The sequence below is a fragment of the Achroia grisella genome, unplaced genomic scaffold (assembly GCF_030625045.1).
Source record: "Achroia grisella isolate CSIRO2021 unplaced genomic scaffold, CSIRO_AGI_Agris_v1 utg204, whole genome shotgun sequence".
Taxonomy (NCBI): Eukaryota; Metazoa; Arthropoda; class Insecta; order Lepidoptera; family Pyralidae; genus Achroia; species Achroia grisella.
Window position 1 is genome coordinate 141,701 of NW_026712703.1, and position 121,896 is coordinate 263,596.

Sequence of the window (121,896 nt, forward strand, 5' to 3'; positions counted from 1 at the left end):
TTAATATATGGATTAATTTGTAATACAGCGGCATGACAAGACTCGAAAGCAATGCCAGGTTAGTATCAGTTATGAAAAACTTGTTCACAAATACTTGTTTATATTGAAAAAGAAACAATCACCTCAATACTATGTTCCACACTATACGCATAAGTTCTTATATACTTTTTAATGTTTTAAATACAGAATACTTGATCTTGAACTCTTTTAAGCTAAAAATATACTTACACGTCAAGGTAGTTGAGTTATGCAGACTACTTCCTTGTGATCTTTAATCTTTTGATCTAAAATTTACTTTATGGTTGTTACTTATAACATTGTCAATAGAACGTGGAATATCCATTGGTCAAATTATTAAACATTTGAAAAATAATACCCTCATGATAATGATAAACGTTGTCCTTATCATTTCAGCAATCCACAGCCAAATATAAGCTTTATCTTAAACCACTAATTATTCTTTGGGAAGTAATTTCATGTCGAACAGAAATTTTTGTAATTACAACTTGAACTATTTTATGAATTCAAAAAATTAAAACTTCAGTGAAGAATCCTTATTTTCGCGATTGCTTTATAGGCTCAACGATCTATCATCAGCACTGATATGTCAGTTAGACAGCCGACCCACACATATGAAGTTATATTTCGTATAGCACAGGGACAGACAGGACAAAAATATAGTTACTCCATATATATCGGAGTGTCCCTTAACTTTTATGACAATATTATATATTTATTATTTATTACAGGTATTATTGTGTCCTTGCTTCCAGGACCATCTTGTATGAATATGAATTGGTTACAATAGAATAGATTCACGTCCCTCAAAGATAGAGCGTATCTGCATTATAAATATTTGTCTTGTCCATTATTGGAACATTAATATAATAATTAGACATAGATTCTCTGCAATTACGAACATATCTAAAAGCATGACTGTATATTATTTTGTGTCCAGAAACTAAGGAATCGCGCGGTTACGCCCACGCAAAGTACAGTTCCTTTCGTTACCCATGTGGAAAATCCCAAAAGTAAATTGCCTTCGTCATCATGAGGAACTTCTGTGCAATTTTTTAGATATATTTTATTATTCAGGACATTTCGTTATTAGTCATGAATCCCACAAGTCGCATTTTTTTTAAAAACACTTTAAAACCTACACCAATTATAAAGTAGTAGTTATATTATAGTTTGTAATGGGTTATGTAGAGCCAGTTGAAAACTCTATCGGTGGTAAAAACGTATATATATATATGATTTTTATAGATCTATCAAAAGAGTGTTAGGCAGAGTCACCAGTAATTAACAAAATAGAACACAATGGTCTTTATTTAAATAAACTTACAACACTTTTGAACAGTCATACTTTTTTAATCCACTCATTTGAAGTGTTTCAGCACAAGAGAAATGAGCAAGAAAATAACTACGATGATTTCTAGGAAGGACCGTGAGAAGATTGACCTGACATGGTATGCTGCTAACAATGGGGCCACTAGTTTCCATTAATAAGTCTCCTCGACTTATTAATGGTAACTAGTAGCCCCATAGTGGCTCGATTTATATACAGGATATAAATATTGCATAAACCGCCTTACTGATCTGATATTTAGGTATTAACTAGACGTTTCATCGGGGAGCCTTATGACTTAAATGATAAATAAAAAGAATATTTTTAACAATATTATATAGGTATTAATCGTTTATTGGATATGGTAGAATATTCTCTGTAGGTACTTACAAAGTTACACTGAAAGGCGTCAATTTTATAAAAAATATATACATATATTATGAAACTATAGATAGGTATGTGTTATTATAACTATAGGTACTGCCAGCACGTCCGCAACAAACTATGATTATTTATAAATCTTCGCAATTTTAGCTAGTAGGTATCCTAGCCCTAAAGTTTTAGTTCACTAGATAAAGTTTGAGTTCATTAGATCAGCTATTTCGTGACTATTGAAATCTGATTATTATGTAATAAAATCTTTAGAAAATAATAAGTTACATTCCGTAGATTATTTCACAGAAGATTGTTGTATCGTGCACGAAGTCTAAAAGGTTTCATAGTCCCTAGAAGTGTATAATTATGCATTGCATGCAAAGTTTTTCTTGCGGCCTCCCGCAGATATTGGATAATTCATATGCACCACCTTGTCAATACGATGTCAAGGCAAAAATTGGATGGTAATATGGGAAATTGTTATCGTGTTTAATGACGCATTAATTACACAATTGTAGGTTACCAATTAATTAAGTAGCTAGTGTTAAAAGTCGAATTACTCGTTAATTTATAAATAACTAGTATCCGGTCCGGAGTTCGCCCGTTTAAATTCAATATAAGTACATGTCACCCCTATCATGCCTGTTTATATACAGATTTTTTATTACAAGTGCAGTCACAGGGATGAAAGGGGATTGTTAGTAATGTGGACTGATGACCCTAATGCTAACAATATACTATCAGTCATGTCGGGTTGACCTTTGTAATAAATTCCTGGTGAATTTGCCTTCACCATGACTTCACCTTCATTTTATCATCATCCTCTAATGTTTCGCCTGTGGTATTGTAAGCACAATCGTATGCACTATTTTATTATCATCCATTAAAATAAATGGAGCAACAGTTTGCAATATCCTTATATAAATTTAAACGGAAGCGAATACATAGGTACATTCATATGGTACCAAGCAACTTATACGTGCAAATATATATATATTTGCACGTATAAGTTGCTTGTGGTGTAGGTGTAGGTTGGCCATATGGCCAACCTACACCTACACCACAAGTACCAACCTACATCATAGATGTAATAAATATAAAAATATAATGTAAAAAATACTCAATTTGAACTGATTCGTTATTAAACTCATGTCTCTTGGTAACTATTCAAAATACTTTTAACTTATTTTGGTAACAGTTGTCCGCCCGGCCTTGCCCAGGCGCTCATTTTTTTTTCAGAACATTGTATTTTATAGAAATTCTGTAATAATGTAGCTTACAACCTGTGAACTTCTCAAATCTGCGTAGTGCTTACAGTATTTGCTTTCCTTATAAGAAACTCGGCGCTCTCTTTATAATAACTCAGTTGACTTCTTTACATTGTATAAAACAAAGTCGACGCCGCGGTATGTTCGGTTATATCTTTTAAATTACACAACAGATTTTAATGCAGTTTTTAGCTATAGATAAAGTTATTCAAGAAGAAGGTGTATATGTACTATAGAACAAGTTGAGAAATTCAATGATTTATAATGCATCCGTGCTAAGCCGGGACAGGTCGCTAGTTTAATTTGCTACAATTTACAAGGATTCGGACACAAGGAAAATGGAAAAAATTAAACAATAATACTGTATAGGTAGATTTAATGGTTATTAATACAAATATGATTATAATTCGGTCATAGATTATTGTATATAACAGAATAAAAAACTTTATAATATCATAGTATAATACGTACAATTAAATTAAAAATTATTTATATAAAATCAATGGACATAATCTTTTTTTATGAACAAGAATTAAGTAAACAAAATGAACGTAACCATAGAGACAAGCATGTGCGTAGCTTTTTTTTTCGGACTATTCTAATGGTGTTGGCCGCAATTGGCCTTTACAGCTTCACCGGACGATAGGGGGCGAGTGCAGATGGCACTCCAAACCCGCGGAAGGACTTATGGAGCGGCTGAAGGCCAACTCCCGCCTGACGGATACGACTTTAGTCTGAGGGCACCACTAGGGGTTCGAACCTCGGGTCGGGCCGTCATAATATCGATCCCCGTTTGAATTGGATGGGGAATCGATCGGAGGTGGTAGTAGATGCGTAGCATTATCTGATTTTTGTAGGATATAATCTCACACAAACTTGTACAACAATAAAAATGTCATCGTATCAAGATCAAATATTACGATGAATCTATGTGCTTTGGCATCCCTGCCAGATAGTATCAAACCTCTATTGAAGTTGTTTGCTAATGTACAATTATATCTCTAACGAAAAATAATACATCAACATACAGAATAAAATACATGATACATTAAAATTATATAAAGCAATATCTCGCAAAAGCAGATTAATTAAAAAATTAAATGTATATGGTATATAGTAGAATCTTGATCCTTTTATTCAATTATACGAAGAACATACGACTTAATTGCAGTATGCTGTCCATAACATGCAAACGCTGTGGACGCCTCTCTAATTCATTGTTATTATATCGCTCACCACTGTAAATGAGAAAAAATAACTTTAAATCTATTGATATAGGTACGATTTTTCAATGATTACGTAACAGTTACGATTTTCAACCTATGAAGATCGCCAGCTTGTTTAATATTCGTATAACAGTTGTTGTAATTCGGTCTCAAACAGGTTAGTAAACAGCCGTTATATTGTCAGCAAAGTGTGGTAGTAACTTAGGCTGACTGAATAAGCAATAGAAATAAACTTAATTCTTTATTCACAGAACTCTAATACAGGCATTTTTAATATTATTTTTTTATTTAACCACTTATTCGAAAAGCAGACTGAGCACAAGAATGAGCAAAAAACTTGCATATGGTTAATTTAAAAAATATATACAATTTTATAAGACTTTTTAGAAGAGTTTATAAGATTTTGTGTGAATACTGCAGACCAGTTTCTATGAATATACCGATTTGTCAAATTTCCACTTTATTACTTGATGAAAGTTATTTTCGACTTGATAAATCATTTGAGGTTAGTCAGTCACCGATCAGTTAGGTCAAGATTAAAATATCCATAGGAATTGTAATCTATGGATGTAAGGACGAGTTATAAAGTGGTTATTCATAAAATCCATACGTACTGTGTGAGAGATTTCGCACGGAGGCACGCCAAATGAGCGTAGTAAGTCGGCGTGGGGTAGGACACGGCCCGCATACAGCGCGAGTACAAGTGACATAAGTAGTATGTCAGTTGCTCGACTTCGTCGGAGGGGATCTTTCCATCATTACACACTGCGTGATAGCGGGTCGGACGGGCTGTGCCCTTTATAGCCTGGTGAGATACCTGGAAAATAAAGTTAGCAAATCCATAGAGCAAATGTAAATTGAAATCACGCCATACGTGGAGTACGATACCTAATAAATTATTTTTTACTCCTGTGATATTAAAGAATATATCTATATATTAGTAGATTGGCGTACCCACCTATGGTAATGGTATAGTAGAACACCGGTAATAGAGATAGTATGAGTATGAAGTTAGGCCACTTCATTACCAGCGGAGGCCGAATGGCGTTTATCAAAAAGAACTTGCTTCTTATATATAGTACTCTTAATATAAGCTTAATATAATATTCAACATTAAACTTCCAAGCTACATCTAACTCTATTTAATAAAAAGTACGTGGACAGACGACTGGTTGCCATTTTAATTACATAAACAATGGTAACATATATATTTAAGTAATACTCACCAAATAAAAGTCCAATTCAGTTGCATGAACAATTTCTTTGTCAACCACTGTGCCAGGCTCCACGTTTTGGGGGCTATTTGGTACAAACAATCTGAAAAGAATAAAAATCTATAAGTTACTAACAGCCCGCTTTATTATTTCTAGCTGGGCAATGAAAGCACTGCACCAAAATTACGTAACATCAATTGTTTAGCAAATCCTATTTGGTTACATACCGACAGCAATGCCACCTCTACCGGTTCTCATTTGTGTTGTGCAAACTGTTAACCCGTTGAAATATACACACAAAATTTAATCAAAATCGGCCCTGCTGTTTAGGAGAGGTTTGATGTCAACGCTCACAAATTATGTATATTCAAATACAAAGTGTATTAGAGTAGACTGTAAGGTTTGATTCATATGACGTATATTATTAATTAATATTTTATTAAATAGAATTAACAGTTACTTTTTGTACTATTTACTTGATCCAACAACGATACATCAAAGACAGAATCTCATACAATGGTTACCTCGTGTGATGTCGTTTCTGAACGAGTAAAAATAGTACTTCAGGCTTCATATTTGGATTTCCAGTCATCCTCTGATATGCATTGTGTACTGCTGTGAGCTCACTAGCCATCACCTGGAAATTTTAATAAATAAATCAAACATGTTCAATAATACCTTACCACACATACCTTTAAATATTTACAGCAACACAACTAACCAATTTAATTTCCATTACATGTTACAAGACAGCTAGTTACTGATACCTATAGCACAGGTTTTTGTTATCAGAGTCCTCATATTATATTACGCAAATTTCTACCATTTGGTTACCCAGAACTAACTACAATTGTTATATATTGCTTCTTTTTAAATGTTATAAGTTAGATAAATAAAATGCAAAAATATAATTATTATATTAAAATTAGGCGTACCAGGCCGAACACAATTTTGAATAAAGTAATTTCTGGCATAGCTTTAACTACTTTATTAAATACCCGACAGAGATTGTCATGTCTTAGTGAATGAGCGAGCTACCAAACGCGCAAAGTTGAAATAGGTTTTCACATTTTTCCATTTTGTACCCAATATTCCTAGTAAGAAACTTCTACAATATACAAAAAAATACGAAATTTTTATCGATTTCGTATTTCTATCCCACATTTTATAATGTTTAGAAAAATGCCTTATTTTTTATTAGTACCTGTGCAAACTGTCCCTCTGAAACACCATCGCGGAAAACATATATCTTTCTAGGCAACTTGTTCTGCTTTTGTTTGTATACCTTCAGATGATCCACCATCATATCTTCAAACTGCATAATCATTTCTCGCTGTAAGGCACAAATTTTACCCTCGTATTTAGTGTAATCATTTAAAATATTATTCCAACAAAAATGTTATTCACAAATTACTAGCAATGTGCCTTGTTAGGTTAACCTCCACGCGGATCCCCCTGGAAATCATCGTGATAAATTCTTGGAGAGTTTGTCACGATGGGCTAACTGAGCTGACCTTATCTTATCATCCTCCACTGGTGCCCCAGCAGCGTAAATTTAATTTATTATCATCAGTATATTTATTCATTATCATCCAAGAATAAAAAATCTTATAAAAGGATATAAAAAAAAACGAGCCCTCGTTTAATTTTGACAACTGACTGAACATATCGCAAGCTATAACATTAAGAATAATTTACTTCAATCGAAAATATATATTAACTTGCAATAAAGACTACCAAATAAATCAATTAAGAAAATTAGTACCACTAAACCTAAAAATAAAGAAAAAATTCTCATCTGAAATTGGTAGTCGTTATCATTCGGTAAAGATATAATATACGCCAATACATGATTCCTACTAAGGTTGAGAAACACTTCTCTAAACTATAGGCTTTTCACCATTCCATAATAAAAAAACTTATTTTACCTAACATATAAATGGATTACAATAAAATTAATTATATATATTAACTGTAATGTTTTAGTCATTTATTTTATGTGTCTAAAACATTACAGTTAAGATTATATATAGACATTATATCTATCTAAAACATAATCGTCAGTAATTGGGTTTAGCGGTCTCACTGTCACCAATATCAGGTGAACCTCCACCCGGTCTCCTCTGAGAATCATTGCACTTAATTCGTGGTGAATTTAGCCACAACGGACTGACTGACCTAACTACATTCTCATTATATCATCCTCCACTGGAGTCCCACCAGCGTATACCGTAATATTAGAGGGCATCATTCATCAACAACAATAAAAAAAAACCTTACCTTTGGAGTTTGAATACTCAATTCAATATTGTATTGATAACACTTCGGATCTATTGAGGCTGTCACAGCAGCAATACTTGGTACGGACGACTGAAATAATAAAGAACTCCGTTTTACTCATTCTACTTGTTAACCAATTTCAGTTAAAAAGTATCTTATATTATAATCCAGGTTATGATCTATCTGTGTACCAAACCAATTTTATTCGAATATGTCTAGTAGTTTTTGCGTGAAAGAGTAGAAAATATTGAAGCAATCCTCTCAAACTACAACATTTTGAATATTAATTTCAATTAGAAGGATTCAAAATTTAATCAGTTGATAAATGATTATTGTATTATATGCCATAAAACTAATAATTTTATGTAACAATAAGTAACTACTTTAAACCGATAAATAAATTGTCACAATCCCAGCACATACTGTAGGTAAATTTATTTATAATAATTAATAAATAAATTTACCTACAGTATGTGCTATATCACGCCCTTAACAAAATCATGTTGATTCTGTAATTTTCACAGTCAGTGAAATATTAGCCAGGTAAATAGCAGATGCTAACCAATTCAATATTAAACCAGGTAATCTTTAACAGCTTTCTTTTTTCAAGAGCGTAGTGACCGGAATGGAAAGATCGTAACTTCAAATATGAATGCCGTATGAAAATAAAAAATATAATCTACCTGATCGGGTGAAGGATGTGTAACGTCAGCACCGACTACCATAACATCACCGCCGCTCAAACATCGAGGTAAGGAGCTGGTGTCTAGCGCGTGGTTAATACCCATCAATTTAGAATTGACCTAACAACAATTACAAATGATTATTAAAATACCAAACCATTATCTAAAATATAAAAGACAAATATGATTAATTAAATATTTAAGATCCCGAGAAAACCGTATGAATATAAAATCGGTATTTTTTAAATTATTGATATTTTATTATATGCAGAAAATAATAAAAATGGTACAGTTACCATACCTTTAGAAGTATATTGCGTGCAGTTTGCGCGTTCATACGACGATTCATTGTGAATTCTTTTACGCACTGCGTCAGAATACCAACTTCTCTTTCCGCTGTTCTCTTGACCTAATAAAAAACATTACTTTATTTAAATATTCATGATTATAGAGTTTATAGATAGACGACTGGCTATCTGAGCTGGTCTAGCGGTTTCCGCTACCGCCTTACTTCCGATGATTGTCGAATGTATTCTATTCTATTCTCACAAATTTGTATTTACAACTGAATCTGTATTTTTGTAAACATGTACAAGCTTATTTGAAAAGAGTAAGAGTAAGTTTCTTGTCTGTTCTTCTTAGCTCGAATGCACTCCGAACTGATGGTAGATTTTGACATATCATAAGAGTGTAATAGACCTACATGAATAAAGATATTTTTTGATTTTGCATTTTGAATATCGTTCCTCTTTTAAAGTTAAGAAATACAACTAAATGGAAAATTTGACAGAATAATTATAAATCACCTTATGATATAAATCACGCGCACGTGTTCCGACAATCACAAATAGGAATTTAATTCCCTTTTTCAAAGCAGTGACAAAGATATATTGCAAATCTCTCATTGTTCCATTGAATTGTGTCATCTCAGGTCTTGAGGCTGTCATTCCCATTTCTCCTGCTACTTTCATCATCTGCACAAAAATATAAAGAAGGTAAAGGCAGTCAGTCTCGTACATTAAAGGATATTAATATCTTTAATTTCTACGTATGATAATTTGTATAAGTTGGTATTTTAACCCCGCCTGCGCGATAGTAGGTGTGACATAACATATGATACAAATAGGATAAAAATGCTTGATATTAATGTGATATTTCCTACTCGAATTAATATAAAATCTGAACAATCTGCTTTTTTTCACGAGGAAGAGGAAGGAATACTCTATGGACCAGGCATGGCGATTAGCAGTTGATATTTTAAAGTTTCTAACATACAAATATGACAATCAGACTAAGTTTGCCTATAGAATAGAAAGTTACTAGTTTTACAGTTAAAACTTAAAAAATAAAATATCCAATGTTTACATTTTCTAAACCAGCAGGCGATGTTACAGACAAAAAAGTAAATAGAAAACACTCACCAAACTTATTACGTTCTGGAAATTTTATATTTATCTGTCCAATATTGTTAATAAATGATAAAAAACTTGAAGCTCTAAATATTTACTGGTCGTAGAAAAAAAATCCTAAAATATCTACTGCGATGAAGCTTAAAGGATATTAATATCTTTAATTTCTACGTATGATAATTTGAACTCAGTAGGTGTGACATCTGATACTAAAAATGCTTGATATTTCGAATTAATATAAAAATCTCTTTTTTTTAATGTATTGGCATAGCAAACAAGTCTACATACAAATATGAGACCATTTGTTAAAACTTAAAAAATAAAATTTGACAGACAAAAAAGTAAATAGAAAACACTCACCAAACTTATTACGCGCCAATTTTTTCCAAGAACTCGCTTTCAAGAGACCATTTGTTTGCCAAGCGCCTTTTCTGCATCGTAATAATATAATAACTTTTATTAATTAGAGCAAGAGACCTCGTACTAACATATAAACCATTAGGTACATAGTCACATTACTACTATTAAGATGTGTTTTTATCTACACATATACATAAAATTGGAGTGTCTGTATGTAACATTGAAATAACCGTCTTTTACTACAATGCATACGAATATAAATGCGTGTTTAAATAATTCAAAGGTTAAATTTTTCAATGTATCAAGAACAAAGTACTCTATAGTGCTCATATATGGTAGATTAGTTGTAACGGCTATACCAAGCCAAAACTCATGAATCAAAGTGTAAATTTGAAAAAAAAAATGTTGGATCATTCCACCATTTTTTTTTTTCAAATTTACACCACACATGCGTTGTCTATGCGACGCAATAATTTTCACAATTATGTCTTCTCTCTTAATAAAATTAAAAAAATACTAAATGATTGTGTACTGTACTATGCTGTTTCATTAAGATTTCAATAAGTATGTAATTGGTAGATCACACAGGGTTCCAATAGGAAACAGGAGATCTTGGATCTAATCAAGTTGGCTACCTCTGACTTACAACGACGTGAATCGTTAACTTGTTTGCCATTCCAATTAGATTAAAAAAAAACATTGCAAAGTATTATAGATATAAAACAATTTTCTATTTTACAGTACTTTTGAAAAAATGTTTAGTTTCACCAGCTCAGTTAAAATGAAAGTCAGTTAGTTTTTCAGCTTTTTCCTTTACGGCTAACTTTTGTACATAGAATATTTGCGGAATAAAAATATATGGCTTTCTTGAAATAGCCTATGCCCAGAGAAAACGTCGACAGGTAGCTTACTCCAAAATCTAAATGGGTGGAATGAATTAGCTCTAAAATAGACTTATCTACTTGATGGCCAGCGTTATGCTTTCAACAATAACCCTACTTATCATTGCTCGTGGTTGTACCTCTCCTCTAATTTTTACACCGTGTGGGTTTGAAGTGTAAACACACACAATGTTAAAAGGAGCAATACATATTTATTGTACAGTGTAAATAAATTTTTATCATACGAACCTTGGCGTTAATGATCTTCCAGGTGCTACCTCTAATTGAGGTGGTGCAAGGATCTTGGCGTCCACTAAATGGAATTGATCATCTATTGTTAAACCAAATTTCTTGAAATTTTCATTTTTTGGGTAATTCATCTGTAATAAAAATATAACATAGTAACACAAACATCATTAAGTTTTTGAATTGTTTGGCATTTTTCATCTTTCACTCTTCCCTAGCAACCATCGCCAATATCGTCAAATATTTATTATGCATGTTACATTTCATAAAATATCTAAACCTTTTTGGTTGGTAACCTTATCTATATTTATTAATATTCGCGAGTACAATAATGTTGCACGACAATGAGCAATAGGTGGTCGCTTTTTTTCTCTGTCAGTGTCTTTGGTGCTATTAATGGAGATTAGTGGTCTCACAGATTCATCGCCGTGATCCCCTTTCGAAACCATACTGGTTAACTTGCTACAGTAGACGAACTGTCGACTGCATGGTCACACCATTCCATTATTATCCAAAAAACGATTATATAATTTTACTCACACTTCTTATGACTTCTTCAATTTTGCGTTTTCGGTCACTTGGTGCGGTAGCCGCCTCTTTTACCATAGTCGCTAACTGTTTCTCTGTTAGCTGTTTGTTGTTCGCCTTAAAACATAGTATCAAAAATTTTTAATAAAATTATATCGGACGGTTACAATTGTTACAAGGTATTAAAATTTAAAAATTATATATTTTACACACTACTTAATATTGGCATTGCAACTTACATAATGGCATAAAGGCAAATAATCATGTATTAAAATTAACCCATATTATATTTTTCATAGTTACCTGTCCATATGATACCTCCAGTAACTCCATTGGATAATAAATCGTCTTACTCTTCGATCCTACCCAAACACAATTGAGGTTTGGATATTGGAGTCTAAAATCATAATATATAGTTAGTAAAAGAATATTTTCTTAAACTTACCTAAAAAAAGAGGAGATTGTCTATTTGGTTTTATTTTTTATGTTCGTTTATATGATATACGTCCAGATTAGTTCCACAGAAATTTCATCAATATCGGTTCGGTGCAGCTTACGATCGCTAGAATAATCCCATATAAATCCCAATGGCTACCTTATGTAATATGGCTTATATTAAAATTTAAATTTAAAATGAAATTGTTAATGAAACTGAAACGAAATCGAAATATAAATTTAAAATATATTACATGTTTTGAATTTATATTTCGAATTCGTTTATATTTCAAGAAAAACATACTAGTGTGAATCCTTGATATTAGTTTTAAACATATTAGTGTGAAACATTGAGTTTAATTAGTTATTGTAGAAAATTTTCATAGCAACACATTTTGTATGGAGATGAGGAGAGGAGGACATGGTCGAGGGAATACATCTCTAAACCTATTAAACTATATTATTTAATGTACATTATTCCAAAATAACATATGTAGTGTTTACATATTTATATAATAAAAAACACAAAATCATAAGGACCCAACTAAAGCCGGAGCAGACCACTAGTAACATAAAAACAAGTCGATAATAAATTATGTACCTGACTCCCTTTATCTTAGTAAAGAAATCAGCAACCGTCATTCTTGTATTTCTTCCTGAGTTCGGATCGGTGTATTCAAAAGTCTCCTCATTAGCGGGTCCCACGGTGCCGTTGCATACGAACTCACGCTTCTGTCCGCCGGCTGTGGTGTCCCCACCTATTGCAGCTACCACCTTCAGTAAAAAATTATTACATATGTAAAGAATGTTATACTACAGTAGGCACCGTCATCTAGTCCCAAACTAAGCAGAATTTTTACCATGAATATGGTAAACATACTCAATTACTGCTCTTATTTATAAACATATACATTATATGTAACGATGGAGGATTGTTGGTAATAAGGACTAGTGGCCTATTATTTTGGCCTGTCGAGATTTCTTTGTCCTGTCCTTCCTAGTAAAGTAAGATATTGTTATTGTCTTGCTAAAAGTGAAAAAGGTTTGACCGATTTAATTTCTTTGTTTTTTTTACCTGAAATATAACGTTAATCAAATATAGATCAGTTAATTTTACCTTGTATAATTAATTGTATTTCCTATGGAAAGACATTTACATATTTTAAATAAAATCACAAAACTAAAAACTTAATTTGGATACATATACAAGAATTACAATATTTAAAGTACGTATCTATTACATACACAAATTATGTGATGCCTTAATGCAGTACATTATTAAACATTATGTATATTTAAAAAAACCCACCTTTAGGCCACGAATGAAATCTTTGAATGGCGACACAGCCCAATTTCTCTGCATCAAATTTTGATTTGGATTTAAACCAAAGTCCTTCATGAATGCTGTTAGAAGGGGTTGGCTTTTAGGGAACCCTTTATGGACAACTGAAATAAAGCAAAGTATATTGATCACGTTAATTAATTTTAATAACATATCAAAAACTACCAGTACCTATATGATGGTTAAAATATGGGCAAACAATTCAACCTCGGTATAAAAAGGATAATGTTTAAATAGGCATAATATACTAGCTGTACTCGCGCCTTCGTCCGTGTGGAATTTAACATTATTTTTCTAAAATAAAAGTAGCCATACTCCTCATCATAGCTGGGCATTTACTCGTTAATCCGTCGTTTCGTATCTGTGTTACGTATTTCTGCCGCCATGTAAGGTATGTTTCGATTGACTAAGGTGACTAAGGTAGACAAATTACAGTTATAGAGGTTTGACATCTTAGTTCTCCAGAATCGCAACGCATAAGTGGCGGTGTCGCATGACTATGTAATATTTGTGGTACTATACACGTAAAAAGGCGAAGGATACCGCTTACCACCGACGGGGCGTCAAATTGTTTGCTATTCTAAATAAATAAAAAATCTACATTGCCATTCAGACAAACAACAAGAATGAGTTCCATCTGCGATGTAGTATTCGATGATAACAAAAGTGATGCCTATAAAGCACGGACGCCGTAATCCAACAGGAGCCGTAGACTTGTTAATAGACTCATTAGATTATCAAATTATTAATAACTAGCCGGAAATAAAATAAATAACATCTAAAAAAGCAGCCTAAGTTACTCCTTATAACTTTAGCTATCTGCGAGTGAAAGACCGTCACAATCGGGCCAGCTGTATCAGAGATTAACAAGAACCAACAAAATACAATTAATTTTACTATTAATTTTCATATGTAAGTATCGTATATACTTTCATATGCATTTAGTAAAAATATACACTATGTCAGTCTGCCCAATATAGGATACATGCAACGTCACATCCGAATGCTAGCCACTCGCCGCAAACTCCAATCTTTTGAAACTGTCGTTTCAAGTATTTCCAACAAATTCCCTTTAATTAGTGACGAAAATACAACACTCACTCGATATTTCTACAAACGCTAACAAACCTACACAAATCAAATCGAATTTATTTTACTCAATGATATTTGCCATATGCTCAATTGCCACACAGTCATTTTATGTTTACATACCGTCTATATTCACAAAAGGTCTGCTGGTAAATATAGCGGATTGGAACAATCCAGTCCACATCTCCAAGCCATCGGACAGATCCACTGGGTTGAGGGGGCGCTTGTAAAACTGACGGCCGCTCTGATGTAAAACAGAAAATAAAAATACATGATGAACAGATCGTTATATAAACATTAAAGACAATTTATGTTTAAAAATAAATGAGAGAGGAGCACCTAGCAGTATGTGGGAGTCAAGTGTTATGTACACCACGACGCCGATAGTAGACAATCTATAATACTATGTTATAAATAAATATGTTTAATACTATCTACAGGATATAACGGAAAGGGTATATCAATACGAAAAGCACGGAGCTTGGCCATGGTTATAAACCACCTCCGATGGTTTTTTAAAGTATAACTAGTAATAACCACTTAAAATGCACTTACTACCACGACTATATCAAAAACTAATTTAGAATTACGTTACTTTGCACAACACTAGTTACTATTTCAACTTGTTATTGTTTTGTGGTAAAATTCTTTTTAAAATAATTACTTTAAGTAATATTGAATATTACGAAATACACTGTAGAAGCTGTGAATTTATGTGTTGTGCGTGAGCTGTATCGTAGGTGTTTTATCGCCGGCTGACTTCTTTTTGTGGGGATACATAAAGAATACAAGTGGATAGTAAAAATACGAGTAGTGTAGTGGTTGTTGTTGTGTAGTGACGTGTACAATATCAGAGGAAATGATGGTGTGCATCGTACAGCCTTATATATGGCAGCAGGCTAGGTCACTTTGAACCCTTCCAGTAAAACAAAGGTCAGTAAATCTACTTACCTACTTACTAACATTAATTTGTGCAATAATCAAAGTTACATCAAAATCCGTTCGTGAAACTGTGAATTCGTGAAACTTCGTGAAAAAGTAACAAACATCCATCCATACTCATAATTATAAACTTTCGCGTTTATAATATTAGTAAAATTATGCATAATTATTATCAAATTGTGAACTATATTATACCATTAAGTTATTAAAAAGTATAAATTAGCCCAGTAATACGGTTATGAATATTATCACAATATGGCAGATAAAAATGTATATTTAGCCCTACACTCAAAGTTGATGTCATATAGACAGATAATCTCGCTTTCTCATGTTATACTCATAACATATCATGCAAAAAGGGGGTTCCCTGAATTAATTATAGATAATGCTTAATACTACCAGAAGCACAAATTATTAATAGTGGTGTCATTATGATTATTAAGATACTAATAATTACCTATGATTAATTCAGGGATTGGATTAGTGAAATGGCAGAAATAATACCTTGACATATGACTCCAAGGTCCCTTGTCTCAGTATCACGTCCACACATTGTATTGCTTCAGAGGGCGGGTTCAAAGATGTACCACCAGTCTTCATGTACCTGAAATACATATATTAAATATGTGTATGTGATATTTTTTACTTTCTGTTATCATTATAAGAACTAAGCCCAACACATATAGCTAGAGGCACTGTAAAAAGTCTCCTGCGTGATTACTCTAGTCCCACCTATTTTAGCAGCTTGCTTCGTAAGGGTTACACCCTAAACCGATGAAGCAGGTCGTAAAGGTTATGTCGTAAAATTAAAGAATAATAATGTTGACATCTTAGATCTCTGAAATTAGTCAATTTTTCATGATTAAACAGCAGGTTATTAGTTTATCTGATCTGATTCTAATGTTAATGAAGTTTGATATGCGAAAACGAAATATTAACTTTAACCTATTATTCTAAACAGAATTTTCAGAATTTCAGAATTGTCAGTATCACTGTGACAAAACTTACACACAAAGGTAAACAAAGCAATGTTACTTACTGTATTATTTTATCCAGATCGACCACTCCTGTATGTTTGAAGGACACCTCAAATGGAACCTTTTTTCCATTATTATCAGTTACTTCCACCTAAAATATAATAAAAGTTTATTAAAACATAATAGTAGGTATATATAGGTAAATAGTAAATGCCTAGTTTTACGATAGGAGGATAGGATCAGTGTTATTATTAAAAATATCATAGAGATGATAATAATATTACTAGAAAATTTTTAAGACATACAACAACATAAATTAGCGATCTACTTATAATAATGCATCATCTTTATAAGTAACCATCATATAATATGTAATATGCTTCATATAGTTATAAATACATATACATCAATATTTGTCTGTTAGTAAAGACATTAGAATAATAATCTATTCATAAATATTAATGTACTGATCCAGTTTGTACATGGAGAACTTCTTGAACTATCTTGGTTCTTTGTAAAAATCTATATTAATCGTAACTTATCAAATTTAATATCGAATAGTTTAACATACCTTAATAATTAAACGTTCATTCTCCGGTACCTCTGAAAACGGATTCAAGGTATAACAATTCTTCATTTGATCAAATGCAACAATTGCCTTTGGGAATCGCAAATTTTTGGCCATTATGAATGCTTTGGGTATCAATTTTTTCACTTTATCTGGTCTAAATGTCACATCATAGCGGTGCTGAAAAGAAGATATTTTTCAAACATCGCCAATTTTAACATTGATTATCGCATAATATAAAATATGTAGTTGTATTACTCACAATTTTGCGAGGTTCGATATTCATTTTGAGATAGTTTGTCAACACTTTAGTTGATTGATACTTCGCTTGTGGCGCATTAGTAATAATTTTATGCGGTATTCTAAAACAACTTTGAAAAGCTGGTCCGGCTCCTGTAGTTGAGGCGTATGGAGTCTGTTCCACGGGTCTTTGTGGTTTACTTGTGCGTTCTGAGTGTTGTATAGGTGGTCGTGACGATGGCTGCGTAGGCTGTTGCTGTCTCCATGTTCCACCATAACCCGAGGAGCTCTGCTGGCTGCTTTGAGGTTGTAATTGAGGTTTACTCCATCCTGAAGAAGCTTGAGATTTCTGTGAACTTGCAAAGGGTACTTCAGAGACTGATGGCGATGGCAAGTCCTGCGCTATCACTGGAACTTCTGCCGTTGCTGTTGCTGTTGCTGTTGATGTCGATATAGTAATAGGAATGGGTACAAAATTTTTCTTTTTTTTTCGTGGATTCCGTTTTTTACCACCTCCCAAACCTAATCCTAAACCTGTATCCTCATCAGGTCCGGACGGTTTGATTTCCTCCTCTGATGGTTTACCAGAAGTTGGTGGTTGGCTCAACGTTAATGAACTCATACTTTTTTCTAGTTCCCCAGTCATTTTCTGATCTTTACTACCTACAAAATAAAGTGAACATTTTGATAAAATAACAATTTATCAAGTTTTATGTATGTTTTATTTGATGTAGCAATATGAATCCGAAAAAATCTATTTACGAAGATTTAACAAACTGTAAAAAAACTACCATGAACACTAACTAAATTTCAGATTAGGTTCCTTAGTTAGATCGTAAATTCCTAGTGATTTTTATAATATAGGCACAGGCAATCCACTACATTTTAAAATCTGTACAAGAACTTCAACATCTTACTATATAAAGAAGTAACTAATACATTATGAGATGGCACATATATGAATTTTAGTTGATACTCTGTAACATTTATGGTTCTTCTTATGTAATTAAAATTAAAACTGGCAACCACCTGATGGTAAGTGGTTACCTATCTACAACAGCGGCGCAATAACATAATTACACACAATTTTCATAAAGTCTACCTTGGTGATGCAGTAATTCCATATATGATATATATTATACCAGAACATATTAGATCTATAAAACAATGGTTACCAGTTTCAGTTAAAGATGCTGCAGTTTCTTGTGTGGATTTCTTTTTACGTGGATTACGTTTTTTACCCCCGCCTAAACCAATATCATTATCTTCTTCAGGTTCGGTTGGTTTGGTTGTTGTCTCCACTTCCATTGTACTGGTAGACGTAGATGGTACGTCAGAGGTAGAAAGAGCTTCAGTTGTGGATACGTCTTCTGTCTCCTTATTCTTCTTGTCTCCTTTTTTCTTTCCTGCAAAATTAAATATTTTAAAGTTTATTTTTATGAAATGAAACAAATTGTTTATTTGTAATAGAATAAGACATAATAACACAATACAAGCTCAAAGATGATAATAAATAAAAAGTTCAAAGTGAATTAAAAAATTTACAAAATTCACAGGCTTGACTTGTCTATTACTCACCTCCTCGCCCCATTTTTATTATTTAGTATATTCCAAGGAAATATATAAGATCTGAAAAATATAAAAACCAATATTTAATTTAGTATATCACCCGTAATGTTGATTTTAACAATTATTACTAACATTCAGATATTAATTTTAGTACAACTCTTTCTATACCTCAGAGAATGAAAATATAAATTCAAGACTAAGTTTTACACAGCACCTTACTTATGTTGGTTTTGAGTTTAATGCCTGGTTTATAATGATTTATAATGATTGCCCAGTATGTATAACACAAGTTCTGTTTAGCTTAGGACTAGAAGTAGTGTGTGAATCGTCTTGATATATTATTGTATATTACAACATAAATTTTACACAAAATTACATAATAATAATAACCTAAAACGATTTACACAGTCCAATCTAGTTCCAAACTAAGCATAGTTGAATATGGTTACTAAACACTGATAAAATTACACGTTTTTTGTAAATAGGACATGTAATATACACAAAAATACTCAAACCATTATAAACAACTATTAATGAATGCAAATGTTAATATATAATACAATAAATCAATCTTGCAACAATCAGAAGTTTTAATTTAAATTTTATATTTATAATATTTTATATTTCCTAATCAAAATTATTTATATGCCAAACACTGTCTTTTGCACAATTACATTTAATCATTTGCAGGTTAAAATACCAACACTTAATTAAAACTAGTATATTCATAGATACTATATGTGCCTACGATTTCACCCGCGGCAAATTTCAATATAAAATATAGCCTCCTAGCCGTGCCCGTGACTTCATCCATGTGGAATAGACAACGTATGAGGAATTTCCATTTCATCTCATAAACCTCTAAACGTCATACTTATTTATTTATTCAAAATAAAACAACAGTCTAAAAAGTAAGTTCAAGTTTTCTGGCTTCCTATCTTTATAAACAATTGTTCATCTCCCATACAAACCCTTTTTCGCATTAAAATGCCTATGTCCTTTCTCAGGGTCTAGACTATCTCTATACTAAATTTCATTTATATCGTTTTAGTAGTTTTTGCGTAAAAGCGAAACAGACAGACAGACAGAGTTACATTCGCATTTATAATATTAGTAGGGATAAGGATGTGTTATTCTGATGCATAAGCTATATTACTGTACAGTTTCATCAAAAACTTTCGCGTTTATGATGTTATTAAGATAATTCAACTTATAAAGTTGTTTCTATCCCCAATTAAATGTTTAAAACAAAACCTAAAATGCAATCAATAAAGCTCAACTGTACAATATATACAATTGATTAGAGAGTTGAAAGTTTTATGTGTGTTAGTTCTTATTTTTGTTAGTCTACTCCTAAAATTTCAACTTGCGGAAAGACATAGTTTTTTAGACATTAATTTTTGAAATTTTAATTAGAATACGTGAAAACAGTCAAAACATTTTTGATATCCGCTCAGCATTTTGTTATTTATTAAGTTCTTTGTTTTAGACTTTTCAAAAATAGTTTTTGTGTAATTTTTTGCAATTTTAATTTAGTTTTTATTGTATTACACATCATAATGTATGTAAAAATACTTTGAGTATTTTTCATCACAAAAGGCTATTTGATACTATTAAAAATATGCTACGAAATGTGGTCATCCTATTAAGAAATAACATAAAAAACATATTTATCTCTGTTGTAATCAAAAATGTTTACAGATTTTTAGAATAAACAAAATAAATTCAAATATTTTTTTAAATTTCTTCAGCCATAAGAACGCTCTGTGATTGGTTACGCCTCGCGTGACGTCACACGCTGTACCTGTGAGCTGCTGAAATATCAGCATTCTTTAAACATGTTTGTATTATGCAGTACTCTTTGCACATTTTCATGACAAATCAATGTCAAGAAATTAAAATGGATATAGAGAAGCTTAAAGCTTGCAGAATGGCATTATAGAATGATGCCATTGTAGAAAGAAAGTGTCCTAGTAAACCTATGTATATTTAAAAAAATATTCTGTATCTAAAAATGTAAAGCCCAGGTGCAAATACAAATGTATGCTGCTGTTAAAAGTGTTAAATTTGTGTTGCTAGATTTGCTTAGCTTAGCTTGCCACATTTGTGTTGCAGCAAATTTAAAGAAAATGAGACAGTTGAAATTTATTTAGTCACTTAGGATACTGACTACATACATAAGATAATAAAAAAGCTACAGGACTGAATGTATACATTCAGTACATTAGTTTACTAGCTTGTAATGTCATGCAGAACATATAGCATCCGCCATTACAGAAACAGCTATTTTAGTATGAATATTGTAATTAAACTTTAACACAATATTTTATGGGAAAATACAGCAAATATCACAGAAATATACATGGTGTATTAATCATATACCATCGCATCATTTAAAACAATCTATCAAAATCAATCAAATAGCCTATTAAGTAGCTGATATGATGATGATAGATAAGTTGTCTTTGTATATTATTATTTAAATGTTGTACCTATAATTTGTATTTTTGTAATAAATGTATAATTACTATTTTGATGTATAATATGTATTAATTACTATTAGATCAGAATGAAGCTCACCTGTCCCCCTCAAAATCAATGAGGAACCGCAACCCCCCAAGGGGGATTCCCCTCAGTAAGGGGAATCCCTAGCGCTTATAATACCAACTCTTACTCATGATACAATCTATATTCATGTCAAATTTCACTATCATTCTTTCAATCATTTAGTTATGAGTCAATGGTATCAAGCAAAGAGAAAGACAAGGTTTCACATTCATAATATTACGTATACCCAACACAAAAAAATTATGTATGAACTTTAAATATTGTGACAGAATATAAATATTGAATATGTTCAACAAATTTAGTTAATTAGTATAATTTCAAATGATTATGCAAGATTATAAATGTTCATATTTAGTTAGTATCTAGTTTAATTAAATAAATTACTATAATTAATATTTTAACTTACTCTAATCTAAATGCGGTTGCTAGTTTGGACTCGTTGCATTTACGCTTTAGGCAATAACATTATACAAGACAGTCCAATTGTAGGTATTCATATTTATAAATTCATCTCATTTAATGTAATGAAAATTTTGATCTTATTACGATTTGAAAGGTATTAAGATTTACTCATTATGATACGCCACAAAATAATAAGAAAGTGACAATGAAGACTATTTGTGAAATTACAATTGTAAAAAACAAGAAAATGTAGTACTTACAATGTGTCAATCCCTTCGTGGCTTGGGTAGATATTCTATAGAGCAAGTCTAGAACTATACAATTGCATACTAAACAATACTATAGATTCTAGAATCAATAAATGATTGTTGGTGTTCTAGACAGTTCTGTACAGGGTCGGTCCTCTTAATAGACCAACTTTTGAATGTGCACACATGTAAAGATTAGCATGTGTGCGTGTGCTAATGTATACCCTTCTAGAAAATAAAAATAGTCTGTAATTACAACAATACATAATATGGTAACATTGGTACAATAACAGTTCTTTATGACAAACAAAAATCTGATTTCCGGTCGGCATTTAACCTCCATCCTTTGTTATATTGATTTGTATTTATTTACTATATTTGTGTACTATCCTTTAGCCAAAAAACTCATTAAATTTCTTTTTTAGTATAGTACCACAGATAACCAAATATTACGTAATAACATGCTTGATAGCAACGAGTAATTATAACTAATGTAGAAGATTTCAAATTTAAGGGCAGTTTAGTTGATATTATTAGTATTACTATCAGAAATAAATATTATAAATATCATAGATTTCCGAATCCTACAAAGTGAGTTATAAAATATTTTCTAATACTACTTAGACATTATATTTTTTATTGGCAACCCTTATAAAATTAAAATTTACGATAATATTAATATATATACTTTTAGGAAAAAAAAATCGTGTGCAATTTCAATAATACGTAATAATTCTTTATAAGTTTCCAGGGCCGTAAAACAACTCAATAAAAAAGAAACTTCTTTATGATAACAAAAAGTTTTATTTATTTCTGATTTCCGGTTCCGGTCTGCATTTAACCGCCATTACTGCTATTGAGTGGTATTTATTTTCTCCACATTTAATAACTGATATCTCTACCACAATTTCTTAGAATTTGAGTGTTTTAATATAATAGTGAAAGGACGTTTTTAGTTTTAGTGTTCTACGACAAGACGTTTCAACTATTACTATAAAACTTTTTTTAGGATAATTTAGATTATTTGATTTACTTTGATATATACTATGTTTATTTTTAAACAATGAGTAACAGGAATAATTATAGAAAGTGTGCAAAGTGTCATAGAACACGCGCTGAAGACGTAACTGTGACCTACCATAGGTTTCCAAATCCTGGAGCTGCAAATATTACAAAGTGAGTTACAAAATATGTTTTATTACCACTCAGGTCTATGGCAACATGATACATAAAATACCTGTAAATTATTAATTCTCCATAAATAGAACAGAGTGGAGAAGTTGATCAGTTGTACAGATTATCTATGATAACATGACTTGCTACTCCATGACTTAGGTGTATTATTATCAAATTGCATGCCTATTTAACACCATAGTTTGATATGTTATAACTTTAATGCACACAGTACAGAAGATAAAAGTATATTTGGTGAACTTAATACCATGCTGTGTTTTCTACCAGTCAACCACAGATATGGAGAGACAATTGTTGGCAGTGCAAATATAAAAAAAATTAAATATATGCATAGCAACATTATGTGCCTATATATTTACAATAGGCACATACATACATTAATCTGGTGCACTTACATTATAGTATTCTTATACCTAATACTGCTTGCTTTGTAATAGCGGTATACACATAATTATAATAAATATTTGTTCTATTTGCAGAGCTCGTGCTTGGGCTAAATATTGCTGGCCAAATGAAGACTGGGGCTCTTTGGAGTTCTTAAAGACTCTCTATAATAAAAACAAAGTTTTGTGCGGAAGACACTTTCATTCGTCTCAATTTTATGACAATCAACGGCAAAAACTTAACAAATTTGCTGTTCCTGATATTACTGATATAGAAAATCAGGTACAATAACATTCTTTTCATATTGGAAGTGGTCACTTTCTTGTGGATGCTACTAATGTTAAGTTCATATGAAAGAGTAAACAACACAACAAGCATATACAATACTGTACTTGTTGTTCATTCTATGTAATTTTTTAAGTGTTAATGAAAAAATAAATAGTTTATTATGTTTATCTACTCTGATGAGTCTCCTAAAATATAATGTAAATAAATAAATTATCCTGGACAATTAACAAAGCACCATCTAGTCCCACGGTAAGCAGAGCTTGTGTTATGGGTACTAAACAACTGATATAAATACTTATATTTTTTTAAATGTAAATACATACATGGTGTACATAGAAAACACACAGACCGATACAAACAACCATATTCATGAGTACAAATGTTTGGAACATGTGAGTAATCGAACCCGCTTCTAACAATCAATCCACAACCAATTCTGAGTAAAATTTGTTTTTGATGGAAATATTCTATAATTTTCAGAATATGAGTCAACCTGCTGCTACTACAACAGATAATCCAAGGTCTGCCGTCCCTCTGTCAGTAATTGAAAATACTTTACATACACCTTCTATAAATGAATCAACCTCAATGCAGCAAAGTTTTGTGGATGTTCCAAGTACTTCTAAATCTACATACCATAAACAGGTAAATATTAATACAAAATACAATAGTAGTATCACAGATAAGATAACCTTACATACATATACAGCATTCCATACAAGAAAATAGTTCCTTTCTAACATGAACTATATTATTGTTTGGGCTATTTTATTTAACAGCTATATCTGAATCAGTTTAGATTACTAATGGGTGCTTAGTAATAAAGTATGCTAATTGATATGTATCTGTAATATAAACTTGATTGGGTATTGGGTATTAACAAGGTAGATATAATTATTTTCTATGATTTACCTACATAATCGTTAGCAGGCACTCTACAAATACGGCTCTCAAATCTACAGAATGCATTTTATTATTCAGATAATACATGCCTACTGTTTAACTCTGACGAAAAAAGAGTTATTATAAAGTTTAATATATCTGCTTTATAGCTCCTAAATGGATAGATCCATTTCATTATTTTTTTATATCAAAATCAATCTATTTTTAAAATCTATTTTTATCAAATCTGATTTGATAAAAATAGATTTTACCTATTATAAATTACTGTACATAGCATGCCTTATGTCATTTGCAATGTATTATCCCAATAAGAATTCCACAATATAAATTTAATAATAGGAAAATAATATCTTTAAAACTGAAATCCACGAAAAACTGGTCTGTGTCCATTTTATTAATAGGTACTTAGTTTTACTTGCAAAACTTTCGATGTCTCTACAGGTGTAGGTACCTGCCAGTAGTAAATCATTAGGATCTGATGTCTTTACCACTATCAGTATAGAGGGTCTGTCATAAAGTGAAAATAATAACACAATATTGGAATCAAAAATATGTGTATTGATTTATAATTTTTACCATTATTTTTAAGTAATACTTTTTATATGTGGTTTATTATCTATTAATGTAGTGAGTGTAACACCTGACATGGCTACACTGAACTTATTTAGATATTAAATATATACTTGAATGGATGCCTGATCCATTAATTAATTAATTAAATATTTTCAATTGATGGATATAGGATGCAGGGACAGCACAATATTGGTTGTTGATAATGTCTCTGACTTTGAAATTGTAGTGTTGAGGCTAATTATTTATTTTATTTGTTGGTAGTACAGATATTGTTGCATAATAAATTTTGATAATTGTGTTGAATTTATCTGCCGAAATATAATTTATACTTCCCCTTGTTTTACTTCCAAACTATTATTTAAATTATATATGTATTAAAGACACCAGAGGCAAGTTCAGCAGTTATGTTAAGTATTATAGAAAAAATGTATGGTACCATTTCAGACTACTTCTACATCCAAAAGCACTTCAGATAATGCTTCAAACAAACCATCAACATCAAATATTCAAAGGAAGCCTGGAATTTTAGGCGAAATTCAAGTCAGAAAAAGTACAGAATTAACATCTAGAGAAAACAAATTATATAAAATATGTAAGAGGAAATTTAAGGAAATTATAAGATTAAGAAAACAGTTGAAAAGCAAGAAAATAAATATAATAAAAAAAATATCAGAAGATGAAAATGTGCAAAAATTTTGTAATTTAAATATATCAAATTCTTTTTTAACTTTATTACAAAGTCAATTAAAAAATTGTCCAAAACGACCAAAAGGACGACGTTACACAACAGAACAAAAGATAATGGCGTTAGCTATATACAAAAAATCACCAGCCTGTTACAGGCTTTTGAGACGTATGTTTGCTTTACCCGGCCAAAATTGTTTGAAAAAATTATTGAATAAAGTGCCATTAAAACCAGGCCTAAACAAACATATATTTGTATCGTTAAAGAATGTTTGTGAACAACAAACAAGTCATGAAAACATCTGTATTCTATCGTTTGATGAGATGAGTATCAGAAAACACTTATTTTATGATAGGAAAAATGATATAATACAAGGCTATCAAGACCATGGCAACCATGGTAGAAACGGTACAGTTGCCAATAAAGCCCTCGTTTTTATGCTTGCGGGAATTCGAAAAAAATGGAAACAGCCCATAGCATTTTACTTTTCGAACATATTAACCGCAGATAGAATGACAGTAATTTTGAAAGAGGTAATAATTTTATTTATTTATGTAGTATAACCGTACATGTATGTATAACCTAACACAACTACTAAACTATTGGTTTTATTCTTTCAGATACTTACGGAATGCTTCAATTACAATATTAATATAGTCGCAACTGTGTGCGACTTATCAACCGTTAACTTGAAAGTGTTGAAAACACTTGGTGCTTCACCTGCAGAACCCTACTTCATACATGATCAAAGGGAAATAGTAACAGTGCTAGATCCACCTCATTTATTAAAATGCACTCGCAATCTCTTAATGAAGCATAATATTGAATGTATAACAGATTTAGAGTCACAAGATGCAAGTATTAAAGGTAAGTAATATATACGTATCAGTTTTTTTAATACAGGTGTAACCTGTATAAAATAACAGTGTAGGTATAGAATTTTAAATATGACAAATATTTAGTAAATAATTTTAGGTGTTAGACTTTGATTAATTTTCTTTTTGTTTTTAGGCATAGTCAAATGGAGTCACATTGAACAATTTTATAATCAAGACAAAAATAACGCAAATTTTGTTTATGCTCCTGTATTGACTGACCATCATATACATCCTAATATGAAACAACAGATGAGAGTGAAACTTGCAGCACAAGTTTTTAGTCACTCTGTTGCTGCCGGTATATTAGCAAAAATTGCGTCTAGTAAGTGAATTTGGTTATTTTTAATTATTATCTTTTATAATTTGAGTGACAAATGAACATAAAACGATTGTGCTATAAAATGAATTTTTAAATGTAGTTTAATAGTATCTGAGAGTACACGTACAACAGCCCAGATATGAGGCTGATTGTGGAAAATAAAATTTACAATACAATTTAATTTCCGAGAGAGCTTCACGTATGCACTATGTTTTAGCACCCTCATCAATTATATTTAAAGACTGTGGCCATTATAAATTATACTGTAAAATAACACTAATCAATTGTCTGATGAGTAAAAATAATACCTGAAAACTGCAAATTAGTGGTTACAACACAATAAAATAAAAATAAATGTTTGGTTTTTCGAGACAGACGAAGTACATAAGTACCTATTTACATAAAAGTTTTTATACCATTTTAATCACTTTGTACGCCAGTCTGTCTTCAACCTTACTTCAACCTCTGATTTCACAGTAAAACGATAAGTTTTATTGTTATAAAAAATTACTGTGAAATCAGTATCACTTTTAAAAGTATTTTTTTGCAGATGAACTTCCAAACGAAGCCCATGCGACTGCAACATTTGTTAAAAAAATGGATGATTTATTTGATTCAATTAATGCGGACAGTCCTGACCTGCGTAGAGGAAAAAAATATTCTTGCAACTTAACAATGCGGAGTCCTCACTTAGCCCTTTATAAAGATATGCGAAAATTTATATCATCAATGAAATATCTAAGTAGCAGGACAACTCCTCCTTTTCAAGACGGATGGATACAGACTTTAAATGCCATAGAAAGGTTGTGGAATAATTTGCAGGTCCAAAAAGTCAAGAGCTTGTCCACGCGTCGCCTGAATCAAGACCCTTTAGAAAATTGTTTTGGATGCATCCAATATCATTGTGGGTCAAATACGAATCCGACAATTTCCCAATTTTTGGCAGGTATTAAAACGGCTATAATTACAAATTTACGGCACTCTGGACAAAATACAAATTGCGAAGATGACAGTGCTACTTTAGCAAATAATTTGCTCCCATTTTTAACATCGAACTTGGAACAGGAGCAACAAACATATACTGAACATACTGTATCAGCTGATAATGTAGAAACATTATTAGCTAATACAGTGGAAGCAATGGACCAAGCTACCCCTGAAGGTCAAGCTTGTGCATATATATGCGGCTTTATATTTAAGAAACTGAGGCACAATGAATGTAAAGATTGCCTAAATATTTATGTGACAAAAAATATTGAAGCAATTCACATATTTACCAGCTTTAAGGAATATGAAACTTCAAACACGTCATTAAATTATATAAATAAAAATGTGGTAGTATGTGTAGAAAAGTGTGCCATAGTAATTAATAATTATTTGAAAAACAATGCACACACTCCACAAATACGAACAAATATAATGACATCTTTGGGTTCTGTTGATTTTAGTTTTTTAAATACTTGTGTAAATCATTTTGAAAGTAATAAACGGCACATTCAAAACAGTATATTTTATATATGTGTTAAAAGGTACATTATAATTAAAAATAGAGAAATGGATGAAGATGAGAAAAAGAGAGCGTTAGAAAGAAAGATGAAGATTTTACAAAATAAATGAGAATTGTATTTAATGTTTTAAGTAAGTGAACTCATTCGTTTTAATTTTTAAAGATGTAAATGAAATGAGGTCTCACTCATTTATAAAGAACATTTCAAAGAACAAAATGCCTTGATTCGTGAAATGTCTTGAAATATTTTGAAATATTATACAATAAAAAAAGAGTTTGAAGGTATGAATGGTAAAATGAATTACGAATTTGATATATTAGCATAATGACATTAAAATAAGAATAATATTGATATATAAACAATAATATATAATCATTTTTAACTTTTATCATAATAATTTTTACTTTTTAACTGTATACTGTAATGTGCTATCTGGAATTATGTAACTATTTACAGAAGTATAATTAATATAATTATTAATATAAAATATGCGTGTCTTCACATATGGCGGAATGTGTTGAACCATATGTACCCATTATATAATCATTGTGCACACCACATTCCTCGCTTTCCTTTTTTGTAAATATAAAAATAATTTTATAATTTCTTTATTAACCATCTTGTGTTACAAAAGATATGAATATAGCTTATGACAGTAACAGTTATTTATACTGTATAAATATTTATAATAAATTGAATAATAAATCACTGAGGTCTGTTTTTAAAAATTACTTAAATATCTCACTGCTAAATGTTTCTACTCATTAGAGATTAACTGTAAAATTGATCAGATAAATTATTTATATTAGACATAATATTATAATTTATTTTATAATAAGTTGGTAACTAGCAAAAAATAAATGTTAAACCAATGTTCGTCCGTCCATTATACTCATGAGCGAATGCTTCTTGTAGTTGGTCTGCCCTAATCACTACGATTGATTTAGTCTTATTTAGTTCTAAACCAGTTGGTTGTATATTTAACATTTTCTCTATTTGAGTATTGAATTAGTGCTTAGTATTTGGTTGTTTGTATTCACACATCAACTTAAAAATGTAATGTTACAACAAAATTATTTAAAAGAGCAACACGCAATTTCCTTGTTCATTCTTCTTGTGTTGAGACAGCTTACCGAATGAGCGGTAGATTGAAAAATGTGGTATCTATTTAAAAGTACTTCAATGTAAGTTTATTTGAATAAAGGATTTTCTATTCTATTGACACTAACATTAAAAAATTCTGTTTTACACAACATTAAAACTATATATAATAAATTTGCATGCTAAGTTAACTGATTGAGGCACTGGCAAAAATTAAAATAACTACATCTTGCTACATTCAAATTAAATTAAATAAATATTTTTAATTTGTTTATATGCAACTTTAAAGTATCATCAAAAAAATGAAAGATTGCATTTTGTTATAAACGTCAAAATTAAATATAATGATATGTCCTGTAACGGCCTGTTGTAGAACATATTATTCTTTATTTTGTCTGTTACTTCAAAAAGTACTAAAATTTGTTCCAGTGTTATTTTACTGTATAAAATAGAATGATATAGAATTGAAAGCTTTTAGCATGCATAATCATTTTAATGAACTATTAATATTTATCTAAATAAATGTGTCATTTCTCATGTATTTACTCTTTTTTTTTATTTTTGCTAATTTTAATTGTGATTTGCTACAAATCTAACCCCACCGGCGGGAGGACTCTGATGGATGGTAAACGTAGTGACGGCAGAATGTTGATAAATATATTTCACCGAGCTATAATATTTTACATTCCGCGCTTACCACGTTTATCAACCATCGCAGACCACCGGATCCGTCTTGAGTCGGCAGTCAATAATGGCGGGATTTAAAAATAAACTTTGAATTTCCCGCCAAGGGGGCCAATTATTTACAATAATTTTTAAATATCCCGCCACGATAATTTTCAAATATCCCGCTATTTCGCTTTTCTTCAAAAAGTATTCAGTGCTAATCCGGTACGGCGCTAGTAGTATAAGTGCGTAAGGTCGTGGTTGCAATTTTTTAATACGGAGACGTCATTCTTCTCTTGAGTAGTATATTCTTTGGTTCTGTAGGTCTACCACGAAAGTTACTGCCGATTATCGCGTAACGAAACGAAAGACGACCGAAATACTAGTCCAAAGGAACCATGAAGTTTCTTCGGAATAAGATATTTCGGACGGGTACCATAGACTATGATCGTGAACGAATGAAAGATGAGAGGTCTTTTATTATACACTCTTAAATTAGGAAAAAAATAAAGTGGTATAATCCGGATAAAATAAAACGTACAGTCGTTTATATTTAAATGTGTTGAAATTATAAACTTCTAAAATTAGTAGTATTTTATGTCATAAGAAAACGTCAAACCTCTATTTATGTTTGAAAATAACGGTACTGCGTATTACAAATATTTTTGTTTTTATTTTTTATATATGAACTTAAAAATCATAAAAGAAAATATTATTTACACTTGTGAATAATAAAAGGTAAGATATTTACTAATTTATTAAGTTTTTAAATGATTTTTTATTGTTAAATTTGTTCGTTAAACATCAATGAAAATGAACATCTACTAACTTTGATTTTATTTATGAGTTTCTATTTATGACAAGCGCTAACAAATGTATTTATGCATTTAGATGAGTAATCCCACTGTGGAACAAGTGGATACACTCCTAACATTCCTACCAGAGCACCAGGAGTTAGCTCGTGGCCACTATAGAAATGCAGAAGGGCGAACAAGATCCACCCAATTATGGGTTCGTCTCACAGACGAACTCAATGCATTGGGTGGATGCACTAAAACTATAAAGCAGTGGCAGAAGGTAAGCACTTTTCTTGATATTTTAGTATGTGATATGCATTTAAAATGTTAAACAATTTTGTTATTAAATAAAATTTTCCAATACTCATACTTTATAAATTTTAGGTATGGGCTGACAAAAAATATCTAACTAAAAAAGCTGCTGCTGCTGCTCGAAGGTCTGCCACAGCCACTGGAGGAGGGCCATCATCTGCTGAGCCTTTAAACCCAATACAGAGCAGAATATTGAGTATTATGGGAGAGGGCTTTGGAGAACCTCAGTCGGATGCACGTGTTCCTGCATTTCCAGAGGTATGTTGTAAAACCATTACTAAAATAGTGCTAACTGTTATCTCTAGACATATATAACATCATGGATGTCATCAAAATACATGGTGATTTCCATAGTATTCCTCATGCATTACCATTCCTTTTATTTCTGTATATAAGGTACCTACACAGCCTTTTCCCACCTTTCAAACTGAAATACAGCTATGCAAGAACAGCTGAAATATGAGTTGAGACAAGAGTCGGTACCTTTTGCTCTACCTCAGAGCCGATGACTTATATTAAGACTGCATGTTGCAATATCCTGCTAATAAATTATGTGTCAAAGTAAACACATAGAATACTTAATATATTAATGAGTGAAGGCATAGTCACTGGAAACAGCTAATGTATATAAATTTTTTTAGGTGCCCAGCTCAGCAGATGAAACTCCATTAGAGATTCAAAATATAGAGCAGCAGCAGCAGCAAAATCCTCAGCAAATGATGCAACATCACGGGTTCATATTTTCTAATGCATAAATATAATTAAGACAAGTTGCCTTAGTTATATTTGTACATTTTCAAAACATTTCGGGCATTTCATAATGTTGAAAGCATTACTTATTTACAAAATTAAAAACTTTTTACAATAAAATCTTTTTATTTTATAATCACGTATATGTAGGTATACATTTTTTAAAATAACACTAATTATAAATTATTAAAACATCAATTCAGAAAAATGTTGTATAAGTATATGCAAACTAAGTAGTGTAGTTCAAGGCGCATTAAATTAATGACTAGTAAAAAACTGTAGTTTAGTAGATAAACTGGTAAGACAAATATATTTATATAAAGCTAAGTAACATTTTTATACTCATTATTTAACAAATCAACAAACTAACATAATTCAACAAATCAACAATGATATGTATATAAAGCTAAGTAACTTTTTTATACTCATTATTTAACAAATCAACAAACTTACATAATTCAACAAATCAACAATGATATGTATAAAGCTAAGTAACTTTTTTATACTTATTATTTAACAAATCAACAAAGTAACATAATTAAACAAATCAACAATGATATATATAAAGCTAAGTAACATTTTTATACTTATTATTCAACAAATCAACAAACTAACATAATTCAACAAATCAACAATGATATATATAAAGCTAAGTAAAATTTTTATACTTATTATTCAACAAATCAACAAACTAACACAAATCAACTTTGATCATATCAAATTTAAAAAAAAAACAAAACTTCATCTATTCATTCGTCTTAATTCTATTAGTAGACCCTCCAATCCATCCCTTATTAATACATTTAATTCCTGGAGTGATTGGCGAATCAGCCCTAACTCTTCCACCCGTCGATCCTCCGCTGCGATTCGCCGCTCCTCCATTTCGAATAAACGCCTGCGTACACTGCGAGGTCCAATGGCGTCTGCTCGACGGCGTCGTCGCTCTGGACGTGTAGTAGTCGTTGAAGTTCTAAAAAACAGTTTTTTTTTAAATAATTCTTATCATTATTGTTTTCGGTATGTATGATTGGTACTAATAACAGACTTGATGTCTAGGAATATACTAGTGATTAGGGACTATAAGCCCCCATTACTAATAATCATAATATTTACAGAAATATTTTCATATAACAATAATTTATTTATGATATATTTTTTTTTAATCAATAATAAGGTATAAGTAATAGTGTTATTTATTAGTACTGTCTTATCTTTACTTCTTAGTTAACATTGAAAAACTGTGTATACATATATAAAACTGTAAAAATTAAATTGAATGTATGAAATAATAAGAGGCATTTGGAAGACAGACATATTATAAAGATAATATCACCACTATCATCTCTTTCTTCAGCAGTGTTACTTATAATAAAATAAATTATTTATTTCCATATGCTTTTAGTACATTCTTTAAAGTTGATCATCAGCAGTCTGAAAAATCCATGTCAGGACTTCCAGGCAATCCAAATCTAGCTCACAAAAAACTGCTATAATATGTTTTAACATATAAAAATTACAAACACAAATATACTGAATATGGCAGTTGCCTGTACTAACTAATGGCTAATGCAGCACTGGTCATCAAATGTCTTACCAACTATTTTCTCTATTTATTACACCTAGTTGCACTCTTATGGACCTCATCTTTCACACAGTCCATTCATCTTTTTGGTCATCAAATCAATTAACAAATAATTTATTATAAATACATACTTGATCATTCTAAATAGTTTCAATCAACATTAGATTTCAATCAACATTATGAAATGCCCGAAATGTTTTGAAAATGTACAAATATAACTAAGGCAACTTGTCTTAATTATATTTATGCATTAGAAAATATGAACCCGTGATGTTGCATCATTTGCTGAGGATTTTGCTGCTGCTGCTGCTCTATATTTTGAATCTCTAATGGAGTTTCATCTGCTGAGCTGGGCACCTAAAAAAATTTATATACATTAGCTGTTTCCAGTGACTATGCCTTCACTCATTAATATATTAAGTATTCTATGTGTTTACTTTGACACATAATTTATTAGCAGGATATTGCAACATGCAGTCTTAATATAAGTCATCGGCTCTGAGGTAGAGCAAAAGGTACCGACTCTTGTCTCAACTCATATTTCAGCTGTTCTTGCATAGCTGTATTTCAGTTTGAAAGGTGGGAAAAGGCTGTGTAGGTACCTTATATACAGAAATAAAAGGAATGGTAATGCATGAGGAATACTATGGAAATCACCATGTATTTTGATGACATCCATGATGTTATATATGTCTAGAGATAACAGTTAGCACTATTTTAGTAATGGTTTTACAACATACCTCTGGAAATGCAGGAACACGTGCATCCGACTGAGGTTCTCCAAAGCCCTCTCCCATAATACTCAATATTCTGCTCTGTATTGGGTTTAAAGGCTCAGCAGATGATGGCCCTCCTCCAGTGGCTGTGGCAGACCTTCGAGCAGCAGCAGCAGCTTTTTTAGTTAGATATTTTTTGTCAGCCCATACCTAAAATTTATAAAGTATGAGTATTGGAAAATTTTATTTAATAACAAAATTGTTTAACATTTTAAATGTATATCACATACTAAAATATCAAGAAAAGTGCTTACCTTCTGCCACTGCTTTATAGTTTTAGTGCATCCACCCAATGCATTGAGTTCGTCTGTGAGACGAACCCATAATTGGGTGGATCTTGTTCGCCCTTCTGCATTTCTACAGTGGCCACGAGCTAACTCCTGGTGCTCTGGTAGGAATGTTAGGAGTGTATCCACTTGTTCCACAGTGGGATTACTCATCTAAATGCATAAATACATTTGTTAGCGCTTGTCATAAATAGAAACTCATAAATAAAATCAAAGTTAGTAGATGTTCATTTTCATTGATGTTTAACGAACAAATTTAACAATAAAAAATCATTTAAAAACTTAATAAATTAGTAAATATCTTACCTTTTATTATTCACAAGTGTAAATAATATTTTCTTTTATGATTTTTAAGTTCATATATAAAAAAATAAAAACAAAAATATTTGTAATACGCAGTACCGTTATTTTCAAACATAAATAGAGGTTTGACGTTTTCTTATGACATAAAATACTACTAATTTTAGAAGTTTATAATTTCAACACATTTAAATATAAACGACTGTACATTTTATTTTATCCGGATTATACCACTTTATTTTTTTCCTAATTTAAGAGTGTATAATAAAAGACCTCTCATCTTTCATTCGTTCACGATCATAGTCTATGGTACCCGTCCGAAATATCTTATTCCGAAGAAACTTCATGGTTCCTTTGGACTAGTATTTCGGTCGTCTTTCGTTTCGTTACGCGATAATCGGCAGTAACTTTCGTGGTAGACCTACTGGTACTATATTACTGTATTGATGTATTCTATATTTTCACTTCAATATTATAATTTGTTTATTTTGAGTCTTACTGTAATTGTGTAAAGCTTAAAGTCGTAAAATGATTTATGTATGGAATGTGGTGCCCTCTACATTGACATATAAATAATAAAGTGAACTTGCCATAACAAAAAATATATTATTTTTTGTCGTAGACAAAACGTAGTGTATTAATACCTGTTTTCAGTAATACAAAAATATATCTAATATTTTTGTATTACTGAAAACAGGAGCGTCGTTGACGTCGTTGTTCAGTTTAATGTTGCCGCTCTATAATGAATCATTATACTATGACAGGATAAGACACAATCCTTATGCAGGCCCGTTCAAACGCAGACCTTAAGTATTTACGCTTAAGGCCTACTATAAGGAGCTCGTAGTCAGCTTCCAGGTATCGATAAGTATGAGCTATGTATACCTTTGCTAAATAATTTATTATTGTCGAAATAAAGAACATAACATTAACCTAATAGGTTATTATTATGTTTATAATAATTATAAATTTCATTTCATGGCGTTACTGTAAGAACCGTCACTAAGAATATCAGGACACAAAAAAAACATGTAATCTCTGGTCTATTTAAAACTCTGTTTATGGTTTTATCCCGCGCGACATCCAAGACATGCTAACTAATTTTGAAACATATATAGGTACCTATATATTTATACGTTACCTCGACATGGATAAAACTTTAAATAATTGATACAAGGATATGGACTACGGATAAGACTTAAATTTTGAACACGAATGAAAACATAATAAATATACATACATAAGAATTGGCCTTTGGCCTCATCACTTGTTCAAATATGAAGAAGTTTAAAAGTAGACTAGGCTGTACGGTCTAAGGATCTTTGCCTGTTCCATCACTGAAAAGGAGATGGACGAATATGGAAAAAAAAAAAATGTTTATGGTTTTGGTACTGAAAATAAAACATCGAATTTAATTTGTACTTTATATATTTTTGCTTAATATCTTGACTGTATCTTGTAATTAATTGTAGTAAAAAAACCCCAATTGTTTATTTTACAAATGTCTGCTAGTATTACATATACCCAAAAATTCGAACTAAATATTAATGTTACAGAGTCATGAATATTGTAATGTTTACCATCCCGGCCTTTCGTAGCAGTTTAGAGCTTTTGCAGAAAATATGGCCTGTAACTCTCGTGAAAGTGATATAAATCTGAACACTGTGTCCGATTTAACTGATGACAATAATATTGTTGATGATCTATCTATAATTCCCCTCGAAAAGGACAGTTTTGGTAAGTTTGCAAATACGATTTCGAGTGTCATTGATTTTTGGTAAATTGAAATTATCAAAGAACTATGCCTTTCTATAATATAATCTGTTATAATTATTGAGAATCATCGTATTTCAATTGATTTATTTAATATCTGCTCATGAGAAGTAAATCGGTGTTTAAATTTTAGCAATATGTGAATTGTGTGGTCGCGTCGGTCGACGGAATAATTTTTATCAGCGCAATAACAAGTTCTGTTCTTTGCGATGTTGTACAAGCAGTACCAGACGTCGACATTGTAACTGGAGATTCAAACTAATGGAAGGCACAGAACACATGGAGGGCATGATCCCTTTGGAGCCCTTACCACAACTTCAGCAGTGGCAGACTGCATTAAATGATTTGCAGGTACTTGAATGGATTCTAAACAATAAGCAAACAAGGATATGGTCTTTATGGACCTCTATAAATCATATATTGCATTCATTTATGCCACTTAACAAATGTAAAGTTGTTTCTTGGAAGTACAAACAAAATATAATGTATTATAATACATCAAGTATTTGCTAAAACAGACAAGATGGTCATAAAGGCAAAATGCTGAATGCCCAAAATAATATTTTCTGTTAGGGTCTAATACTTGTAGTAATTATTTAATGTTAGAATTTAGTTTTAAATCATGGATATAAAATGCAGAGATAGTAAAACATTGTTCCTTTAATAGTGAAGATAGATATTTGCAAAATCAACCTGAGAGATGATTACAAAAAATATTTATAGATACTATATATTTATTATAGATACTATGGATGATTCATTCCAGTTTTACAAGAGTTGCTAATATTATAATGTAATACCAAATATATTATTTCTGATTCAAGAATTGGTTCACTAAAATGTGACTGGACAGTGAAGCAGCATTTTTTTGAACCACTAACATTTCGGTTAATTAACTATTGTAGTAATAAATTAAGAATTAACTAATTTTGTAACTTGCACTAGTTTTTTAGTATAAATTTGACAAAATAGTATGTTTCTATATCTAACTATAATAAAACTTTTATTAATATTTTTTTTATTTATAATTATCATATAAAAATATACTAGGTATTGATTTAAGAGTGCTGTCTTATTAGTAGTTCATTATTAAAGGAAATAACACATCTTGATATCAGTTTTTAATGAAATCGTTGCTGTATATGTGATGCATTGATAAAGCATTATTAATATTTTATATTGGATTTTCTGGACAAAAACTCTATATAAAGTCACTTGTATACCTTTATTTATGTTTTTTATGGATTGTAATGGTATGATGCACCTGCCTGCGCTAATGGTTTACCCATATTGGCAAATGACATTTTACCACAATGGTTTTCAGGGGGTATTGCATGAAAGTCAACCTGATATAGTAGCAATAGAGTTGTAATGTAATGTAATGTATGTTGGACTCCAGTCTCCGCAATTAGCCTGTCAGCAATAGAGTTATTAGTCTACATTACTAACAATTCCTTTCCCTTATTTATATGTTTAATTAATTACTTTCTTTGTGCAATAAAGTATACATTTATAAATTAATTTAAGGCTGGACCTATAAAGCAATCTGCAGCACTAGTGGCAAATAGTTATGAATGGAAGGATGAGCTGTTTGGCTGCGACTTTTTAGCTGCTCCAGTCAGTTTGTTTAAACATGCACCTCTCCATGAGATGTGGGACAATACCTTTGAAGGTATGAAGGTGGAAGTGAAAAACACAGATTGTGATAATCCATCAGAAAAGTTGAATGATTATTTCTGGGTGGCTACAGTATTAAAAGTAAGTACTTTCCATAAATGAGTATTTATAAGAACCATCGAATCATTATGATACACTGTGACATTTCAAAATACAAAAAAATCAGTATTATAAAATGATTTTTTTATACTGTAAGCAATGTAGCATGGTGCGGGTGACAGTTACTTATTTATTTTATTGCTACTTTTAAGTTAATACAGTTATTAATGATTTAATATACTACAAATATTGTACAGCTGAAATACTTAGTTATAATTTGAAAATTGCTGCAACTTTTAAGAGTGAAATGAAACATTAATGAATCTGTCACCCGAACCATCCTACAGCGCACATTGTATAGCCATAAATAAATAAAGAAATTCTATAAAAGATAAATTCCTATAAAATTTAAAGTATGTAATTTCACAAGGTAGTAGAGACTTACAAACTTGACCATCTGTAACAAGGATGGGGGATGGGTCAATCAAAAATCATGTCATTAAATCATGAAATTCCATAAAGCACATGTATGGCTCCCTGGACTAACTTAAATTTGTAAAGTTACAGATTAATCATTACTTGGATATATGATTTTTCATAGTTAGCCAAATAAATTATAAATTAATTCGTAGGTATATTATTATTAAACTATTTTCTAATATGCTGTATTTTTATGTTTCCTATGTGCAATAAGGGGCTATTTTTATTATACAGGTAAAAGGTTATATGGGTTTATTACGATACGAGGGATTTGGTAGTGACGATTCTAAGGATTTTTGGGTAAACTTGTGCTGTTCTGAAGTTCATCCAGTAGGATGGTGTGCGACTAGAGGCAAGCCGCTTATACCTCCTCGTACTATTGAAGATAAATACACTGATTGGAAAAAGTAAGTATTTCCTCTTTTGTATTACATTAAAACAAAATCAGAAATAAAAAATTTCAGTATATTTTTTACTTTATTAGGATTTAATAAAATACAGCATACAGATGTTTGTATGCTTTATGGTTAATAAGCTGATTGTCCACGGGATGATATCAGCACCTCAGACATACCTTTGAGACATTGCCATGCCAGAATACTAAAATTTCATGCTGATTTTGTAGTTTTACTGCCATATCTCCTTTCTACTAAAACACAGTTAAGAAGTAAGTTATTAAAAGCAAGCTAGCTGAAATTGAGACGATTTTGTACAAAATCTGTTCAGTCACTCCTTGTTAGTTTCAAGTCTATTGACTGAAAAAATGTCTGGTATAAATGAACTGTTTGATTTCAGATTTTTAGTGAAGCAGTTAACTGGTGCTCGTACATTACCAGCTAACTTCTACAGTAAGTTAAATGATAGCCTGATATCAAGATTTTCAATTGGATCCATCTTGGAGGTTGTGGATAAAAATAGAATATCACAAGTTAAGGTTGGTTGTTTGCTCTGCGAAGATTCAGAAGATATTATAAACTTTCTTTGCTTAGTTAGAGAAGGGGAATTCCCTCTCGTATCAATCCCACTGTACCATTAAAACGAGGATCGAAATTACGGCGGCCTGAGCGGAGGTTCAAATCTCTAATGGATATGACCCTCAGACAGGAGTTAACCTTCTGATATAAGGCAACATTAGTCCTTCTGCGGGTTTGAAGTGCCCACTGCTCATAGCTCCAGTTTCTCTGGTCAAGCGTGTAAAGGCCAGCTGTGACCAACAGCATTAGAATAATTTCTATTTTTTCGACTACTTCTATCATAGAGTTAAATGAGTCGTAAAAGAATCTAAAGGGCACAATAATTTAAGATTAAATCCTCAATAGAAAACTTCATTTTACAAATAAACATTAACACCAAACTTTATTACAAAAAACCTTCCTTTTTTTTCAAATAGGTGGCCAGTGTATGCGAAATTGTTGGGAAGAGGTTACATATAAAATATTATGACAGTTCTCCAGAAGATAATGGTTTCTGGTGTCACGAAGATTCGCCCCTTATCCATCCAGTTGGCTGGGCATTTCGAATTGGGCACCCCTTAGACGCACCACAAAGTTACTGTCAAAGGGTAGCAGCAGGACGATTGATACCAAGTGATTCCACGCCAGATATGTTTCACAAATATCCTAGCAATGAACCTCCATTGTTTGCTGAGGGAATGAAATTGGAGGCAATAGATCCCCTGAATTTGTCCGCTATATGTTCAGCAACGGTCATGCAGATATTGAATGAAGGTTACATGATGATTAGAATAGATTTTTACCCAGTCGACGCGTCGGGTGCCGACTGGTTTTGTTATCATCAGCGGTCACCCTGTATATTTCCTGTTGGATTTGCATTAGCAAACAACATACCTTTGGTGCCTCCTGCTGGGTAAGAATAATAAAATCTTGTAATATTGGCGTAAGGGCATAGCATATAAGACATACTGAGGTATACTCTAAAAAATTCATCTGCGTGGGAACCTCATTCTCGCCTATTTCAATTATCGGCAGCATTCTGTCTACATTTCCTGTTGCCATCTTTGCAAGACTTTTTCTTTTTTATATAACTGTTTATTTTGTGATCATTTAATAAATTATTATTTGTCTTTAGACAACTACATCTTCATTTTTTTATAGGGAATGCGAATATGTAGGTGACAACCACCATTAATCAAACACCGTTGGGAGGACACTCAGTATGGTGGATATTGAGTATCGTCCCAACGCTGTTTGATTAATGGTGGATGATGACTTCTCCAGAGTTCGGATATACACTGCCTTTATTGCTATAGATTACGCGTTATATATGTGGTCGGTGCACTATACGCTACAATGGTTAGAAGAACAGCAATTTTGTAGGTTCACAATGGAAGAGTTTAATTGGGAGCAGTATCTCTCGATGACATGTAGTCCTGCGGCGGGACGGTCTCTGTTTGCGGCGCGCGGTCACGTGGTCTCGCACGGTTTCGTAGCCGGCATGCGGCTAGAGTGCGCGGACCTGATGGACCCCAGACTAGTCTGCGTCGCCACCATAGCGAGGGTGGTCGCTGACCTTCTCAAGGTAGGCATGTGATTACTTATTTACAAATATATCCAACAGGATCATCATTCCATAATCTCGCTAATATTATAAACATAAAAGTTTGTAAGTATAGATGGATGGATGTTTGTTATTCTTTGACATAAAAACCACTTAAGGGATGTTGATGAAACTTTACATACAGTAATACAGCTTATTCTTCAGAATAACACATCCGCTATAATTTTAAAAAAATATTATGTAAATTGAGCGAAATATAATGATAAATGTCCAGTAAGTGTAATGCAGACGAAGCTGCATGGGTCAGCTAGTCATTCATAAAAAAACTAAATAGATGTTTTAAAATCACAAAATTGTTTAAATGTTGTAAACGAGTAGGAAGCTTCTGCGTTTCTAGAAAGAATTTTTGTTTATGGATGATAATGGAATGGTGCACCCGGCTGCGCTGCTTCACGTTGGCGGGGCAACAGTTGAGGATGATAAGATGAAAATGAGGTCAGGTCAGTTAGCTCAACGTGACCTTCACCAGAAATTTATCAGGATGGTTTCCAGTAGGAACCGCCAGGTGAACCTGACATGGTACATTGCTAGTAATGGGGTCATGAGTCCACATTACTAACAATCCCCATCCCCCTTCTAGGAAGGGTTTGGCTGGCTACATTAAGTAATCTTAGCTCTATGCGCATGACGGTCGATATAAGTGTGTGTGTGGTAGGTGCACTTCGACGGCTGGGGCACGGAGTACGACCAGTGGCTGTGGGCGCACAGCACGGACGTGTACCCGGTGGGGTGGTGCCGCGCCGTCGGACACCGGCTCGAGGGCCCGCTGCAGCCGCCGCCGAGGCTCGCGCGGCTCGCACGCAAACCGTCGCACAAGCAGCAGCGACGCAGACGACGCCCGCACGGTAATTGTAAACCTTTACGTTGGGCTTGCAACCAATTCGGCAGTATACCGAAGACTTCTCCGAACACCCCGACCGAATAGCCGAATATTAGGCAAAAGTATACGGCCGGATTTAGCGCCAAAACTTTTACAGACGTGATTTCGCGCTCGTTTGTTCTAATGTAGTCGCTTTGTGCAGATAATATTGTCAGCGCTATTAATTTTAAGTTAGAATTTCTCAACCACTATAACTAACTCTCAATAATTATTAATATATTAATATTTAACTCTTCTTAATGACTTTACAGTTCCGAAAACATCTTCTCAACCACCAACCACAACAGAGGAAAGCTCTCAATATTCTGACATGGGTGACACCAAGAGTCTTTCGCCGCCGACCAGTGTATCGGAGATATCAGTAGAGAACGAACTTAAAATTGATGCAGAGACGTTATCTGATAAAATGGAGACAGATACAGAAATCACGCATGAGCTAGAACTCCCTGAGCCTATAGCTGATATCAGTCAGGATTTTTCGGTAAGTTCTTATATTTGTTAGTATAAATGTAAAGCCCAATTTACACTCAGCCCGACTGGGCAGGGAAGTGAGCAGCGCGAGAGTGTAAACACGATATTTCCCATGCTATTGGCGCTGCCACTCGCGCTGCCCGGCCCTCCTTCAATTGTCGGTTTTTCGTACGCGAGTCAAAGTACTGGAAACGCGAGTGGCAGCATGTGTTTACATTCAGCCGACTCGCTCAGTTGTCGCCTGGCAATATTTCCGGCAGCGCGAGTGGCTGAGGAAGACGCTGAATGTAAACGTCGCGTAAGGATTAAAACACATGGATCTATTTTTTTTTTTTTTACGTAAGTGGCAAAGTAAGCGGTAACCGTCGCTGTAAGTATATATACTTACATGAACAGCACTACAAACAACACGTTGTCATATGACACCTGTGACAACACTCATACATTGCCATTCCAGATGACTAATATGTTACGCTTCTATATTCTGTAATTTTTATTAATTTCAATGTATTATCTCACCGTTTAACGAAACACACCTTACAAAGCAATTTGATTGGCGGTTGAAACATGTAAGATGGAGATGTTTACACGACTTTTCACAAAGTCTACCTCGGTGCCTGCGCATGCCGCGATTGCGTACCACTTCTTTCTAGTTATATAATCTTTTTTTAATTTATTTAATTCAGGGTACTAATGGTCCATATTATAAATATCTTACAGACTAACATACATATCAATGATATTAAAATGAATACAAAAAATAAATATAAATTGTCTGTGTGCTCACGGCACTGCTGACGCTAATCTACCACAGTAGTGCCGATACACTACACCTTTCGGCCAGTAGCCCTCCTTCATGGAGGTGGTCAGCATTTTGGTGGGAACTCGGGCTTCGAACGTCTTGAAACTCGCGTTATATCTCGATTCCAGCTGCGTCACTCTCAATGTCAGGTTACTATTGGTCCGTATGTAATCGACAATGTCCTGCTCCTATAACGTCGTTGAAGATTCAGATATTGTTGTTGCAGAGTATTCCCACAGACATATCACAAGATTCAAGTCAACTCGTCGCTGAACCGTCCCCGGAAGTTCCAACGGAAGAGACGACGATAAATAATGATAAGGTGATACCTAGACTAGTCAACACCACTGTGCCCTTAGATGTACTAAATACGGTCGATCCAGAGAACTGGACGACGGCAGACGTAGCTAAGTTCCTTACTGTCAATGATTGCCAACCGTACTGTGTTAATTTCGGTCAGATAACAGGACCTATGATGCTGCAGTTGTCTAAAGATGAAATAATAGAGTTATTAGAAATGAAAGTAGGCCCGTCATTAAAGATTTTTGATTTAATACAACAATTAAAATGCAAAATAAAACAACCTCAATGTAGATTGTTAAGTAGCTTTAAGTAGTTTTAGTGCATAAGTTGCTTCACTTGTATGTATATATAAGAGATCATTCGCTTAAAGTAACAATGTCGAACTAACAGGAAATGCAGGAGGGACCATAGTCTTTTGGAATAGCAATGTGCCAATGCATAAATGGTACCATGGTGGTCTTATCCGCGGTGATGTTCATATATTTATGGGCGACATACCGTAATACATAAACGTGGTGTTTCATTAATTTTCACTAGCTAATATTTTAAAGGGCACATTGTTAAAAATATAATATAATATTTTTCATGGGGCTTATTTATCTTATAATTTCCAAGTGAAATTTTATCTCATGTAATCGTGGAATATTTTTTTTGTTAACAGAGGATGCAAAAACAGTATATCAATTATACATAATAAAGAAACCAAATATATTATACTTTTTTCCAATGATAGTCTGGATAAATACAAAATACAGTTCATTTAATGAAATTTTCGTTTTTGTACGTGAATTTAACTGTAAAGTAATGGCGAAAATTATGTGCATATATAACATTTTCTAATGGCAATCGCTATACAGATAGATAAATTGCTAAATATCTTAAAACATTTTACGATGCAGCTTCACTACATCTAGAAAAATCACAAATATATTTATTGATTTGATTGGAGCACTGATGGCGGTTGTCAAGCACGATTCTCTAAACCTAGCATAATTATACACTGCAAAAATATTAAAGAACAAGTAAATATCTTTAGAATTGTACTTCAATATTCATATCACAAATACATTAGTATTAGATTTTAGTCAAACTAGTTTAAATTTTGTTTATTGCGTAATGTATTCTTGTACTTTCACTAAAAGAGAAAATTTTATAATTTTACTATAGTTGTAGATTTAGAATATGGTATTATATTTTGCGCCACCACATGGTATTTATTTTAGCACGCAAGACCTGTTGAGTTGGTAATGGAATTGACTATGTAACTGTATAACTGAGTAGCTTTAATTGTTGTTTGATTGTTTGATAAATCTCGCTCATTTTATACACTGACAGTGAAGCAACTTCTACTATAAATTATCGTATATTTTATTATATTCTGCTCTCCCTCTATTTTTTTTGTATAATGAGAGTACACGATATTTTAACAAATTATTTGCAATCAATTTAGCCTAATAATTTCATGCGTTAAATAAGAATTATATGGTATCTATTACATTTTATTGCGCTTGTGTAAGCATTTTTATGGAACGAGCTATTTTTTTTAATTGATGTTATAAATCATGTCTTGACAGATGGGTCGGTCCCATCGAAACTAAACTTGAAATCACAATTAAATAATTGTTATTTAAATATTTATAAAGTTATTGATATAGTCGGTTCTTAACACAAATAATTTTATGGTAAATAATATATTTACCCCGGTATTATATCCTACCTTTAGAACCCGACTAACTATATAAATATTTTTTACTGAACGGGATAAATGAAAAGTAATTATTTAAAGTATTTTTAAACTTGATATTTTTTAAGTCTAAGGACGGAAGGTATGTAAAAACGACACAGATAGCTCAAAAATAAGTTGTCTATTTTTAGATAAATTGTGTGGCATTCAGTGATATTTATGAGTAATAACAAAGGATATGATGTTAGTATGTTTTTACAAGTTGACTAGGTATTCATAGTAGTAATATTGGTTTATTACTCGTACATTTGTAATAGACATTCATATTATATAGCAATAATATTACCATTACTAAAATATTTACGCAGTTGCCCAAATCATGGATAGTTTTATAATCATTATTTATTATGTATTACAAAAAATTGTAGGGTCATTATGACATGACTACATCCACGGAACAAAGAAGTAAATAGAAAGATAATGATAAAAAAATATTTAGAAAACGCCTGCCGCCAACACAAACACAACAAATTAATTAGCTACGTAGCCAATCAAATAAAAATAATTTTTCGTTTCAAAAGACAGATATTACTATTCTTTTAAGTTTTGTGACTTGAAGATGTTAAGTACGCAGTAAAGTAATACACTCCATACAAAAAAATTGTACAATTACGTATTTTTATGTTTGTTACATTAATTTAGTTTAAAAATATATCAACCAACAATATATAATTATAAACGACATTAATATGGCTTTGCTCAATTGTAGTACAAAATATGTCTGACCCGCGCCAATTGTCACGTACATCGAAGTATGAAGTATTAAACTTAGTTGTGGCATACGGTTTATCTCGTTGCTCCCGTACCATTTCTACCTACCTTTTTGTTCTGTGACTACATTACATCACAAATTGTTGAAAGTTAACAAATTATATTTTAAGATATTACTTGTACTGTTATTATGTCATTTAAAAAGCTTCATTTCTTCGACATAGAACTGTAGATTTCCATATAGCTAAGATAGAAATCTTAGCCCTATAGAAAAATAAATAGTCATTAGTACTTACATACTCACGGAAATTGTACCAATTATTATTATAAATAACAAAAACAAACTGTTAAGAAAAATATAGATATATCTAAATCGCTCATAGCACTAACGTATGTCGCATGCCATTGGTCTTATTTTAGAGAAGTGCACATTTTCTAAGTACATACAAAGATTGTGTAATATCTTAATAATATAGGTTACTTTAAGTGATGTGCAAATAAAGCATATATTATTGTCTTTCTCGTATTATTTTTATATAACTCAGTCATTAATACTTTATTGCGGTATTGCTGTATGTGGAATATATATAATTTATTTACGTGTGATTTAGTCATATTCTATTTTGTATTGTTTAGCCTGAGAAATCTGTAGGTTCTTGATCTGATAATAGAAAACTGCATTAACTATTTGTAGTTTGCCAATTTAGTATTATACATGTTTCTTGACTATCATGATTTTATGTAATAAATCCAGATGGGATGGATTTCCAGTAGGTCTTTATGCTTTGGAATAGTTATAATTCGAATAACTGCTTTCATTTATAACTGCTAAATATGTGACAAATATAACTATAAGCAAATTCTTTATATTTTAATTGTAAGACCATACACAGCTGTAATCCATTGCAAGGTTGATCAATATTATATACATAATTGCCTTTTTAGTGACTTACATTTTGATAAATATCCATCACATTATTGTGTGTAATAGATTTGAATGTTCTGGTGCAGTACATTGAATAAAAATAAATTATTTTAGCATTTAATTTCTTTTATTATTTGGACGGATAACTTAATAATTATACAATTTATCACCAACATATTTCTTTGTTTGTGTTCAGCTCTTGCAATATTTGACTGGTAATCATTCTGTAACAATACAATTTAATATAAATAATAGGTATTTATTGTCTGTATACCATACAATTGATGATATTAGTATTTTTTATGGACACGGAGAATGGATATCTCGTAATTGCAGACAAACGGGTTTTTATTAATCTATCCAAATGATTTTGTTTAAAAGTATCTAGAAGAGTTCGTCATTCCGTTACTAGATCAATTTAATTTTATAATAAATTATTACCTCATAGCATGTGTATGAACGGTAGATGCATATAGTACACAGCATAAAATATTTCCAGATCTCTGTCCATGACATTTATGGTATTCAGAACTCCAATATGTCTCACATATACAGTCTCCTAAATCAGAAACTGCCGAATGCCCTGCTGAAATGAAAAATAATATGATTAATTTAAAGTTATTTTCCAACCTTTTGTATGTACGCTCACATGCATTATCTTATCAAATTAACATTGAATATTTCGTCTGTCATTCATCCAAATTTCATATGCTCATCTTAAACGTGACTGACGACCTCATCCACTATTTTTTGAATTTATACAATATAAACAAAAACTCAATTCTTTCCATTTTAGAATATTAGTTTAGTTATATACCTTAATCTACTGCTATATTTAACTAATTATTTACCTTCATTGTTGTGGTCTTTGACTTTTAATTCTGGTGCTAAGTCTCTTGCAGTTGTGACATAGAATGTTCTTAATATGTCCATGCGATGAGCTCCTGACATGCTACGAGTTTTCTGTACGGACGCATGTAAATGTCGAGAAAATACACATCTTCGTTTATTTATATTTATTAAAAGGATTCTGCAATCACAATTACATATTTGAATATTTTGAATCAATATATTCTATTAAGAAATAAGAATTAATACTGAATACAAGTGAGTCTGCAGTTCATTCTGATAGTTTTCAGTCTAAATAAAACAATTAACTAAATATATATCAGTCCTTACCCCAAAACACTACTCTCAAATGTAATGCTTATTGGAAAATTCCTCGGATACACCAGTTTAGCTTCTTTTATTGTTTGCGCGTAAGTCTCCCAACACTGCAGAACTATTTCGTCTATTTGCGATAGAGGTGGAGTGGCACCACAAATTACAACCACATAGACATCGGCTAACAATTTGCAAGTAACTGCCCGAAATGCTACCTGTAAAAGTTCATCAGCACAACACAAAGCATCACATACCACGCAAAAAAAGATTGTGTAGTATATTATATTTCGACAAACAAGATAATTTTTGCAATATTAGCAATAAGGCTATGATTTTATTATGAATTCATGGAAGTTATAGCATTTGAACTGTTCAAATTGTGGTGAATGCATCAAGGTCAAGTCCGGACCAGATCAGCAAGAATATTTAGATATTATCGAAAAGTATTGACTAATGATTAACGAGCATTTTCTATCACGGGAGTATCAGTCAGAAAAATAAAATTGTGTTGTGTTTTTGGTATTGTTCAGAACTTAGGACCTTTGAGATGTAAAAAGTCCAAAATTTTAACATAGTTTATAATAACTGTAGTAACACAAATACATGAAAATTGAGAAGTCAGTAGAAAAGGATAAAGCATAATTCAGAAACATACATCGGGGCTCATTAGCGGTAAATAAACTGGTGTGTCTCTTAGGGGAGCGCCATCTTGTGCAGCAGCAAGTAGGAGCAGCAGTCGAGCTTCTCTGGGATCCAATTCATCAAAATCGGAGCTGGTTGCTACTAAATGACCATGAATGGCGAGACATGCCCATCGCCCAGTTACATTTTCTGCATAATTGTCTAATGCTTGCTAGAACAAACAAAAATTAGTTAAGGAATTAAACTTAACAAATTACTTATAATAATAACATCTCAAGACAATCCATACAATGCCATCTAGTTCTAAGTTAAGCAGAGTTTGTGTTATGACCATGACCACTCTTTATTATCTGATGTGTGACCATCGGATAATAAAGCAGATACTTTACCACTAGACCACCGAGGCTGTCACTTATGGAATTAAAGGATGCAATTACATTCTTTTCATTGTTACCTTCCATCAAGAGACTGAAATACAGCAGAATGACTAACCTTTATGTCTATAAGTGTTGTTTTTTTCTTACTGACCCACAAATATTCATTATCATTAATAATTTTTTATGCCTTTAGTCATTTATTTAACAAATTAAAGTGAAGAATCTGCAAATTTGTAAAGTTTATTTTTGCTCTTGCAAAATGTCTCTACAAGTTTTATTATATATTTATATTACACACATCACATCCACTGAGTAAACATTTTCTGAAATTAGCATGTAAACAGGACATAATGAGTATGTTGTGTGGGAAAAACCATGCCACATAGTGTGATATAAAATGTTAATTTCAACTGTACTGTAAAATTATGTACTATCATTTTCTCCGTCAATAACATACCTGTAACTGTTGTGCTTGTGGACATAAAATACTTTGAATAAGATCAAGTACTAATGTTGGAAATGAACTGGAGACTGCATTAGGATCTAATGATTCTAGAAGATAGTCTAAAATAGGATAGCACGGCCTTAAGTCTCTTTTTACTTGATCTATGTTTTTCATGTTTTCTAACTCTTTCTTGCCAATAGAAAAAACCATAACATCATGAACACAGGATAATAACAGTTCAAGGTCACACTCAAGGCCACCTGTAGCTACTCCAATTAATGTGATGCTGAAATTAAAAGATGTTTTGTTACCTAGACTAATATTATAAATAGGAAATTTTAATATTTCTATGTTTGTTAAATAAAATAAATAGTTGACAGATTTTAAAAATACAAAGATAATTTTTACATATATATATATATTGAATTTTATGAAAATAATTGCATTATTTTCATAAAATTCATTATGTCTGTAACAAGTCTTAATCAAAATTTCACATGTCAATTTACTGTTCATTACTAATTAGAAATATATCACTATAAAATAAAAACAATACCTTTTACAATATTCCTTCCAAATTATTGTTCCATTGTCAACATGAGTATTTACCATTGATATCTTGTGGCATTTACTAAACATATTAATGCCATGCAGGGATGCAATAGTTGAAAACTGAATCTGAAAGAAATATTATATGTAAATTATTTAAAGGAAGGAAACTAAAGGATAGTTTCAGGAAGTCTGCAAACTTTCAATGCACAGTTTCAATGTAATAGTGATGTTGTCGGAAATATCAGGTCAGCCCTCTAGTGTACACTAGCCAGGGGTGTCAACCAAATTAAATATAACAAAAATTCAGAGATAAATATGTAAATACAAATGTTTCATATATGATACTTTTCAACTTCCTAATTTAGTTTTGAGCTTTGCATTTTCATATGTATTCATTTTATATGTTAAGCTTTTAAAATATGTTTATACTGATTCATGTTTCTTACTTACATTTTCATTGTTACCGCGTTTTCTTGAGAATATAGGTACACCGCTTTCACTAGCTATAGCAAATACTATTACAGACATTGTTTTAATAATATAAGTTCGGTTTTGTTTATATTCACTTTACAATGAGGCACATTATATAGAATATAGTATTAATTAACAACTGTTAGTGAAAAACAATACAAACAAAAATAAAAAATAAATCAAAACAATGTCAAACATGCTTGGTAATTTTGACATTGACATTCCATAGTTTATAGTTCGATTTTAGATCGCTGAGATAATAATCACTACGTTTTATTTAGACCTGTGAAAGTGTTAGTTCTACAAACTGATTTAAAGAAAGATTACGGGGATAAAATACAAACAGAATATACTTTTTTAAATGAATGATTATTCAATCGACCAGATTGCTCAAACGGTATAAGCTGACTCCGCACCGGTTAAGTATCATAAAATGAACGTAAGATAGCCCATTGTGACACATTAACCAGGAATTAACCTCGATGGTTTATAGGGGAGGCCACAACTGAACTATTTAAATATGTATGAGATGAGACAAGAAAATAAAAAACTACTCTATTTACAATGGCCCTGTGTAATGAGGGATAAACAAATCTATGATCTTTAATTGATTAAAAATGTTTAATAAGTTAAGTACAAACTACAATACAACTGTTCTACACAATAAATGTTTTAAGTATATAAATGTAATATAAGATTTAATATTACCTAATCGAAAATACATAAGATTTTATACATTTTATTAAAATTTCAACGATCATTCTGAAGGTTGGCTTTGTAAGGCACATACCTGTATAATATAAACATTTTTCTATATAAGTATCATAATTAGTAATATTCGGATTTATATAATGTATTATTTACAAAATATAAGTATTTATACAAAAAAATATAAATATTTTATGTAGTCTTACACAAGATTTGTTTTGTTAGGGATAGTATAATATCTAGGGCTAGTATAGTATGTATAGCTATGTCCGGGTCTGAATAATTAATATCCTTAATTTTATTTAAGTACACACAACGGTATAGTAATACATTGTAAGATCTCATTTGTATGAAAATAGTTCCAGATCTAAATTCCCTAATGGTGCTTTACATACATATAAGTACACAGTTGCTTTCCTTTTTGTTTTTAATTTGACAAAAATATTTTGACTTGGTCCTTTGACAAATATTACCTTCGGGTATTAAGTACAAGTTCATACAGTAAGTAAATCAGATCGTTATTCGATATAAAGTAAGTATCGATAATTACATTTTTTATGTAAGTACGAATTTTAGAAGATTTCATTATTATTACTTAGTAACATAAATCATTAATTTAAGTATCTATTAATTTGTATCATCTACTACATTGTCTAATGTCTGCAGTCTTCTATTTCAATAGTGACTTTAATTCAAGATTTTTTTGTTCCCAAAGTCAACCCTTAATTGGGCCAGAATATACGATACTTATAACTCTTCAATTCCTGTTTTTGTTTGTTCCATATTTGATATCAATAAACTAAAAAATAACTTTTGACATAATTCTTTACGATAATATAAAAAAAAATCTACCCATATTGGTCAGGGGTAAATATCACATTCTTCAAGTTGTAGAAGGTGACATTATTTTTAACGAGGTGGTTCAATTAATTAACAATTAAGACTAGAAAAAGAGGCGAGATTATAATTGGGTGTCTATCCTTTGCGTAACTTCGATGTCGTCGTTATTTTTAGAATCGTCACCTGTGAATAAGACATGCATTTTATTAATAACAATGTTAACAATTTCCTAAACACTAAAAAACGTCTAGAAATTATAAAACATAAAAAGCAAACTTGTGCATAGATATTTTTTTTTATGATGAATATAATGAATGGAAATAATTGACGGACTTGTCCGTCATATATCTATCCGCCGGTAACCGGTAACTCGCCTATATTAATAAACAGTACAAGATCATGTCATGTGACGCCCGTGATACTCTTTCGATTTCAGATGACGAAGATATCTCTTATAATCATACCTCTTATAATGTAATTTAACTACTGCTGCATTCTGCCGAAATACAGCTTACAAACCAAGCTACTTGGCGTCTAAAATAACGGATATGGAATGTAAAAGAGAAGGTTCTTATTTGAATCACAATAATTGTTTATCAATTTTTTATCAATAGTGGCTTCAGAATAGCGTCATAAATTGGGCAAAATAACACAGGCTTTGATCTGAGGGTGCCTTGAACATAGAAAGAATCCTATAATAAGCCTATTACATACTATACTAAAAAAAGTTTAATTAATTTAAGAAACTAGAACATGAAACAATTATTGATAAAAAGAGGACTGCATCCCCAATACATTATCATGATGATGTATTTGCCACGGGCCTTAGATATTATAGCTGAAGCTGAAGAAACATAACTTTTTAATTCAGTGAAATGGCAAAACATGAAGGATGTCCTGGATGATGCAGTATTCTACATTATATCCACGAATATATATACTGTATATATATACTGTATCTATGCTAATATTACTTATATGTATATCTAGTCTAGTATATAAATATTAAATATAGTAAAGATTACTAATTAATTAGTCTATATCTACCGTAATGTATAACTTACCTTTTGATAACAATTTTGGCCCAGTTATGGCAATGAGGATCGCACCTAAAGGAGCTGATATTATTACACTGAGTACGCTCACAGCAAGAAGTGCTTTAGAATGTTGTTCTTCTTCTGATGGTGGAAGACCAGATGTTTGGCCGCTATTTACAAGGTCTAATGCAGCGGGACCTAAGGCGGCCTGTAACACAATTTCAAATTAGTACCTTGGATAATTTTGTTTTAATAAAAAAAAGCAGACGTAATCATCGCTAAAACAGCGATGATTACGTCTGCTTTTTTTTTAAACACAAAAGGAAGCCCGATTTCGTTTTGGAGATACAATCTTTAAGTGAAATATTTGTGCTCTTTCAGCCAAATTTCAAATGAACTTAAAATAATGACTTTTGAATAGTCATATTTTTTGATTCTACAAAAAAGTAAGAAACAGACTTACTGTCACATTTATAATATTAGTATAGATTATATATACATATACAATTATAGAATACGCATTGATTAAGAAATAATTGTTTTGTGCATGGTAACTAAAACATTGAAAGATCGCGTTTAAGCTTAAAATAGATTTTCAATTTAATATATCAAATGATGATGATTTTACCTGTACAGTAGCCTTAGCAAGCCAAGTTACACCGATGAACAGTTTTTCTTTTTTATTTAGCCCACATCCGAAACTAACCAGGAAAGTCGCTATAACTCGAAGCAATAAACACGAAATAAGGCATATCGCTCCCATTTTAATAACTTCAGGGTCCAAGGCACTAATCTGTGGACAAAATGGTCGATTTTTTTATTATTTATTATTATCTATTTGGTAAGTAACCTAATATAATCGTAAGAGTTGAAAAGAATGTACGTGAGGAAATGAAATTTACAGTTTGGTTATAAGTACCTAACTATGCAATATTTGCCAAATCGTACATAACCTACTATTATTTATATCAAGGATTATCAGTCTATGAATGCTTTTGCAATGCATGCTTACTACTGTATTTCTATATACCTACTACATGAACATGAAATTTATTCCAATCCAAATATAATATGACGTAGAAAAAAAATTCAAATACAATAATCTTTAAGATTAAAAATACATATAGCCAAACAAATATTTCTTTACTGTATATAGTGATAGACATATTTTATCAAAAATATCCAATTTTACATACCGTAATCTGTGCACCAGTGAAAGCAAAGAGAATAGGCTCAAAAAATATCCATAATATTCTGAATATGTTGCTAACTGGATTCTTATTGACGACCCATCCTTGTTTCTCCCAGAAATAGGCTGCAACGAATCCTGATGAAACTATGGCAAGTGGTCCTAGAAACATAGATTCGGTCAAAACAAAAGCCTAAGTTACTTCCTATTTACATTAGCTATCTACGAGTGAAAGTACCGGCATAATCGGACCAGTAGTTTCAGAGATTAGCAAAAACATACAGGCAGACATTACTGTATACAAAAGTCCATTTACTAAAAATCTGTTAATTTAAAATTACGAACAGATACTATAAATCAATTTAATTTATATAGATTAGGGTGGCTATATTTAGACCATAAATCCAGTGCTATTTATGAATATTTAAGATGTTCTTACCTGCTCCACTCCATCCGATTAGACTTGATATGAACAAAGCGAACAGTCCTCCTAAAAATAATGCTAAAAATCTCAAAGGCACCATATATATATCGCCCTTCTCTGGTATTATAGCAAGCATGGCACCCCATAGTGATCCAAACAATACGCCAACGATTATTGATAGTGGTCCCTAAAATAGTCAATTCATTTATTTAACTTGCATTTAAATGGTACTAAGTACTTGGTAATAAGTAATTAATTGCACAAAAATCTCTAAAATGTGTTGACCTAGTATTTCAAGAATTATAAAATAATTTTATTACATACATATTGTATTACAGATAAGACAATATTACATAATATGTACATATTAATACTTATTTTTGTAGTCCATTTACACTACAGTAATAAAAAAATAGTAATTTATTTAAAAAAGTCATTAATACCTTTACAATATTGAAAGTCACCGAACCCGGAGAGAACATAGCATTCAAAATTATAGCGAAAACTGCAACACTGATGGAATCATCTATGGCTGCAGCAGCCAGAAGCAATGTTGGTATTCCTTTAGAAACACCATAGCCCACGTCTCTCAACCTGAAGAGACAGGGGACAACTACAGCTGGAGATACTGAAGCTATCATTGACCCCAAGAGGAAACCTGGAATTAAATAAATAATATACTTTGAAAACAAATATGCAAATATATTATTCTCAATGCACAGTCAAAATCAGTTATAGGTATATACTAATATTAGAAAGTTTACATTTTGGATCAGAGATTTAGCTGTTGTAGCTGTTGGCAATGGGATATCAAAAAATCTAAGCCCATAATATCTTTCAGACTAGTGGAAATTTATATAAATATACGGGTTATAGGGATGTAACTAAACCCGCAGAAAAAAAATTGTAAATTAACATAACTGCATAAGGATCAAAATCAAATTAATATGGATATTAAATTGTTTGTTTGAAACATTAAAAATATCGACTGAACACTGGCATTATCTATACATATAAATGATCTATACACATTAATAAAATTGGAGTGTCTGTTTGTAATATTGAAATAAACGTTTTTTACTACATACATATGAATATAAATAGGATACACACCAAAATAACATTTTTTACAATTTTTGTCTGCCTGTCTGTTTGTTCCGGCTAATCTATGAAATAGCTGGACCGATTTTGACGGGACTTTTTTTGGCAGGTAGCTGATGTAATAAGGAGTAACTTAGGTTACTTTTATTTTAGAAAAATTAAGTTAAATTCCACGCGGACGAAGTCGCGTGTACAGGTAGTTATTAATAAAAATGGTTCTTTATAAAAATCTTACCCCATATCCAAGGCAATCCCAATAAGTAATGCGAAGTAACACTAATGGCAACGCATTCGACCAGCCACGGCAATAAACCTAATTGTAAGACTGCTACATAGTGCTTTCTTAAAATTGCAGCATCCAAGCCTAGTCCTGCTCGAGTTAAAATAATAACTAAGGCTACTTTCCTGAAAAAAAAACAGGAGATGTAATACTATAGGTGCACGTTTCGGTGAATATTTATTTTTTTTGCCGGTTGGCAGCAGCTGGACTTTACAGCTTCACCGGATGATAGAGAGCGAGTGCAGATGGCACTCTAACCCCGCGGAAGGACTTATTTAGATTTAGAGGAGGAAAAGGTCAACTCCCGGCTGGCTAATATGACTTTAGTCTGTGGGCTCAGTTAGGGGTTCGAACCTCGGCTGAGGCCATAATTTCGATTCCCCTTTGAATTAGACGGGGGATCGATCGGAGGGGTAAAAAGTTGTATTTTCGTTGGTATATAGTATATTTAACTACGTTTAATGTGAATGTGAGACTAGTGAATCCTGAAGGATATAAAATATAAATGATTTATAATTTCGAGATTGATTATTTATTTATTTAGCCTATACCTCAAATCTTGGTTCAGCTTCCTATAAGTGTCGGTCATGTGTATTATATTTAAGTTTTGGAATAAAATTCCTGTCACCAACATGCCTATAAGTGCCGGTAACGTAGTGATTTTTAACCACAGCCATCCAATTAAGTACGCCGCTATGACTAAAAAGGTCATGCTAAGGAGCTCGCCATTTAAGCCCACAGATTCTCCTAACTCTGCGTACAGGATGCCCCAGGTTAGTAGAACTGCAATAAAAATAAAAAAAACATTGCCTCTAAAAATAGGATATCTTCACATATGACAATAACTTTCTTGAGGTCTCGAAGGTACTGAATATTTTCTTAGTCATCTTAGTGACGGTTAGCATAGTTCAAGGACAGGTTGCGAGTCTACAATAATTGTATAATATCTAATTCTGGTATTTCTTACTACAACTACTACTAGATGTGTTTTAAAGATATGTTTCGTATTTACTTCGGTCATGAACTTTCAAATACTTAAGGCTAATAAATTTCGATGAAAAGGAGTTGATTAGGTATATTTCGAGGTTGGTATATTGTAGATATAAGTATATATTTTATACTACGACGGTGACAAACAATCTGATGGTAAATGGTTACCATCATACGACTTGAGTTTTATTTTCATGAAGAAAATAATGTTTCATATCTAACTGATCTAGGTCTGTAAATTATTAATTAGTATAAAATTCTTAAACTAAATTAATAGAATCCAACTGTTTACATTATGATTACATATAACAACAACTGTCTACATATCTTAACTGCATTATCAATTTCACATTATTTATACAAATATGTGAAAAGGTAGAGCGAATATTTGAAGTGGTTAATGTACATAAAATAGCGTTTACCGAGATAAAACTTCATTTGTTTGTGCACTAACAGTATTATGTAAATCAGGAAAATGTTTAATTTAGGCAAGTACTATACATAGCTAATTAATTAAAAACAGCTAGCCACCAATATTTTTGGAATGGTCGTAAATTGTGTACATAGAAAACTATAGATTAGGTGTTGAGTTTTATGCATTAATGCAAGCTACAACATCCCAGGTAGGTAGGTATATCCGTATTTGAAATTATGTATTCTTTTCATTAATATACAAAAATTGCTTTTTTTCTTAAAAAAGGAGCCTTTATATTCTGGAATATAATAACGCTTGCACTGCAATTTTTCAAAAGAAACTATTATTTTTTAATATTACCTACGTATTCTTGTTTATGTAAATTACTTTAGTAAATTTCCAATAAAAGCCAATCATGCTTTTTCGATTTCAAGGATTTTATTTAACTTATCTTGAAAAGTTAAATAAAACCCTTGAAATCGATTTTGAATTAAAAAAACAAAACAGTACCTCTATATTTGGAAAATTCATAAGCTAAATATACTTACAGAACATAATGATGCAAAGCTGCTGTGCCGTCTGTCTGTATGTAGAGAAGAAAGGAAAAGGGAATAATTTTGTCCACCAAGACGGTTGCCAGGACGGTGTTGGGTCTTCTTGGTGACATCGTAAACATAATTTCTCCCACCAACTAAAATATAAAGTAATAATTTAAGACCTATTATTAACACTCAGATTACAAATGAACCATATAATGTACATACTTGTCACTAGATCCCTCGTTTTTCTCATCTGTCAATAAAAAAATAAAACATTAAATTGTTAATACAAAAATATTTGTCCGTTTTTCAACTCCATGAATACTGTGTTCAAAAGCCTTTATTTCTTTATGAATGTTCACTTCTCGAGATTGTTCCACTAGCCAAACAAATGTAAATTAATATAGTTTGGTAGGTAAATCCATTAATTTAACAAGTTTTAGTTCCGAAATTATCAGACACGAATAATGCGAGGCGGAACTTTAGTGTCATATTAAAATTTAAATATACTTTGGTGGAATAGAAAGTCTATACCTACCTACTAAATATATGTATATAACTACTAGAAATATAAGAATTTAAGAGTAGAAAATGTACGTATTCGATTATAAAATTAATAACTTTGTAATTTGTAGCGAACTTATATGTTCGGGAGCGCCTCTGAAAACTCTGGCAGTGGCGTAATAGAACTTGTATGCAAGTACATAGATCTTTATTTTGTTTACATAATAGCTTTTACTTTTAATTATATAGAAGATAGATATACGCATGTCTACTCGTTGAGCTGCATTTAAACCAAACGTCATAATCATTATAATTCTTTTTATATCTCCAATTTCGCCCGTACTTATTTATACTGGCTTATACCTGATACGTAAGATACTGTCATAAGTGTTATACTACCATATTTATCATAGTCGTTTATTTACATCTCTACCACATTTGGGTTTTTATCATATATCAAATTTGCACCTCTAAGTTATGAAAACGAAAATAATAGAGTTAATAAGTCATATAGAAACAGTAATAAAAGTGATTTAACAGTGATCTCATGGATCATGTAGTAAACCTTTTTATATATAAAAGGATGTCCGATAGACTAACTATATAAGAATCGACATGCTTATGCTTATGTCATATATAGATATATATATTTTAATAGATTGATTACTGAGTTGTAATATGTATTTCATTTTTAATAATTGTTACTAAGGTAGTATTATTAGGAGGTATTAGTAAGGATCATAAGTAGTAAGCTATCATAAAATAGGACAAAACAAAAAATTACAATGAATTAATGTAATAATAATAAATTATATAATTATGAACAAATCGTTATTATTTTTTCTTGCAATTTTATTTTCCATATTGAAGTATTTTATATATATTCTATATATAGCTATAGTTTGAGAGAAATCCCTATCGACATTCTTATCTAGAAGGTGATCTTGACACAGCACGGACAATCATATTTAAATTATGGACTGGAGATATAATACGAGTATTTACCTGTAAATATGTAGGTGCAAATGACAATAATTGTAATTATAAATATTAAATGACGATCCCACAACCACTATGAAGTGCCGAAACTTCCAAGCAATACCAGATTTAAATTTTTAATCTACAAGCTATTTCATCCCAATATTAACGGCTGTTCCCAGTAATATATCCTTATAAACTAAACTTATTTATTATTTACTTTAGTTTCGGTTAGATAATGACGATTTGTATAAATAAAATAATATACCTAATTAAATTGTCATACGCAAAGTATATTGTAGATATTTATATTAATGGGAACAGCCGTGAAACTAGATTACTGAATTTCTTCCCCACACTTAAAACTCGAATGTTAAGCCAATTAATGTTTTATTTTTGCGGTGATAAATAATTGTATATATAAGGCGTGTTCATGTTAGGAATAATCGAACAGATTAAACATAATAGCATAGAGAATCAAATCTATCATTACATTATCAGTATAAAAATATAGTAGGTACCTAATAGTATTCAGTACAACATTACAGCGCCAATATTTTTTCTGTGTATATTTTTTATTGGTTTGCAAATAATAAATATAGCTATATTTATACATGTGTAGTAATAGAAATACAAAGCATCTGTATATAAGTGTTTGTCGAAGTCACCGTTTCGTATATAAATAATTATATAAATAATTTTATCAAGCTTATAGTGCAATATAGCAAAAAAACTGTGCTATAAATAAAACCAGGAAATTTTGTTTACCTACGAACGTATACACTCGAGCACCTATAAACACAATAAGTAATTTTATTTTTTATTTAATTATTTTGTATATTACAAACTGTTAAAACTTTAATTACCAAGCGTACAAAAAAAAAATAACTGAAATAACGTGGTTACTAATTTCTACATAGGAAATGCAAAAAAATATTTAATGCTTGTGATAATTACAATTACAACAACATTTATCAGTATTACTTAATGAAATACTTGTCGTAATTCTTAATAATTTGATTAGAGTATAAGTACCTAGTATTTTCTCGGTGTAAAGATATACAAACGAAGATGCATTTTTAAATATTGTTTATTTATTAAATAAATAATATTATCTAGAACGTTGTAGTCTATAATTAATAGAGTTGGTTTTTCTACGATTCCACTTATTACACCATAAAATAATGTAAGATTTCCATACTAAAACGTTAGTTTCAAACTCCTCAATAGCGAAGGTTGAGACTAACTTTTAGCGAATGCGTTAATTCAGTTACACGCATAAAAATAAGTATTCAATGTCCCTACCTGGATCATTTAAATTATTTTCCATCGTCATTATACGTCACGCATTTCCTGAGGAAAATAAAAAAATAAGTAATCAGTTAGGATCTCCATTTGAATATCTTAGATATATCTATACATAATAAAAATAATGTGAGGTATAGAGTCCTTATATACACTGTTTTAGATAAATGTTTCGGTAACCATCTTTATGTTCAACTATCTTTCACCTATTTTTTTTTAGATAAAAGCTACCTTAAGTCCCTCCATCTCCACAATCTAAATTCAAGGGTACTTATTCAGTAGTATAATAGATAGACACACTTCGTATATACATATATTACTGGAGAATAAATTTAAAAACAATGGTGTAAATCAAAACCCAGTTAGTGATTCTAAACATAATTTTCTAAAGATCGAAATACGTTTTGCTATTTAAATTTATTAGTTCAGTGCTTATTTTTATTTAATATTAGCTGTGCCCAAGATTCCGCCCACATGGAATAGTGACCATTTTGAACTATTTAGGCTAATTATAAAAAGGTAAAGAAAAAACTTGATAAAAATGACCTATTTCCTTACAAACACTTTCTCCCCTTTATTATTTTACTCCCTTAAGGGTATAATTTTTACATACTTTCAATATTATATTGATGTATTTTATTAACAGCCTAAAAAATAAGTTTCAAGCTTCTAGCTTTAAAAATGACGATTCTTCCATACATCCTCATCTCGGGACGAAATCGCGGTCACATTTAGTTTTATGTTAGACCTACAATGAGAATATATTTGTGATAAATATGGAACTGCTAACTGCTTGTATATTTTTTTAAGTAATTGAAATAGCAAACAAGCTTTCGTTCCCCCTGATGGTAAGTGATGATCGTCGTTTATATACATTTAATGATTTTAAATTGATTATAAATCGAGCGATCACATCACGATAACCTTTCAACCAAGACAAATCACAGATGAAATAGGTGATTATATATGAGAATAAAAATATATATAATACTATCAGTATTCTATATAACATTCGCGAATTGTGTGTATCGAACTTTTTGTCGAGTGGAACCGAACTTTTTTTTATGAAATAAATAAATAAAAATAGATTATGTTACTCCTTATGCATTTACCTGTGAAATTTCCATCAAAATCGATATACTGGTTTCAGAGATTAGCAAGAATAAACATGCATACAAGTACGGCATATGTACTTCCATATACATTTCGTAAAAAACCGTTAATTTGAAATACAACACAGACAGACATTTTTTTTTATTTGTGTTGATTTATAATAATATTCTTAGAATAATTGTTTGTCCGTGCACTTGTGTCGTTAACCTCAGAAAAAGCTTAACCAATTTATGTACAATTTTCACAAATGTATTCCGGCAAGATTAATTTAAATAAAATTACTTTAATATTTGGGTACGCGCCGGCTGTGCTAATTCCCAATAAAGCTCCGGCACTGGTGGTAAGTTGTCATAAGGTTAATAAACTTAGAGTTAGAGACATAATGTTAGCTTACTTTTTTTATAACTGCACTTTGATTTTTTTAAATGTATTTTATATATTACCGCATAACTGTTACAGTCGTGCATTCTAAATTTCTAATACTTTACGAAAAGTTAACTACATTAAAAGCATAGATAACATTAATTTAATATTAATACAAACATAATGTTTAAAACACAAAATATAATTGAAGATCAGTGAATTAAACTGTTTTTAAATACCTCTAAAAATGTTATTGTTTATTAATGACAGTAGTCTCCTTAATACGACTGGGACTCCAAAACACGTTTACAGTTTCAGATTTGTGACTGCACTGTCGTAACAATCTACTCTGTCTCTGTTCTTGTAGATTGTATACACTACGTATAATGTGTATTGTAGACGTTATGTACACCGAGCGAAGGCCATTTAAGTCAGAAGTCAATATGATAAAATTGTATCTAAACGAAAACACGAGATTACCATGTGGCATCGTCTCGGCTGTGACGACAGAACTGTCATACTTGTAGAGAAATAAGTTTTTCAGATGACATTCTTATCAATGACGAAATGACACGATAAAACATTCTAAAAATTTTCAAATATTTATTGTATTCTATTTTTAAATTAATCGAAACCGATAGGGAAATAAAAATTTAAGGCGACATTCTTATCAATAATAAAATGACACGATAAAACATTCTAAAAATGTTCAAATATTTACTTATGTTCTATTTTTAAATTAATCGAAACCGATAGGGAAATGTAAATTTAAGGTGACATTTTTATCAATGACAATAAGACAAGATAAAAACATTTTAACCGGAAATATCTACTACTTTCCAGTTGGAGATACATTTTTTTATGGATAATAATGAAATGGTGCCTGCGACAACATTACGTTCAACAATAATTCTAGGGGATATTCTAAATAATGTCAGGGGAATTATTATAAAATTTGATATTTTTAAAATAAACGAGTAAAACATTTGTATTAGCAATTTTTAGTGAGTGTTCATTTTAGTTCGTAATCGGCGTTTTCTTTGCGGGTTTATGTTTTTAACTTTTTATTGAACATGGTTCCTTTAATTGATGAATATGAATGGTACGCTAACACTATACATATTCAGAGCACCAGTGAAAGTCATTGTCGAAATAATTTATTCATATCTGACACTGTAAAATGATGATAATATGATGAGGATTAAAGTCAGGTAGACCATCATAATGAATACACTGGAACTTAACCACGATGGTTTCTAGGAGAATTGTTTTGGGTTCTATTAAGTTAATATAGTTCTCAAAAATAGTTTACAGTGATTAGTTACCTATAGGCAGAGATCAGTTACATTTTGTATATAGTTAGACACTTGTTCATATAGATGTATTCCAACACGATTTCATGTATTGAGCAACGATGCTGAGTACTATTTATTAATGTTTATGTGACGCTATGGTGAGTCATTACTCTATATGCGTAAGTCGCTGGGGGATCATAATTTGATCATTTAATACAGCAATAATAGTTTTGGTACCCAACAGTATCATTTTATAATTATGTTTATGTATGATGACTCAAGTTATTTTGTGCAAGTATTAAGTAATATTCTAAAACTAATCTCTAGTTTTTCTTCTAAGTTCTTCTTGTTAGGTAGGTAAAATGTAAAAATGTAGTAGGTACATATTTTATAGATCCTTTCTTATACCTACTAAATAACATTTTATTTTTTGTAGTATTAGTAGGTATTGTTTTCTTTTGTTGACCTATTGCTTGTAGTGTTGTTTTTGATATGTCCCATCAAACGTCCTCCAGTTGTAAACTCACGTAGGTTTTGTATGTAGTGTTAGATAAAGGTTAAATATATAATGAAGAAGTAGTAGATATAATTATTATATCTATGTATATTGTATCTTTTTTTAATAGGTAATCTATATGATTACCTAGTTACTATGTCGTTACTCTGCGGAGTGATCCGCAGTTCTGGTTCTTCACACTTTGGCCTGATTTTTGGTGATAGTATTTTTTCATTAAATTTCAAATATAGTAATAAAACACCTTCAAATTATATAAAAAAATTCTAAAGTTATTTTCTAATATTTTGTGTACCACGCTTACAGTTAGTAAGCGTAAAACATTAAGTACAGCAAAAACATTTTTTTTGTTTATTATTACACTTTATCACACTATTGCGATGAACCTATACCATATTTACCTATTATTAAACCTTTTTTTATTGTTTAGTTTCATATATTAAAAATAACATAACATTTTTTGTTACTTATTGATTCTAATAAAATAAACAAGTAAAATAACTTACATTTATTCGAAGCTCTAATATAGTATAGGTTATGTTTTGACAGACACAAAATTTTCATTGTATTGTAGTGAATTTTGTGTACTTACTTAACTGGTTAATTACAGTGGGCAGTAGACTAATAAGTCACTTTAGTATTCCAATAAAGTAGAAGTAAATACGATGTAACTACAAATTTGCTTTCTTAGAGTTTCTATAAAATTCATATATACCTATAATGATTGTATATAAAAAATATCTAAAACACGAAAATTTATAGTATCACAGTCTGTTTATTCACTAAATTAAATATTCTATTCAGAGTAAGTAAATAAATATGTTTAAGCCAATAACAATAACAACGTAGTGTAGTGTAGCGTAGAAATCTTCCAAAAAAGTACTCTGTGAGTTTTAGCATGTACCTATAGATATTATTCTTATAAATAATCATAGAATACTTCACCAGAGGGCGCTTAATAGAATATTACAAAAAGTAGGTATATAACTCAAAGCATTAAATAAAAACTCAGTGCAAATAAGTACAAAACTGAAGATTTGAAATTGGAATCTTATTTATTTTAGATGTTTAAATTCGGATTATAATATAATTTTCACTTTGGAGGATGTTTATTAAACAGAATATTTAATTTGAGGTACGGTCACTAGATGGCGATGTGTGTACTAAAAATATAGATAAGTTTCTAAGAGTCCATAATTTAATTATTTTTAACTGATAATGATGAACTATATCGGAGGATATCGGAGGATATTACTATATATCTATTTACAAATATTTTAGTAAATTGTTTAGAAAGTAGGTAGGTAAGTAAATTCTAACAAGTTTTATTTTATATGGCTAATATGCATTATAACTAAGAACTGCAAGACAATCATTGAGAAAATAAAATAGTACAAGATGGTCTGGGATCGTCTTGTCTAGTACAATACTTCTTAAATTGTGGGTCGCTAGAGAAAACTACGGAACCTAAATTATTATTGAACGGGTTCTAATGTCACTACGGAAACTGAGCACCACTAATATTTATGAAAAATAAGGTCTTTTACGAGCCCCAAATTTGAAAATATTTATTAGGTCTGCAAGGATGTCATATCTGGAAAATTCATACATTTAGGAACAAAAGAATACAATATTTACATTTATTTTTATAGGTACCTACTGTTATGTAATATTATGTTATCTGTGCTACTGTACAGGAGGGCATTAAGCACAAAATGAATTTACTATTTCAGTATTTTTTACGTCAGTAACTCAGTAGTATACCTAGTAGGTATCATAATAATCATATGCGATTACTTAAGCATAGTTCCAATACATACAGTTATTTACTTCTATAACCGACGATTGTATCTATAATCTGAGAGTGTGACAATGCTAGTCCGAGTATCAAAATGGGCTCATTAAAAACTACTGTCGCTAAAAATATCACGAATTTAACGAATTTTTATTTAACATACAGTTATTTAACAAAATATGCAAATCTGTTGAATTTTACTTTCTGTGTTTTGGCTTGTCGGTCATGGGCAAGCATTAACATTTCACTGTCGACGGCGGGCGCGCGTCTTTCCCATATCCGCGACGGCAAAATGTATCGATAAACCAGTGCTTTCTAAACAAGATCTCAATCCATTAATGTTTATAATGTGAAGTGTGATGGAACTTAAAAAAACAGTAAATATTTAACATTTATACCTTTTAGTTCATGTGCCAATATGTATTTATTTAAGTGTGCAATATCAGTGTTTTTAATATTAATGATGTATACAAAAGTTGGTATGTTTCTGATAATTTCATAAAATATGCATGTAGGTATATAGTATTTATAAGAAGCTTTTAATAATTATTTATTAATTAAGAAAACCTAATTGTTATAGTCCAAACATATAACATGACATTATGTTAATTTAGTAAGTCTAAAATAAAAATAAAGTGATAAAATAAATGAAAACGTTCAAAAAATATAAAACAAATCCTATATTATTAAGAAACATTAAATTTCAAAAATGGAAGACAATACTAATTTCGATGTTAATGGAGAGGTTTGCAGATTGCCGATCAAGTTAGATTAAGTATTCTTGTTTTTAAATTTAACATAGGAATATACCTATATTTGCATTCATTGGCAATCAACTAAATCGGCACCCTTGTAAGCTCGCAATTGTTGTTTCGTAACCAAATTACTTAAGTATCCTAATGCTTAATCAAATAGTTATTTAAAATATTATGCAGATTATAAGATAAATTTAAATATATGAATTGAAATTAAGATGAACTTTCTTCAACTTTCAAAACAGGATATTTTGCACTATTCGTATGTCGGGTCGTTTCGAAGTAGAGTCAAATTGCTAAAATAGTGCTTTAGACTAATTAAAATAATTTACGTATTCGTTTTTTTAATACCGTAAATAATTACAATAATTATGGTAAGGTAATTGTCTACTGAGCTATTTAAAGTTTAATGTTAAATAAAGTGCGTTTTCATGACCATTTATACTAAACGATTCATGAGCACAGAACGTTCCAAGATGACAGATTTCATGCTCTGTTGGACATTACAATGCGTAGGAGAAATTGAGATTTTTTAACTTGTATCAGCCCGCACATATCTCAGTCGTCACGTAAACTAACGTAATAAACTGTGTATTCAATATCAGTCTGGCCCAGCTTCTTTTGAATCTCCCAAGAAGCGTCGTTTGTTGCTATGTACTATTATGACGTCATTTGGAATGGCAATCTTTTTTTATGCTTTACAACTGCTTCCAAACATATTAAAGTTTACATATGGGATTGCGATTTCTTTAGATCATCTACTTAATAATATTAAGTTTAACTAGTTTGAATGAAGGAGATAATAGGAATTAACAGCAAAATAAGAGTTAAATAGATATTTTTCGTCAGTGTAAATCAAATACCTACCGGAGTCTCTACGGACTGTTAATTATTACTAATATTTATGTAATATAATCTGTAAATAGTACGATTACATTACTATCTATTTAAGTCTATGAATGATCATCTCAAAAAATTTGAATAAATACTATTTGGAATTAAAATGAACAATACGCATAACTTATTGCTATAGATAGTGTAATGTCAACCAATAGAAAGTAAAAGCGAAAAAGTATGAAAACGCGCTTTCTTTTAATAGCTAAAAAGAGAATAAATCGTCGCATTATGTGTGTGATCTGGTTTTTTTCCAATCACGCTATTAACGCTTGTTCACACCATAAATATGTTCTCTATGATGACATGTAGTACGTAAGCAATTATGCAAATTAATATTATGAGAGAAATTATAATATTTTTTGCTTATAGGTAATTGATAAACTCAAAAAGACTTACTGATGAGAACTGTTACTAAGTTTTTTAATAATTTATTTACCTATTGAATACAAACTCCTTATAAATTTTACTTCTGGGATCGCAACCTTGCAATCTGCAATTATTATGCTTGTTACCGATTCTTCTAAAACAGTTTATGCGAAAGATTAAACTTCATTTTGAAGTTGTTTGATAAATTCCTGTGAACAAACTGGTATCGGACATTCGTTAAAGTTGCCAACCCTACTCTTTATACCTGACAGAAGGTGAAAGTTGTTGTGGCGGTTCGACCACTTCTTTTAAATCCTGAATTATGCTTCCAGGAATAATAAAGATGCTACTGTACCTTTCCTCTTTTGGATTTACAAGACATAACTGATTACGTAGCTACATACAATTCTGTTTTTTTATATTTGATTTTATAATCAAGTTTTATCGAATATTAATACCTATTTACAAAAAATATATTTGACTGATTATTTAGTTGTTTATGGTATATAATGGCTGCTCTGATGGAAAGTATACTGGAAAGTTGTTGCTCGTTAATACGCATAAACAAACCAAAATATAAACAATGAAACTCTTAGGCAGTTAAACTATGTAATTTTCTCTTAACTGTGGTTAAAGTAATAGTTTTTATATATTATTTAGGTACGTAAATTATGATCAAAGTGAGATCACTAAAGATAAATAAACTGACATGAACAAATATTTTTAAGTTTCCTGGATGTACTTATTACAATAGTTCTAGGTTGTGTAGGATGGAAAAATATTTCGGCCTATGTGTACCATATAAACATATAGACCAAGAAACAGCAACAGCTAAACCTTTGTTATTTTCTAAAGGCAATTTTTTTTCATATAAGTCTCCAATATAATAATGCTATTTATGTTGGAGATTCTACTATATCAATACTCACCACAGATAACATAATTGATACTCACCAATACAGATAGCATAAACTTTTAGGTAACTTTATAAATCAAAAAGCTGTTAGTCCGACGCTTAGCTTAAAGACACTTATGAATCAGTACGGGTGATTTCTGTTTTAGTACTTTATTATTCCTTTTCAGTATCAGAAGCAGAGGGCAGCTTGATGTCAATGATAGACTTTCGATACTTCAGATGTGTAATGAAAAGGGACTGGCAGTGTCCAAATAGTGAAATCAATTTTTATATGTTTACTCCGTAAGTATATACTGTCGTCCTTTTTAATTAATATTTTAGGTAGATAGAATATTCTTTACTTGTAACATATAGTAAAAAAAGGCATGAACAATATATTAAAGGACATATATCGTTACAATAAGGCGGCCTTATTGCTGAAATCAATTTTAGGTAGTTATTTACGAGTGGACAAAGAGATAATCATAATGTTATAAATACGACTTACATACGAAAAAAAGCAATGAGTTACTGAGCTATTACCAGTATTGGCAGTACCTATTTATAGATATAAAGTCATCACTCCATTACCAACTTATGCTTTAATATTTAAACTTTAGAGATTTTCTACAAAAATGTTCTTATTTATTAGGTATTGCGATATTGAAACGATCAGAAGTATGTCGTCTATGAAATTACTTTAGTTAAATAATTTATAGATTTGATAAAATCTTGTCAGTTTCATATTTATGTATATCAGTATTCCATGAGCAGGGAGAGACCATTCCAACAATGGGTGGACGTCCGCTACACAAGGCACCTCAAGGAGCACGGTTGGAAGAAAACCAGAAAGAATGTACTCATCATCCACGGCTTCAATGGAACCTATTCCAAGACACCGATGACCTTTATACGTGATGGTAATAATTAAACTCAAAATTTTACTAACAGTAACAATGAGACAGTTAATGTTTTTATATCGTACTGGCACAGTTACAACAGTACAGAATGAATACAAAATTACACATATATGTACATTAAAATGACAATACCATACTAATAATATCTACTGAATGTATAATATCGGAAACCAATCCATTTCGAAAGTATCTACGTACCAAAACATTACTTTCTGCGGACGCATTTTGACTAGAGATGGCTGATAATTCGATCTACAAAAGTATATACCTATGCATTGTAGTGAGATATTTACTCATTTGGTATTTGGCTCTGTAGATTAGGTTATTATATCTAGATTCAAGATTCTTTATTTGTAAAACATGCGTGATTACATAAGGAGATAATATACTTTACTAACTCGAGCTAGACTTTGTAAAAAGTTATATCCATAGGTCTGTATACTCACTACTATTGTACCTGTACCCCCACTCCAGAATTTTGACAGATACTGAAAGCATGACTGGAAGGAATCCCTCTTTTGGAATAATTCCGCCATTGTATGCATTTACTCCATAAGTCATGTGTCATTTTACCTATACATAATTTATTGTACAAGAAAGTATTACAAATAAAAGTATAATACCACTATTACGAGCATCATATGATAACGTGATGTCAATAGCACTGTTCATATATATATGCATAGGCGACCGTATCTACTTACCATCAGTGGAGCTGTTAACCTTTTTGCAATTACAGAAAATTTTTTTGTACATTTAATATTCATTAAAAAATCGAAACACGTTTGGTCAAGTCTTCAGTTTTGTCAATACGCTTGAAATACAGGAAATTAATAAATATTTTTTTATCTTGTTTTCCAGCGTACCTGTCTCGTAAAGATTATAACGTCTTCATGGTCGACTGGTCGCCGTTATCCCGGTTTCCATGTTACCTCTCATCACTCTCCAACATGAAGTAAGTTAAACCTTATTTTAATATAAATTTGGGTAAACATAAAATAAATTTTGAGGTGGAGGAGGGGATTGTATAGTTATAGGCGCTAGAAGCCCCATTGGGAACAATGTACCATGTCAGTACGACCTTTATGTGTTTCTTGTATACCATTCTTCGTCATGGTGCGGTTGCCAACTTGACTTCGTGCTCTATTGGCGATCCAAAAGTCACGTTAGCTCGCGGGTGCATCATTTCATTATCCAGTTTTTCTTTATTTCATTAACAAGTTTATTAAGGATCCTACATGTTGATCTCCAAGATCTGTGTAGCAAATTTCATTTAAACCGTCTAATTATTATACTAGCTAAAGTTGTATATTTCTCCTATGACATATTAGTATGTCGGAGGCCGAAAAATACAATGTTCTCGTTTATCTACCATCAGTATAGTGTGCAAGGTCTAAGACGAACGCAAAATAACTTAAATACAGATTTTGTTCTTAAAATAAACTTGTCACCATACCTAATGTTTAAGGCGTGTAGCCTACATTTTATATGTTACAATTGTTTCACTTGACCAATTTCCGTGACGTTATCGTAAAAGTTCGCGACGATCAAAGAGAAAGTAGCGGAGATAATTTGCAGGTGGAACTAATTATTTATATGATATCATGGATACTGGCGATTATATGGTATTTAAATGCTATGGCGAAAAACGATACCATTATATCGTTACTTAGGTACTAACTTACTATTTAAATATAGCTTTCGTTTATCTTTCTTTTTGTATACTAGTAAATTTATAAAAACAGTATGTTATAGTACAACTATGTTTTTCGTTTGTAGGATGAGATAAGGCAGCAAAATTACAGGTCATAGAGGCATCATATCTTACTCCTCCGGAATTCCTAAATATGAGTGGTATCGCGGATGTCACATGTCCATAGTGCTATTCATGTATATAGTTAATGGTTGGTCATTTATATAAATAGAATAATAAAATCGAATAGAATAAGTACTCTACCAAAATTGTCAAAAAGGTTATAAATAATAGCATTATGCTATTATAGGTTTACAAATAGGTAGTTGTCTAGTACCTACAATAATACTAACATTAAAAAACAAATCATTATTTCAGATTAACAGCACAATGCACTGCACAGCTGTACTCTCAAATAACACAGGCTGGGGCACTCGCTAAGATGATCACCTGTGTCGGCCACTCCCTTGGAGCGCATATATGTGGGATGATATCAAATCACCTTACTGAGAAACAGTACAAAATCGTTGGTAAGTCCTTATTAATTTTTTATAGTAATTCTTTAGTAGAGTTCATTGACTTATGCTGATGGATATATATCATAGTTATTTCTATTGGAAGAAATAACTATGATCAATATCCATCCACCAAGTGCGTGGATTCAAAATTCTTGTATTAATCAAGAGATCGTCCTTAAAAAATAATGAAATGGTTTGGTTAGGAGAACAAATGAAACGTAACAGTAACTAAGCAAAATCAATTAAAGGTTCAAATGAAATAAACTACACATATGTGTATAAATATAACGATACAATTTGCAGTAACTATAATATTCGTAGTGTTTATTCATATCCATAAAGTATATTGCATGACTATAATAAGATCTATGATCTTATACGTCTTCCAAATAATGTAGTTGTAATCCCAAATGTACCTATAATTCAAATTAATCAAATCAATCAAATTAAATTTGTCTATTACTAAAATCTATGTATATTTCTTACTTTACTTGAAGTACAGATCTACCATTGTAGGTGAATATTTTTTATAGAAAAGGTGTTATAATAATTCTGAAAGGTATTATAGGATATTTAAATAATGTTAAAATATATTAAGATATAAATTTTATTTAACAACAGTTACATTACTGTAATTTATGTATGTATGAGTATAGTAAAAAAAAAGTATAAAGTATATAAACTGGCACATAAAATTTGGTTATTAATACCTATAAATATCAGGACCTGTATATGGCAAACGTCACTTAGAGTTGTGGTCCTTTGGGTAGAGCCAATGTTACAGTCTTCGTTTCCAAATATTGGGCAATACCATCCTCTCCTCTGAAAATGAATGAATGTTTTTAAAGTAATAAACATTTTTCCATTTTTTTCATTTTCATATCATTTACTTGATTATAGCAGAAAGGAAAAAATATTCTTTGAGTATAATATAAATGTAAATGTATGAATAACTTCTATCTACCTATATAAGTTAATAACAAAACAATTATGCTGCACCTATTTTTATGAATTAATTATATGCAAATACAAGTGAATACTGGTATTGTATATTATGTCTAAACTTCCAACTACATAAAAGTATATACAGATAATATATTTTATGTAACATATTATATACTTACAACTCTCTGCCAAGGCCGGAGTCCTTGAAGCCACCGAATGGTGTTTGACTTGTCACATGGTCGTATGTATTGATCCTACAAATAAAATAAATAAAATATTATTGTATACACAATTATGTCTAACTAACAATGCACATACTTATAATTATGTGGTCTATAAATATATATTATCTCTAGAGACATTGTTAAAAATTCACATAGGTGGCAAATAATGTCTTAAAAGAATAAAAGATTTTCACTTCGTTTTGTCTTCTTGTCGTGTCTATGAATTATGTAAACTATAAAAGTGCTAATAGTATGTTTTTACGCAGCAAAATAGCTTCCAGAGACTGAATTACCTACCTACCAACTTTATTTTTAAATTCAATAAACTCTTTAATCACTGGAATAGCAAACAAGTAAATGGGAAAACTATTTAAAAAATTAGAAATCTGTTAATAGTTGTCATATTTCTATTGATTTTGATGTAAAATTTATTGTAGAATAAATGATTGGATTTTAGGACAATAAGAAAGACACTGACAGGTTTAAATTTACTAGACTACAACTAGATTTTATTATATAATTCTATACCAATATGCAAATTCACCAAAATGTTAATGATAATAGACCCATGATTATGCTTTATCTACTTAGAATTTGCATTTTTCAGAACTTACCAAACGGATCCAGATTTAATATGCTTAGCGAAACTTAATGCTTTAGTGATATCATTCGTAATGACACCAGCCCCAAGTCCATAGTTTGTGTCATTGGCGCGATCAATGACTTCCTCGAAAGTATCGAATTTAAAGATACTTTGTACGGGGCCGAATATCTGTGAACACAACATTAACATTATTTTTGTACTATCCTATTGTTAATGTTAAATGCTGTATTGTTAAGGTCAGTAACGACTCTTCCTAGCCGTCTATGAAAAAATAAAAATACTTCAGCCTGAGTTATAACTTCATAACAGCTGATATATAATATTTCTTTTTATTTATTTATTTCAGGCTACTTATGGCCCATATTATAAATAATATATATATTATCATATAGGTACATGTAGAATTGAATAATTTATTTATTTTTTATTCAAATTCAAAATATATTTCTACTTCTATAACTTGCTAAGATCTTAATTTGAATTTTGTACTTAATTTAAGCAGTTACTCTTGAAGAAAAAACATAGAAGTTTACCTCTTCTCTAGCTATTTTCATGTCATCCTTTACATCAGCGAATACAGTGGGCTTGATGTAGTATCCCTTGCTTCCAAGTTTGTCTCCTCCAGCAAGACACCTTGCTCCACCTTGTTTACCTGCTTCTATATAACCAAGTACCTTTTCGTACATCTCTTTGTCGATCTGCAAATTTTTATTATTATATTTTATTTATATTATACTAGGTTCCGGATGATCGAATTGTAGTATTTTGGTATTTGTGTGCAAGCAACATTTAATTATTTAAATTGTGAAAAGAGACAAAAAGAAAAATATACGGTAAAAATACAAAGTTAGTAAAAACTTTACCAGTTGTAGGTATATGCAATGACATAAAGAGGAGATTACAGAAATTAAAACTAATTATAGTGAATAACGAATTCAACTAATTCCATATTAATAATACTTGTTTTCGTACTTGATAACAATAGTAGAATATTAACTTATGAAATATACATACGATGAGTATTAAGTGATACTCAATAATTATATTGATAAATACATAGTAAGAAGAATGAAAGAGGAAAAAAATTTTCCGGCCTCAAATAGTAGAACAAGGACAAGGTCATGATGAATCATAAGTAACAGATAGCATATGTGTTTACAATTTCAATAAAAACAGATTGAACTAAGTATAGTTTAATTTTTTTTTTAGTTTTTTAGTTTAAAATGAATAATTAAAATATAAATCTATGTGTATATAACTATTTATCTAAAAGTAAACCGACAGTATCTGTCATCATCATCATAGATGATTTTTTTTAATCCTTCGTAAATAACTTTTCTGTGGTGTTCATGTTATTACTTAATTAACTATATATATTTTACTATTGTAAATAAATGCTTTTAAGTAGTTTGTAGGCACTACCTTAAAAATAAAAAGATCAATATTAATTTGTTTAAAATAGCATACAAGCGAGTTTCTTGACTCTTATTTTTAGATGATTTTACATTCCCATTTCCAATTTCCTAAAAAATACTGTTTAAAAATTATAATTTGAATATGGATTACTTCTACTTCTATACCTGAGGTCCCTGCTGAACATTCTCGAAGGGATTTCCAACAGATCTCTTCTGAGCGATTTCAGCTGCCTTCGTAATGAATTGGTCATATATGCCGGACTGCACGTATGTTCTGGTACCAGCACAACAACACTGACCGCCATTTGCGAAAGCAGCCGCGTGAGCTATTTGAGCTGCTTTTTCCACTGAAAAAAAGCAGATATAGTATTTTTATTATTGATTCCACGTCAAATAGAGGTTCTTAAATCCCTTGAATTTATATCGTGTATTAAGTAAGAATATTAATTAATAAAATTTAGTTCTTAAAGGATGGTAGTCATATATATTGGACTGCATCTTTTATAGTGTGCACTAGTTCAGGCGAATGGTATAGTCAAAATGGTCTACATTTAATTGAAAATATTGTGTATGTTAGGGATTTATACCATCAGCATCATTGAAAACCACTAAAGGACTTTTTCCACCAAGCTCCAAAGTCACTCGCTTCAGATTTACTGCTGAAGCTGCTCCCAAAATAATACGGCCCACCTAAAAAGAAACGATAAGTAAAGTAAGATTCGGTTGGTTTTATGCCCAATAGTTCGCGACTCACGATCGTTCAATTTAGTTCGCAGCGCTCAGGAACTCTAGTTGGTTCGTTTGCGACTAGAGTTGGACAAAGTAAGCTAGTCAACAAAACAAAGTGGGCCTATAAGTATTATTTGTTTCTCGTAAAATATTCTCAATATGTTCTTAATTTTTTTACCAAGATATCTTTGTTTTTTCTTACGAAATAAAGACCTGCGAACTAATTCGCGTAATTCTTCTTTGTAAACGCTCTTCTAAACTAGTTCGTTCGCTGTCTCATATCAGATTTCCTAAACCAAAATTTGGGCATATTCTAAATTCTTTTTAATTCGTTAATCCTTATTTTATTTACAGTATTCTGCGGTGATCCTTAGAATAGAGTAAATTTAAATAAATAAACGACTAAATTTAAGTAGAAAATGTATTTCAGACAAATTAAAGCCCATTTAAATATCTTGTCTAAATTATAACATGTAACGTATGGCCGTTATGTACAAATTTAGAATCTCATTAAGTCAACAACGTGTTTGCGATCACTATAATACAATAGAAAGTAAATTTAAAAATAGCCCGTCACTATTTAAAGCGGCCTTTTTTAAGCGTGAGTGTATTATGTAGATATCATGAAATCAACTTATCTCTTAATTCTATCTAATATTCTTCTAAATTATATATAACATACTAAGATTTGTGCTGTTTATAAAGCATTAAAACTAATTTACCTACTAACACGCCTGATGGCGGTAAGTTTAGTTTCCTTTAATCTTGAGCATATTTACTTTTAACGTGAGATTACCTCAGTAGATCCAGTGAACGCCACTTTATCAACATCAGGATGGTGTGTTAGAGCTGCACCGGCTGTAGGCCCATAGCCCGGTACGACATTCACGACACCGGGGGGAAACCCGGCTTCTTTGATTAGAGCAGCTATTGCTAGGGCTGTGAGAGGAGTCTGTTCAGCGGGCTTTACGATCACTGTGCAACCTTTGAATAGCAAGTAAATGCTTATGTTTATTCATTGTTTAATAAGGGATTTCAAACTATAATATATGTTATAGCTAGATGTTGCTCATTATTATTATTAAAATTTAATACAGATGTAATAAAAATAAGTATCAAATGAATAAATATATATTTCTCTTATTATTGTTTTCTGATTTAGAAAAAAAATAGAATTTTTTTATTAATTTTTTTTCTAAATTCACATATACGAGCTTTTAGCTAAATAAACATAAACATATTATAAATCGTACATAGATATTTAATATTAAATAAATATGCTATATACGAGGGAGTTGAAAATAAACATCATATTACCTGCAGCTAAAGCTGGAGCAATCTTCCATGTCATCATTGGAATGGGATAGTTCCATGGTATAATTTGTCCACAAACACCCACAGGTTCTTTCAACGTAAAAGATAGAACTTCACCATCTGCAATTGTAGAAGAACTAAATATGATTGTAATATGTAAACAATATAACACACTAACGACCTTCCTCATGAAAACATCCGGGCCATAATTTTTTGTCGGCACGTGATGATCACGCTTATTATCTGGCAGACAGCATGACAGTAGGTTTGAAACTTTATCGCATGTTATTAAGTTATCAGTATAAATGCAATAAGTATTTGTATTTTAGTTGAAAACAACAATTGATTTTTTTTTTCGGACAAGCCCAATGTTTCTATTCTAGACATTATGTAATGTAAATAAAATAATTATTAATGGATCCATTCATTGGATACAAAGTACAGTTCTGATACCATTTCATAAATATCAATTTGGTTTCTTTGGGTTTTTGTTATTGTGGAACTAGGAAGATTAGAAACACATTTACAAATATTTTTCATACCTGCAGGTATAGTATTTCCTAAAATTTTGTCGGCTTTCCCAGCATAGTATCTTAGAACTGTCGCAGAAAAGTAAACTTCATCTTCTGCGTCTTTTATCGGCTTTCCACAATCCAATGTCTCAAGTTCTGCTAGATATCTAGCTTGCGACTCAATGAGATCCGCCAATTTAAGCATTAGGACACCACGTTGAGACGCATCCAAAGTACGCCATGGTGAGTGCCGGTGGAACGCTTTTTTGGCTGCTGCTACCGCTTTATCGACGTCAGCCTGAATTGATTATGGTATATGAGAAGATCAGTTATCTTCTATCTTATCTTAATCTTATTTGTCGAGAATAAACGAGCATTGTACAATATCGCTGTATTCTTTCTTACGACGTACGTTGGGTACCATCGCATGTGTAATAAAACACAAAACAAGAAACAAAATTAACAAATAAAATAATATAGCAAACGCTGTGTTATTGTAAACTCTCTATTTACGTTTTCATTTTGATTTACTAGTATAAAACATGAATGAACCTTAAAAGCTTTGCGATATACAAGAAATAAAAGTGTAAATGAACATTAAAAATAATGTATGATTATTTTGCTTCGTTTCGTAGTACGGCAGGTTGTTTACAACTAATTAACACATCAAGAATAAATTGAGACTAAACAACAACTTAAAATTAAAGATAAATTAACAAAAAAATAATTTAAAGTTACGGATTACAATACTGGAGACCAAACACGTTTTATTGTTAACACTGAAGTTGAAATGAAAAGTTTAATTCACTATCTGGGTACAGATGGACAAAATAATCTGAATATAGGCTACGGAAAGTATTCTCTAAATGGCACAGCCATTACACTAAAATAGCTGTAGTATTTAACTTCATAAGTTGTGTTAATTACTCATATGCTTATACACTCAGAACTTGCAGGGAGCTGAGTTGGCAAGTTGTTTAAAATTACACTTGAGTGTACATTTCAGGTCCGTTTAATTAATTGGTATTTAGATTTTACATAGACCAAGTTATGTACTTACCTTATCTCCTTCAGCGACATTAGCAATGACAGTTTCATCCTGAGGATTGATGGTCGAGAAAGTTTTCTTACTGACTGCTTCTACCCACTCATTATTAATAAATAGCTAGAAGAAAATGGTAATTCATCAGAAATGAACTTTAGGTAGGAATATGCTGATAAATATGGAAACTATTTATTTTTAAACCCCTGATCCAAAGAAAAGGGAAAAGAGGGATATTATAGTTTTAGGTGCCTAAGTATATGTCTGTGACATTGTAGCTCTTAAACAAATGGACTGATTTTGACGTGGTATTTATTATCAATATTTGAGATGGTTCTAAGGTAATAGAATTTTCTGGAAGATTTGCTTGAATTGATCTTATTGTTCAGACTTTACAAGGTCATCCGCTATTTCTTACTATTTTATTTTTTTTCTTGTGTTGCGATTACATATTTTTTTAATATATTATTAATGGTACTCAAAGGTAATAGTATCAATGCATGTGATTATTTTTCAGTTTCAATAAGGCTCTAATAATATATTAAGGCTCCACGATTTGGAGAGTTGATGTGCACTTTATGAATTATGTTCCCAACCTGATAAATGATGGGAATTATTAACTTGTCCTCTTCTTTAGCTGGCCTTTAAAATTATTATTATTCATATATATTATGTATGTTTAAAACCTATCTTCCTAGGTAATTTAGGATACGTACTCTGTATTTTTAATTGTAGAAACCACTCTTAGTCATTTTTAATCAGTCTTAGTTTTTTCAGAGTTTATTAACCCAGTTATTTGGATTTCTTCCGAAATTTGATAACTGTTGACAAGACTTAGTAATGGCAGTAATCAACTGCTTTATCGTGACAGAAGATGGAGTATGTAGGTAGATCAGATAATAGGAACCGGTTATTGACCTATACCTACCTATATTTTATTAATATAGAATTGATAAAAATAAACGGTATTAGTGCTCGTACATAATAATGTATCTTTTAGAGATATCATACGGTTTTGGTCTGTTGGATGAAACTAGCAGCTAGCAATGTCGTTTCTTTTTATGTGTAGTTTCTTTTTATGTATACTGCAGCTCATTTTTCCGTTGCATACGTGTGGTCAGCCACAACCACAAAGGCTTTCTCTCTTTGTCGTTTGCTTGGATATTATGTGTCATTTTAATATGCCCAATAACGGTACCTATTTTATTTCAATTAAGTTGCAAACTTGCGAAATGTAGGTCAGTGGTGAGAATACCTAACTTAAATTGTGTAGGTATGTTGTACAGACTGCATAAAGTAGACTTAGTTATACTAGGATTACTATGTTGATGTACCTATATATGTTTAAAACAGGCGGATAAAACTTAAAAATTACTACTAAGTAGGTATATAAGAAAGAAAGAAAAATATTTTATTCAGTGCAATGTAAAAAATACAATATAAATATTAATCTTGCATTCCCATTATACTACAAAATATAGATTTCTACTATGATAGTTGTAGTTCTACTATGGTGGTAGTATGGTATGGATACTAAAAATCTCATATCATACGAGGATCCTTGTTGGTACCCCTAATGTATTATAATACCCGTATTTACATATTTTGGCCTAGATAGATTAAAACACAAAGCAAGTATACCTACACAATTGCCGAGATTATATAGGTCCATATTTTTTGTTTATTATATACCTCGTTCGTTCATAATATAAGAGCCGCGCTCTTGTCGGTGAAGCTATTGTGATTACTTTATTATTGTATATTTATTATTAGTTGAAATTATTATACCTACATGCAAATTAATCTAATTTCTCCAACAGTTTTTACCTGAAAGTTTAAATTACAGACAAGTTTCGTCTCCTTTCGATTTTACGATACTATTTTATATATAAAGATAATAAAGGACAAAATAACAAGGACAAAATAAAGAAAGATTAATTGTGTTATATATAGATTATGAATGGTAACAGGTACCCTTAAAAAAGCAAACATCTTTATCATTGGATAGACAAAGTCACAAGGTAGAGTTGTACCTACTACTCGTACATCTAATTAGGGTTTTTTTAAAAGTCATCTTTTGCATATCATATTTTCAGAATATAGGTACCTATTTTATTAATTCTTTGCTGATGACCCAAAATAATTACGAGTATTATGTGATGTCTAGCCTATGTTGTCTAGTGGTATAGCACAACCCTTTACTTCTGGATCGTTGCGGCTAATTTCTGGTACGGTAAAAATATTTGTATTCATTCTATGTATATTATGTACCTATTTAAAAGAAGTCAGTATATTTATCAGTTGTCTAATATTCCTAACACAATCCCTTTTTAAATTGGGCCTATATGGCGCTGTATGAATCGTATACGTATAGGTGTAATTATATACCAATCAATATTACTATTTATTTATTAAATAGCATGTTTTTAGATATTTGACTAATTTGGGTCCATGTATGTTATTTAGACATGAGTTTTATATAAATGTCTATAATATAAAATATATACATATATACTATCAAAATGCGCTAAAACTCAATATATATAATAATTTTGTTATACCTAAACTGTAAATGTGCGAGTCAATCCAGAATGGTCTTGTAGAGACATTATACATCCACGGATACAAAATTAGATACTACTTTAGTAAAATATTATTTTTTCATAAATCGTTAACTTAAAAATTGTAATACTCTATTATTTCTAACATACCTTTGTATATTTAACATCTACTTTCACCATTTTGATTATTAATTTATTTATATCAGCTCTGACAGAAAACACGTACACACCCTCTTTCGAATACTAGTAAACTGAACAGAATATAATCACTATTGAACTTGACCTACCAGAACGTTACAAACAGAATATTGTCAATGGAATTTAAAACTTACTGTAATGTTTCGAGAGTCTTTTTTGTAAATAGAGTTAAAGTACCATATGTCACATACTCGTTCTTCAAATTGTACCAATATTTGCTTTCCCGATTATTCTATTTCGAACCTTATTTCACGGCTGGTAATGTTTCCATTCGCGATCTTGTGATTTACCAAAGTGAAGTTAGGTTCAATTGTAGAGGTGCGGTTGCGGTATTGTAACAAACACCCCACTGACATTGAATATAAATTATTATTAATATTATTACATTATAGGTACATAATACTTATTAAATTATTAATGTTATTCAATGTTTTACGATCTATATTTCGGTTGCTATTTGCTTGGTGTTGCTGTGTTATTGTTGTTATAACGCGCAGATATTTATCATAGATTTGATTAAATTGAATACAATGTATAGAGAAGACTCTAATTCCTATTACTCTGAACAAATGATCGAAGTAATTTATCCTATAAGACTTGATATGATATTTAATTTATCTAAGTTGTAAATTACAATAATAATGTAAAAATCTTTTAATCAGTTTAATTTAATTACACACTTATCCACATGAATGATTAAATATCTAACTTTGTTCTACCTAAGATTCAAACGTTAGCGACAAAAGAATGCATGTTTTTGTAAACACTAGTTACGGTCACCTATATAGTACACTAAGGGATATCACATTATCATGACATTCGTGATATCTCTCATAGTATCCGCTCTATAGAGTCCGCTGGAATATCATGCCCTTTATCCTGTAATTTCCTTACCCAATCGCAGCCTGCAAACCAAACAGTTTATAATGCAAGTTTTTTAGCGGCTGAAAATTTTACTAATCTACTAGTCTATCTCTGGTTAATTTTTTATGGCGTTATAATAGGTGGACACAATTTGGAGCTTTATTGTATATTTTTAGCGTCATACTTGATTAAGTATACCTACTGAATAGGAACGTCACGTGTGTGACACATACGTCTGAATTTGTCGTCTGAACAATACTGTTATCAACACATAAAAATACCTCCAAACATCGTAATTATTGAGTTATGTAACTCCGTATAGTACAAACTAACAATAAATGCACTTATCTGTATTAACAATATTTTTGTACAATAATTTTTAGCTATCATACTTAGTAAGTAATATCTCTTTAACTAAGTAATATATGCATAGATATAGGTAATCATTAAAATTAAATCAACGAATAACAGAATACTAGATTATATATTTGCGTCTTCGTACGCGTGGTAGTCGAATGCAAGTAATTGCATCAATTTTTTTGCGGGCGAATGTAATTGAAACCAACTCTAGTCTAAATATTACGAGAAGCTTACTATACATAAGTGAAATCTGCATTTTAATTAGTTGACCGTTAAATATATTTAATGATGTGTGTACAAACGCATAAACAAACTAAATTTTAAAATGTACAACTTATTTATCAAATAGAAACCGCATTGTATATCGATGATAAGATGGATTACTTGATGTATTATTTCTTTTAATACTATTATGTTGTTGCAAGTCGTAGGTTTTCTTTCCAGGTAGGTATAGTTAATTCAGATATGTATGTAATTAGACTGTTTACGAGTAATATATAATCCCTTGTTTATTTTATAAAACATCAAAGATAGTATATTATTTTTTGTTTTGCGTTATAATTAATTAACGCGTTTACTTAAGGATTGTCTATATATTGTAGTTATACTTCCTTTACTATCTACTATATTTTCGGTTATACCTAAATGTATTATTCCATTTTAATTAATTTTAATGAGTTCTATAAGTTATGTCCAGTCATTAATTGTAATTTGTACAGCTGTATCGTATGACAAGAGTTGTTCAGAATGAATTGTCAAAATATCAGTGTTGTTGATGAGATTGTTACCTACAGTAAGCGTCATTGAAGATGATAAGGTGACTCTTGCCAGCAAGTTCAAGGGTTACGTGTTTCAGATTTATAGTGGTAGCTAGGGTTGTCAACTGAGAAATTCAAATTGATTCTGAAAGTCCGGATATCAGATTTCTGCGCCCCGTATCCCGATGAAGGGAGACTAATTGCTTCAATACATGCGTGTCACATGCTGGTACCAAGTATGTACTCGAAGTACCTAACTTTAGAAGCATAGACGCGTAAGTCAGTTAAATATTTTAAAAGTTAATCATTGTAAAAGTGGGCCAGTCTACTATAGCTGTCGACATAATATGCCACACCTTCAGTGATATGAATTTTGTTATACCTTGACTGAGTGTTCTTATCAGGAGAGTATTAAGTTTATGGATGCAATCAAAAGAACGGATTTTCTAAAAAATATAAAAACAAAACACACAATATATATAAAACAATCCAACAAACTTCATTACCCTATATTATATGAGCTGGTCTATTTTGAACGTTTTCTTAAACAATAATGTTTTCTACTGATTGTAACTGTCGAATTCGTGTAAGTGTATGACATTACGAAATTGCAGATAAACCTACCGTTTTATAACTTATTTAAATAATGAGGAAGTACCTGATTATTTCAACGGCCTGTTATTTTAGGATGCTAAAGATTCTTTGTGTTAGCGATAAAAGAGTAATTTATTATTGAGTATTAGTGCCGATATTTCTGGATCATTCTGGAAAGAATAAGATTCGTTTTTTTATTCTATGCCTGAAAATATTGTGTAAAATTTGTACCATTTTATAAAAAGACTTAAGTTACAAGATACTTGATTAATGATAAGGATGGATACTGTGCCTTGTTTGTCTGTACCTATGTTAGTCCAGATTTTGTTAGTATACGTTCACTCTAATTTACATTAGAAGGGAGCGGATATTCGAGGAGATTTCTCCAAGTAGAGTAGTAGAAGTAGAAAGGATGATTTCTCAAAAATTAATTATGTAAACAATTTTCTTAGATTTTGTCATTTAGAATATTTACATACAGAAATAATTATTTAATTTCATACCTGAATAAATTGTTTTATATTGTTATTGTAATATTTATCTGTAATTGCATATATTGATACTATTATCTATATTAATAGGTCTGCGTAAATTTTGCTATTTTGTTATTTATTGTTTACAATAAAGTTCCAGCATTGCTATCAATTAATTAAAAAATTATGTTCTTATTTATTGTTCAGTTTGTGACCTAACGTCCTAACTTAGAATATTATAATGATATCTGTGTTATAGCTTTTTACTTTAAACAATCTTAGGCAGAACTTAAACATATTTTTACGGTTGGCTATAAAATAACACGTATTTGAAATTGGTTTACTAAAGTCAATTACTAAATATTTGAGATATAAAGGCAATGAAATTTTGCATACAGGTGGCTTATAAATGTCTCGGTAGAGTAGATATATGAAGAGTTCGAACTCGCAAATGTAAAGTGCTGTTCACGGTTGCTGCTGGATATCAGGAGCTTGCTGTCGACCTGTTTGCCATTACTATGATATGTGCCTAATATGTATAAATATATTCGGTTTGTGAACGAGTCCCCCAATAATAGTTTTTTCACATATCTCTCATGTACAAATACCATGAGTTACATTTTTGTTACATGTAAAGAATAAGATCTTTATCTGTATGCAGGTATAATTCGATAATATTTTTGAAACAGATAACCTTTCTTATTTATTTGAGTCTCTTCAAACTCTTTCAGATTAAAGACTCGATAAATATGGGAATATAAAAGGAAATAAAAACAATATATATTTTAATTTACTATATTGATAATTAATAATTTTTGAAATGTCATAATAGTGTCATAAATTGGTACTGTTTTAATGAAATATTATAGTATGTTACTGTAGCAGTGGTTTCTTTGGCAGGCTTATCGTCACAGTTTTGTTTTCTAAATATTGTTGTATGCCTTCCTCGCCCCTGGAAATAATAATAAAAATATTATTACAATAATAATAAATAATAATACAAATTTTACATTTGTAAAAATTACAAAATCCTTAATAATATGATGTTTTAGGTTTATGCTATTGAAGAAGCATTACATAGTATTTGTTGATTTATTAATCATTCAACTTTAGTTTTTATTAAATTAATTTTGACTGTTGATTATAGGTATTTTATGTATCTCCAAAGCAAATTTTTAAAAAGTTAATAAATCATAAACAAATATTCATTTTCATATTAGGTTTTGGATCTTTAGATCTGATATACTACTGGGACAGATGGTGATGAAAAAGACATATGTTCCAAATATTTTCTCAGGTTATATCTCATACTTAGGGCCATTAATAAATCAATTCACACTAAAACTATTAAGTTTGGCATCCTACCTCTTATAGCAATAGGTAAAATTTCGTGTTATAATTTTATAGGAGTGGTCCCAGATTTTATGATTTTAATACACGAGTGTGACCATCCACAATATTTATAACATATACACAATATATTACATTTTTATACGTACAATGTCACTCTTTGTCGAGTTTATGGCTGCTCCTTATATTTACTACTCTTTCTAATTAGGTATATTTATATAAATATGTTTGTATACTTACAATTCACGTCCAGTACCAGATTGCTTGAATCCTCCAAATGGTGTCTGAGCGACAATATGTTCATATGTGTTGATCCTAAAAAAATATTACAGTTTAATCATTCAATTTCATAAACCATAATTATAAATTGTTATAACCTTAATTACTAGCATCAATTTAAAACTACTCATAGTATTTTCGTATAAAATAGGATAAAAAAAAATATTGTTGCGGTAAATAATTATGCTATAGTATATGACGTACATTAAATTATATGTATTATGTCTAGATAAAAATTTAACTGAACTATTCTATTTATTTCAGCATATCACAGTAGACTAACATTTTCAAATAACACAAAGCACAATTCTGTGCTAAATGTACTAAAAACAGAGGATTAATTAAAGACCCATTATTTAATCTAATAATGGGACTCCTCTGTTTTTAGTACTTTTAACGGCACCAAAATTTCGTGGACCAATAGGCTGTTCAAAGATCGTGAGTGCTAAATACACCGTTATAATTACTATAATTTCAATATCTAACTCTCTGGTAATAAAAACAATGCTTGCAAAATCATAAGCTCGCACTCTGCCTTATTGATTTCAAATGCGCTCGTACAAATGTCAATACACAAGTTCGTTTGCTGGTTCACGGTTCATATGGTACATCCATATATTTCAGTCAGTACAAGAGTAACAGTAAAGTTGTCTCTGAATAATTTATATACGATTGTAGTCATAAGTATACACATTATAGCAACTATATCGAACTAATCATCTAAATTACTACCTATATTAATGAAATTATACGTGAAAATTGTATCATGAGGAACAACATTGGTTATCTTTTGTATAAAAAAATCAATATATATTGTGACTAATGAAGAGAAGTAAATAACTAACCAGGTAGAGCCAGCACGGACGTGTTTCACAAAAGTAAGCGCGGCTGTGATATCCTTGGTGATAATTCCAGCTCCAAGACCGTACTCAGTATTATTAGCGCGGTCAATCATCTCCTCCAACGTGTCAAACTTTAAGATGCTTTGAACCGGGCCGAAAATCTGTGAACGAAAGTAGTAACAAATAAAAATCTGTAAGATGTCTGTAAGCCTATTAATACAAATCATAACATGAAACAAAGTCGTTGTCGCTGTCTGTTCGTCAATATACGTATTGACGCTTAAATCTTTAAAAATACGCAACGGATTTTGAAGCGGTTTTTTAAATAGATTCATGAGGAAGGTTTATATATATGTACACCCATGGGAAGCTGCGGCAAGTAGCTAGTAGCCAATAAAATACTTTTAAGGACGGGTAACAATCAAATAGTAAGTCATTACACAGTTGTGGTAATACAGAAATTTCTTGTAAATACCTCCTCCCTGGCAATCTTCATATCGTCTTTTACGTCAGCAAATACAGTTGGCTGAATGTAGTATCCAACTTGACCAATACGGCTCCCACCTACTACACATCTAGCACCACTTTTCTTTCCAGCATCAATGTACCCTATTACTTTGTCGAACATGTCTTGGTCGATCTAAAATTAAAAAAATGAAAATGAATAAAATAGTACACTTATAGTATTTAGTTATTACTATTAGTAAATCATTGCTCTATTTCTGTGATTGTAAGTAATAAACCAACCAAGTTATTACTCGATCGCAGACTTTCACGAGCGTTTGTGTAATATTAGATCAGTGTCTCTATGTCTGTACATGTTAATTTCTTAAAGTAAATATTTACGAAATTCTAAAATTTAATACTTGTACCAACACTACTTATATTAAATAAATCCAACCTGAGGTCCTTGATCTACGTTTTCAAAGGGATTTCCAACGCTTCTTTTTTTAGCAATTTCAGTAGCTTTCTCCACAAATTTGTCATATATGCCAGATTGAACATATGTTCTTGTACCAGCAACACAACATTGACCACCATTAGAAAATGCAGCATTGTGAGCAATTATGGCTGCCTGCTCCACTGCAATATAATGGAAATTAAATTATTTTAATGCTTTTACGAGTATTTGCTTGATATCTATAATTAAATTGGATATAATTATCTTTAAACGAGTAAGCTAGGAAAGTATATTTTCTTCAAATACTGTTCAAATAAATTTTGTACAAGTTTAGGCAAAATGGCCTGAGTTTTAATAAGTCTGTGACATAGATACTAATCAATTTTTCTTTTGTGTGTTAAAAAGTAATCATATAGATTTCCATAATTACCATCGGCATCATTGCAGATGACAAGGGGACTTTTGCCTCCGAGTTCAAGGGTAATGCGTTTCAGATTTACAGCTGCTGCCGCTGACATGATGATGCGGCCCACCTAAAATCATTTTATATATTTGCAATTAATTCTTAGATTATTAGAACGTCGTTTCGTAAAATTCGTAATCGTAGCCATTTCTTGCAGATTACTAGCACTGGTAGAATAATAAGTACTTAGTAATTTAGATGGTTTTAAAGCATTAAGAGAAAATAATAAAGACATCTTTAAAATATTTGTATAGGATTTCTTCATAAAAGAAAGTAAATAAAAGATAATGAAATCGTACTACCATATTATCATTAAACTCTAAATGATATTCCAATGGTCATAATTCTATTTGTGTAGTCTGTAATTTTTAAGAATATATTCTATAAATTCTGGTTTGTATCGTATGCTGTTTTAAATATTGTAAATTACAATCAACTAATAGTATAGAGTACTTGTTATATTTAGTTGAGATTACGACGATTATACATTTTATTAGGCATGAAATTATTGTTTATGACGGTTGGGTTACCTCTGTGGATCCAGTAAATGCGACTTTGTCGACATCAGGATGGTGGGTAATAGCAGCTCCGGCAGTAGGGCCGTAACCAGGGATTACATTCACAACGCCTGCCGGGACGCCAGCTTCCTTAATCAGGGCGGCTAGAGCTAAGGCTGTCAATGGACTTTGCTCTGCAGGTTTTATAATAGTTGTGCAACCTGATAAATAAATAAGTATAATAAATAATTATAGTAAAATTTAATGCCAATTCCCATAAAAATCCATTACCTTCATTTACGTAATTTAGGGACTGTAAGTTTATATTTGTATCACATTTACTTCAGGGATCAGATTTACCTCAAACTATGTACAGTAAGACTATTTTTTGTTACTTTCTAGACAAGTCTATAGATGTCCTTTGGTACCCATATACTTCTACTTTGACCACATTGGTCTACTAATTTTTCATGTCCTTAATTTAATGCTGTTTCATATTAAGTTGATGTTAGACTACTGTATTAATAATACAATTTGTTTTTTATTCTACTAAGTCTTAGTTGTGGCAATTTGAACCACAATCACTCTGCTTTCATTATATTTCTTAATTCGTATTTATACTATTTAATATGACAAGTTTAGTTTAGTTGATTATTTACCTGTAGCCAATACGGGTGCAACTTTCCATATGAACATAGGAATAGGATAGTTCCATGGCAGTATTTGACCGCATACACCTACTGGTTCTTTTAGAGTAAATGTCAAGACTTCACCATCTGAAAGGATTTAAATACATTCCTAATTATAAGACTGTAACAGTAATCAAATTAACTGAGATGACGTAGATATGACTGTGTCTTGTAATATTTCTTAAATATTACAAGGTACTAACGTAGTGATTGATTAAAAAATAGCCAATTTAAATTGGTTCTGTTGCGTATTCGTAAAAATTTAAAAGACAAGTAGCATTAACGTTATACAAATATAAATAATAACGAACCTGCTGGAATTGTATTTCCAAGAATTTTGTCCGCTTTCCCAGCGTAATATCGGACAATACCGGCGGACCATAGAATTTCATTCTCAGCATTTTTGATTGGCTTTCCGCAGTCCAGGGTTTCTAATTCCGCAAGATATTTCACGTCTCGTTCCATGAGATCAGCCAGTTTGAGGAGCAAGCGACCTCTTTGGGAGGCGTCTATGGTACGCCATTCCGAATATCGGTGGAAGGCTTTCTTAGCCGCACTTACTGCTTTATCAACATCAGCCTGGAAATGTATTATTATTTTGTAATATTTGTGAATTACATGAGTCTTCTAGATAATATATAATATCAAAAATAAATATGTTCAATCATACATCGGTTCATCTGTACTTATAGAATGGCAATATTATGCGGAATAGTCTGTATGAGGAACTTCGTATAGTACAGAGGGACTTGGACAGAATATATTATTCGGGTAATTGTGACGCATTGAAAGTAGTAGGTTGATTAGGTAAGAAATAAAAGAAACAACGTGGTTGAATCACAATGGCCTATCAATAATATTGGATGTAAATTTTTGATGATTATTTTGTTTCATTTATAATGAGAACCTACTTAATATAATTGATCTTTATTTGTTTTTCTTGATGGAAAAAATGTAGATCAAAATATATTAAAATAATTTTTAGTATAATATATATTCGAATTAAAAACTATCTCCACTTTAAAAACTAGGAAAAATATTAAATGTTACCATACTATACTGACTACATATATGTGCTATATACATTTTTAAAATGTTAATATAGACTCAAGAGAGATGTGAGAAGATGAGACATTGTTTTCTTGATCTGTGTTTTAAATTGGTGACTCTGTCAGAACTAATATAAGAGTGTGTACCTTATCTCCTTCAGCTACTTGAGTGATCACGGTTTCATCCTGAGGGTTAATAGTTGGAAATGTTTTCTTGCTAGCAGCATCCACCCACTCGTTGTTGATGAACAACTTAAAAATAACACAAAATTTATTAAAACATACTTCTGATAAGACAAAATTACATAATAAATTAGTGGGAGCGGCCCAGATGTTAAAAACTAGTTTAAGATTGATATTTTTGTAACTTATTAATAATAATAATAACCCTGGATAATTCACGCAGCGCCATATACCTAATCCTGAACTAAGTACGATATTGGTTCTTGACTATATATAAATACATATATTTTTGTAAATACCCAGACCGATACAAACAATCATACTCCAAAAACAGTTTGTCATCGTCTCTAGAGTCTTATTAGACATTGTTAAATGTTGTATAAACCGGAAATTGAAGATTATATGTGTATATTATATATTATTACAGACGTACTAATGTATTTACGCTAACGGTAGCACAATTACTGTTTGTTAAACATTTTATAAACTGTAGTAAAGGGTTTTTGAACTGGAATAAATTTAATTTTAAGAAGAATTATATGAATTGTTGTCAATTTTTACCAATCATATCAATATACCACAATTTCACTGTTGACCAGCATACTCCCATTTTCATTAAAACTTTTAACTACCACCATTAAAAAATTAATAGCATTGTTATATAAAGTTTGTAAGTCGATAAGATTCGAATTCACGATTATTAAGGTCGGGATAAAATATTCGCTTAAAAGAATCAAATGGTACAGTGAAACTAGTTTAGGTTTTATTAGTACCAGTACTAGTTCAATTATAAGTAGACATTACAAAGTTGCATCTTTACAATGTATTGCAGAAAGGCACAATACATTTATGCACGATAGATGATAATTACATTAGAATAGGAAACTGGTAAACGAAACATGTCGGTATTTGTTTACTTTGAGTGTTTTTAACCCATGTTAATATGTATTGCTTTTGTAAAAACTATGACTGTGTATAAAAACACACATTTATCTATATTAGTTATATTATAAATGTGTGTGTGAAAGTGTGCCTGTTTGTTAGCTTTTATGGGAATGGGTATTCCTATAAATAACCTATTAACTTTTCTAAATGATACTTAGGAACAGCAAGTTGTATAAATAAAACAAAACGAACAGTATCAGTTTTAGTATATTGTCTAACTTTGAGCATAGCATAACCTGCTGAACTCAGTATTGCTACAAGGCTGTCTCTGACATTTCTAAATTTATTAAAACACCACTTGTTTCGTGTACTTTTTTGTTCTGTATCTCGGTGTAAACCACACACTCGTACAATAAAAGTTAGAGATTTATATACATCTGTATTTGTATTTATATACAGATGCATTTCGTAAAATGTTTGCACATAAGTCTTTCTTACTTTACACATACAAGATACATACAGGATAAGAGTGGCTTATTTGTGGTAATTTACAATTGATGTAGCTACGATGATGATAGTAGGAGCCTGATTGACCAACTAGCAATGACATTGTGCATGCGGGCGGACTAATCTATTGTACCAATTGTAACGAATCAACAATAAACGAGTTCTTATAGTGTATTTTAGACTCAAAATAAAAAATATATCTGCTTATTCATGTAGGCTCACACACGATACATATGAGTTAATCATTTTTTACAGCGTCGCATATTTTAATACGATAAACAATTTTTTTCGCATTTTAACTACTGAATTGTAGCAAGTAGCTTTAAACAGTTTCACAAAAAATAAGTAACTACTAAAATTTGTGTGTGAATGGTGTATCATACAAACTAAAATATTACAAATTTAGAATCCTCTAGAAGTTGGTGGAAAAAAAAATTAGAAATGGTTTAGTATTAGTGTGAATATAAAAAAATGTAAGGTGTCTGTATGTGTTATACCGTATATCCTATATGTAGAGTACTATCATGTAAGTGCATTACCATAACATTAATGAATGCAAGGAAGTTGAAATTTGATTACAGTGAAGGTACTTTGTTTAAGTGTAATTTGGTCGGAACAATGGTGTTGATATTACATCGTTGGAATTTACAGATAACGTTTCAGGTATTGAAGTAATAAGAACACACATAAAGATATGTGGATAAGCAAATAATGATCTTATGGGATGAAACTGAATAAAAATCATTTATTCAAATAAACTTAAATTAAACCACTTTTGAATAGTCACAGTTCTTTTTTTTAATATACCGCTCATTCGGAAAGCTGTCTCAACACAAGAAGAACGAGCAAGAAAATTGCGTGTTGCTCTTTTTAATATATGTTGAAAAAGTTTCATACATTTTTAAATTGAAATGTTATGAGTATAAACCAACAGTAATTCAATAAAGTTAAAATATCAAATACACAATAATACTAAATTAGTTGTAGAGATTAGAGCAGACCATCCCTACAAGTAGTCCACGATTATTGTTCTTGTTCACGAGTATGACGGATGAGCCAGTCACTGCGCTCGTACCATATTTTAGCTCAATGATCTTTGGTAACCTACTATTGTAAGTTGTTCTTTTGTAAAGTTAGTAGAAGATTTTCATAAAACATATAATATTCTAAGTAATATTATTAGTTAAGTCCTAAAGGTTACCAAATAACTATATATGTATTGTGATTAAAGACTAATAGGTATAGTATCTTTCAAAAAAATATGGAAGTAGATTCTGTCTATGGCAAAAAGAATCATGGAAATTGGTTCAGTTATGACAAAGATATGGCGTACCATTAAAAAGTTAAATTTGTGGATATATCAAAATGGTTACTTTTTTTTATGATATTCGTATCTGGTCTAGCAAAAGAACTGACATAAGTGTGAAAATTATAAATAAGAAGTTAAATATGAATAAGGAGGGAGAGATATCGTAGTGCGTTGACATATTATTATGAAATATCTGTCGTTAGGAGATAAGTTACATAAAAAAAATTATATACATAGATTAATATTATTATATATACATATGTATCTATTGAAAACATTAGAAACATATAGTGGTTTAATTTATTTATTATCATTAAAAACTACTCACTTCTAATTTATAAAAGTACTTACCGGAATTAAATTTTCATAATATGAATAAAATTTACGTTTATGGTATCTAATTATGTATAACTTATACCTATTCTAATTCATTATAAACATGATTCGAATATAGAAAAAAGTAAATTATTAAGAAGATTGTAGTAGTCAAATGTGTGATAAATGTGAACAGTTATATTATCAAAACTTTTAAATATTTTGAAATATTGTATATACCTAGTAACAAAATTAAAAAAATATTGTGACAAGGTTTTAAATATTAGTTTATTATAATGACAAGGTTCTAAAGGTGGTTTCTATTTTCAGCAATGTTTTTTAAACTTACAGATGGTATTGTGTTATATTACAAAAAAGTAACATACCTTCGTGTATTTAATGTCGACCTTAGACATTTTTGTTTAGATAATTTTAAACACGTCTGCACACACTGGATGTCACCCACAGAGTGTATATTTCGACGTGCCATGTTGTGTATATAGAATTGCTTAATATACCTAAAACGATGTATGTATTTTAAATTGATAATATTTGGGTAACGACAATATATTAGTCATGCAGACGCGGTTGTTTGTAGGAATCATGATCGACATATGATAATATCCCCTTAGAGAAGTCATTTGACTATGAAATTAGCTCAGGCAAGTGGAATACAAATGAAACTCCAACAATGGCTCAGAATCAGCTCTGTCTATCCGTATTCTTGCATATCCTATGCGAGAATACGGATAGACAGGGATCGCTGAATTTAAACAAGGAACAATTCGCAATATTGCAGATGAAATAAGAGTACATTATTTTTTTATTTAATTTATAATATAATCTTATTTCGCCTCAAAATTAATAGAACGAATACTTACTCATAGTTTACATAAATGTATATACTTAACATTTTTTTTGTAAAGAGTCTTATATTTTAGTACATTAATAGATACTCGTGTCCTGCGTCCAGTTTTTTTCAAAGTTGCCTGACTTAGAACAATACCATAACAATAAATCTTAAGGTACAATAAGTTTGCCGTTTGCACCATATTTTTAACGTGGTCAATAAAGAATAAATGAATAAGTATATGTGTTAATATTAGTGATTTACAAATATTCTCTTATCTTATCACTCCGCAGCGTTAAATAAGAATAATATAAATATCATTCTGAAACTCTATATTTGTATTGATTAGATACAAAAAAAATTCATTGAGCTGTACTTTAGGAGTTTTGTACAAACTCGAAAATAGATATCTGATAGTGAAGTGTTCGGCACAGTACACAGATAAACGAATAACATAATAAATAACCATTCAGTGACTACACTAGCATGCCAATCCTTGCTTTGTATGGAATATAATAATTTCTTGCCATAAATAAACCATAAACACATATTTTAAGTTAGATCTCCAGCAATTCATCGGTGAAAACAGCATTCCATGCAGTAATTTTTGCCTTATGTATTTATATATACGTACAGATTGACACATTTTAAAAATAATTGTTGTTGCATATTAGTTTTTTTATATATCAATAACGTACAGACACTGGCCGGTTACATTTTTATTATGTGTATGTGTATTTTATGCTCTGAAAAAAGATTGGATGTGTTGTATAATCCTAAAATATACAAATGTGTAGTAGATTTTGAATGATAGGTAGCTTAACAGCTGCTGTATTGATGCTTATATGCTTGTAAGTATACGATTTCATCGTGTATATATATATATTTTTTAATAGTTAGTAATGGAATGCTCCCATCTACGCTACCAGTTAAGGCTGGCACCAGTGAAAGATGATAAGATGAGCATGAGGCCAGGTCAGATAGCTCATCGTGACAAATTCACCAAGAATTTGTCATGATGGTTTCCAGGGAGAACCGCGTGGTCAACCTGACATGGTATATTAATAGTAATGAAATCATTAATCCACATTACTAACAATCCCCTTCCCGTAATCTTGTATATTTAATTGTCTAATTCAATAGTGATAACATATTTTCTATGACTGTATCTGAACTAAACGGAATGTCCTATACATTTGTATAAGACGATTCACGTTTTTGTCGTTTACTTTTATTTCAAATCTATAAGGAGTTCGGCAATCGGAAATACTGCTCGCTTAATTGTAAATAACTATCGCAGTTAATAATAGCATAAATCTATCATATAAATATGATTCATGGGTTTCAGACAGATTCTTGAACCAGTAATTTCACTGCAAAATTGAAACTAGGATTGAGTACACGGCAATCTGCTTGGTAGATATATGTACATATACTATAATAATAATCTAAGGCAATACAAGAAGTGCCATTTGGTCCAAAACTAAGGAAAATATTATGTCTGTACTTAGTATTTTTATATACATGCTTTGTGCGCATGTACTACTGTTTCATTCCACTAATGATAACAACTGTTTGTACTGTACGGATATCGATCACACGAACCCCGAACCAACGGTATACATAGTAACATCTATGCAAGCTTGGGACATATGGACCACCAGGAGAGGCATGTGACTAAATGTCATTGTCCATTTTTGCAGGACGATACTCCTTATAATTTATCTATACTTTTATCACGTCATGCTAATTCATTGTTTTATCACTTAATTATTCTTTATAGATAACATTCTTATTATCTTAAAAGATTATTATTTTTTAATACCGCCATCAGACATGTAAGTAGTTTACGATATGCAAATGTCTACAAAGTGAAAAAATATTTTATTTAAATTTTTAGCATACGTACAATGCGTACTTAAACTGCTATTCGTACTTAATGGCACTGCAAGTGCAAGAATCTATGGCATCAATGGTAAATGTAATAGTTTTTGAGCATGTTCAAAGTGTTGCACACTATAATGTAAACTCACATTTCTTAAAAGAATGCACACTTTTTTACGTCATATATATATTAAAAAGTGTTATTAAAATGGAATGTTACGTGATTGTATTACAAAATGTTATTAATATTTTTAATTCTAAAATGTCGCAATAACTATAATAAAAAATATGAAAGAAGGAAAACTTGAAATATATTCTAAGTGTGTTAGTGAATAGTTGGTGTGATCGGATCGTAATCGGATAACAGTCTAATATTTATCCTCTTTTGTTTAATATTACTTTATGGAAATATTAAAAATATATCTTCCAACTGTAATACCAGATGGGGCTTCCAGGGCCATTGTCAACTTGACATGACTGTTATAGGACTTGGCTGTTATATTTATATTCATCGTGGCAGGAGACGAACTTCGCTCTCTCTCAGTTTATTTTATTATCGCTGATTTCATCCCTGGAGTGTCAGGCAAAAATGTTTAATATATGATAAGTTTCTAGATTATTGTACGTATATTAATAAATGGTTTTTATAATTTATACTAAAAGCTTTATTTGTTTCGATATCTACTATAATATCTTGAGGCATTTCATTAAATATTTCAGACAATTTTAATATTTATCTATACCTGCAGAATAGGTTCGAATAAAATAACTGTCCCGTTATTGACTGATATGACATTCGATGTTTGTTTCATTATGTATTGATATTTTTTTATGATAACCTTAAAGTTGTGCAGGCTATCAGGGTAATGTTTGAATTTATTTTAACTACTGCCATACATGAAAGTAGATAATTATATTATAATTGTCACCGTTATACGTATGTTCAATTCGATAAAAAAAAGTACCAGTCGAGTTTCTTGCCTGTTCTTTTCAACTGAAGTCGAACTGGACAGTAGGGATAGTGATAATAAAAGGCTAAAAGGTCCTATGTGAATAAATTAATTTGTATTTATATAGCGCATACCTGTTATCACATAATTATGATGTGTACTAGCTAAATGTTTATTTATAAATGAAGTAACCGAAATAGGATATATAAAAAGTAATTACAGATATATTTATAAATGGCAAAATATCGTAAATAATTGTGAGTAAATTATTTAGACTTTCATTTTGAGGTTTGTACCTGATAACGTAAGAAATTGTATATATTCACTTTAGGTGTATATATAAAAAATTATCCATATGCAAGAGTTTGCTCTTATTTGGCTAATTGTAGGTGCACATTTTGTTATATTTGTATTCTTAGAACAATGATTGTATATTATAAAATGTTTGAACAACGTACAAAAAAGTGGAAATTTCAGATTAACAATATCTATATATGTGTATAAGTTAGACAAAAATACTGACATTCACATGCTTAATTGTAATATTTTTCATTATCTGAAATTTATATATTTATATATCGTACATAGATGACGACATTTTTATTTTATACTTTATTTGATACAGTGTTGTACTTCTCACATTGTTTACTCAGTTAATATAATAATTAGAGATGACTAGCAATTATTCTGTAGTTATTGAGATAATCATGGACGTACAGACACATGGTAAACTTATTTTAAAATATGTATAAATTAGATCATGACTTTATCATAATAAATTTGTTTTGTTGAATAAGAATTCATTTAAGAGCATTTACAAATGTAAAGAAAGCACCTAGAAATACTCTTAAATGAATTCTTATTCTCTAATTTGTATTATTATCACCCGCATCATGATATAACTCGCATAGTTATAGCAATCACTCCGATGGATAAATATACTAGTAAATATTGTTAAAAATCGTATTGGCATTATTATTATTTTATTAGAACGACCAACAGTAGACAGTAATTGTTTTTACAACTACATTGTACATTGTACAGTTCATTATTATTAATTGTTATTCAATATATAGGTACAATACAACATACTATTGATATCAGTTCAATTAAATTCATAACCCGTAGAAGTTCACTTTGTTAAAAGAATAGGTAATAATACGTATCACAACTTATAACTAAACAAAATATATACATTCAATGTAACATAAAGAAATATGATTATATTTCAATGAACTCAATAAATAATTCAAGAGCGAAATCAGAGGCGAGATCCATAACCAATTAAGCTTAATTATAAACAGAATACAATGTAACGCAATTAAATATATTGCAAATTAAAATATGTGCAAACAAAACAAATATGCAATCAACCTGGGTAGTTGACCAAATCAAAGAAACAATTATCTCGACTATGTTTATAGAATAATAAAATGGTTGACATAAATACCCCCAGCAACTCATGCTTTTGTTAATCGTGGAGGAGATTGTTAGAAAGTTAGAAATGGGGCCTCATTACTAGTAATGTATATTTGATCTCATTCTACCTTGTCATCGTCTACTAGTGCCCTGCCATAGCATAGTACTATGCCACTAGCGCATGGCGGGTGCTATATCCAGTAAACTATATATATGCTTCTGCAAAGAGATGTCAAGGCATTAATTTCCAGACATTTTCAAAATGCTAATAGCAAATTATACTTTTCACTGTAATATCTCAATCTTCAAACAAAACACAGCTTCCAAAGTAAACTGCTTGGTCATTAATATAGGTGAAGGTAACCACACTTATGACTTCTTAATGTCTAACTCGGTGAATTTTATATTTCAATAGCTGATTTTAATTTATATGGCAAACGTTGTTTTGCCATATAAATTAAAATCGCTATTAAAAAATAGGGGTTACTAGTAGAAGGGTGAAATTTAGACTGTATATATTTTTTTAATGACACGTAATAAAAAAAAAATAATAATAGAAAATCTAGAACAAAATGAAAAAAAGAAATGAGGTGAGCCATCCTTAAAACTCAAGGGCATGAAAATTAGTTATAAACCTATTCTGAGACCTACTGAATATATTATACATAAAAAATTTCATCAAAATCGGTTAAGCCGTTAAGGAGTATAAACACGAAAATTTTATATATTATATTTATTCAACAGGTCTTGATCCCGCCCGACCCTTAATCAACGAGTATGGTTCGAGTTTGTTCCGGTTGGGGAGAGATGATGCCCATGTTGTACAAGTCTTGCATACAAATGCTGGATTCTTGGGAGAGTCTGGTCAAGTGGGCCATGCTGACTTTTGCTTTAATGGCGGTAGATTGCAGCCTGGTTGTAAAGGACATTTGATGCGTAAGTTGTATGCTTATGAATAGTAAGGTAAATAGAAGGTTTATTCGATGTCCTTTATTGGACATGTTATATTTCATCAACAATATCATGAATTCCAACTTGCCCCAATAAGTTAATCAAAGCAATAATTATGTATTCAATGTAAAGGAGGACTAAATTGTAAATTTCGTTTTGAAGACATTTTGAGGGGTTTCTATATGTTCAAAACTGAAAGTTTTATATCTCATAAACAGAAAACACTTTCGAAAGCATCTTCAAACCAATAACTGACACGAAAAAATGTAAAAGTAAAGTTATATAAAATAAGTGCAATTATTAAGTATTATTATTATGTGTAGGAGTATTTTTAAATTGCACGTAAAAAGTCGAGCTAAATTCTCCCTAGGACAGATTAAAAATAGAACATTCCCAAATTAGCTCGAGTCTCGGAGTTGTACCGAACTGCGTGTGGTTCAATAGAGTGAATGCCAAGAGAAATTATACTAGAATATTAAACCAAAGTTGCCTGATACCACTAGACTATATTTTATAGAGAATAACAGTCAGTTACGATCTAATGAGACTCCACAGCAAATGCAACTATTGCAAGTATAATTGTGCTAATTATTTACATGGCTCTCTTATTTTCACTACTCGTCAGTAGTAGTCTTATAAACTTTATTCAAAGAAAGACTGTCTCATACGCGGAGTAATCATTTTCATGGATACCTATGTCATTTAACTATGCGTGTTCTGGTTTGAAGTGTAAAGTATGGTAAAGTTAATACTGAATTAGGTATACACTGTATTTTGCAATGACTGTGATGCTGTTCATGTTTTATTTATGAGACAGTTATCGTAGTAGATACGTTGTATCTACTTAGTTTGGTTGTCATATTATGTATTATCATAATCGAGTCCAGAGAATAGCTAAAATCTGTGTTAGTCTACAATTTTATGATGAGCATTGAAGTAATTTATTGTAGTTCTAATGAAGTTGCATCATTTAACAGGTATATCTCGGTGTAGTCATTTCAAGAGCTCCTGCTACTTCGCAGCGAGTGTTCGACGACGACTGCGTATGGTTGCGGTGCCATGTGATACCACTTGTCCGAAAGAAAACGGTCGTTGGGGTATCAGGTTTGATAAACGAGCCGTGCGATTAGGTGAAGATACACCTGAGTCGTGAGTAAATTTTTGATAATCCTTTACATTTTAAGATTTAAATTCTTTCAGCAACTTAAAGATATAGGAAGTTCTCAATTCGATTATATGTATTGATTACTATTCAGCGACTTTATATTCATATAAAATGTAAACTGACTACAATAAAATACATACAAAATTGTAAGTGAAGCTTACCACAATTAGCGCTTCTAGGATTAGTGTGCACAAACGCACATAAACATACAAAATTCCAACAATCAATCAATTACAGGTTTCCTCATATTCAATAATAGTTTTTCTTTTCATATATCTTTCATGTACAGACAGCGATAAGTACCATTTTTCATATACTTAAGTATATGTCGTGTAGGTGTCGAGATGTTTTCACTAAATGTGTAAGAATTTTGAATATATTAGTCTAATTCCATACCCATTGTCTTATGATAAAAACCCCCTATACTTTTATAAAATAATTTTATGCGTTCTTTGCTATATTGCTAGCATTTGTAGTTGAATTTACATTTTTGTTTCAGTTCCAGAGGCATGTACTGCATCAGCGTAGACCAAGAAGAGGATTGTCCTTTTGATTAATATGAATAAAATAGTAAAATAATTATTAGAAAATATAATATTATTTATTAAATGCATGGAATATGTTAGGTATAAATATTAAAATAAAATTGTGTCATTTATAATAGTTTATTATTTTTATAGCATGTTTTTGGAAGATATAAATTAGGGTTTAAATTTTTAACAGTAGATTCATCACAACAGAGGAATATACTCAGATTAAATGAAGTATCTACATAGAAAACAAAATATATATTTTATGACCATCATAATATACTTATTATTGTATGTGACAGTTACTTCCCATAATGCGGTACGTTTGTGAAAATTCCGAGGACAAAACGGTATTTATGAAACTATAAAATAGTGATACATACTTGAATATGAAACATTTTATGTATGATTTTTGATTTACTACTTCTATTATAAACTTCTTCAGCAAGTGAATGTCATATTTATAATTGCGTAAAGAAATTTAAACAACTTATAATTATAAATATTAAGAGTTTGTTGCATTTTTTGGGTAAAAATTCAAAACAAACACACCGCAGAATAAATTGCACTGGTTGTTATTAAACGCAGCTTTGAATGTTAAATTCCCGTATATAAAGGATCCTCCATAGTAGTTTTGCGCGGCTTTCTCAACATCCACTGTGAAATCATAGTGTCCCTGCAACAAATACTACATTAAAGACATAACAGTGTGGCCTAGTGATTCATTACCCTGGCTTACACTACAAAGTTCGTGAGTTCGAAATCAGGATGAGAAATAAAAAACTTTGTTTGCAAATGTATAGTTCTGATTGAATCTTCTGTGATGCATACGTCAATAATAAACAAAATTAACTTGAGAAAAAAAGAAAAGAGAAAAAGAGATAGGATTAATAACTGTCATGTTGGACAATTGAATACCAAGCGAACTGTGAGCAAAACCAGATCGTAAATAGTATCTGATTAGCCCTCTGAGATAACAGTCGTGAAGTTGCATTACTTATATTATTATCTGTTATTATTATAAGACGAATAAAATAATATGACATGTACTAATAATGCTTTATTTAAGGAAATGTGTTATTCAACATGTTAATATAATTCTCAATATACTGTCTTGAATCAGTGAAGAATAAAAGAATAAAATCGAGGGAACTATTGAATGACTTAAATCATCGTGGTTAATTGGCCATGAATGAACCACGATGATTTCTGGTTTAGGCTGGTTTAGAAGAACTACGTGGAAGTTTCCGAAGTAATTAATGTACAGAATAGTTGTAATGAGGCTAAGAATGAGCTCACATTAGCACGTTCAGATCCGAGCCTGTGCTGAGAATGCTATGCGATTGGAGCATCTCCAGCGAGGACGTTATCGTAGCGACAAACGCACAATTCAAACAGGCCGACGAATCTGAATCTGCTTATGTGAACCCACTATAAAAGTCCTTCTTATTAGAAAATTTCATTCAGAATGGGGTCATCGTTGTTTTCATGTAAAATTACTTAGATAACTACTTATATATTACTTTTATTTAGTACACATATTTTGACGGTTGTATGAAGTTTTATTACAATATTACAATTAACTATACCTTGAATATTTTAAGACTATTTATAAAAATCTGATATTCGTGTAGAGTTACTTACCTTCAAAATGATACAGTTGTTAGTAAAATTTAAAAACGTTTTAACCAAAGGTCCCACAAAAAGATGATCACACAGTCTATTCATCTGTAATCTAAATGATTCTTTACCATTCGTTGATACAAGAATTTTCCCCTAAAACACAAGTAAAAAACGTTAAGGAATAGAAATAGTCTGGGATATTCCATTTTGCCACGGACATAGGAGTCTATCCGAGTAGCACTGAATTCGTACACACTAGGCGATCTAAGAAACGATTTGTTCTCACTACACACAATTCCAATATTAGCAAATTTTAGTGTTGCGTGTTCGTTTAAAAAAAAATAATGGATATTAATGAGTCCAAAACATGTCTGTTTCAATTGGTATGTATGAAGTATCTATATTTTTACAAAAACTGTAGTGCGGTCATAATTCTGGTTAAACATATTTGGAAGAAACAAGCATTCGTCTAAAAACTATATGAATTAATGTTATAAATGTGAAACATTAGAGTTAGGTATTTATTATCTGAAATGATATAAATCTTCAAATCTTCAAATATTGCAGATTGATAATAACCATTCAGCTACTTATAAACTGCTATAGTAGTCACACAAAGAATATAATTGTACAAAAATGTCTTTATTTTTAGTTAATAGAATTCTACTTATCCGAAACGTATTTCTTCGGGAATTCGGGAAATTCAACACACTGATTTAATTAGAAGATTTTGTATATACAGTGCAGTTATTTATAATGTCAAAATTTCGCTGAATACTGGTCCCAAATTAAATTAACGATAAATAATCAGTGTATAATTATTTTTTATATTAAATTTAATGTCTTTCATATGTATATTAGTCTGTAAAGTATTTATAATATGATTAACTTAATTTCATACGGATATGTGACTTTATAGACAAAAAGCCAATGGAATTGCGATAGTTCAAATTCTGTATCCAACTTCTACTTACTTTTACAGATGGCATATTTTCAGTCATCTCTGCTTCAAACGTCATAACATTTTCGTTTTCTATACGATATTTCCATGTGCAACAATCCTTTATTTTGGGCCCTTTACATAATTCGAATTTAGTTACAGCTATACCAAATTTTCCCTGGGAATTATTAGGAAAGATAAATCTAATGGATTAATAATTCTAATTTTGTTTTATAAATAAAACCATACCAAAATATATTTTTGAAAATCTATCAAATATTAAAATAGTTTTACGCCTTGGCAGCAAACAGCTGTATCTGAAACATGACTATTTCTTATGTAATAAATGTCCGTTTGTTATTTTCTGGTCTGAAAAGCTTTTTCCACAGAACTATATTATATATAGGTTTTTATTTAGCACTATTTGTTATGGATTCATAACTAACCTTTATAAACGAAGTTTTAACCACAACCAAAATCATGTTCAATATTGCCGAAGTTTGTGTATAAAACTTACTTACCTAACTCTAGATTTAAGAATATCCTGATTAATTGAAAATAAACTTACGTAATTATTTGTTGGTGTCGATATAATATTAGTCATAAATATGAAGCCACAGAATATGACGACTTTATAATACATGATAGCTAGTTAAGTCTTTTGAAGGCGAAGAACATTTGAAAAATATAAAACCATTTAGATAACATTATGGTTTATAAAATTGGCCATTTTAAACGTCAAGGATCGTTGATCTGAATTATATACAATTATGTGTTTTAAATAATCGTTTAAATTCATTTGGCTCTACCTACTCCTGTCTACCTAATAATGATTACGCTTTAATATTTAAATTGATTTATGGAGGATGTAATATATGGTTAAATAATTTAAATATTTTATTCCATGATAAGTCCACATTTCGGTTATTAGTGTCTTACTAAAATATTACCCATATTTTAGTAAGATAGGAGGTTTATATCATAGGATTACAGCATTCACAAAATTGCGAATAGTTAACAATGTTAAAACTACCCTATCTGGTATTACAGAGGGGCATGAGGATATTTATTGTACTAAACCGACTGGCACCAAAGTTAATGATTTTGATTTCAAAGAGGTTGATCGAAGTCATTTTAGAGTGTACAAAAATATTGTTTTACGGCAATCATAACAGAATTTGTTACATATGCTTTAAAAATAATCTTTTAAGTTTTACATCAATTTTCTAAATGTATGGCTTATCTTTACATAGTATAAACAAAGTCGTCGCCGCTATCTGTTTGCTTATATCTTTTAAATTACGCAATGGATTTAAATGCAATTTTCAGCAATAGATAGTGTTTCAAGACGAAGGTTTATATGTATAATATATGTATGTTGTAGTATAAAATAAGCCGCGAAATTGATTGATTTGTAACGTATCTGTGCGAAGCCGAGACGGGTCGCTAGTAAGATTATAATTTGAAAATTAAAGTGTTTTATTGGACTGTGAACTACTTTACTCTCGATATATGTATGTAAACATATTTAAGTTCAAGGGAAAGTCTATACGAACCTTTTTGAAAAAAAGTAATGAAAACTCAGAGAGGAATTATCTTTTAGAGTTCCGTATTACTTATTATTGTCGGTTTGTCTGACCGTGACCGTATATACGTCCGTATTCGTTAGAAATGCATGGACCTATCGAGTTGTAATAAAAACAATATACATCTACAGTTCCTTGAAGTTGTAAAGCAATACAACTCTTAAGTTAATCCGTCATATTCGTGAACGAGTGCTGCTCTGCTCTAATCACTACGACTGATTTAATCTTATTGTGTATTTAATATTTTGATCCCAATAAATGAGTCGTAGTTGGTAGTTTGTATTCACACATTTCGACTTAAAAATGTAAAATTACAACGGTTATTTAAAAACGCAACTCTTTTTAATTTTCTTCCACGCAAATTTCTTGCTCTTATTCTTGTAGATAAAAAAAATGAACAACGACTATTAAAAAAAATACTTATGATAAGTTTATTTGAATAAAGGATTTTCTATTCTATGCTATTGTATAGAAATAATGCTGTATATGCCGTAAAAAACGAGACTCTCAAGGGATGCAACATTTATAAAGAAAGAACGGCAGACCAAATTTTGAATTGAGTTAACCGTGTCTTGAGGGATATCGTATGAAAGGGTTTCATTGGCACAATTTACAAATTGGTGCAAAACTTTCGATTGGCAAGTCTGACTCGAACTAATTAGGTTTTTTAAAAAAACTTTTGATTTTTAAGTTTTCAATATAGGGTAGTAAATGGGTCGGTATAAAAATCAATATACTAAGTGTGAAAGTTGTATAAAACTACGTATAGCTCATTAACAAAACTATATTGTATCATTGGATCTCATTTGCTTTTTTTTGGGTATAAATTCACAGAGATGAGGCCACAGGATAGATTGCAATCATTGTTGTTGAAAACCGATTTGAACGTTAAATTTCCATATATAAAGGACCCTCCGTAATAAGTCTGTGCGATATTTTCAATGTCCGCTGCGAATACATAGTATCCCTGAAATAAACACAAAAAAGTTTCTAATATTTTTTATGGATGATAATGGCATGCTGGACCCGCCCGCGCTAACGGTTTACGCGAGCGGGGCACCAGTGGAGGATGATTAGATGACCATGCGGTCAGGTCAGTTAACCCATCGTGACAAATTCACTAAGAATTTATCACAATAGTTTCCAGGGAGACCGCGTGGAGGTCAACTTGACTTGGTATATTGCTAGCAATAAGATCATAAGTTATACTACTAACAATCCCCTTTCCCCCATATGTACTGTCTCTGTTAGCCACGGGTTAATAAATAATACTGTTTTTCTGAACCATTCAATATATTTTGATGTTTTATCGGTATCATTTCAAGTATTTCTTTCGAAAGATCTTTTGGAAGAAATACTGATTCCATCACCACAAATTCCATCACATACTGATATAAAGCCACGATGAGTCGATAATTATACTATAACTAATTGTAGATGATTCATTGAGCTACAAAAGTTTTTTAACCATAAAGAAACAAAATAATATAGGCACTAAGTACTGTTTTTGAGTTTTGGTGTAATTAACGAATAGAATTTGATTCTTATACATACCTACATTATAATAATATATACATTTATTAGTCAACTATATAGCTGACTTGCGTGACTTTACCTGCGTCTTGGTTCCCTATTTTTGTTATATTTCTCATAACAGCTCTGCTTTGGGAATTTCAATATACCAAGAGGTTATAAAACATTACCTTTTTAAAATATTAGTATAAATATTCAAAAAAGGTAAAGTTTTATAATCCATTCGCTATTACATTTCACTTTTTTCGTCCTTTCACCAATTAATAATTGGAAAATTAAAAAATATTGAAAAAGCTGTAACTTTATATAAACTAATGTTACAGCTTTTTCAGTAATTTTTAACTTATACATATGTATTATGCAGAATTGTGTACCTTTTGAATGATGCAGTCTTGTGTTACATTAAAAAATGATTCCAGCAGAGGTCTCAGATAGAGGTGATCGCACAATTTATTTGACTGTAGCCGGAACATCACTTTACCATTGGACGACATTATAATTTTAACCTGAAATGTATATTTATGCCTATGACTAGTGAAACTCATAATGACGATGCAATGAGCTGCGATTTTCAGTATGATTTGTTTAAGAAAAGATAATAAAAAAGACAATTTAAGTATATATCCTTGAAAATACCTAATTATGTAGGAACTTAGTGCGTATAAGAATGCTAAATATGAATGTTAAGTAGCTAAAACGTACTCGATAAACTAATACGTTTTTTCTTGATAACAACTTAAAACTGCAGATAACACTTATTATTATAAAGTATTAATATTACATTATTTTTATAAAATGAGGTAAAAAGTTGTTTCAATATAAAACTTAACATTTTATTATATCTATTTTAAAAATAATACGACATACACCTAAATGTTACACGAAACTTTTGCTAACTTTGAAATTACCTAGTATTTTTTACCGAAACCCTTTTACTTAATTCATATATAAAAGTATTTAAAGGGCACATACATGTACTAAAGTTAAAATGTAGTAGATGTAGTAGACAGAGATTAATACCTAATAAATGTTTCCGGCATGAAATAACACATATTCTAGTGATTAATACTTACTTTTAGAGATGGTACATTTTGTGTTATATTTACTTCGAATGACAAGTAGGTTTCGTTTAATAAATCATATTTCCATATGCCACACTCTTTGCTCTTAGGGCCTTTACACATGGTAAATTTAGTTACCGCTATGCCGAATTTTCCCTAAAAATAAATTACATTGTACTGTACTGTATATTTGTACAAAATAATTTAATAAGTTAATAATATGATTAAATAGGTTACTGATTATTCTTCAAAATTATACTTGTATAAATACTATCATGCATTTGAGACAAACTCACATAATTATTTTCTTTTGTCGAAATATTGTTTATGATAAAAATTAATACACAAAAAATCGCAATTTTATGGATCATGGTTAAGAATGTACTTTAAATAAAATATAAAGCATATATAATTTTCCAATCGTTTCAAAATACTATCCTCATCTGTAATTTTAAAAAGGTCACGGGTCGTTACCCGAAAATAAATACCATCGTTTATTGTAAAATAATTGAGCGTATTAATTTAAATATTTATGTAAAATAGGAGGCAAGTCTCATGCAGAAGTATTCCAAATACAAAATACCTTATTAGAAATAAAATATCAAGCATTGTTGCATTAAAGTATCTAATATAATATATTATTTAATTAATGCACATAATACCTGTTACTCAAGATATTCTGAAATCATCGATCATCAATGTCAAATTTTCAATGTGCCTCTTTTAAATAACCTCCTCATGGCTGTAACAGATTAGTTTGTTAAATGTCAGTTTTTTATACCTAGTCTTTGTAAGCATAATTTTTGTCTATGATGTATCATAGCCTAATATTTTAATTATTATATAATGATATATATGTGTAAAGAAGTTAAAATTATAAAGAACGAGGTGTAAATGTAACAATTGTAAATGATTAAAAGATATATTAGCATTATATTAAAATTATTTAGCTTGGGAATGGTGATAGGCGCTGGTGGCCTTTGGGCGGGTGCCGGAGTGGAAACTAGATCGAAATACAGGGACGAGCAGACATTAGTTGGAGGAGCAATATGGAGCCAAACCATTATACCGATTGGACTAATGATATCTAAAATAGTCAACGAGAAACTGGATAAGTTCGTGCAAACTTACTTTCTGATATCAGGGGTAATTCTTTTAGCATCAACAGGAATATTCCTAGTAAGTAAAAAAACTGATTAAAATAAAACTGTTTATCTATCTGCTTTTTAATATAAATATAGTAATTTTGTGTCCCTAGGTATGCATGACCGTTATTATGCTGCAAAACAAATATAAGTATGTTTTTGTGTTGTATGCAAATGATTTTTTTACATACATGTATCGTGTAATACTTGTATGTATGTGAGATACCTCTAAACCATTCATATGGTTATATATAATATAATGATCATAATATTTACCTATAGATATAGATAAATATTATGATCAATAAATGTTTATCCTTGCATAGATATCTGATATCGATGACGGCTTCGATGGTTTAGCACACCGCTTTACTTCCGATGGTCACGGGTTCGATTCCTCGCACGGTACCAACATTTGTATTCATTGCTAGTATTACCAATATTACATTATAAATATTGTAAACATAATTTTGGAGATCGTAATAAAAATCTGTATATTATACATACTTACAAAGACAGATATGTATCCATATTCATAAATCGACAATTATGTAATAGTTAACACCCAATCCTTTCTCAGGAATGTATGAGTTCTATGGATAACCATAAGGAATAGTGAAAAATGTATAAAATATCTGTAATTGTTTTAGGTTGTTGGTGAATATAAAATAATGAATAGACGTGTACAAAGAGAAAGAGACATATCGATAACACGGCTGCGAGTTCCTGAAACATATGACAAAATATATCTCAGCATTGGCATTTTATGTTTATTAGCTGGGCTGGTCACATTAGTAGATCTTTTAGTTCTTATGTTTTATTAAGACAAATAAATTATTTTCAGTTATAGTTTTTTTGCTGAAAATAAATTGGACATTATGTATATGTACACAATTAATATGAATGAAACACTATGAAAATATTTATGTTCTCGAAAAATAAAGAAAAAGTTCCAAAATAAGATCATCCTCCGATATTATTTTGTTGTTATAATAAATATAATAGAAATATACTCGTAGTGTAAACATTTTTTTTTATAAACAAAAGCTAAGAAGTGTGTAAAAGTAAGAAGAAGAATAAGAAGAGTAGTCTAAGAAGTATATAATAGTACATGGAATCAAATAAAAATTAACCACATCATTTTAAATATTTAAATATTAAACAAATCGTCTTCCTCTATTTATTAAGTCATTCTAAAAACAGAGTAATACACTATCCATATATTTTAAAAATGAGTAATAATAGACATAATTAATAGTAAACATTTGCAACATAGTACGAGGTTTACATTAATGTTATTATAATAGCAATTACAATGATTTATCGTTTGACAGTAATGAACTAAGTTCAATACGAGATTACAATTACTTGATTCATTGAGAAAAGTATACCTGTGAAGCACATAGTATGCGTCGAGTGGCCTGAAATAAATAAAAAATTAAAAAAAAAAAATGGTCTGCATTCACTTAGGTTCAGTTAGTTAGACAATAGTGTAGTTTTTGTACGATAAAAATTACTGAGGTAGGTTTAGTCCAAAGGCAGTGGTGTAACTAGTATCTCTGTCTCATCATTACATAGTATAAAACAAAGTCACAGTCGCTAAATGTCCGCCCCTATGTATGCTTAAATTTTTAAAACTACGTAAAGGATTTTGAAGCTGTTTTTTTTAATAGACGGAGTGATTCAATAGGATATTATATGTACACCCGTGCCGGGGTACCCACCCCGGCTTCGCTAGCAAGTATATAAGATTTCAGCCACCAAGCAGTTTGAACCACGGGCCTTACATGATGAAAAAATGTCCACAGTACCTATAGTTAATACTGAGAAGCTATAGTTGTCATTTACTATTGAACTGAATATGTTAAATTACAATATGATATAAATAAAAGAAGAGAATGTAGTTGGCATGTAGGTACATGCCAACTATGTACATATTTAGATGAATTTATAGATGATAGCAATATATAGCAAGAATAAGTTTATTTGCGGATAACGTTATAATTTAAATTTTCATACTGCTTTCTTGATATGTGATAGCGTAGCGGCTTTTGTATTGATTGCCGCATACATCCTTATGTAAAGTGCGAATACTGTAACTACCATATAGTAATTTTTGTAGCTGTGACGTGGTCGTGTGGAATGAGTAGTCATGCTCACTAAAATGTCCAGACATGTGGCGGCATGGTGGGCCGGGTCAATGGGCTCCCTAAAATATGGTCGAGCGCAGTGATGGCTGGCTCATCCGTCATACTCGTGAAAGAGTGCTGCTTGTAGGGACTGGTCTGCTCTTATCACTACGACTGATTTAATCTTATTGCATGATTATATTTGACCCAAAAATTAGTGCTTGTTGGTAGTTTGTATTCACACGTTTCGACTTGTAAATGTAAACTTACAAGGATTATTTAAAAGAGCAACACACAAGTTTCTTTATCGTTCTTCTTGTGATGAGACAGCTTTCCGAACGAGTGGTAGATAAAAAACAAATTGTTATGACTATTCAAAAGTGCTTAAATTAAGTTTATTTGAATAAATGATTTTCTATTCTATTCTATTCTTTAATATTACTGAGAACTCTACATACTATGTCATACTCCTGAACGAGTGCTGCTTGTAGGGACTGGTCTGCTCTTATCACTACGATTGATTTAATCTTATTGTGTATTTATATATCCTAATAAATAACTGCTAGTTGGTAGTTTGTATTCACATGTTTCGACTTATAAATATTAACATAAAACAATTATTTAAAAGTGCAACACGTAAGAGTCTTGCTCATTCTTGTGATGAGACAGCTTTCCGAATGAGCGGTAGATTAAAAAAATTGTGATGACTATTCAAAAGTGCTTAAATTAAGTTTATTTGAATAAAGGATTTTCTATTCTATTGGCAGTGTATCTGTTTCATATTTTTTCTGATATACTTTGTCATCTCAAAATTAATTGATGATAATAATTATGTTATGTCGTTATAAAAATGTTTGTACAACATTCGATCATGCCTGTCCGACTGCAAGTAAGGAGTAAGACTCATGGATAGATTTCTCAGTATATGTATTATTGGATAGTTATCTATATTATTTTGGAATAAAGCCTATGTCCGAGATACAATATATTGTATATACTTATACGTTTAACCTTAAGATTTTGCAGTAACTGTTTAGTCGTTTAGTAGTGAAAACTTTATAAACAGGCAGACCTTTGCAGTTGTATTAAGAATGTAAAACTCTATTTTGCATTCAATTAAATTAAATGTACCTATTTTAAAACTGTGATACAAATATTGAAATAAAACAGTCTGCAATATTTGTAGTCTGTAACATTTTATATATAGATAATATTTTATTGTATTTAAATAGTATAATGTACCTCCATAATACTGCATTGTGATGATCGGAACTATATTTAGAAGTCCAGGACAATACCGAGAAAGATATGCGTGAAATATGAAAGATTATTACGTATTTAGAATGAAGGTATAAATAATAATTGTTTGTGCATTTATTGTGCTCAATGTAATATACATTTTATTTTCTTATTAATAAATACAATCAAGTACACTCAATAGTCGTATGCAGTGTATTAAATGTTGATTATACGATGTATTTTTTTAATTGTACCTTTATAATCGGCATGGGTAGTCTAACGGTTTACCATGTTTTACTTTCGATGGTTGCAGGTTCGAGTCCTCGCATGGTACAAACATTTGTATTTATGAGTATGATTGTGTGTATGATTCTGGGTGTTTTCTATGTATATTATGGATGTATTTATAAAAAAAAATCGTAAGTATTTATATCAGTTGTCTAGTACCCATAACACAAGCTCTGCTTACTGTGCGATTAGATGGCGTTGTGTTAATTGTCCTTGGTTATTTATTTATTTATTATAATCACGTTCTAATTTTTATATTTACAGGTAAATTTATAAAGCAAGTAGGAAAAACTAAAAGAGACACTAGTAATTAATTATTCTCTAATTTGCAAATAGTGAGCAATTGAGTACTATGCTTAATTTTGAATTTCGGTATACATCATTTCATTGTAGTAGGTGTACTTTGTTTTAGTATTGTGAATAATGATGATCGCGTAAGAGTCGTACTTCTAATATATGTATATAATATAAAATGCCTCTTGGATTGTAAGTAAATTTGTTAATTATTTGCACATATATGAATAAATTATTTCTGATTTCCTTTGCTGTGTTACAATTAACAATTAAAAAATGAGTTACCATTTCTACCAATTATAAGTTACCCCTGGTTACAGACTTACATAGATAATGGTAACCGTTTACCATAAGATTGTCCGAATGTTTGCTTACCATCACCAAAGGTATAAATAAAAAATCTCGTATTTTGTCATAACTGAAAGTAGTTATGACAAAATAAACCACCGACGGGATGTTTGCATTATATATACTAAACATATGTTTATATCTGGGATTAATTTGGATTACATTGTTTACAGCGTACTTATTACTGGATTATTGGCTTTTGGTGCTTATTGGACGACGAAGTATCTAATGAATATGCCTGAAGCTACGACACTTGCGTCTAATACGACCCCAACCACAATCACGCTAAAACTTTAGTAATAATGACATATGTATAGGTTACCTAGTTTTTTTATGAATGAATACGTAATGAACAATAAATATAATGAACCCTAGTATATACCCGCTAGGGGTACAAATGGAGGATTTTATAAGAACTCAACAGGAATTAACTATGATAGTTTCATGGGACCACATGAATGTCGACATGACAGTACATTCTAGTATTTGAGTCAAAAATCAGAATTACGAATATTCCTGTCCCCTATAGTTCACCCAGTAGGTATACAACTTAAATTCACAATACAATATTCAAGTTTGTTTAATTCATTATTTTGTAGTCGTACAGATTGGTTTTATAAAATTGTTGTAGCAAATGTATTATTCGAGATTGAGGAAATTATTTGTAATTTAGTAAACACTAATTTTTATTTTGTTATTCTACAATGTGTAGTCATTTTATTTAGGTGTGTGTCATTTATTTTATATTGTGTTTTCAGGTATTATATATTTTTTATTTTATTTCGGATGGACATTAAAAAGTGTGTAATTGAGTTTTGATGAAATTATTGCAATGAAAAGGATTTATACAGTGCAATTATATTTAATCACTCAATAGTCTCACGGAAAATCTATCTGTTTACCCTTCCAATGCAATAATTTGTTGAATCAACAAAGGTCATTGTTCTCTTTGATATACACCTAAAGTTAATTAAGGCAGTGTTATACTGGCAATAAAAGATATAATGTACTAATATATCTAAAGAAATATGTACCTAAATATATAAGTCTACCATTTAGGAACTCTCGATTTGCATGACATCGCAAAAGTTAGTAACAAATTTTTGTCAAAGTGGGACGCATAGAAAAAAAACATCCAAATAAAATAAAAAATATTAATAATCTTTAAAAAGACTTCTTCAAAATGTTGTTATATGCTTGTTTTTTTACCTCGATGTGTCTCACTTCTTTCTCTTCTTTATTTCTGTTTTACTTACATACAGACACTTAGCAAAATCAAACAAAAGAGTTCGAACCGTTGTCATTCGGTAGAGTATAACAGTTATGAAATAAAACTTTTTAATTTACGTACATAATTATGCATGTAGGTGAGGATGATGGTCTTTTCGCGCTTGCGTTGAAGGATGAGGATAAGGTAGTAAAATTACAAGCTAGGATTATAAGCAGAGGCATAATATCTTAATTTTCTGTAATGCAACGTTTAAGAGGTTCCACGTGCCATTGACAACTACCATCAGCAGGCCCAGGCCCAGCTGCTTGTTTACCAATCTAGTTAAACAATATATGTATATATATAACTTTTTAATTAATATCAAGTATGACTTAAAGTCATGGTGAAGATGGCTTTATGCCTGACCCATACTTGTATTATTGGTATCTACTTTCCTCAATGGAATCATCGGGATGTTTCTGTTGCAACCTTAACAATTTTACATTCGTTAAGGAACCTTATTTTTATCATCAAGTAATACGAAATTTAATTTTTTAACAAATTGTTTTATAATGGCACTTGGAATGTAAGTAGAAATTTCTTTCAAAAATATTTAGTTAATTTTTGCCTTTACTTATGTATATCCAGTCAGCGACTTGTGCGCATGGTGTCACCGACTCATGCGCATATATGTATGTATATTTATGTAGATGGACATCTATTGATTGATCATACGATAATAATAAATAAAAAAATCTTTACTACGCGATCTATTCATACGTTTGATTTTATCTTGTGTTTATTACGAAAAGATTTAAAATTTAATTAATCTACTCGAAATTGGATCTGAAATTTGAGAGTTTAATGTTAATTTGTTTGCAGTTTATTCGTAACAGTCGTCTTAGCATTCGGTGCGTATTGGACTACAAAATACATACTGAAGTCAGATACTTCGTCATCCGCTACTATATTGGCACTCCTAGATACTACATTGCCTTCGATTAGAGTGAAGAAGCCAGAAGAATTTAGTAGCAATGAAGACGAAAATAAAATTTTAAAAACTAATAATCATTAATATAATACCAGGATAAACAGACGAGAATGTCGTGATCTTGTTATTTACTATTCCAACTTCGCTTCTCCGGTCTCGCTCGGATGTTCATATCTATGTTGCTATTTTTGTACAAATTAACAATTTTAAATTAATTTATTTTTTAACAATTTTTAAATTTAAACAGAAAGATATCTATAATACCTCTTATACCGAAACACATCTAACAATGTAAATTGGTTGGCGGCTGAAGTTGGTGAGACCACAGATAACAAAATGTCGCATAGTGAGACTAAGATACCCAAGCCGATTTTTACAAAGTTCTCTCATGATAACGTGGTCCTGAAAATGTATATAGGCGACTGTATATATGGTTCTTACTATCAGGTCTACTGTCTGTCAGCTTATTTGTCATTCTAATTAGATAAAAAAAGATATATCTAATACCTAATACTGGTTTGTTTCAGTAGGTATTACATAGATAGAAAACTCGTCTTTAATGGTTTACATTGCTTGGTTCGTCCGTATAATAATGTGCCTGTTGATATATCATTACTTATAGATATATCTATAATTTGTTTGTTTATATAGCTATAACACTACAACTTCTAATTATTATATTTCGATCATGAGCAAAATCTACATACAATTACATTGTTGATCTTCGAAAAATAAATAAATAAAATAACACGGTCCAGTCACAGGATGCAATGTGCAAATTGTTATTATTTACAGTAAACACAATCATGTCACATCAATAAATAAACACGTATTGTTTTACTACTTTATTTGTATTTCTCCTCATTTCATATTACGATTTCAGGAGACGTAAAGTTATTGAAGATTATTTAAATAGGTTTGAAATGGTTGTATTCGGATTGTAAGTTTTATTGTAAAAATTTCTCACATATACTTTTGAAATCTGTAGTATTTTTGCCATTTCGAGGTGATAAAGAAGTGATAATTAGGATTGTCAATTAGGATTCCTTTTTAATTATATATCGAATTTACCAGAACGAGATATGGCAATAAGTCGTATCTTTTTCACCTAAATCTGCCCGCAAGCAGCTCATGTTATAAGTTGTGATCTGGTTTGAAAGGGAGTGAAATTAGAACGAGGAATGTATAAGAAATTTGTCCTACGATATTGAAACGCATGAAATGTACCACGGGCGTCACAATATACCTATTTAGTAATCATTAGCTTATATGCCATTCTAACTTACGCAATATATAATCGTTAGTTTTTAATGCTTGTATGATTTCAATTTCGTATCGTATATTTGAGAGTACATTCAGTCGATAACAATTTTCAATATTTTTTTATCCACTTTCGTCGATATATGATTAACGTCAGCATATATTTATGTATAACCTTATGTCACACTGAGGCAGAACATGAGGTCACAGTAAAGAAATCACATTACTCATTATGCTTGTAATTAAATGCAATTTATCGATATTCAATTAATATGTATCATAATTTGCGTTCTGTGTCAATGAAATAGAAGTTCAGTTCGTGATAAGTTACTGAGTTGTCTCGTAAAATAATAGAAATAATGAAGCAGGTTCTTATCATGTTTCATTGAGTGCTACTGCCGTATCACAACCAAAATGCTAACATTTTTTTAGAAATTACTTATGTCATAGATGCACATACGATGTGAATTAAAAGCGAAAAATTGTGAATGATCGCATTAGAAGTGAACTTTTGGCATTCTAAACTAAGTGGCGCTTTAACTATATTTTTATGAGTCATATATTATATTGTTACATTACATTAATAGATAAACAAAGTCATTACATATAATATAAGTAATTATATAATATTAAGTGACTTGCAATCTTCATTAGACCAATAAAAAGGATCACAATTTAATCAAGTTTCTATGAAGTTCTCTACGTATTATTTTTAATTATAACAAAGGACTATCGTATTGTATTATCTTTAATAATGACATATTATATTGATTTTCAGAGCATTGTTGACGGGTGCACTCATGGTAACTTTATTTTTGGGTGGACGATACCTACTAGAATTGGACCGTCAGAATAATGATGTCTCCATTTCAAACATGACAGGACTAGGTTAAAATTTGTAACTATAAAATCTGAATATCTGCTCTTAAATTAATTATTAGTTATATATTACTTGTTAAATAATATAATATTATAAAAACTACTTACAATTTTAGGCGAAGACAAGCTTCTGAAATTGATGTCTGGAAGGTTTTATGGATAATAAAATTAACAATATAGGTACTTTATAATAAGATACAATATTAGGTATTATAAATGTAATGTAAGTTAAGAAATGTTTATTATATCGATAGCGTTATTACTAATTAATTTTAGATTTACGAAAAAAATAAAATGATTGTTGTTACATACGTATTTTTAATGTATATACAAAAAATAAGGCATCTTCTCCATTAATTTATATACAATATTAAATCCACAACAAGAAATAATGTGATGGAAAATATTACTCGCCTTTTAGAGCTAGTGCTGCATCAGATTAGTTTGTGCTTATTCTAAAGAATGTAAAATGTTATCTCTTTGAAAAATTACGGTGAGACCTTTGCGTATATAAAAACATATTATTCTGACGAATAAAATTCCGTCATATTAGAATACTACCCGTGCCCCGTTCTAGAACAAACTGACATAATATGTGTGAATGTAGAGATCCACAGATTGTACAGCGCCTGCAGTAATACATTGCATTTATTTATGTATTATTATACTTACGCCTGTTTAAAATTGCCGACTATATTGCTGCTGCGCTAGGACAAGAGGACGATCCAGATACATAACTTAGTGTCAATGTATCCAACACATCCGTGGCATTTCACACCAAAAATTTTCCTAGTTTCCATGGGACCAGGGTCATAACGTCAGGCCGTTTCCCGTTGAGGACAGTGCCACTTGACTTCAATATTGCTGGTATTTGAGTCATCCCCTATAATTTATGTGTAATACTATTAAACATGGCATGACGCGATATTCGACCAGCACTTCTCATGCAACCTATCTCTCTCAACCCATCTCCCAACTCAATAACAGTATCCAGACGCAAACAAGCTGCTAAATTGCGAGGTATGGTAGTCATTTTCATTATTTCTCCAATTCACCGACATGAACATATTCCGTGCCCAATATACTGCCATTAGCAAGATACCCGCTTATTATGGGATTTAATACATTGTGTTTTCTGTATGGCATACTGCATTATATTTTCATTCTTAGTATATTTCTTAAGTATTATCCATGATTTAACTTACTAATATATTGTGTCTATTCAGGTGAGTTATATAGATCCATAATGACCATGTTTAATTGGTACACAATTGACAAGAAAATTAATATCATAGAGGAACAAAAACAAGTTGTGGTTAGATGATCTATTTAGATGTTGATTCACACAATGCATGTTTATTTAGAAAATTTGTCGTTTGTCACCGTCAAGGCACGCATGGGCGAGACGCATTGTATGAAGGCACCAGTCATATAGTAGTTTATATGATGGCTGGTGGAGCTGGGCTGTGAGTATAATTTATTTCTAGTTTATTATAAATATTCAGCATTAATTTATCTTTATATATAAAATAAGTTTACAAAATTAGGAAGTCTAGGGAATTCATGAGTCCCCATTTTGGTCTTTAAATTTGTCTAATTGAATATTCGTTATTAGATACTTCAGAAATTACTAATTAATTTCTAATAAATAGATTTTTGTAATTATTCACAAACGATTAGTTATTCGTAAATTTTAAAATAAATTAAAAATGTATCTACTTTTAGTTGAATTGTTTCTATAAGTAAGTGTAATTAAACATGTCAAAAATACAGTCAATTAACATTTATGTACTTAGTTCTTCAATTAAGAGATTCTCAATAATTTCTTCTCTAGTACTTTTTCTAATTAGAAAGAATTTTATAAGATTTTTATTATTAAGCGTTGTGTATCATACATTACTTCATGCATTTTTTCACTTCATCTTACAGAGTATTATTATTGGGCGCATTCGCATTTTCTGTATTTTGGACATCGAAATTTATACAGGAAATTTTCAACTCCACAGGGAATAAAACTTCAAAATTTACTGACGTCAAATTAAATACATCATTTACATTACCTATAGAATATATTGAGTACAAAGATTGATGCACTTATCATGTGATTTTCATTTAAACATTTCTATTTTAATTTTGTCTATCTATAATAGTATGTATAATTTATTTAAATTATTAATTGTTAATCATTCAATTTAATTATTTGGCTCCTACGTATTTGTAGTTGATATAATATTCGTAGTCAAGCTATTAGATCATTCATATTGTGAAATAAATGTGTACAAATAGATTATTACTTGAATACATCTGAAAGATGAATTTATCTCATGATATGTTTGCATTTTTTCACCTTTTCTCTTTTCTATTGAAAATGGCAATGATATAGCGTGTAATTAGTTTAGCTTGCAGTTATTGTTAGATATTGTAGAATACTATTTTTTAAGTTAATTTTACTTTAATTCAGACGCGATTTCAACCGCGTTAAATTAAAAAAAATATAGGCTATATGTTATTCTGATACATAAAGTATATTATTATAAAGTTACATCAAAATCCGTTCAGTAGTTTTTGCGTGAAAGAGTAACAAACATCAAGTATATTACATTGTTTAACTTCCTAACTGCTTTTTAACACAAAAAGATTTATAATTTGTTTGTGTTATGTATATTATGATGTTCATATAATAATAATAGTCATCATCTTAGGACAATTTACAAAGCGCCATCTAGTTCCAAGTTAAGCTAAATTACAAATTTAATAATGTACTGTCAACAATATTTACTTGTTATTAAAT

The 121,896-nt window shown here is 30.7% G+C and overlaps 12 protein-coding genes across 21 annotated transcripts; 4 read left to right on the top strand and 8 right to left on the bottom strand.

Moving 5' to 3' along the window:
* Window positions 1–3,350: 3,350 nt before the first annotated feature.
* Window positions 3,351–22,333, bottom strand: LOC131842013 (protein argonaute-2-like). Its single transcript, XM_059190445.1, has 24 exons — window positions 22,211–22,333; window positions 18,990–19,040; window positions 18,587–18,817; window positions 17,434–18,074; window positions 17,175–17,351; window positions 16,666–16,754; window positions 16,131–16,230; window positions 14,808–14,928; window positions 13,563–13,699; window positions 12,855–13,027; window positions 12,122–12,215; window positions 11,831–11,935; window positions 11,294–11,424; window positions 10,180–10,234; window positions 9,816–9,830; window positions 9,201–9,368; window positions 8,696–8,803; window positions 8,395–8,514; window positions 7,712–7,801; window positions 6,636–6,764; window positions 5,956–6,068; window positions 5,444–5,534; window positions 4,832–5,034; window positions 3,351–4,229 (listed from the first exon to the last, which is right to left on the bottom strand). Exons 2-24 carry the CDS (start codon window positions 19,000–19,002, stop codon window positions 4,133–4,135), a joined length of 3,201 nt encoding a protein of 1,066 aa, XP_059046428.1. The 5' UTR covers window positions 19,003–19,040; window positions 22,211–22,333; the 3' UTR covers window positions 3,351–4,132.
* Window positions 22,334–31,380: 9,047 nt separating this feature from the next.
* Window positions 31,381–32,612, top strand: LOC131842084 (uncharacterized). Its single transcript, XM_059190576.1, has 4 exons — window positions 31,381–31,435; window positions 31,589–31,774; window positions 31,879–32,064; window positions 32,448–32,612. The coding sequence occupies exons 2-4, from the start codon at window positions 31,589–31,591 to the stop codon at window positions 32,559–32,561; spliced, it is 486 nt and encodes a 161-aa protein (XP_059046559.1). The 5' UTR covers window positions 31,381–31,435; the 3' UTR covers window positions 32,562–32,612.
* Window positions 32,613–33,246: 634 nt separating this feature from the next.
* LOC131842054 (uncharacterized) lies at window positions 33,247–35,584 on the bottom strand. 2 transcript variants are annotated; one of them, XR_009357476.1, is made up of 5 exons: window positions 35,508–35,584; window positions 35,169–35,354; window positions 34,879–35,064; window positions 34,270–34,495; window positions 33,247–33,526 (listed from the first exon to the last, which is right to left on the bottom strand). XR_009357476.1 is itself a non-coding variant. In XM_059190489.1 (4 exons), the coding sequence occupies exons 2-4, from the start codon at window positions 35,352–35,354 to the stop codon at window positions 34,382–34,384; spliced, it is 486 nt and encodes a 161-aa protein (XP_059046472.1). In that variant the 5' UTR covers window positions 35,508–35,584; the 3' UTR covers window positions 33,739–34,381. The 2 variants fall into 2 exon arrangements, 1 of the variants encoding a protein (XP_059046472.1); XM_059190489.1 differs by lacking the exon at window positions 33,247–33,526 and having other exon boundaries at window positions 33,739–34,495.
* Window positions 35,585–36,876: 1,292 nt separating this feature from the next.
* On the top strand, window positions 36,877–47,404 carry LOC131842090 (polycomb protein Sfmbt-like). Its single transcript, XM_059190585.1, has 10 exons — window positions 36,877–37,238; window positions 37,408–37,625; window positions 38,802–39,032; window positions 39,705–39,877; window positions 40,266–40,404; window positions 40,861–41,336; window positions 41,807–42,008; window positions 42,703–42,892; window positions 43,179–43,408; window positions 44,427–47,404. The coding sequence occupies exons 1-10, from the start codon at window positions 37,124–37,126 to the stop codon at window positions 44,814–44,816; spliced, it is 2,364 nt and encodes a 787-aa protein (XP_059046568.1). The 5' UTR covers window positions 36,877–37,123; the 3' UTR covers window positions 44,817–47,404.
* A 90-nt stretch (window positions 47,405–47,494) lies between these two features.
* Window positions 47,495–51,699, bottom strand: LOC131842092 (protein fuzzy homolog). Of its 2 annotated transcripts, none has more exons than XM_059190596.1 (8): window positions 51,514–51,699; window positions 51,068–51,189; window positions 50,524–50,797; window positions 49,703–49,900; window positions 49,063–49,262; window positions 48,735–48,913; window positions 48,325–48,466; window positions 47,495–48,107 (listed from the first exon to the last, which is right to left on the bottom strand). In XM_059190596.1, exons 1-8 carry the CDS (start codon window positions 51,589–51,591, stop codon window positions 48,050–48,052), a joined length of 1,251 nt encoding a protein of 416 aa, XP_059046579.1. In that variant the 5' UTR covers window positions 51,592–51,699; the 3' UTR covers window positions 47,495–48,049. The 2 variants fall into 2 exon arrangements, with proteins under 2 accessions (XP_059046579.1, XP_059046578.1); XM_059190595.1 differs by having other exon boundaries at window positions 48,325–48,469; window positions 51,514–51,694.
* A 486-nt stretch (window positions 51,700–52,185) lies between these two features.
* LOC131842091 (sodium/hydrogen exchanger 9B2-like) lies at window positions 52,186–65,961 on the bottom strand. Of its 8 annotated transcripts, none has more exons than XM_059190586.1 (13): window positions 65,722–65,961; window positions 61,845–61,892; window positions 61,308–61,331; window positions 59,283–59,310; window positions 59,067–59,209; window positions 57,665–57,896; window positions 57,069–57,238; window positions 56,176–56,390; window positions 55,748–55,919; window positions 55,316–55,470; window positions 54,748–54,912; window positions 54,147–54,327; window positions 52,186–53,265 (listed from the first exon to the last, which is right to left on the bottom strand). In XM_059190586.1, exons 2-13 carry the CDS (start codon window positions 61,873–61,875, stop codon window positions 53,204–53,206), a joined length of 1,578 nt encoding a protein of 525 aa, XP_059046569.1. In that variant the 5' UTR covers window positions 61,876–61,892; window positions 65,722–65,961; the 3' UTR covers window positions 52,186–53,203. The 8 variants fall into 8 exon arrangements, with proteins under 8 accessions (XP_059046569.1, XP_059046571.1, XP_059046572.1 ...); XM_059190588.1 differs by lacking the exon at window positions 65,722–65,961 and adding an exon at window positions 65,636–65,679; XM_059190589.1 differs by lacking the exon at window positions 65,722–65,961 and adding an exon at window positions 65,259–65,294.
* A 1,286-nt stretch (window positions 65,962–67,247) lies between these two features.
* LOC131842042 (lipase member H-A) lies at window positions 67,248–102,660 on the top strand. Its single transcript, XM_059190474.1, has 8 exons — window positions 67,248–67,403; window positions 70,026–70,140; window positions 70,612–70,757; window positions 71,619–71,712; window positions 72,829–72,980; window positions 100,678–100,869; window positions 101,862–102,033; window positions 102,549–102,660. The coding sequence occupies exons 1-8, from the start codon at window positions 67,343–67,345 to the stop codon at window positions 102,604–102,606; spliced, it is 990 nt and encodes a 329-aa protein (XP_059046457.1). The 5' UTR covers window positions 67,248–67,342; the 3' UTR covers window positions 102,607–102,660.
* Window positions 73,560–82,550, bottom strand: LOC131842041 (aldehyde dehydrogenase X, mitochondrial-like). The gene is made up of 11 exons (XM_059190473.1): window positions 82,465–82,550; window positions 79,772–79,876; window positions 78,742–79,009; window positions 78,203–78,319; window positions 77,682–77,869; window positions 76,744–76,846; window positions 76,322–76,503; window positions 75,275–75,439; window positions 74,752–74,909; window positions 74,093–74,167; window positions 73,560–73,790 (listed from the first exon to the last, which is right to left on the bottom strand). Exons 1-11 carry the CDS (start codon window positions 82,492–82,494, stop codon window positions 73,715–73,717), a joined length of 1,467 nt encoding a protein of 488 aa, XP_059046456.1. The 5' UTR covers window positions 82,495–82,550; the 3' UTR covers window positions 73,560–73,714.
* Window positions 86,361–95,306, bottom strand: LOC131842039 (aldehyde dehydrogenase X, mitochondrial-like). The gene is made up of 11 exons (XM_059190472.1): window positions 95,217–95,306; window positions 91,779–91,883; window positions 90,894–91,161; window positions 90,553–90,669; window positions 89,927–90,114; window positions 89,364–89,466; window positions 88,934–89,115; window positions 88,508–88,672; window positions 88,036–88,193; window positions 87,152–87,226; window positions 86,361–86,513 (listed from the first exon to the last, which is right to left on the bottom strand). Exons 1-11 carry the CDS (start codon window positions 95,244–95,246, stop codon window positions 86,435–86,437), a joined length of 1,470 nt encoding a protein of 489 aa, XP_059046455.1. The 5' UTR covers window positions 95,247–95,306; the 3' UTR covers window positions 86,361–86,434.
* An 84-nt stretch (window positions 102,661–102,744) lies between the features above and the next one.
* On the bottom strand, window positions 102,745–105,624 carry LOC131842015 (uncharacterized). Its single transcript, XM_059190447.1, has 4 exons — window positions 105,589–105,624; window positions 105,177–105,320; window positions 104,224–104,355; window positions 102,745–103,255 (listed from the first exon to the last, which is right to left on the bottom strand). The coding sequence occupies exons 1-4, from the start codon at window positions 105,622–105,624 to the stop codon at window positions 103,085–103,087; spliced, it is 483 nt and encodes a 160-aa protein (XP_059046430.1). The 3' UTR covers window positions 102,745–103,084.
* A 1,906-nt stretch (window positions 105,625–107,530) lies between these two features.
* Window positions 107,531–110,064, bottom strand: LOC131842089 (uncharacterized). Its single transcript, XM_059190584.1, has 4 exons — window positions 109,985–110,064; window positions 109,335–109,478; window positions 108,636–108,767; window positions 107,531–107,695 (listed from the first exon to the last, which is right to left on the bottom strand). The coding sequence occupies exons 2-4, from the start codon at window positions 109,443–109,445 to the stop codon at window positions 107,531–107,533; spliced, it is 408 nt and encodes a 135-aa protein (XP_059046567.1). The 5' UTR covers window positions 109,446–109,478; window positions 109,985–110,064.
* An 88-nt stretch (window positions 110,065–110,152) lies between these two features.
* Window positions 110,153–111,376, top strand: LOC131842076 (uncharacterized). The gene is made up of 2 exons (XM_059190562.1): window positions 110,153–110,501; window positions 111,118–111,376. Exons 1-2 carry the CDS (start codon window positions 110,232–110,234, stop codon window positions 111,289–111,291), a joined length of 444 nt encoding a protein of 147 aa, XP_059046545.1. The 5' UTR covers window positions 110,153–110,231; the 3' UTR covers window positions 111,292–111,376.
* The last annotated feature ends 10,520 nt before the right edge of the window (window positions 111,377–121,896 follow it).

Bases quoted from the DNA above. Each gene is read 5' to 3' on its own strand.
- LOC131842084 (XM_059190576.1), top strand. From the start codon at position 31,589: ATGAGTAATCCCACTGTGGAACAAGTGGATACACTCCTAACATTCCTA. The intron at 31,775-31,878 runs GTAAGCACTTTT...TATAAATTTTAG, and splicing joins CTATAAAGCAGTGGCAGAAG to GTATGGGCTGACAAAAAATA. The intron at 32,065-32,447 runs GTATGTTGTAAA...AAATTTTTTTAG, and splicing joins GTGTTCCTGCATTTCCAGAG to GTGCCCAGCTCAGCAGATGA.
- LOC131842076 (XM_059190562.1), top strand. From the start codon at position 110,232: ATGATTAAAAGATATATTAGCATTATATTAAAATTATTTAGCTTGGGA. The intron at 110,502-111,117 runs GTAAGTAAAAAA...TAATTGTTTTAG, and splicing joins CATCAACAGGAATATTCCTA to GTTGTTGGTGAATATAAAAT.
- LOC131842013 (XM_059190445.1), bottom strand. The intron at 11,425-11,830 runs GTGAGTAAAATT...TTTTTATTACAG, and splicing joins TTGAAGAAGTCATAAGAAGT to ATGAATTACCCAAAAAATGA. The intron at 4,230-4,831 runs GTACGTATGGAT...TCTCATTTACAG, and splicing joins CGTGCGAAATCTCTCACACA to TGGTGAGCGATATAATAACA.
- LOC131842041 (XM_059190473.1), bottom strand. From the start codon at position 82,494: ATGGTGAAAGTAGATGTTAAATATACAAAG. The intron at 79,010-79,771 runs GTAAGTACATAA...TAATCAATTCAG, and splicing joins ATGTCGCTGAAGGAGATAAG to GCTGACGTCGATAAAGCGGT. The intron at 74,168-74,751 runs GTAAGTTCTGAA...TTTTATTTGTAG, and splicing joins ATTAAATCTGGATCCGTTTG to GATCAATACATACGACCATG.
- LOC131842015 (XM_059190447.1), bottom strand. From the start codon at position 105,624: ATGATTTTGGTTGTGGTTAAAACTTCGTTTATAAAG. The intron at 105,321-105,588 runs GTTAGTTATGAA...AATAATTCCCAG, and splicing joins TTAAAACTTCGTTTATAAAG to GGAAAATTTGGTATAGCTGT. The intron at 103,256-104,223 runs GTAAGTAACTCT...TATTTGTTGCAG, and splicing joins ACAACTGTATCATTTTGAAG to GGACACTATGATTTCACAGT.
- LOC131842091 (XM_059190586.1), bottom strand. From the start codon at position 61,875: ATGACGATGGAAAATAATTTAAATGATCCAG. The intron at 55,471-55,747 runs GTAAGAACATCT...CTATGTTTCTAG, and splicing joins AATCGGATGGAGTGGAGCAG to GACCACTTGCCATAGTTTCA. The intron at 53,266-54,146 runs GTAAGTTATACA...TCTTATTCACAG, and splicing joins GCCAAAATTGTTATCAAAAG to GTGACGATTCTAAAAATAAC.
- LOC131842089 (XM_059190584.1), bottom strand. From the start codon at position 109,445: ATGTGTAAAGGCCCTAAGAGCAAAGAGTGTGGCATATGGAAATATGAT. The intron at 108,768-109,334 runs GTAAGTATTAAT...TATACATTTCAG, and splicing joins AAAATGTACCATCTCTAAAA to GTTAAAATTATAATGTCGTC. The intron at 107,696-108,635 runs GTACACAATTCT...TGTTTATTTCAG, and splicing joins AAGACTGCATCATTCAAAAG to GGATACTATGTATTCGCAGC.
- LOC131842039 (XM_059190472.1), bottom strand. From the start codon at position 95,246: ATGTCTAAGGTCGACATTAAATACACGAAG. The intron at 91,162-91,778 runs GTACACACTCTT...ATACATTTCCAG, and splicing joins AAGTAGCTGAAGGAGATAAG to GCTGATGTTGATAAAGCAGT. The intron at 88,194-88,507 runs GTATTTACAAGA...TTTCGTTCACAG, and splicing joins TGAAGATTGCCAGGGAGGAG to ATTTTCGGCCCGGTTCAAAG.
- LOC131842054 (XM_059190489.1), bottom strand. From the start codon at position 35,354: ATGAGTAATCCCACTGTGGAACAAGTGGATACACTCCTAACATTCCTA. The intron at 35,065-35,168 runs GTAAGCACTTTT...TATAAATTTTAG, and splicing joins CTATAAAGCAGTGGCAGAAG to GTATGGGCTGACAAAAAATA. The intron at 34,496-34,878 runs GTATGTTGTAAA...AAATTTTTTTAG, and splicing joins GTGTTCCTGCATTTCCAGAG to GTGCCCAGCTCAGCAGATGA.
- LOC131842090 (XM_059190585.1), top strand. From the start codon at position 37,124: ATGGCCTGTAACTCTCGTGAAAGTGATATAAATCTGAACACTGTGTCC. The intron at 37,239-37,407 runs GTAAGTTTGCAA...TTTAAATTTTAG, and splicing joins CCTCGAAAAGGACAGTTTTG to CAATATGTGAATTGTGTGGT. The intron at 43,409-44,426 runs GTAAGTTCTTAT...TTGTTGTTGCAG, and splicing joins ATATCAGTCAGGATTTTTCG to AGTATTCCCACAGACATATC.
- LOC131842042 (XM_059190474.1), top strand. From the start codon at position 67,343: ATGTATTTATTTAAGTGTGCAATATCAGTGTTTTTAATATTAATGATG. The intron at 70,141-70,611 runs GTAAGTATATAC...TTCCATGAGCAG, and splicing joins AATTTTTATATGTTTACTCC to GGAGAGACCATTCCAACAAT. The intron at 71,713-72,828 runs GTAAGTTAAACC...TCATTATTTCAG, and splicing joins TCATCACTCTCCAACATGAA to ATTAACAGCACAATGCACTG.
- LOC131842092 (XM_059190595.1), bottom strand. From the start codon at position 51,591: ATGTCTGTAATAGTATTTGCTATAGCTAGTGAAAGCGGTGTACCTATA. The intron at 50,798-51,067 runs GTATTGTTTTTA...TTTTAATTTCAG, and splicing joins TGGAAGGAATATTGTAAAAG to CATCACATTAATTGGAGTAG. The intron at 48,108-48,324 runs GTAATAATTTAT...GTATTGTTACAG, and splicing joins GTTCATACACATGCTATGAG to AATGATTACCAGTCAAATAT.